Genomic DNA, 121,896 nt, shown 5'->3' with positions numbered 1-121,896 from the left:
TGGGGAGGATCCTGGCTGGAGGCTGGGGGAAAGGGGCTGAGGTGCACTGGGGTAACAGCTGAGGGGTGGACAACCATGTGGGGGACTACACAGGATTTGGAAAAGGGGCTGTAAGACCACCACAGCTACCCTGGGTGGCCTGAAAGGGGTGTGTGTGTGTGTCTTACCCTGGGTGGCCTGAAAGGGGTGTGTGTGTGTGAGGCAGGGAAGGCGGGTGTGTGTGTGCTGGGGGTGATCCCGGCACGCAGCCAGGCGCGCAGAGCCGCCCCCAGCAGGGCCGCGCGGGCAGACGGGGCAGCGGCCGAGGCCGGGGCTGGGGAAGGAGGGGGGCGGCGGGCGCTCCTGACGCGGGTGGGAGGACCGCGGGGCGGGGCCGGGGCCCAGGCGAGCCGAGCCGGGCCGGGCCGGGCCGGGCCGGGCCGGGCAGCCGATGGGGGAGCGCGGGGTGCCGAGCCAGGTGCAGCTCTTCCTCCGCGCCTGCGAGCAGGGCGACTGCGACACCGCCCGGCGCCTGCTGGGGCTGGCGGCGGCCGGGCCGGAGGCGGCGGGCGCCGAGGAGGCTGCGGCGGAGCCGACGGGAGGCGGCGGCGAGGCGGCGGCGGCCGGGCCCCCGGTGCCCGTGGACGGCACGGACGAGGCGGGCAACACGGGGCTGCAGTTGGCGGCGGGCGGCGGCCACGAGCAGCTGGTGCGGGTCCTGCTGCGCAAGGGCGCCTCGGTGCAGAGCCGCAACCACTACGGCTGGAGCCCGCTCATGCAGGCGGCCAGGTACGGCCCCGTCCCAGGTCAGCCGGGCCCCGCCGCCGCCGCTTGCCATGGCCAGGGGCCGCCCTTCCGGGCCGCGCCTCTCGCCCCTCGCAGCCCGCGCGGGGCGCCGTCCCTTCACGGCCCGGCCCGGCCCGGCCGCTCTGCTCCCGTCCCGGGAGGGTCCCCGAGGTGCCACGTTGTCTTCGGCTCCTCCCCTGGCAGCTGGGTTTTCAGATCTCCACCGCTTGCCCTGCCCAACCGGCTGCTGTAGCCGAACCAGCCCCGGCAAATCCATAGCGTCCTAGAGCAGCGCTTCCCAAACTCTGACAGATGGTGCACCACCAATTTGAAACGATGCAACCTTAGGTACCACCAGCACGTTTTTGTCACCCAAAGCCATTATAATAAATCTGTTAATCTGCACCACTGGCGGGTTGTTTGCCTAACACTGGTGGTACCTTTACCTCAGATTGGGAACTGCTGTCATAGAGGGTTGGGGTTGGGAGGGACCTTGGGAGGCCAGGTAGTCCAAAGCAGGACTGTCCCCAGCTAGCAGCCAAGGCTTTGTCTAGCTGGGTCTTGAAAACCTACAAGGCACCCTCCTAGTTCTTCCTAATATCCAACCTAAACTTCCCTTGCTGCAACTTGACACCGTTGCTCCTTGTTCTGCCATCTGCCACCGCTGAGAACAGTTTAGCTCCATCCTCTTTTGAACCCCACTTCAGGTAGTTGAAGGCTGCTGTTAAATCCCTCCTCAGTCTTCTCTTGTCCAGACTAAATAACCCCAGTTCCCTCAGCCTCTCCTCAGAAGTCATGTGCCCCAACCCCCTGACCATTTTTGTTGCCCTCTGCTGGACTCTCTCCAACTTGTCCACATCCTTTTTGCAGAGGGGGCCCCCAAAACTGGACACAGTACTCCAGATGTGGCCTCTCCAGTGCAGAAGAGAAGGGAATAATTACTTCCCTCAACCTCCTGACATTGCTCCTACTAATGCAGCCCAGTATGTCATTAGCCTTCTTGGCAACAAGGGCACTACCATCAACCCTGACCTGACACAGACCTAACACTAACCTGCCACAGGTAAAGCGGGGAGCCACGGCAGCCAGTGTCCTGCTTGTATAACATACTGTCAATAACATATGCTCAGGATTGCAGGCATTCTTCCTAATCCCAAGCGGAACTGGTGAATCATTGCTTTTTGAGTTTTTAAGTGAAAAACAGTTCTTCTGCAGGCTTCCCTCCCTGTGATTATAAAATATGCCTGAAAGTTTATTTTGATTTGCTTTAGTTAAGAAATCTGGACCGTGCAGTGCACAGAATCAGTGGAAATATCCTTCCTGATTTCTGTGGACATTGCCTAATTTTTCTAAAAGACTTACTGAACAAAATGGATTTTAAAAATAGTTTATATTATTAGTATTGGTTTACATATTTAGTTTACATGATTCAAAAACCACATTTGAATTTCATTTATTACATTTTATAGGGTTTTTATATAGCACTTATCGTCTCTCTTACAAATAGATGTATGCTTGTCTTCATGTATGTACTTTCCTTGGAGGTCTTAAATTAAGTGTCTATGTGTTTGTGAGACTGGAGCTGAAGGGTTTCCAGGCATAACTGAGCACTTGATTGAGGGGGAATGATTTGCCTGCTTGATTTTTGTAACAGTTAAATACCCTCTTGAATTTGCATATTTATACCTTTGTAGGGTCTTTCCTGTTGTCAAAAAAATTGGGGTGCGGACAGGAAGTGATGGTCTTGGGTCCAAATGGTATGCTTTCTGTGGGTATGGCTATGGTATGACATTGTGGCATAAGAGGAAGACTGCTGCTATTTATAGAAAGCATTTGTTAGAATAGAGCTAAATATCCCTCTTCTTTTCAAGGTTTGGACATCTAACTGTGGCCCACATTTTGTTGGAGAATGGTGCTGATCTCAATGCACAGAATAAGCTGGGAGCCAGCGTTCTTACAATGGCTTCTAGAGGCGGTCATGTCAGCATGGTGAAATTGTTACTGGAATCTGGAGCTTTTGTTGATAATTATGACCATTTTAATACCAGCTTGGTTAACACCAACAAAGAGGAGCTACCGGATATAACACCACTAATGGCAGCTGCCCAACATGGACATGAGGCAGTGGTGCATCTTCTGTTAGACTGGGGAGCTGATTGTAATTACACTGTGAAGACCATGGGTTGGAGTCCTCTAATGCTGGCAGCTATGAGTGGAAACGTGAGCTTAGCACAACAGCTCATGGAAAAAGGAGCCAATCCTGACCATCTAAATGTATTGCATAAAACACCTTTTGAAATCTCTGTTGACTTCAAGCATAAAGACATGAAAGATTATCTGGAATCGCTAACAACAGTTAGACCCCAGACAGGTATGGACTACCATCCTTTTGCTTTACTTTCTGAAATATTTGGATTATACATTTTCAAAATATAAGAACCAAAAAAGGTGACTTTTGATGTGCGATAATCATGTTGGGGCATAGAACTAGATTCCCTCCAATCTAGGTTTTCTTGGAGCAGATTTACTTAACAAATGTGTCCTCTGCCCACGTTGCATTTCTCACAGAAAACACAGATGTATGTGACTTTGATTTGTGGCAATAGAAGTGTTAAAATGACTTAAAAAATTAAAGTGCCTAAAGTACGGTCTTTGGTGTATTCTTTCAGGAGGAAAATAAAATAACATACTCAAACAGGTACCAGGATAAGGATGTTGAAAATTTGGAGTGGTTTAAAAAAAGAGCTAAAAGTGATTTGAGGTTGGGAAACTCTGCCTTACAGAGCGAGACTAAAGGAGTTCAGCCTACATAACTCAGTAAAGAGGAGAAGAGCTGAGCATCCATACCTGGAGGACTTTGGGTCCTGGCAACTGTGGGGCACTGCCTGGCCCCAGAGTCCTACAGCTGCCGAGCACTGCCAGGGCTGAGTCCCCTCTGCTGTGGGACTCCCCGCCTTGACTGTGGGGGTGCCTTGACTGTGCATGGTGTACCCCTGGGGCTGAGAGCCTGATCAGCTGATGGAGTTCCCAGTTGCAGAGGAAAATTAAAGCTGTATAGCAACCAGCTATAAAGCTAGTACACATTTTTGAGGTCTAACTTTATAGCTGGTTGGAGCTTTTTATGGCCTGGTAAGTATGTTGCACGTGTAGCTGGTCTCAGTTAATTGTGCAATAACTGTAATGTATAGAAGGGGCTTCATGCTGATCTGATACAGACAAAGGCATGATATAAAGTTGTAGTTAGGAAATTTATAATGGAGCAAGGCATGGAATGGATTTTTTTCTTTATTTAACTATAAATATAACTTAATGACTGGACCAGCTTACCAAAGAGTAATTTCTTCACTAGAAATTTTGAATTCAGTATTGAATATCTGTATGTTCATCTACATGTAGTTTGTTTGTAGTTGTTTGTTCAATTCGGGGACTTATAAAATTGCATGGTCTGCGATATGCAGAAGATTATACTCAATGGTCCTAATAGTCTCCTGGCCTTAAAATCTACATGTATGTGAAGACTTAAAAGGTATCTGGCATTGGATACTTATACTAAGAGTTCTGCAAGCTAATGAGGCCTGTTCACCTTTGGAGCCGCCAGGGCTTCATACCTTGGAGGTCTCGCCATGGGGGCTGCATGCCATGGGGCTGTGGAAGCTTCTCAGGACTCCTGTCACATGAGCAAAGTTTTATCCCCACTACCACTGGTGCCTGAGCCCTCTGCTACCACCACTGCATGGGTAGTTTCTCCTTGCCATTGCTGCCATGTGTACCTCTTGCTGGCTCTGTCATATGGGCAGCAAGCTCACTGGGTCTCCCACTATGCTATGCTGTGTCAGAGACACCAGCTGCCACTGTCACAGCAGTTGGAGCAATGGAGGCAGCAGCAGCTTAGTGGGAGCCCCAGAGGGCATGTATGTTATCTCCTTGCTAGCCAGATCTGGCCTGCGGACTAGCACTTGGACAACCCTGAGGTAATATGAGGAGGGAAGGTGGGGAATGGGGGGGAGACGAACAGGACAGCTCATCATCCTTTCTAGTTTTCTCCTTTTTCTTAAATATTCCATGTTGGGAGAGAGGAGAGTGTACAGCAACTAACTTCAGAACTTTATAACTCTAGGGTTTAAATGTCAATTGCTGTATGAACTTACCCCCTGCCCCTCACATGTACACCTGTGTACACCGTTAATGAACAAAATATGAATTATGTTGCAAACCCAGGTAGATAAAACTTAGAAAATACCAGTTTTATGGTTATCTTAATTTTTTTTAGATACTTTGAGCACTTATCCTGTGCTCTGAAAGAGGAAAAAGTCTTCTGTAAAAGATAGTATGGAATTGTAAAAAAAAGACACTCATAACTCACTACAGAGTGGGGGAAGAATTAAGTTTGCACATAAACCTGATATGACTTTTGAGTCTTGGCAATCTAAACTGTGTGCGCTAAAACTGTGTTTTAACATTTTTGCATGCAATTGCCTTTGTTTTTTATTTACAGTAGGGTTAGAAATATATCACAGTGCAACTCGAAGGCTGGCTGTGGAATGTACAGTAATTTGTTGTCTGGTTTATTTTTTTTAGTTTTCATTTAATACTTGTATTACTTTCCAATTATTTTCATAGCCTAAATTAGTCACAATAGAAATCCTCTAACTAAAGACTACGAAGTCCTCTAATGGTACAGTAGTTAGTCAATAAAGTGACACTTTGCCTTGTCTGTTGTATGATACTTAAGGTTTGCACTCTCTAAAATGTTTTGCACTCCAGCATATATGGTGGACATTTCTCTGTTTCTGAGATGTATAATCCCACATCAACCATGAAGGAGTTAACTGATGCTTTATGTGGAATTAGTAAACATCTGGGATGTCCTATTAACTCTTCCTCCTCTCTCCTCCCCCATACACTTGGAAAAGGCATGATAAATAGGGAGGAATTTGGAACAAGTCGTACAAAGCAGGCAGTGAGGAAGTCCTGGGGACGAAAGATGGTTTTGTGGAGTTAGGGACAAGGGGACCTGAAAACCTCTAGAGGAGGATCAGCCCCCTTGTCAGATGTTGTTTGCCAGTTGTTGATGCTGTTTTCAAGTTGCTAAGGACACTGTTAACCCCAGACAAGGTAGGACTCTAGGGCTAAGTATAGACGGTCAAAAAGGCCCAGGCAGAATCAGTTCAGTCTTTACATGTTAGTCTAAAATGCACAGATTAAACTGAAACAGAAGTGAACAGGCATTTACCTTTGATTCAGGAAATGCAGTACATGCCTGCAGTGGCTCAGGCCAGAAGCCAGGGGGCACTAGAGCATGGCTCCCTGGCCATGTGTTCATTTCCTCTTCCTGCTGCTCATGAAGTCTCTGGGATTTGCAGTCCAGAATTACAGCAGCAGGACTCTGCAGGGTTGCTCATCACTTCCTGTTCCTGCTTCCTGGTGCCTCTGGGAGTTGTAGTCCACAGTTGCAGCTAGCAGTAAGTTTGAGTGGGAGAAGGGGCATTTAACCCTCCTCCCTGGCCCCAGACCCCAGTTGGGCTTGCCCCTTCCCCCCACCTTCTTGTCAGTCAGCCGTCACTGCTTCAGCTAGGGAGCAGAGGGGCAGGGCCCTGCTTTCTGGAACAGACAGCACAGGCCATCCTAGGGTTGGAAAGCATGCTGGGGGACTGTGATTTAACTTGAACCAGGAAGGAGTCTGGGACATAAGTTTCATAAACCGGTTTGACCCAAATCAGTTAAGTCTGATACTACTTTCAGCCAGGGGTATCTTAAACTAGTTTCAGCCATTTTGAAACTGATTTATGTGCACTGAGCTCTATTACAGGTTTAAACCAATTTCTGATCACTTAATCTGGTTTATGTGTAACTTCTGTCCCTAGCGTAGAGGACCTAGCTACATGGCTAATCCTTCATACATGTGATGGGTTAGCAAGACCATGAGGATATACTCTGGGGCTAGAAGACAGCATTGCCAAAGGGGGTGCACTGTTATCTGCAGATCTTGTGAGAGGTGCCCAGTGAGATTTTTCTGAAGCCACCTGCACAAGGGGCTTGCCTGGATCATTGGATACCTAAATTCCTTTAAACATTTGTCTCTGGATGAATAGAAATTCATTACTCCAGTATTTTGTCTTTAGTTTGCCTAAGGACCTGTTAAACTGATTGTTAGTGTTCTGGTTCCTGGAAAGATGCAGCCAGCCTCTTGCATATTGCCAAAAACAAGACCTGTGATTTGGGGCAGTGCCATGGATCTCTTCTCTTGTATTGTGGTTACTCAGAATAATGTTAAATTGTAATCCTGTGCTTTCATATGTTATGTCTGCAGTGCAGCACAGAGACTCCTGAGCTAGCTCAGGTACCACAAGCAGCCTAGTCCTTGGAGCACAGCACAATCTGAGCTAATTTGGTTCTTGGCAGTATAAATTAGCCCACCCTGAGTTTTGCGCTTCTGTAGCTAAACTACTTGCTGAGCTAGTTTGCTTAAAGCTAATTTAGGATTCTCTGTTATATTGGCTTTTAGACATGCCCACAACCCCTGTATTGCTAGATCATCTTTCATTTAGGACTTGCTGCATTTGGTACCATTTCCATTTTTCAAACTTCCTTTGCAGTCTAGGTCATAAGGGTAGAAATTTAACATTATTCTCTGCTTTGGAGAGCAGGCTTTAACTTAATCTTTGTTCTATGTGCTCTGACACAAAGGGGTATTTTTTGCATAGTGGCAGAGAGGAAAAGTCAAATAATTTCTGTGCCTCCTAAGATGTGGATCTGCTAATACATATAAGTTGGCTGAAGCATTGTTGGAGATAGGAGAAATCATACCTCAGATGACAGTGTGGTTCTAGTACTCTTCCTTGGGCTATTTAATTCAAAAGCACCCAAAACCTTTGTAAACCTGCCCCTCCACGTCTTGTCTCTGCTCTTGTCTCCAAGTCCCTTGCCATTCTACCGATTCTCAGTCAGGGTACGGCGGTACCCTGCAGTGCCTTGAGATCCTCTCAGGGGTGCTTCAAGGCACGAACAATATTAGTGCTGTTAGGTGTCAAACATGATTCACAAGATAAACCTAGAGGCTGGACCTAGATGTGCAGGTACACATGGTTTGTGGCACTGCAAACCTCTTTGCAGCACCACCAACTGCACAAGTTGCACGTTAATTAGTGAGTGGTGCTGCTGATTTGCAGTGCCGAGGCAAAATTTGCTACCAGGATTTCCCAGTAGCAAGAAAAAAATCCCCCCAAAAGTGCAGCTCAACCCATGCCAAAGTGGTGAGTGTGGGACAAATGCAGAGATGAGGGAGCAGGCAGTGCCCCGGGTCTGTGTTCCCCCCCCCTCCCCGGCAGCACCTGGATCAGAGGGACAATGCACATATTTGTGCCGCTCCTATTTGTGGGCCTGCTGCTGCTTGTTTGTGTCACAACCCAGTGATTTTGGTGCCTCGGCACGGTGGAATTTTCCGCCACACGAGAGCTTCTTGCAAAGTAAAGGTTTTCTGTTGCAGCAGAAATCCCCCCGGTGCAAGAGAGTTCCCGCCATTCGAATGCAAATTTGTGTCCTGCTATTGGCCAGTTCTAAATTATTCCTACATGGCGGCTAGTAATTGGCTTGCTAGCTGTTTAAAATTTTGCGCGACTTCCGCCCAAGTCGGAGAACTTTGAGCACGCTGCAGAGTGCCTCTGGAGAGATCTGACTCGTGGCTGAGCTGATCGATAGACTGATCACCTATCGATTCTTCTCCCCGTCGCCAATCGCAATCCCAGACGTATCCTTTTCCCTGCTGGCCTGATTTGTGGACGGACGTGCTGGCCTGAGCCCTGCCAGCTGGAACAACTAACATAGTTGTTCAGACGACCGGACCGTTTTCGTCGCAACCACAAGCGACGTAAGTAAAGTTTTACAACCATAAAGCTTTCTCGGCCTCTCTATTCACCAGCCCGCCCGACGAACGAGCAATTATTAAATCACCTCGAGTCGGCTTTGGCCGTCCGAGACAGTTTGGACCTGGCCAGAGATTTCAAATAGGAATCTATACTGTTAAGAGCATTTTGATCTGTTGTGGTCTTTCTGAGTTCTTTGCAACAGAAAAGTTGTTCTATTATTTTTCTGTAGTCAAAAAATGAGCGAAAACTAAGAGCTGGCATTTTCTGAGGAGTGCTTCCAGTCTAGTGAAGGGTCACTTGAATCGAATCAGGTTGAGACCCATTTTTCCAGCTCAACTTTCAATTTTCCCCATTTGTCTCCTGCTCTTGTAGCTGTTCCTCCATGAGGCCATTGACTTGACAGATAGAGGTAACTTCCCTTCCCAGTCCTTTTCTGGTCTTCAGTCTCTTGTATTTGGACCCTCACTCAAAAGGAAGCCTAATTACAATTTTCTATAGGGCATATGGCTAGAAGCCAACATAACCTACTGTTGCAGCTCCCAGTTTTCAAAGGTTTCTTAATTTTTTTCCTTTGGTTTCTCAGCATGTGTCGCTATGCTGTATTTTGGATAAAGGTTAACTATGGACAGAAACAAATCTGTATAAACATGGCAGCTTCCGACATCAGTAGCTTTCATTTCAAACGTGTTATTTCAGCTGCCTTTTCCTTTCATAGGTTATGTAGCATCAGTGATGCTTTGGAAGAGGGAACAAGATTTATTTTTTCTGGCTTGGGTGCACGGTGTAGAGTAGAGCATTATATCTTTTCCTTATTTATGTATAGGAATTGTTGCCAATATATTGCCAATATATTTCAAAAACAGATAATAAGATGAGCTCTTTGCCCCAAAGAAATATTGAAATAGTTTCTGTTGCAGATTCTTTTATTATTTATGAGAATGAGGATCTCAATGCTGAAAAACCCCCCAGTGTAATGATCAAATTGCCAACTATATTATTAGAAAAATCTTTTTTTTAATGTGGACTGACCAAAGTGCTTTGGAAATCCATGAGACTTAAAAAGAAGCCAACCAGCTGCTTGCTGCAGCTTTTATTTCAAAGGATGATGCTTCTTACGTTAGCTGGAGCTCCTCACCTGTCCTGTGCAGCTGATAGAAGTGGCATCCTTTGAAATACAAGCCACAACAGATACTGGAGCATCTCTGTGGTCCAGTGTACTTCAGAGGTCCTGGCTTGCTGTGGCTATATATACCCTGGCTAGTTCACAAACCTTATCTTTCAGGGGTGAGTGGGTGGGGTGGTGGTGTAGGAATAAGGAACCAAACCCTGCCATGTGTCCAGAGTATACTGTACTGATGATCTTATGATGACCTGACCCCAGCCCTGTATTGAGAAGCATTTAGGTTCCCCTAAGGTATATATAAGGATTTCTGTGCTTTCTCCATTACCCATAAAATAGAAGTCCAAACTTTCATTTTAGAATAGATCATTTTTGTAGAATATATTTTATAGTTTTTGCTACAGAAATTGCATTACACATTTTTACTTTCATGACTGAAATTTTAATGTAAATGTTTATATTTTCTCAGATAAAGAAAAGAAACAACCTGATGTTTTTCATGCTTTGAAAATGGGTAAGTTTAAATAAAAAAAAGCAATTTTCTACTACATCTGTTTCTTGGAACTGTAGGGCATGCTTGTTTGATATCCTGGGATATTGAGTAAGTGGTCTGCTTTCTATTCCATTCATTAGGTGCCTAAGTGTGATCCTATTACAGGGGTGGACAAAATATAGCCTGTGGCAGGTGCAGGGGGTAGCCTGGGCCATGGCATGTGTGTCCAGTCCCCCCCACCCCCAGGCAGCATGGCCAGGTACAGGTGGTGTGGCAGCCAGACTCGGCTTCCCAGCAGCCCCCACAGCACCGGCTCACTCTGCCGGGCTGCTGTTGCCACTGTCTCCACTGCTGGACCTGGCTTTACTGCCCGGGCACCCTGGCCTACCCTCCCTGCACCCACTACCAGATGGAGTGGGCAGGCAGAGTCTCCATGGAGACCAGCCCAGGACCCCCATGGGCAAGGTGTGCTCGGCCAGGCAGATGGGGCTGTGAGCGGGTGGGGAGTGGTGTCCAGGAGCAGGATGGATGGCCAGGGGTGGCATTGGGATCATGGCATGGTAACAGCCTGGGCTGGGGCAGAGCTGCAATCTGCTCCCTCCACGTCTCTGCAGTGGGTGCCAATTCCATAGGCAGAAGTGTGCAGGGAGTGGATTGCAGCTCTGCTCTGGGCCATGGCCCTGTGCTGTCACTGCTCCATGATCCTGGCCCCACCTGCCCATTCTGCTCTCAGACACCGCCTCCCTGCCTGCCCACCCATCCACCTGGTTGAGCGACCCCTGCCTGTGGGGGTCCCAGGTAGGTCTCCAGTGGAGACCCACTTGTGTGCCTGCCTGCTCTGTCCAGCACCCCCAGCAGTGGGTGTGGGGTGGATGGAGCCAGGGCCAGATAAGATCAGTTGTCCCCCTCCCATCCACAACAGCTCACAAAATCCTTAAGTGGCCCTTCTGAAAAATAGTAAATGCAGAAGGTGCATGGGTTTTTTCCTTGCTGCATTTTGTGAGTCTTAAGGCTAAGATGGCATATTACAAAAGTAGGTGTGTTAATGTTTTTTTTTTTCCTGAGATTAGAGCAGCATGGAATAGGATCACACTTAAATGCCTAATAAGTAGAATAAGATCCATCTCAATATATATTGCATTCATAAGCTACTTTGATCTTTTTGTACTATTTTTAGCTTGGAAATAGAAACTTTTTTGTATTTAGATAGTTTGCATGTAGTTTTCCTCCCATTCTGGTATAAGAGAATCTTTGTGCCATAAACCTTTTTAAAACCTTCCTTCCAAAGTGTCCTCTTTTAGAAAAGCCAGTTATTTCAAATACTACCTTTATATATTTCTTTCTAGTAAGCACTAAGCATCAAAGCAAAAATGGTAATTGGTGTCAAAATGCAGTGGCTACCTGTCCAGGTGAGCATTGCAATCAGTGTTCAAAGTAATTTTAGGATCAGAGATCTGCTTGTCCCTGCTCTTATGAAGAATCCTTATTTTAACTGAGTATCTATGGAGGCTGCCAATTAATCTTGTTGCATCAACATTTGAGTAGCTGTCCGGCTGGCTGGCAAGCTTCATTCCTGAGCTTCTACTGCCACACTGACATAGGTCCCCTCTTGAAACTGTTTTACCAGTCTTGCTCATCCTGCTACACTGGGGAAGTCCTGTGGTCCCAGTTCTGTCTGTTCTGGGCCTGCAGGTATCTTTGGCTCCTGCTTCGGTGCTACTGATTTCCCTGGTCAGGAAGCCTCGATTTTCATCATTGTTTTCTACGAAAAGTTCTTGTTTTTTGATATCCTCTATTCATTTAAGTTCTTGAAAAAGCACTTTTAGAAAAAGGTAAGAGCTTGACTGTGTGTATACAAACTTACAGAGAGACAGTAGAGCTGATGGGTAGATAATCGGTTCTGTTATCTCTCATCTCAATATACTGCTGTTAACAAGGATGGTATCTCCGGAGACAGAAATCCACAGTTTAAGAACTGAAACTAAGTGTTATAGAGATGCTTAATGGGATCTTCTAGACTGAGCAATGAGTCCCATTTGGTGGAGTGGTTTTCTTTAGTCTTTACTAATCTGTAGAGGATCCTCTGAGGACCCCATAAGATTGGGCCCCTAATATAGTCCATGGCCTATTGTGACCTATTTAGAAAACTTTTCTAAAAAGGTTAAATGAATATATGGTCTCAAATAGTATATAATTAGAAATTATAATCCATATTTCATGATGATAGCTTAGAGCTTTAACACATCTTAATTTAAAACTATATATATGTTTATTTTTTAAAATAATCCTATTTTTTTTAAATCACTGATTTTTTTTTTTTTTTTTATCCACCTGTCTACCAGTAAACATGTCAGGAGCCGTTCTTTCAGAGTCCCCTGTGAGAGCATCTCTATTATCCTTTAGGTTACTTTAGTGTTTTCCCCATTATGGTTCTCAATACATTGAAAGTAGAGAATTTTGCCACACCTATTTTGTTCTTTTTCTTAGAGCATTCTCAGATTGAAAAAGCAGTGTGTCCTCCTTCACAGCCTCGCATTGTTTTCTCTAGGCTGACAGGGATCATTGAGTAGTAGAGGACGATGATAGGCATGCTGGTCTCCTTATTCATATTGACATTATTGAATTATCAGCTGACTCAGATGACAACACTGATGTATCTTCTGTATCTCTGCCAAATGCCAGCAGTTACATGGCTGGTTATCAAGATGGCTCAGACCCTTTATTTCTGAACTTGATCCGTATAGGAAAAGACTTATGTATTACGTCATATTCTGTTCTTTTTGATCCAAGATTGAGACCCTGTCAGTGAACAGAGGTCTTGCTGAGCCTGCCAAAGCCAGTTAAAGGTTCCTGCTTTTACTCTGCTCATCTGTTAAGAAAATTGTTGGGTTATACCAGTAGCACAACAAAATCTTGAGTGTGGTGTCTTCTATCCATCCTCCAACACTCTGACTTTTTGTCCTCCTGTCTTGTTGTTGGAGGAGCCAATGCGCAGATAAAGTCTAGTCCTCAACAGAATTCCATATACTCCCCATTAGTTCTGCTCTGTATCACCGTTGGCTCTTGACTTTGTCCCTTGGAGAGCTGAAAACTTCTATAGATCTCTAGGGCTGCGGTGTATTACTCCCCAGTGCAGACAGTCAGCCTCAGGATCGACTCGTACCATTCATGGAAACAACTCGTATCAGGAAGTAAGACATAGAGGAGGCATCTGTCTGGCTGGGAAGATGAGCAGATGTCTTATCAAAAAAAATTACTGAACACAGTAGGTCGACCACCCAAAGAAAACCAGAATGAATATGTTACAGGATTTCTGCCTCACCTTGATCAATTAAAGATCAGCAGTTAAATGTTTCATCATTCATGTAGTGAATTGTCTGACTTGGTCTCCATCAGAATGTAGGTGGGCTTTTTCCACATGCTGTCTAGGTCAAACTGAAGTCACCCAGATGAGCTTGGGTTTGTCTGTTTTCCCAGAAACTTGTGGAATTAGGGGTTAGGAAAAAATGAGAACAGTACTTTGCTCCAGTCCAGTAGAAGGCTTCCAGTTGTGAGACAGAGAAAACATTGGGAAGTTGGTGCTGTAGTCTGTCTTTCAGAAAACAAATTGGGAGGTGATGTAGCCACACTTTTCACTTCCAGTTTCAAGTGCATAGGCAGGCAAAGTTCTTTGAGTAGACGGTGATATCTTTTATTAATTGGAAAAAAGTTCTTAGCAAGCTTTTGAGCACAGTCACCCTTCTTCAGGCATAGGGAGTGTCTGCTGGTCTGAGCTATCAAATCTAGTCAAAGGGCCTCACCTGCCTATGTCTTTAGACTAACATGACTACAACTAAAAACCCAGTTTCAAGTGCAGGGGATTGTTTTTATACAATCATTTTTTAGTTAATTAACTGAACCTACAAGACTAGAGAGACATCCACATGGGGTATCCTGCAAATCTGCAGACTTTGACACCAGTGGTTTTGGGATAGTAGTTTTTATGGCTACTTCTAAATTCAGCTCACCATCTTAGGCCGCATCCAGATGAGTGTGTCCGTGTGGTATGTGGTGCCACACACTGCACATTCAGGTATTCCCCATAGTGCTACCTTGCAGCACAGGGTTTTTTTTTTACCTCAGTAGATCTAGGGTCAAAAAAACCTATGTGGTGGCAGCGCATACTGCCCCAAACCAGAGCCTGGCTGGCCAGAACCACGCTCCAGCTGCTGGCCAGGCTTCTAGCTGCAGTAGCACCATGGCTGTAGCTTCCTCAGCCCCCAGGACCCCAAGTAAGGCTCCTGGGGACAGCACAGTTGCTGGGCCCAGACTCCCCTACCCCACCCAGGGTAACTTGCCATGCACCAGAGTGCACATAGTACATAGCAGCTACTTGCCCTTGGGGAACCAAATGTCTGCACTTGTCTGGACACAGCCTCAGGGTCTGTACTGCTTGTCAGTCTTACCCAGAAATGGGTAGAGGGCATTTGAAGAAGAAAGAGCTAATGCTTATAACTAGAATTCTTCACTTCATGAGTATCAAATTCAGTCATGAAAGTGAAACAGGGATTTTAGTCCTGCTTTAATTGCTTATCTCAATGCACATAAATTTTATGCTTACTGCCCACATCTTCATAATTAATATGCTGCAATTTGTTATCATTACTGCTCTGTGCACTTGCTCCAGGGAGTTATAATTGCAATTATGTAACAGCACCAATGTGTGTAAGGAAGTAAAAGATGGAGGGAGCAGTTTATGAATGGATACACTCCACAAGCCAGGATAGATATGCTGATCGGTGGAAGGAACACATAATTACAAATTCTTAGGTGTAATTAAATGTGGAGCGCATTTCTCTAAGTGCTGATGCAGCTATAAATTACAGGATATTGCCCTGTCAGTTAATTTTCCTGATAAAATACAGTGTTTTTAAAAAGGTGCTACATATACTGCTTCTTTATTTCATTTTTTTAATGATTGTTTTGTGTTTTTCATCATTAGCAGATAAACATGCATATTAATTCAGGAGTTGGGCAAATATCTATTTTTGATGTATAACATTATGTTTTGTGGCAACCTTGACAGGAAATTTTCAGTTGGTAAGAGAGATTGCTGATGAAGACCCAAACCAAGTCAATATTACTAATAGTGATGGTGCATCTCCGCTGATGATTGCTGCTGTAACTGGACAGTTGGCCCTTGTACAGCTTCTTGTTGAGAGAAATGCTGATATTGACAGGCAGGATAATGTTCATGGCTGGACAGCACTAATGCAAGCCACATACCATGGGTGAGTGATTTAATTTTCTTTGTCTCCAGAAAGGTTTTATTCCTCTTCTTAGTTATGGATACAAAACTAATCCTTTAGATCAAGGATCAGCAACCCCCGGCACATGTGCCAAGCATGGCACGTGAGGCCATTTTGCTCGGCACGCCACAGCCAGTCCCGGCTCTGGGTAGCTGCTGCTAGTGACGGAGCCTGGGCTGCTTCCAGCAGAGCTTCCAACATCCCAGCTTCCTGCTGGGAGCAGCTACCCAGAGCCGGGGCCGACTGCAGCCAGGAGGCTGCAAACAGCTGTGCCAGGCTCTGGAGCCCAGGCATCAACTCTGTAGTAGGAGCTACTGGAGGAAGCAAATTAATTTATTTTTACAAGGCGGAGGGGGAGAAGAGACCCAAATTGTTTTGTTCAGGGGTATCAAACTCACCCTGGGTTCTGGGCCAGATCCAGATGTCCCACAGGGACTCCTGGGCTAGATGTTCAGGACTAGCAGCAACTACAGTGGATCTGCATTTGGGTAGCAGCACGGAGGGGCAACATGAAGCCGCACTTGGGAGGTGTTGTAAGTTTGGAGGCCTGCTGCCAATGGCCATGTCCATTGAGGTTCAGGGACCCTGAATTCTGTGGCAGGTACCATCACCCCAATTTTGGGTAGCCTATTAGACTAACAACAGGTTAGATGGGACAGTTCCATGGGCCATATGGTTGAGACCACTGGTTTAGTTGGTGGTTTTTAAACAAGAGATCAGAAGTGATTATAAATGTTGCAGAGTTAGGAATATGGTTGAAAGTTGTAGTAGGGTCCAATGGCTTCCTCAGTCGTGACACTTAATGTGGGAATCAACCACCACTAAATTAAATAAATACATATATGGGATCATTATTTATTTTATGCTGTTAACCTGTGACAGAGGTTATATTTATAGGCAGATGGTCCTCTGTTAAGAGGTGGCTGGTGATAGGGTGTTTTTTGTAAGATTTCTGCAGCTTTCCTTTTGGCCGAAATGACACAAAATGTTGCCCTTTGGGCACATTCTTTGCTCACTGGGATGTATGGGAAGCCAGGAAGTTGATGAGAGTGGCTTTTGGTGATAGGTTGTGTCTGTGGTAAGCTCATTGTCCTGGAAGGCCTTTTTGGTAGCTGCAGTATTAGTTGTGAATGAGTTTGTGTTTATATACTTTAAAGCACCTAGAGTAACTGGCAGATACCTTTTTATATATTTTAGTAGAAATCTCAAGTTATTGGCTTGAGCATATAAATGATCTTTAATCAGCTTGGTTTACTGCGTACACTTTTTTATTTGCTTTGGCACCCAAGCTGCTTATAAGTAAAATAACATTTGTGATAGGTGTGTGAGCACTGCAGCTTGATTTAGGTTACTGACACTCAAAAGAAATTCTGGAAGTTTTACTTCAGTATCTGAATAAATTGTAAACTTTGCCATCTGTGTCTTAAGTAATTAACTATTGTAACTCAGGAGAAGAGGTGTGGCATAAGGGGATAGGTATGGACTGCAAGCTGTTTTGTTTTCTCTTTTCTCTTTTTGTTGTGGTTATTCTAACATATGTGCCTCTGGACATTTCTTTCCTTAAAGAAATAAAGAAGTTGTTAAGTATTTGTTGAATCAAGGAGCTGATGTGAATTTGCGTGCAAAGAACGGATACACAGCCTTTGATCTGATAATGCTGCTGAACGACCCAGGTATGTTGTTTCATAGTGAACAAAGAAAACGCTTGCATTCTTAATCTATACATGAAGAAATACTTCTATTCCAATCTAGAGAATACTTTTGAATTGATAGAAAATATCTTCCATAAGTCCATGACCAACTGAAATTATGTGTTGGAAAGGGTATGTTTCCTGGCTTAATTGGTCACACAGAAGTGTGTGGTTATCTTTGGGTGAACAGGTGATTTCTACTTTTGTTCCATTTATTCTTGTTGCTTGATTTTTTTTTTTTCCAAACATGATATCAAAATATGATTTTTGTGATACAAATGTCATTTCAGTGGAATTGATTTGGGATGGTCTGAAGGCATTCATACAGCCTCATAAAAACATAAAATTAAAAAATATATGTAATTATGAGAACAAAAGCTTTCACTTACTATTGGCCACCAAAACGTGTGTGTAAAGAGACAATTTTTTGGGGATGATGTCTTTTATTGCAAAGATCAGCAATCTACAGCCTGTGGAGCCGTTGGATTCAGCCCAGGGACATGGGGCTTTGGTGGTGTTCAGCAATGGGCACTCTCCCTGTGCCACTGCGAGCATAAGTGCCAACTGTGGGTGGGTCCTAGTGGCTCCCTGACTCAAGGTTGGTCATTCAGCCTGCAGCCAGAAAAGGATGCTGTTTTATTCAAGCAATTGTATAGCTGTGAGAGATTAAACAAGGTTTTGTGTATAAAGTATGCTTCCTCAGGTTTGAGAGAAGAGGAGGGTACAATCTCAGCTAAATATTAGGTGCATCAAAGGCTTGTGTTTAACTCTGTATGTTAAATGCAAGAAGCCATTGTTTTATTTAGTATTTAACCTAGGCAGTACCCATCTCTCTCCTAGACCTGAGGAAAGAAACTTTATTCCTGAGAGCTTGTCTGTTTTCTCTCCAACTATACCATTAGTTCATTAAAAGATATTGCCAAAAACCTTTTGTTCTCACACGTTGTTTGGATGATTATGGCTACACCAAATTTCTAGCCCTGTTACAATACAATAGAGAGACAGAAATGAGATCCATCATGTGGAAAGTATTGAACTCCTGGGTAAAGCTCCTATGTAGCTCTAAAGTTCAAGTACAAGTTATGCTTTTGGTGCCCCAGTTATTTTACCTGAGATATAGTATAGAAAAAGAACGCAATACATCAGTGGAACTTCGGTGTGTCTGTATGTGTCCTAGCAGCTAAAGTATGCTTCTACTAGTGGAACTCCTGTTTCCTAATATAATTTCATTCACCACATCCCTGGCAGGGGAAGAGATTAAGGGCCTCTTCAGGCTTTTTTAAATCCCCCTACCCTTTTTCCTTTTCTTACTAATGCATGTTTCTTTTTTTTAGTATTACTAGTAAACTGTTGAATGCTGTATGGCGGATAGTAGAGGTGTATTTCACCAATCTTTATCATGTATATTTAAATGCTGCAGTGCCCAGACAAAAGTGTAGATGAGCAAACTAAAAAGCTTGCGACAAGTGGGGGTTGCCTGGTGATCTTCAGGAAGGTAGATTCCCAGATTGTTTCTCAATGGTCTCTCTTGACCCCTTTTCTCATACTTGGCATCACAACTGAAACTCTTTTTACATAGACACAACCAAAAGACTTTTTTCCCCTCTGTCCTGGAGGGCAACAGTTGCAACTTCACCAGTGTAGTTGTGGTGTAAATAAGTTGCTGGTGGCTATCTGTGTTTTTACCCCTGGGAGATCCACCCCCAGTTTGTATGGAGCTCTCTAACCAATGGAGCTGCATTAAAGGTAATTTAGGGAAATACAAGAGAAAAATGGAGGGAATGTGGTTTTTCCTTTGTAGCTTTCAGGGGTGGCTAAGTTCTCCTGGTTTCTTTGCAGTCAGGCTAGTAAATAGTCCAGTTCTTATTTACTTTCTGAAAGTCTTTTCTGGATTCTGCTTGAAATTGACAGTTTTACAGATTTTTTTGTTTTGTTTTAACATTTCATCTCATGTTTGTCCTGTTTTTCTTTCTCTTCCTTTTTTAATTCTGTTTTTATACCTCTGTTCTTTTCACCATGTCTTTTCAGTCCCTTCATTGTCCAAACTGAGCATCTCTCTTCTCTCTGGGATTTGTTTTCAGATTTCTTCCCTGCAGCCTGTACTTGAGGAAAGACTATTCATTCTCTCTGTTCTCTTCTGTGACAGGTGAGAAAAGGGAGCTTCCTAATGTTTTTCTTAAATTCTTCAGAAGGGAAAAACAGTTTTCAACCTCATTTTAATGCACCTTGGATTCTAAGTAGAGCTTTTTCTGTCTGGTTAGAACTCTGAATCCGGGTCTTGTGGACAGAATTCTCCAGACCTGGTGGGGTGAATACTATAGGATAAGTCAGTAGCTCATTGAGGGTCCTTTTATCATGTAGGATTGAGATCCAAATCATTATGGTCAGTCTACCTTTCTACCTGAAAACTACAAAATGAACATTTTATTTATACAAACTAGAAAAAGAAGGCAAAGCACGGAGTCCTTGGCACTGGGACTTTAGACCTGTATATCTCTTTTTTAATTTCCATAGGAAACCTAGGAGAACTCCTAGGAGATCAGTTATGAATACTGTATTTCAGATTAAGAGACTTTTGCAAATTAAAAAATATATATATTTTATTTTTTCCAGACACAGAACTTGTACGATTACTAGCATCAGCCTGCATGCAAGTAGACAAAGACAAGGGTAAACTGACTAATAGATCATCCTTGCCCTGTTCCAGAAATAGGCAAACTTTAAATACTCCAGTGTTGCCAGATGACAAGGGAGGACTAAAGGTATATGAATTTCATATATTCTCTATCTCTCTGAGGAGTTAATAAATAACAAATGTACAGTTTCCTGTAATGTATGAAGTGGGCAAAGACAGCACACACAGAGGTATTTGGGGTGTAATGGAATGTAATCTATATGTTCTGGAAGACTGGCTTACATTAGCCATCTTTTAATTATTTTTAAATTAAAATAGTCACGTAAAACCTTTTTTCTGTATTGTGGCAAAGTGGGGCTCCCCACCTAGCCACAGTGCCCCCACTTGCCTTTGGGCATGCCCCCCACCTGACTCGCCTGCCATGCCTTGTTCTTAATTAATTAGGATGTTAAATAAGGTGGGAGGCTACCCATTTGTGCCCAGATGCCAGGGGGCGCTATCTGTGGCTCCCTACCTCCCGTACACTGCAGCCCATGCCTCGCAGATGGAATCCAGATGACAATATTCTCCCAGCCTACAGCCGGAACAAGCTTAGGCCTTGCTGTCAGGCCTCAGACACACACACACACACACACACACACTCATCCTACCCTCCTCTCACTAGGGCCTTACACACTCTACCCTCTCTTACAGGGTCTCTTTCTCATGTCGACAACTTATACTGCCTTGCTTTCTCTTGGAGTGGGCCCCTTAGGCCATAGGCTTTACCTAGTTCGTACCTTGGGTGGCAGATGTACTGTCTTTCGGGCCTCTCCCGTGACCCTTCCCGGGGTAGTGGCCAGCCAATTACCTGACCGGGTCTGAGCTTGCTCTGGCCCCTTCCGGGAGCAACTCTATACATATAAACATACTGAGCTCTCGGCCCTTTGGGTTTCCACCCCCCCCTTCACTGGGGCTCCTCATCTTTGCCCCTTCACTGGGACTCCACACAGCCCCCTCACTAGCGCTACCCCCTCACTGGGGCTCTACATCTCCCACTTCCCCACTTCGCTGGGTTTCCAAATCTCTGCCCCCTCACTGGGGCCATCCCCACACTGGGGTCCTCATCTCTGCCCCCTTCATTCGGGGATCCACACTGCCCCCGCACTGGGGCTACTCATCTCTGCCCCCTTCACCTGGGTCTCCACACCACCCCCTTCATCTGGGGCCACAGGGCTTCCCTCCCTGGTGGGCTCAGGTGGCCGCAGCCGTGCCTGGCCCCACTAGCTCCAGTGTCACCCAACCCACTCGAAGGTGGGAGCTGGGGTTAAGGTGCCCCGACTCACCTTTCACTGGGGTGGTAACTGGCCTGGCATTTCCTGGGGACTCCCGTACCACTGAGAGCCTCACCAGGCCACGTACTCCCAGCAGGGTGCAGTTTTAGGTCATGCCCAGGACCAGGAGCCTCTAACCATCCCCTACAGCTCCTCCCTTACCTCCAGGATGATACATGAAGCCTTGCAGCCGGGCGATGTTGCTGCCTGGGCTGCCAGCAGCAAGCTGCCTTGTTTATATGGGCGGCCAGAGCTCTAAAATGGCCACTGCAATTAAGCACTTGCTGGCTGCTTGGCCCCAGTCTTAAAGTGGCAGGCATGAATGGTGCCCTGCCACACACCTTCCCCCTTTAAATAGTACATGGGGGATGTTTCCCCTGCTGCTCCTCCAAGCAGGCTCCCCTCAGAGCCTGTGAGAACCCTAAAGTGGTGGAGCACCCCAAAGGTGCTTCGTCACACACCTCCCCCCTTAAAATGAGATCTGGGGGAGATTCACTTGGCTGCCTTCCCTGCTGGGCTGTGCCCCAGCCTACTGCAGCCCCTACCACGTGGCGAGCACCAAAAGGTGCTCCGCCACATGTATGTTCACCTTCTCATTATCACTACTTGAAACTTATATTTACTTTTAATTTTTAACTGTTAGTTGAAAGTCAGCACAAGGTCTTCAATAAATATATTATGAAACTACATACCATATTTACCTGAATCCAAGACAACACTGAATTTTAGATGACCCCCCCCACAATAGTTAGATTCTAGACATGGAAAAATTATGAGTGTGTTATAATTTGTCCATTTCTAGAATCTAATTAGTAGAAGGTTGTTTTTTAATTTGTCCGCACCACTGCTGTGGCAGGGGGTGAGGGTCCAGACCTCAGCCCCTTGATTCCCTGGCCCCCACTCCCTGCTTCTCCCTCCCCTTACCTTCTGCTTGTAGCTTTGCTCTGCTGGGGTAGTCACTAGCAGTGTGGTCCTGGCTTGGTCTCAGCCCAGCCCTGCCAGGGAGAAGTGGCAGCAACTCCCAGTTCAGCCAGATCAGGTCTAAAGGGACCAGAGCGGAGCAGAAAGTTAGGTGGGAAGGAAGGGGGTGGTGTGGCAGGTACAGGCATGGGGGCCAGGGTGTGATGGCTAGGCTGCATGTTTCCTTCCCTTCCCTGAAATCTTCTTACACTTACACTTCCCCTCCCCACCCCCAGGTCATGTGCTTCTCCCCTGTTAAATGAGCCATTCTAGCCTGGGGCAGGCAGCAGCCAAAGTTGAGCTGCTTCCTGGTCTGGGTTGGTACTCAAATCCAAGACAGGACTTCCCCCTCCCCCCCTGTGCTGATTGGGGGAAAAAGCTTCATCTTGGATTTGAGTAAATACAGTAGTAGCTTTTACTGCTAGAGTTGTAACTAAATTTGCATTAGAATGCTGACTTTGTTTAGATTTCAAACCTATCAAATTTGCCTCCAGTTTGATAGGTTACATCTATACTCAAGACAGATTTTCTTTCCCTAGAGAGCTGAAGTGAATGGGACAAGAAACTTTATTAGGATCTCCTGGGATTCTAGTTTCAAATTCTTACTTTTTGCCCCCAGAAGAACTGAAAGATTTTTTAGGAATTGAGACAAAGTATTGTCAGTAGTTTACTCAATTTTGGCTATAATTTCCATCAGTAAAAATGACTTATGCAAAGAGCTGTCTTTCTTTTTCGAAGCTAACTGAGTAAATATCGGCTTCAGTGAGCTTACTATATATGGCATGTCAGGGGGCTGCTTGGGTCCATCTGGAACATCAACTGAAGGAGGCTGGGATAGCACTGCAGCTCCCAGTGTAGTGAGAGAGACAAGTTGCCTAAACAGCTAGGTATCCTGTTACAAGACAGGTAGAGGGGCTACAGGAAGAATGTTGCTACCAGCTCATCTCCACCTACAGCAGTCAGAACTAAGAGCCATGTTTTTTCTGGACCCTTGGCTGCCAGCTCTTCAGCCTTCTGTTAGCCTTAGAAAGGGTCAACAAAGGTAGAAGGGATGTGATATCTTGAGCTCCATTGGGAGTGTAGTTCTCAGCTCTATTATGGAATAAAATCTCTGTACCCATGTTTGCAGTCCATGCAGAGACTGTAGCTATGTAGGAAAGGTAAGAATTGTTAGTTACTCTTTAGTTTCAAGATTTAGATTTTTTCAGGGTGGATAAAAATGAATGATTAAAAAAAAAATCAGATTTTTGTATTTAATTGTATTTTTTGAATTTTTTTGTTAAGATAAACTTGTATAAAGATACAGGTTTCCCTTGCCAACTGCAGTTTTGCCAACCATGATTCTGAGTATCCACACTTAATATTGGCTATCATGGTATACAGTTTTGAATAACCACCGTTTTCCATGGGCACGCATCAGCTCACCACCTACCATTTCAAATCACCCACACTCTTGCTAGCCACCCGTGGCGCTTCCATCTCCTCACTCACACTCAGTCTCGTGTTGTGCTTTACGCTGTTAACATCCAGTTGCAGGTGCAGGTGCTCTGCATTTTTCTTCTGATTTCTTTTTGATTTTTGCATTTTGCCCTTAATCATGGCCTCCAAGTTTAAAGTTTAAGCGAGGGCTGGGAGACATCATGAAACCATACAAGGAGGTCCAGAAAGCTCTTCAAAAGAAAATGAAGCAGCTGTCCATCATTAGTTTCTTTAAAAGACCCACTACTCAACAGGGAACCTTTTTTAACCTATTAAAGGTAAATAAAAATGATTTTAATACACTGTATATTCCTTTATTATTCATATTCAAGTCCCTAGCCCCATTTTTCCCATAAGCCTTTTGTCTTACCAACCACGGTTGTGCCAACCACGGGAACTTTCAGGAACCTAACCCCTGCGGTTGGTGAGGGAAACTTGTAGTTTAAATTAAAGATATGTTAAAACTCAAAGATATCATCATGAAACAGGGATTATAACTTCTAATTATATACTAATTTGCAACAATATATGTAACCTTTCTAGATGTTTTCTAAATAGGTCACAATAGGCCATGGACTATATTAGGGGCTCAATCTTATGGGGTTCCCAGAGGCTGTATAGATTAGTAAAGACTAAAGAAAACCACTCTACCCAATGGGACTCATTGCTCAGTCTAGAAGATCCCATTAAGCATCTCTATGACACTTAGTTTCAGTTCTTAAACTGTGGATTTGTGTCTCCAGAGATCATAGGCAAACAACGTTCTTTGGGTAGATGTAATATCTTTTATTAGACCAACTAAGTACAGTAAAAGCTTTGTTATCTGGTACCCATGGGGAGTGGAGGGTGCCAGATAACAAAATATGCTGGATAACTGAGCGGCCCGAACAGGTCTTTGCCTGTTTGGGCCGCCGCCTGTCCTGCTGTGTCTGGGGTGTCGCCGCCCCTCCCGCCGCGTTGCCACCCTTCCCGCTGCATTGCTGCCCCTCCCGTGGGCCCTGAGAGATGGGGAGGGGGGACCCACGCAGGCTGCTATGCCTTGGGCTGTGAGGGCTCCGTAAAACTGGAAGTGCCACAGTGGGTACTTCCAGTTTCACTTTTCCTTTACAAGCCCTTACAAGCTGGCATGCTAGTTAACAGAGCATGCCGGCTTGTTAGGTGCTGGATAACTCAGCTTTTACTGTAGTTGGAAAAATTGTTCTTTGCAAGCTTTCGGGCACAAATGCCCTTCTTCAGGCATAGGGACAGTTTGTTGTCTCCAGAGATAACATTCTTGTTAACAGCAGTACAGGCACCCCCTGCTTAATGCAGTTTTGCTTAGCGCTATTTTGCTATAGCGCTCATTTTAAATACATACCTGATTCCACTTAGTGCTAAGTGAGTTTCACTATAGTGCTGAGTGAGTGAGTAGGGGGTGGGGAGAAGCTGCAGCAGTGGTGACAAGAAGCAGAGAGTGGATGCATGGGCATGAGCACGGGGCTTGCAGTGGTGCCCCAGGGCCTGGGCCAGTGGGGGCAGCAGGAGTGCAGGGCTCAGGCTGGCACGTGGCTGAAGTGGTGGCAGCCTGGACCAGTGGTAACCAATTATATTTATTTACTATGAATCTTATGGGGACGTGGTTTTCACTTGGTGCAGTTCCGCTTAACACTTGGTTTTTCCGGAACCAATTAAGAGCGCTAAGCGAGGGTTGCCTGTATATAGAGATGAGAAATAAGAGACCTGATTGTCATCTACCCATCAGCCCTATTGTTTCTCTGCACCTTTGCATACACATAGTGGGGCCTTTACCTTTCTCTAAAAGTGCAAAGTTTCAAGAAGTTAAATGAATAAAGGATATCAAATAACAAGAATGCACTTTTTGTGGAAAACAATAATTAAATCAAGGCTTTCTGACCAGTGATTTAAATCAAATCCTCCCTGGATTTTAAATCTTATAGTAGGGTCTAGTGCTGCTTTAGAACATTCTGGTGATAAGTTTGCTATTTTAGTATTCTTTCATCATCCTGTGCCAAAAAATTAGACATCACAATTTTTTTTTAAGCAGGTCATTTTGGGAGGGTTGGAACTTCAGAAACATCTTGATCAAATTGTCTCAGCATTATAGTATAAATGCTGTCTTGACCCTGAAATGCCATTTCAGTCTGATTTAGGGAGGATTCACAATTTTGCTTTATGTAACAGCATTGTGCAGTCTTAAACATGGAGGAACAATTGTTCATTCCATAAATACAGAATCAAAATTTACAGATGTACATGTCTGAGATTTTTGTCAAATGGCAAAATCAGTAAAAGCCAACAGTGCTTTTTTTAGAGGTTTGGTTTTTATTATAGCATTTGATACATCTTTTTAAATGAGGCTAATCAACACTAATTTTGCACTGTCATTTGACTGGAAACTGTCAGAAGGATTATAAACATCATAAGCTATGACTGTCATCAGCTTATCCTTGTGACATGCTGCACAATTTTAGTTAGGCTAGCATTATTTTATATCTTCATTAAATATTTTGAACACAGAGTAAAAGGCATGCATGATAAATTTTGTAGTTGGTAATTGAAGTAAGCACTAATTCAGACAGGAATTTAATGTGAAGGGACCTAGAGCAATTGGAAGTGTGGCTAGAAAATTATGAAGTATGTTGTGCTTGCAAATAAGATCTCATTTCAGAGGACTGATTTGTCTAATGTGCTTGTCCTTGAAATAACTTCATAATAAAATATAAAACTCCTGTTTCAAGATGACTAAGCTGCAGCAGTCGCATCCTGTTGGACCCCATTACCCTCCTACACACTTAAAACAGCCTCTCTACCCATGCACTAGTAAATAGGCCAGTTAATATTGTTTTTAATAATAATGTTTTTATCATTATTATTGTTATCATTATGTTATTGTTAATGCTTCTTTTCCAGTCCTTAAATAGCCATACAATTATTTTCGGAGTGTTCTTGGTGGCTGCTCTGGTTTCAAAAGTCCAGAATTTCAAATTACTGGCAGTTGCTCGGTCCTGAGCATGCCAAATTTATGAGGTTATACTGTACCTCCAATGTGAGGTACTAAATTAATGTGTTTTAGGCTCCTGTAATGCACAGCAGCACATTTGCATGGTTTTTAAGTGACACTTAATGCACAGTAGACTATTTTGCTAAGCATTAGCATAATGTCATTTTTTTGTGTGTGATGCTTTATACTGCACATTAAAGTGCATGTGTAGATGTGCCCACAGGGCATGCAAATCTAGAGACTTGCATTCAGTAAAGGAAATGTTAATAAATTAGAGAGCTGGGGAAAGCAAGGATCATTTATGTGGGATTTATATACTATAAATGAACATGGGGAAAAAACGCTTAAATCTAAGTGGAAGTTTGGTTGAGCATGTGATGTGTAAACAGAGTGGAGAAACACTTGGTGAATTCTGGTGATAAGTGTCTAGCTACTGTCAAAAACAGATTATAGCAGTTAAACAGCAAGAAGCAAAAACATGGTGGGCATCAAAATGTGTTGTATTCCTCGCATTTTCCTTCTATTTCATCTTTGGCAATAGCATCATAGCATGTGGAATCTTTCAATGAATATCTGAGTGATAGTACAGATTATGTTAATTGCATTGCTTCATGTTGCTACTCTACATATTTAAGCACCAAAAGCTAGTCAATATTTTGCTGAAAAGTTTAACAATATAATCAATGTATTGGGTTCACAGATGGTTAGTTTGATTGTGACTAATAAGGTGGCTATTATGAAAACTGTTGGGCCCTGTTGATATAGAATTATATAAGATTAGAGTTGGAAAGGACGTCAGGAAGCCAGCTAGTCCCAACCTCCTGCTCAAAGCAGGACCATCCCCAAATACATCATCCAAGCCAAGGCTTTGTCTAGCCTGGTCTTAAAAACCTCCAAGGATGGAGATTCCACAACCTCTCTGGGTAACCTGTTCCAGGGCTTTTCTGCCTTCCACGTGAGAGAATTTTTCCTAATATCTAACCTAAACTTTCCTTGCTGCAACTTGAGACGGTTGCTCTTTGTTCGGTCATCTGCCACCAGGCTAGCTCTACCCTCTTTGGAACCACCCTTCAGGTAGTTGAAGATTGCTATCACATCCCTCCTCAGTCTTCTCTTCTCCAGACTAAATAAGCCCAATTCCCTCAGCCTCTCCTCATAAGCCATGTGCCCCAGCTCTGTAGCCATTTTCATTGCCCTCTACTGGACTCTTTCCAAATTGTCTACATCCTTTCTGTAGTGAGGGACCCAAAACTGGACATGGTATTCCAGATGTGACTTCACCAGTGCCAAATAAAGGGAAAGAATCACTTCCCTGGATCTGCTGGCAGCGCTCCTATAAATGCAGCCCAGTATGCCATTAGTTTTCTTGGTAACAAGGGCACATTGTTGGCTCATATTCAGGTTCTTGTCCACTGTAACCCCCAGGTACTTTTCTGAAGAGCTACTGCTTAGCCAATCGATCTGCAGCCTGTACCGTTGCATGAGCGTGTTCCATCCTAAGTGGAGGACTTTGCACTTGTCCATATTGACTCTCATGAGATTTCTTTTGGTCCAGTCCTCTTAATTTGTTAAGGTCTCTCTAGATCCTAGCCCTACCCTTCAGCATACCTACTACTCCCCCCAGCTTGGTGTCATCTGCAAACTTGCTGAGGGTACAGTCCATCTCTTCTTCTAGGTCTTTGAAGATATTGAACAAAACCAGCCCCAGGACTAACCCCTGGAGCACTCCACTTGATACCAGCTGCCAACTAGACATTAGCCATTGATTTACTACCCTTCGAGACTGACAGTCCAGCTAGTTTTCTATCCACTTGTCCCACTCCAAGGGTGCTCGCTTCAGGGGTGACCTCCAGGAGCCCCCTCAGCTCTTATCAACTTCACTCTCTTTTGCTGCCTCTGGGTAATCTTCCTTTCTCCTTACCTGTCATGCCTTGATGTTATGATTTTAGAAAACGTGAGGCTGTCCAGGGCTTCCCATGAGATCTTACTCTCTACTGTACAGGTGTCACCATTCATTGCCTGAAGGGCTAATTATGTGGGCTCCATCCTCCCCAGTACCCACACCCGTGCCTCGCTGATGTCACGCATACTTATTGGATCATAACTTTCCTTATGGGCTATGGGCTCTTGGCTCTGTTTTTCTTTACACCAGCCCTTCTCTGGATTATAGGCACTCTTTCCCCCTCGGTCTCCAGCCGCGGCTCTCCTGGCCTTCAGTCCTTCTCCTTAGACCCCCAGCTCCACTTCTAGGCCAGTTGAGACCCATGGGGTCTCCAGTCCTGCCAGTCTCCAGTTGTGACCCTTCTTTGCCTTTGACCCCTCCTGAGCCCTGACCCCGCTCCTAGGTTCATGAAACCTATGGGCCCCTTGATCATACCTGCTCCCTGGGCCCTCTGTCCCCCTGCTCCCTCTCTGGGCCCTCTAGCCCTCCATTTTCTGTCTGGGCCAGCTGGGATCTCCTTAGTTCCTTTTAGTCCCTTCCACAAACCACCAGGTACCTCAGCTCATATGTTAACCAGGAGCCTTGCTGCCCAGGAGCTCCTGTCTCCGTGGTTCTCATGGCTAAACTGCCTTCCCAGCTCCATCTCTGGGCTTATGTCCTGATAGCCCAGCCCCTGTAGGTCATGTGACTCCTACTTGCTCCCTGCCACACCTGCAGGCTGCTTCTCAGGCACTCTGCCTTCTTTTAAAGTAGCAGGAGTACCAAGCCTTCTGCTACACTACCTTATAGTTCATTCATCCATCCCATATTTCCTTAGCTTGCTTGCAAGAGTGTTGTGGGGGACCATATCAAAAGCCTTGCTAAAATCAAGGTATATCACATCCCCTGCTCATCCACAGAGACAGGGCCATCATAGAAGGCAATCAGGTTGGTCAGGCATGACTTGCCCTTGGTAAATTCATGATGATTGTTCCTAATCACCTTCTTCTTCTCCAAGTACTTAGAAATGGATTCTTTGAGGATGTGTTCCATGATTTTTCCAGGGACTGAGCTGAGGCTGAGTGGTCTGTAGTTCCTTGGATCCTCCTCCTTTCCTTTCTTAAAGATGAGCACTGTATTTGCCCTACTCCTAGTGGCTGGGACTTCTCCTGATCACCACAAAGATAATGGCCAGTGGCTCTGCAATCACATCAACCAATTCCCTCAGCACCTTCAGGTGTATTGCTTCTGGCCCCATGGACTTGTATACATCCACTTTTTCTAAATAGTGCCTAACCTGTTCTTTTGCTACTGTTGGCTGCTCACCACCTCCCCAAACCGCACTGCTGGGTGCAGTAGCCTGGGAGCTGCCTTGCCTGTGAAGAGTAATTCAGCATTGAGTAATTCAGCCTTTTTCACATCATCTGTCCCTAGGTTGCCCTCTTTATTCAGTAAGGAACACACTTTCGCTGACCTTCCTCTTGTTGCTGACACGCTTGTAGAAATCTTTTTTGTTACCCTTCATGTTCCTTGCTAGGTGCAGCTCCACTTGCGTTTGGCCTCCCTACATGCCCTAGCCATACTTTTATACTCTTCCCTAGTTTTTTTTTGTGTTTTAGCTCATTGAAGAGTTTCCTGCTTAGGCAATCTGGTCTTCTGCCATACTTGCTAGTCTTCTTGTGCATTGGAATGGTTTATTGCTGTGCCCTCAGTAAGGTACAACCACTTGTCCTGGGTTTCTTTCCCCCTCAGACTGGCCTCCCAGGGGATCCTGACCATCAGTTCCCTGTGTCTCAAAGTCTGCTTTTCTGAGGTCCAGGGTCCTTACTCTGCTGCTATCTTTCCTTCCTTTTCTCAGGATCCTGATTTCAATCATCTTGTGGTTGCAGCTGCCCAAGTTGCCATCCACTTCTGTGTTTCTCACCAATTCTTCCCTGTTTGTGAGTAGCAGGTAAAGAAGAGCATGGCCTCTAGTTAGCCCCTACAACACTTGCACCAGGAAGTTGTCCCCAGCACTCTCTAAAAACTTCCTGGATTGTCTGTGCACTGCTGTATTGCCCTCCCAGCAGATGTCAGGGTGATTGAAGTCCCCTGTGAGAACTGGGGCCTGTGATCGGGAAATTTACAATACCTGTTTGAAGAAAGCCTCATCCACCGCTTCCTCCTGGTCTAGTGGTCTATAGCAGACATTCGTCATAATATCACCCTGTTACACAAATTACCAATTTGCTCAAATAATGAGCAAGACCTTATGAGGGGGATAAGGCAAGATGTCACGTTTATTGACTGGAATATTCTAAAGAGCGCTTATACATACACTCACACACACTCACTCCCAATCACTCTGCAGATGTTATAGTTACCAAAGTCCATTGCTCAATACTGCACTAGGTGTCCAGCCTAGGAGTATGAGATAAGGAGTGGAGCACACAGATGCGTCTGTGCTTCAGTTGTTACCCAACCTCTTGCTGCTAAGTCTCTCTCCTTTATAGGAGTTATCAAGTTGGTGTTGGGTGTCTGGTCTGCCTTTTCTGATTCTGTGCCTCCTTTGTCTGAATCTCAGTACTTTTCCATCCTGACAAGTGGTCAGGCTTATGCTCTTCAATCACTCTGTTTACAACATTCTTCCATTATCGCTGGTGTAGGCTGTGTCTGGCACAGAAGGGGAGATGTTGCAGACCTTGTCTTCAATCTTGTCTTTTCTACTTATCTTTACTCTTCTCCTGGTACAGACTTACCTCTTCAGCCTTTTCAGCATGATTCACCATTTGGTAACTTGTTTATTGACACATAGCTTACTCTGCTTTTACCAATCATTCTATACTAATTCATCTATACATACAAATACAAAATTAGTATATTTGTTTTACTATAAATATAAAGGTACAATAACAGACTTAATTCATACAAACAAACTTAAAATCACTACAACCCTTGTTCCTCTCTCTCTCCTCTCTGACCCTAACCCAGAGACTTGGAACGGATCTATCTCCCATTTCATAGTGGAGCTCTGAGCATTCATGCAGCTCTTTCTACATAAAGCACAACTCTTCCTTCTCTTCTCCCCTGCCTGTCCTTCCTGAATAATTTATAACCCGCCATTGCAGTGCTCCACTCATGCGAACTATCCCATCAAGTCTCTATTATTCCAATCACGTGATAGTTCCTTGACTGTGTGAGGACTTACAATTCTTCCTGCTTGTTTCCCAGCTCCCTACATGCGTGTATGGGCAACTGATGTAACTAGCCAAATGCCCTACTTTCTCAGGAAAAATGAGAAAGCCTGTCCTGTTGTCCCCTCCTGCTTGTGCTTCCTCCAGGTCACTTGCATCCCCACTTATGTCAGGGCTTTGGTCTCCATCCCCCAGTGATCCTAGTTTAAAGCCCTCCTCACCAGGTTAGTGAACCTGTCTGCAAAGATGCTCTTCACTTTCTTCGTCCGGTGGATCCTGTCTCTTCCTAGCAATCCTTCTTCTTGGAACAATATCTCATGGTCAAAGGAGCAAAGCCCTGCTGGCGACACCATCTGTGCAGCTGTCATTTGATCTGCAGGATGTGTCTGCTCGGGCTTGGGCTCTTCCCCTTGACCAGAAGAATCGAGGAGAACATTACCTGAGCCCCTGTCCCCTTCACACTTGCACTCAGATCTCTGTAGTCACTTTTGATCTGATCCCCTGGCAGTATCATTGGTTTCCACATGGATGAACAGCAGCAGATAGTGAGCAGAGGGGCAGATGAGTCTTGGTAATCCCTCTGTAACATCTTGGATCCAGGCTCTGGGCAAGCAGCAGATCTCCCGAGACAGCAGGTCAGGTTAGCAGATGGATGCCTCTGTTCCCCCCAGAAGGGAGTCTCCAACCACTACCACCTGTTGCTGCCTCTTGGTGGCAGTGGTCTCAAGTCTTCCAACCTTGGGGGTGCCTGGCCTGGCCTCTTCCACCAATGGGACATAGATTTAATAGATTTTTAGGGTTGGAAGGGAGATCATCAAGTCTGACCCCCTGCCCTGGGCAGGAAAGAGCGCTGGGGTCAAATGACCCCAGCTAGGTGCTTGTCTCATCTCCTCTTAAAGACCTCCAAGGTAGGAGAGAGCACCACCTACCTTGGAAACCTGCTCCAGATTTTGGCAGCCCTCACGGTAAGAAAATTTTCTTCATGTCTAATCTAAATCTGCTTTCTGTCAGTTTACGGCTATTGTTCCTAGTAACTCCAAGGGGAGCCCAGGTAAGCGGAGTATTCCCTATTCCTTGGTGCCCTGCCCGATGAATTTGTAGACGGCCACAAGATCCCCTCTCAGCCTTCTTTTGCTGAGGCTGAAGAGATTCAGGTCCCACAATCTCTCCTCGTAGGATCTTACCTGCAGGCCCTTAACTATACGAGTAGCCCTCCTCTGGATCCTCTCAAAGTTATCCACATCCCTCTTGAAGTGCAGCACCCAGAACTGGATGCAGTACTCCAGCTTTGGTCTTATCAATAGAGGGGGGAAGTATCACCTCCTTAGACATGTTTGTGATTCACCTTCTAATGCATGAAAGAGTGTGGTTGGCCTTACTTATCACATTGTTACATTGACAACTCATGTTAATTTTGGAGTCAACTATGACTCCAAGATCCCTTTCTGCTGCTGTGCTGCTTAGAAAGTCACTTCTCAGTCTGTAGGTGTGTTAGTGATTCTTTCTCCCTTGATGTAGCACTTTACACTTATCTTTGTTAAACTGCATCCTATTCTGATCTGCCCACTTTCCCAATCTGTCCAAATCCTCCTGAATCCACTCCCTGCCCTCCAGTGTGTTTACTTTGCCCCATAATTTGGTGTTGTCCGCAAATTTTGACAGAGTGCTTTCCATGCCCTCATCCAAATCACTGATGAAGATATTGAACAGCACTGGTCCAAGGACTGAATGTTGGGGAACTCCACTACCCACATTTTTCCAGGTTGAAAACGACCCATCCACCACCACCCTCTGGGTGCATTTCATAAGCCAATTCTCTACTCACCTTACTGTGTAATAATCTACATTACAGCTTCTTAATTTATTTGTAAGAATGGGATGCAATACTGTATCAAAGGCTTTTTAAAATCCAAGCAGATGACATCTACGTCAACTCCTGCATCTAAGCAATTTGTGACCTGGTTGTAAAAAGAAACAAGGTTAGTCAGGTGGGATCTACTTGCTGTGAAGCCATGCTGGTTGCCCTTTTGCATTATTTTTCCTACTGGACTCCCACCAATGTGATTGTTAATAATTTTTTCAAAGGTTTTCCCAAGGATAGAGGAGGCTAACAAGCCTATAGTTGCCCGGAGCATCCTTTCTCCCCTTCTTGAAAATAGGGACCACATTGGTCCTTTTCCAGTCCTCTGGGACCTGTCCTGAGCACCATGAGTGCTCAAACAACTGTGCCAGTGGTTCTGCTATGCCACTGGCCAATTCCTTCAGCACCTTTGGATGAAGATCATCAGGGCCAGCTGACTTAAACACATCCAGCCTATCCAAATGCCCCTTCACTAGGCCAGTGCTAACTGTTGGTAGGTTGGAGTCAGCTCTTGTGCCTGTCTTTGGCCCCTTTGGGAGATATGTCTTAATCCGTGCTCAGGAATACATGCGTCTCCTCCTCTGTTGCTGGGGCTCCACATCTGTTTTCTAGGCAAACCGCTGCAGGTGGAGGCAAAGACTTCTGCTTATTGCCAAAGACCACAGGCTTTCAACTTTCACCTTCCTGGAAGTCCATGTCCTCTTGCTTCTCTGCGTCTGGCAACCCTTTCTTCACAGTCCTAGAGGTCTCTTCCAGCATTGAATCGATAAACTCCTCATAACAGAGGATGCTTCAGAGCCTCACTACCACCTCCTCCTTTAGAGAAGAGGAAAAGTCTCATTCATTCAAGTTCCAAATTTCAACCCCAAATCTCTTGTGGTGGGAGAAATATGAAGAACACAAAGACTATAAAATGGAGTTTGGGAATTCATTACTTTCATTTAGACTTATTTTACTTTATTGTATCCTTACATAGATCTTTGTTTATTTTTTATTTTATAATAAATTTCAATGAGTTTTAACTTCTTGTTCAGTTGGAACATGTTTAAAAATAAAATGATTGTTGACACAGAGTTCTCTAATTTTATATAGAAAGATATAGGCAGGCTGCTGCTCATAAAACTTGCAATTTAGTCTAAAGCAAGAATTGTAAAAATATGGCCTGCAGGCTGGAATTGGCACACAGAGCTGAAGCATCCAGCCTGCAGTGCTGCCTGCACAGGCTGCACACAGTGTGGGGCCAATCTGGTGTGAGTGCTGCATGCAGCATGTGCCCTGCACCCCCTGGAACTGATACACACAGTGCGTGGTGCCAGTCTGGGGCACATACTGCACTTGCTGCCTGTTCCAGACCAGCCTGCAAACTGGTGTTGGATTCACTGTGCAGGACTGGTCAGGTGCAGGTGTCACAGGTGGTGTGCTCCAGACTGGAGCCATGCTCTGAGTGTTGCGTATGCCCCAGACCAGCCCCGTGTGCTGCATGCTGCGTGCAGTGCCAGGGTGGAGAGCATGCATGTAGGACTGGAGCTGGTGCACAAGCAGCACATGCAGCCAGTCCAGGGCAGGTGCTGCAAAGTGCTGCAGCATGACAGTGCTGTGGGACTGGATCTGGTATGTGGGAGCTGTCTGTGGATCTGATCCGGTCCACAAATGAGCTCCACACCCCTCATCCAGTCCTGAGAGGCCAGATGATTTTGATACTCCTGGTCTACAACAGCAAGAGCCAACCTTTTTGGCAAGTGTTGCTAATTAGCCCTGAGCCCTCCCTGAGTTCCACTCCAATCCTTTTTTCTGCCCAATCTGCTGTTCTGTTTTATGCCTACTCTGTGCTTTCTGCCTGATCTCCTGCTCTGCCTTCTGCTTCCAGCCCTGTCTGCTGCTCCATTACATGTTCCCTCCCTGATCTGTCACATGCCATAGACTACCCATGTCTCAGGTTGGCCACCTGGTCTAGGGAATCTGGAGACATTGGTAAACTATTTTAGTGTTACTCTGGCAGTTTTTCATCACAAACTCTTTGATGCAGGTTAGGTTATATAAGTCATAGTAGACATGAATTAATGTGCCTTTTTCTTCCCTTTTAGTCTTGGTGGAATAGGATGTCAAATAGATTCCGCAAGCTGAAGTTGACCCAAACTTTGCGTCATGGATTTTCTACCAATCAGTTTGTGCCTTTTCCTGATGAGCCAGAAATGTCATTAAATTCTACCATAAAAGCCACTTCACAGAATGATGTGAACAACTCTGGAATCCCTGATACTACTACAGCTTGGATCACAAATAAAACTAGTGGTAAAGTCCTATTCTATTTGGGAAGTGTTCTTTCCTCTGGTAGTTAAAGTGGTACCTTCTTCAATGTAGCATTTTTGGCATAAAGGGAAACTCATGTAATAAGCATACAGTATATTGAAATAATCTGGACAGAGTAATTTTATCAGACTTATATTATTTTTGGTCAATGATACCAACTGAGTAGATTTAGGATTTGAGTAGATTTATCTACTGACCATTTAGAAAAGAAGCTGCTTAATTTCATGTTATGATGGCATACTAACAGTTCAGAAACATCTGCACGGTAGATTTATCTGTCACAGGAAAATTTCTATCCTTCAATGTAAATGATGTCACAGATGATAGCAAGAGACTGGGAAACATGATTAGGAATGAGGGGTAAAACTCTGTTATCCTTCGTGCACCTAAATGGCAACTTTCCAGCCACGTGTGGCATTTTTGGCACTTGCACAAAGTTTATACTTCTGTTATCCTTGCAATGTGAACTGAATTTAAGCTAGCAATGGGGAGCAAGGACAATAAGAAGTCCTTCTTTAGGTATGTAGGGAACAGGAGGAAAACAAATGGAAGCATGGTGCCACTGCTTAACAACTCAGGACAGCAGGTTACTGACGCTTGGGAGAAAACTGAACTCCTTAACATCTACTTTGCTTCAGTATATCAGTGGACTAAGGGGAAAATCATGCTAGATAAGTTTCAGAATGGGCATGGTGGGAATGACCGCCTTCCTGCTATTGACACTGAGCTGGTGTGTAGTCAGTTAGAAAAGTCAGACATTTATAAGTCAGTAGGACTGGATGAACTTCACCTGAGAGTGCTAAAGGAGCTGGCCGAAGTCATTGTGGGACTTCTGGCAAAACTCGTGGCACTCGGGAGAGGTCCCTGAAGACTGGAAGAGGGCCAATGTTGTGCTCATCTTCAAGAAGGGGAAGAGAGAGGGCTCGGGCAACTATAGGCCAATTAGCCTAACTTCTATCCTAGGGAAAGTCCTGGAAAACTTCATCAAAGAGTCTACGTGCGATACACTTGCAGGAGGTAGGATTCTGATTGACAGCCAGCATGTCTTCATCATGGGCAGCTCTTTGCTTACCAATCTTATCTCCTTCTATGACCAGGTAGCTTGCCACCTGGATAAGAGAGAGAAGGTCGACATTATATACCTAGACTTCCAAAAGGGCTTTGATTTGGTATCCCATTATGTTCTTACAGGAAAATTGGAGGATTGTGGGCTTAACTGCTTGACATTTAGGTGGGTAGGAAGCTGACTGTGAGGTAGGACCCAGAGAATTCTAAGGAATGGATCTGTGTCGTTCTGGCGAGAAGTGGCCAGTGGTGTCCCTCAGGGGTCCATGCTTGGTCCAGTGCTTTTCAATGTCTTTATCAACAATTTGGAGGTGAAGCTAAAGACCTCACTGGCCAAGTTTGCGGATGACACCAAATTATGGGGGAGCGTGGTCACGCTTGAAGATAGGCTGCAGATACAGGCAGACTTAGGCTGGCAAGTTGGGCGTATTGGAACCAGATGAAGTTCAACATTGAGAAGTGTAAAGTGCTCCATCTGGGGACAAACAATCCCCAGCATAATTACAGGCTTGCTGGAGCCCATTTGACTAGCACCACGAATGAAAGGGACCTAGGGGTAACAATTGACCATAGTATGAACATGAGTCATCAGTGTGATGCTGTAGCCAGCAGGGCAAGCAATACTCTGATATGCATCAACTGATGCATCTCAAGTAAAACCAAGGAAGTGGTTCTTCTGCTTGACTCAGCATTGGTGAGACCACAGCTAGAGTACTGCGTCCAGTTCTGGGTGCCACACTTCAACAAGGACGTGGAAAATTTTGAGAGTCCAGAGAACAGCCACCCATATGATGAGAATCTTGCAAGGCAAGCCATATGAGGAAAAGCTGAGGGATTTGGGACTCTTCAGCTTAAAAAAGAGAAGGCAGAGAGGGGACTTGGTAGCAGCGTACCGCTACATCAGGGGACTACATCAAGGGCTTGGTGAACAACTGTTCACCAGGGCACCCTTAGAGAAAACCAGGAGTAATGGCCACAAACTCATGGAAGACCGATTCAGGGTCAACATTAGGAAAAACTTTTTCACAGTCAGGGTGTCCAGACTGTGGAAGAAACTCCCTCTAGAGGTGGTGCAATCACCTACCCTGGAGATCTTCAAGAGGAGACTGGACAGTCACCTTGCTGGGGTCACCTGACCTCAGTTGTCTTTCCTGCCTAGTGCAGCAGGGCTGGACTCTGATCTTGTGAGGTCCCTTCCAGCCCCTTACAATCTATGAGTGTGGACATGTAAGCATTCAGACTTAAACTGAGCATGTACAGTAGACTGTTCATTGGCCAGGCAGGTACACATGCAGACCCAATTTATGCACATAAGCCATAAAATTGTAACAGGACAGAAACTTGACCAGTAAGTTTTAGACACTGGAAGAGGAAGCCCCTTTCATGTTTCATCCCCAGTAGCTCCATGGTTAAAGTACTTGCCCAGGAGGTAGGGGGCCTCCCTCAACCGCAGCTAGTAACTCTCTGACTTCCTAGTGTGGTGTTCTAAGCACCAGACCATAGGCAAATCATTATCCAGTCCCTGCTCCAGTGCGCTTTCTGAAGCTGCCTATTGCATTTAATAGTTACTGGCAAAGGGGACAGTTTCTTTTCCACTAGAGGAGGGTGCCAAGGCTAGAACCCAAGGCCTGCTTTTTTTCCAGAGCAGTAGCCATCTGGCTGGGCTACACATACTCTGGCTTTTTCTCTGCTCCTTGGTTCTACTATCTCTCTCTCTTGTTTACCCAGGGGGTCAGCTTCAAAAGGAACACTGGATTAGAAGATCTTTATCAATGGATAACCTGCAGCCTGGTTGTTAGAGCCTTTGGCTGGGAAGTCAGAGGGGCCCAAGTTGTGGACAAGGGTGTAACCTAGGTCTCTAACTTCTTGGTTCTAAAGCAATTGCCCTAACCAGTCAGCTGTTGGGGCTAAAAATTAAGAAGGCCACCCCTTTCTGCATCATTGTTTTTTGTGGGGACTTAAACCAATGTATGTACATAGGTGCCATATAGCTGCTCTGCCAGTGTGTACCTTACTGTGCCTTGTTTGGTATACATGCGGATGCTGTACAGGTTATAGTCACAAATTGAGCATAAATGCCAAAAATGCCACTTGCATGGCTAAGTAGGTGCTGTTTAGATGTGCACAATATAATAGAATTCCACACAAGACAAGTGAAAACACCAAAGCCCACCTATTAAAATGTAATCACTTTCCACTGAAAAACTGAAACGCACCACATACAGAGTACATGTACACGAGATGTTTGCTATGCAGCTGACTAATTAGCTGCTTAGTCAATGTTGCATGTCTACACATGCAGCCCTATTAGGCTGGAGTAAACTAATTTACTCTATAACGGGATAGTACTTGCGAATACAAGTAGTATCCTGCTGCAGGCTAAAAACCTTCAGAGTAAAAAACTGGAGTAAAAAACTCTGCAGTAGTGCATGTGTAAATGCTGCCTTGCCTGGCTCGGGCACGAGAGTGCTTCAGTGTGGGGGCTGCTTGCCAGCTAGCCCTGTGCTGTAGCACCTGTGTGCCCTACCCAGCTGCTCCTCTGCACGTTGAGCTGGTGGGGAGCAGCCCCAGGCTGGCAGGCTGACCCCTCTTCCTCCCCGGCCCACTGCCAGCTGGAGCTACACTGATGCTCTTGCTGCAGATGAGTTTATTGCTTCTGGGCACATGTTCAAAGGGTATGCCTAGGAGCAATAAACTGGTGCAGTAAGCAATTATTGCATGTGTAGATGCTCCTATAGTGTACTAAATTTCTTTCAGATATCATCCCACAAAAGTCAGTGGAATTACATTAGGGAAAAATCTGTCTTAGTGTGAAATAATTGTGCCCTGTGATATGTTTGTCAGCACTATCCTGGGGAATAAGAATCTGGAATCTTTAAATATTTTTTATGCATTTTTTTTCAGGTACAGGTACTACAAAAATAGAAAAAGATGATGAAATATTGACAACCATGGTAGGTTTCACTGCTCTCAGCATGCTTATCATTTGTTCATGGTGACTGGAGTGGAGAGTATCCAAAATGCTGGGGTCCCCCCAGCCCCACAGTTACAGAGGTCATTAGCTGTTTTAGGATGAAGTAGAGCAAAATGTAGGACACAGTGGCATCTTTGGCCCCTGGCACTAAACTAACAACATGGTTAACCAGTCAGTTATGTCTTAAGTAGTTACCCGGCCACAGGTTAATGCAGTTAATGCTATAGCAATAAGCTGTAAAGTTATTACACAAATAACTTTGTGGCTGGTTCCTATCATGCCATTAATTGAATGTTGGGCCAGGCTGGGGCTCCCAGCCACAGGGGTACAGCTGGGAGCCCCATCAGTTTATCTGGGCTCCTAGCTGCTGGGGCTCATCACACACACCTGAGTCTGGGAGCCCAGATCAGCTGCCAGGCCCCAGCCATACAAGCTTGCTTCTTGCCAGTGCAGGGGGAGTTCAGGATCAAGATCCTGGGCTCCCCCTGGACCCTCAATAAGTCATAATGGGATCTGATGTTTAATCCCACAGTCATGCCTCTTGCCTTGCATGTGTAGCATGGCAGGAAGGGATCATGCATCAGATCCATCTCACCTTTAATTGCACATCGGCTAGGGGCCTTAAGGCCTAATTGCATGGTAATTTTGAGTGGTTCCTGGAGCTCTTAACCCTTGGATTATCTGTACATTAACATCTGAAACTAGTTTTAAGCACTTGGTAGGCAGCTCAAAGTTACTCTACTCCAGGGCAGGATTATCTCTGCTCTGTGTTACCCAGCTTGTGTTACACTAAGGTGTAGCCATGTTAGGCTACACCATAGTGTAAACACTCCACTTGTCCCCCTCCCACCACTGGCCTGGATCAGGCCGACTGTTCACCCTCATCCCTCTTCCCTCCTGATGACTTCTGGCTGTCCACACTGTGTGTCCTAGTGGAGCAGTCAGGGAAGTGTTAACCTGCCTGCTGGGCTGCTGCTACCACTGCACCACCACCACTGCTGCTCCCTGGGCAGTCTCAGTCCAGAGAAGATCAGCAACCTGGCAGCGGTGGCAGTGGGAGTGAAGCAAGCAGGTTATCTCTTTCCTGCCTGCTTCCCCAGCACAGGCAGCCCTAGTAAGCAGGGAGTGGGGGAGGAGCCCCAGGGGTGGGGAGGGGAATTGGGGGAGCCCAGGGAACAGGAGGGAGCCTGGAATAGGAGTAGGGGGATTCTTACCTTTCAGTCCTCTAGGCCCTTGCTGGCCTGAATGTGTGACTGCTCCAAACTTGAGCTAGCACTACCATCGATTAACATCTGTATGGAGTAAACAGATGGTTTGGGTAATGGGATGAGAATCCATAGTCCCTGTTGAGACCATGGTTAACCCAGTCGAATATATAGATGATTTTTAGTTCTGTAATTTCCTGTTCAAGTTGGATTTCAAAGGGGGATTTCTTGTTTATTTTTTTAAGGACAGCTACTCTGAGGTCAATGATTGCTAGAACAGGATCTGTTACAGATTCTGTGGAGTTGTAACTGTTGGAAAAATTGACCCTTATAGAAACCAATATCTGTTGGTTGATGGATGTACCATCATATACTCCATAATGATTTTTAAAAAGAGATCAATTGAATAAATGCTTTGTTCTTGAAAAGGCTTTAAAGAGCACTTTTAGCAAGCTGAATTCTGAAAGACCCTAGTGACCTTTTGGAGAAATTTAAATAGTAGAGATGAACATAGTTCAGCATCATGTGCAACAAAAGAGGAAAACAAAGAAATCGATTTCACTTGTACAATTTTTTATAGTCTAGAGCAGGGGTTTTCAACCAGGGGTATGCATACTCCCAGGGGTACTTTAGAAGGCCCTAGGGAGTACGCGCAGGGGCTTAGGGACAGAGCGCTGCCATGCATGATCCTGCACTGCCACGCAGGTGCTTCCCAACTGGCTGGACATGGGGGGCAGGGGAATCTCACACGCAGCAGCTGCCGCTGCTCCATGTTCGGCTGTGCACCTCCCCTCCTCTTGCTCTGTGTCTAGCCACCAGGGGTACACTGACCCAAAAAGGTTGAAAACCCCTGGTCTAGAGACTTTGTTGGATGATTTTCTCTTGGGAGCATAGAAGTTCAGAATGTGTACAGATCATTAGATCTTTGAGCACTCTTTAATGTGGCTTACTGAGGAAATTAAGGGTGGGGGGTTCTTCTGTTAACTGTTTTCCTCATACAGCAAGAAAAGGCTGTATGTTGCTCTTACAGGTCCCATGTGGAACTTTGATTCATCAACTGTTTAGAAGCAGATCATCAGTCCTTCTATTGACTTCAGTTGGAGTAGGTTGAGGCCCAAAGGAGGACATGAAATAGTTTTATAATTAACAGGGGACCTTCTATTTTTTAAACAAGACACGTTGAATAGAGTACATGTGTTAAGTTTATGATCAGAGCTCTAATGGCCATTTGGTTTAAGTATAATTTATTATTCTATAGTGCAGGGGTTGGCAATGCTTTTGGGCCAAAAACACACACAACCTCAACTTGTAAGATGTTGGTGTCCCGCGGAAGGATAGAGGGGGAGCCGCAAGGGGCCCAGTCCTTGTAGCAGTACAGTCCCAGCCCCTTCCCTGTCATCAGCCCCAACATGTGCATGGTGAGCAAAATGCCTTTGTGTGCCACACTGTCACCCATGCCAGGGGTTGCCTACCCCTGCTATAGTGTATATCTTCACAAGTATTTATTTTAGAAATCTTCAAAAAATGTTACTTTTCCCTTTTTAAAAATTTCTGTTAATTCTCTGTTAATGACAGATGACAGAACAATGAGCAATGGTCTCAAGTTGCAGCAAGTGAGGTTTAAGTTGTATATTAGAAAAAAACTTCCTCATTAGGAGGATGGTGAAGCATGGGAATGGGTTAGCTAGAGAGGCAGTGGAATCTCCATCCTTGGAAGTTTTTAAGGCCTGGCTTGACAGCTATGGCTGGATTGATCTAGTTTGGGGATGGTCCTGCTTTGAGCAGGGGGTTGGACTAGATGACCTCCTGAGGTTCTTTCCAACCCTAATTTTCTTTGAGTCTATGAAACCCTTAAAGTTTGATATCATATGTTTATAATCAGTGCATTCCCTAATAACTTCACTTTCTATTTTAAATATATATCATTAGATCTAAAGTAATCTTTCCAAAAATATACCATTTTTTTCTTCTCAGTTAAGAAGTGGTGCTCCATTTACTAGGCTACCTAATGATAAGCTCAAGGCTGTTATTCCTCCTTTCTTACCTCCCTCGAGTTTTGAGCTGTGGAACTCTGACCGAACACGTACAAACAAAGATGGCAAGGCTGAACAGGTGAGAACCACTTTACCACTGTTAGCAATCAAGTACGATTTTAATAGCAGTGGAAACTGAGACATAGTAAGTGAATGGATTGTTTAAGAAAATACTGTACATTGTTACCTCCAGGGAATTTGAGTTGATAAGACAGCAGTTTGATAGATGTCAAGGCACTCTTGAATTCTTGCAATATGAGGTGGTAAGACTAACTTACAGAATACTATTTTCTATTGCAAATGCTTTAAATTCCCATATCTGTCTATAATCTTCACCCTCTAAACTCAAGCTTCTCGTGCGAGGGGGAGGGGAAGGCAGAAATATCCTTCTCTAAGAAAAGAAGAATAAGTTGAGTAAAGGCTTGCGTGCCACACTAAATTTAATAAACTCCATCACTAAGACAGATTTGTCAAAAATTGCTGAGATGGCCATAAATTCCAAAGTAATTATTGGATGTATATCAGGAGCTTCTTTGGGTTGGAGATGAGTTTAAGGAGTAAGTTTTGTTTTTTTCTATATTTTGGGCCTTAATAGCCAAGAAAGAGAGGCTTGTTTTCTAGTCTGGAGTTTGGTGACAGTGGAGGAGGACATCTAGGGTTGTATGTTATAGCAGCTGTAGGTGGAGGACAGCAGAAAGCTAAAGTTGATGGCTGAGCATCTACAGGATGAGGTGTTGAGATGAATTGGAGGATTAAATGAAGGAGAATTGGATCAATGAGCAGGAAGGTAAATATTAGTCAGTTAGTGTATATAGGATACTTATGGCAGTGTGAGAAAGGGGACTAGAGAGGAGAGGCATTTGTCAAATCAGACAGTGAGAGTACTCTCAGAGCAGTAGGCTCAGAGCCACAAAAGGGCAGAAAGGACTGGAAGATGGGATTTCAACCAGTGGGTGGTGACAGGTGGAATGAGAAGTAAAAGGAGGAGGAGGTGGTTAGAGCTGAGGCCTTGAGATTGGCTAGGATATCAGTAGCGCTGTCAGTGAGGACACTTCTGGTAGAATTCTGAGGGCAGTAGGTTGGATAGAGTTTCAGAACAGGATTTCCTTATATTAGTTGTAGTTTAGTTAATATAGAGGAACACAGGTACGGTAGAAATAGAGGTGGCTTATTCAAGAAATGTTTTTATCAGATGGGGACATTAGAAAGGACTCTGTATGTAACTGTTATGTATTTCTCATGTTCTGCCATTTAGAAATAAAAATAGTTAATTTATGTTAATGCCTTCTTTATAATTGCAGTGTAAATTCACAATGCTTAAAAAGATCACGTTAATTTCTGTTGTCCACTTTGATCCTTGGAGCTAGCAAGCTATTGACCTTACATTTTGCAGAACTGAGTTTTCTCCAAGAGATGTAAAAATCTTATTTTACCCTTTCAGACATCTGGAAGCAAAGGTTCTAGACCAGTCAAATTGCCTGCTTTTGTACGAAGACCTGCTTCTCCCTCAAATTCCAACACTTTCAACCATTCTCCTCACTCCTCTGGTGGATCCAACAACATAGCTGGAATTAACAGACATGGTGGAGAACTGCATAATAGATCAGGTGCATATTATTTTTCTTTTATAAAGAATCTTAAGACTGATTCAGCTAGGTAATCAAAGTGCACAGAAAAAGTAAGAGTAACAAGATTTGTTTTTGAAATGCTTGCTTCTGTTATCAATGAAGCAAGACGATCCCCGAGTGAGGCAAAAGAGGGAAAGGGGCCAGGAGGCTTCCCTGGCTGACCACAGAAATCCAGGGCAGCCTAAGGGCCAAAAGGGGAGCACATAAAAAGTGGAAACAGGGAGAGATCACCAAAGACAAATATACCTCCTCTGCTCGTGCTTGTAGGGAGGCAGTTAGATGGGCCAAAGCTACCATGGAGCTGAGGATGGCAACCCAAGTAAAAGACAACAAGAAATTGCTTCTTAGATTTGTAGGGAGTAAAAGGAAGACCCAGGGAGGAATAGGACCCCTGCTAAATGGGCAGAAACAATTGGTGACGGACAGAGGGGACAAGGCTGAACTCCTCAACAAGTTCTTTGCCTCAGTGTTCCTAAGCGAGGGGCACGACAAGTTTCTCACTGGGGTTGTAGAGAGGCAGCAGCAAGGTGCCAGACTTCCATGCGTAGACCCTGAGATGGTGCAGAGTCACTTGGAAGAACTGGATGCCTTTAAGTCAGCAGGCCCGGATGAGCTCCATCCGAGGGTGCTGAAGGCACTGGCTGACGTCATTGCAGAGCCACTGGCGGGAATATTTGAAAGCTCATGGCGCACGGGCCAAGTCCCGGAGGACTGGAAAAGGGCCAATGTGGTCCCCATTTTCAAAAAGGGGAGGAAGGAGGACCCGGGCAACTATAGGCCAGTCAGCCTCACCTCCATCCTTGGCAAAGTCTTTGAAAAAATTATCAAGGCTCACATTTGTGAGAGCCCGGCAGGACAAATTATGCTGAGGGGAAACCAGCACAGGTTCGTGGCAGGCAGATCGTGCCTGACCAATCTAGTCTCTTTTTATGACCAGGTTACGAAACGCCTGGACACAGGAGGAGGGGTGGATGTCGTATACTTAGACTTCAGGAAGGCCTTCGATACGGTATCCCACCCCATACTGGTAAACAAGTTAAGAGGCTGTGACTTGGATGACTACACAGTCTGGTGGGTGGCGAATTGGCTAGAGGGTCGCACCCAGAGAGTCATGGTGGATGGGTTGGTTTCAACCTGGAAGGGTGTGGGCAGCGGGGTCCCTCAGGGCTCGGTCCTTGGACCGATACTCTTTAATGTCTTCATCAGTCACTTGGACGAGGGAGTGAAATGTACTCTGTCCAAGTTTGCAGATGACACAAAGCTATGGGGAGAAGTGGACACGCCGGAGGGCAGGGAACAGCTGCAAGCAGACCTGGACAGGTTGGACAAGTGGGCAGAAAACAACAGGATGCAGTTCAACAAGGAGAAATGCAAAGTGCTGCACCTAGGGAGGAAAAATGTCCAGCATACCTACAGCCTAGGAAATGATCTGCTGGGTGGCACGGAAGTGGAAAGGGATCTTGGAGTCCTAGTGGACTCCAAGATGAACATGAGTCGGCAGTGTGACGAAGCCATCAAAAAAGCCAACGGCACTTTATCGTGCATCATCAGATGCATGACGAATAGGTCCAGGGAGGTGATACTCCCCCTCTATCGGGCGCTGGTCAGACCGTAGTTGGAGTACTGCGTGCAATTCTGGGCACCACACTTCAAGAAGGATGCGGATAACCTGGAGAGGGTCCAGAGAAGGGCCACTCGTATGGCTAAGGGCCTGCAGACCAAGCCCTACGAGGAGAGACTAGAGAAACTGGACCTTTTCAGCCTCCGCAAGAGAAGGTTGAGAGGCGACCTTGTGGCTGCCTATAAGTTCATCACGGGGGCACAGAAGGGAATTGGTGAGTATTTATTCACCAAGGCGCCCCCGGTGGTTACAAGAAACAATGGCCACAAGCTAGCAGAGAGCAGATTTAGATTGGACATTAGGAAGAACTTCTTCACAGTTCGAGTGGCCAAGGTGTGGAACGGGCTCCCAAGGGAGGTGGTGCTCTCCCCTACCCTGGGGGTCTTCAAGAGGAGGTTAGATGAGTATCTAGCTGGGGTCATCTAGACCCAGCACTCTTTCCTGCTTATGCAGGGGGTCGGACTCGATGATCTATTGAGGTCCCTTCCGATCCTAACATCTATGAAACTATGAAACTATAAACAGGAACATTCACATTAACTTAAGTAGAACAGGAACTACTGGCTAAAATTCTGTAATCTCCATTATATAGGACAGGGCTGTCAAATGGGTGGCTTGCAAGCTGCTTCCAGCCTGCAAAGGGTTAAGTAAAGCCCACAAGCTCTGGCCAGGTTTCTACTCCCTCCATCACTCCTACTGCTGCAGTGACAGCCAGAGTCTCTGGGGCACGGCACCATGGCATGAGGCGGCCTATATCCCAAAATATTACTGTGATGCACCTAGAGGAGAATGAAGAGATCAGGGTCAGCCAGCATGAATTCACCAAGAGCAAGTCATGCCTGACTAACTTGATTTGCTTCTATGATAAGGTGACAGGCTCTATGGATGGGGGAAGAGTAGTAGATGTGATATACCTTGACTTAAGCAAGACTTTTGATACTGTTGCCCATGACATTATCATGAATAAGCTGAGCAAAATATAGATCAGATCAAAGCGCTGTAAGGTGGATACGTAAATGGGTGGATCATTGTGCTCAGTGAGTAGTCCTCAGTTGCCCAATATCGAGCTGGGAGGAGATATCAAGTGGGATTCCCTAGGGATGTATCCTGGATCCAGTAATGTTTAACATCTTCATCATTGATTTGGACAATGGGATTCAATGCACACTTAGCAAATTTGCAGATGACACCAAGGCCTCTAGCAGACGTTCAGTTAAAGCCATGATCTGATCTTACTTGTGATCTCAACAGTCACTCCTCCTCCCATGCTACATGTGCATGGCAGGAGGTGTGATTGTGGCTTCAGGGATCAGATCTCAATTACACCCTGTTGATAGTACAGGGAAAGCCTGGAAACATGATCTCAGGCTCCCGCAGCACTGGCAAGTAGCAACCTGGGTGCCTGGTGCACCCAGCTTGGAATACAAGTCAGCTGATCGATGCTCCCCGTCCAGGGAGCATGCTGGAGTCCTTGACCCTGATGCACTTCCAAGGCTGGGAGCTCCAGTTAGCTGACTGGCGTGTCCAGCTTTGGGAGCACACTGGAGCTTGTAGCAAAAGGCACACTGGCCACAGCTCTAGTGTGCCCTTCATCCTGGCCACACATTCAATTTAAGGTGTGATGGAAACATATTAATTACAAATTCATTAATATGGAGTAATTAATTAATGAATTACAAAATACACATATTTTGTGTAATAACTTTGTGGCCAATTCGGTTTTGTTGTGCCATTCATTGCGTGAACTTGTGCCAAGGTTACTACTTAAGATTTGATTAACTAGTGGAGCTGGGTTCAGTTGTTGACACTGGAGCAGTGATTCTCAACCAGGGTGATCCAGCACCTCAAGTTGCCATGGGATCTTTTTAAGGGTGTTACAAGTCGATGCACAGTATTAGCACTGCTAGGTGTGCAGACATCTACATATGATTCACAAAATAATCCTGGAGATTTCAAGTAAGGATCCATAGTGTCAAAAACTTTTTAACCTGTTGTAGTTATGCTGAGCTCTTTGCAACAGAAATATTGTTCTATTATTTTTCTGTAGTGAAAAAACAAGTGAAAACTAAGAGCTGGCATTTTCTGAGGGATGCTTTGAGTCTAATGAGAGGGGCCTTGAGTCTAAAAAGGTTGAGAACTACTGCTTTAGGACTAGAAGGACCTGGGGGTTACAGTGGACTATAAACTAAATATGACCTAAGAGTGTGCTCTGGTTGCAAAAAGAAAAAACCAAACCCCCCAATAGCATTCTGGGTTTTATAAATAGAGTGTTTCTTGCAAATCAACGGAAGTGATTCTTTTGCTTTATTTGATACTGGTGCAGCCTCACCTGGAGTATTGTTTTCAGTTTTGGGCCCCACAATTTAATAACGATGTGGAAAGATTGGATGGAGTCCAGGGAGAGCAACAAAAATTAGAGGCCTGGGGAACATGACTTAGAAGGGAAGGCTGAAAGAACTATGATTATTTAGTTTGGAAGGGAAGATTGAGGGGGCATTTGAAGGATGGTTAAAAAGAGGATCAAGATAGACTTTTCTCTGTGGCTATAGGGGAGAGGACTAGGAGCAGTGGTCTCAAAACTGCAGCATAGGAAATTTAGGTTGAGGATTGGGAAGATCCTATTGTGATTATTACTTTCTGGGTGGCCAAGAATTAGAACAGGCTACCTAGTGAAGTTATGGAATCTTCATCTCTGGGAATTTTGAAGAGCAGGTTAGAAAGACTGGGGTGGTTTAGTCAGAGATGATCCTACCTTGAGCAGGGGGCTAGAGTAGATGACCTTTTGATGTCCCTTCCAGCCCTACTATGCTATGATCCTACTGTTTAAGAAAAAGATAGCCCTCCTGTTCCACCCCAGTAGAGAAGTAGAGAACTCTATTGGATGCCTGTTGTAATCTTTGCTTTGGTAGAGCAGTTCAGCCAGTGCCCAACTCTTCTAAGGCGGGGGTTGTCAACCAGGGGTACTCGTACCCCTGGGGCATTTGGGAAGGCCCCAGGGGGTACGCAGTGGTGACACGCAGAAACAAGGGTACTTGGGAAGCGCCACTGCTGCTGTGTGCTGCTGCCACCACATACCTGCTCATCCCCACCCCACCCTGCTTGGTGACCAGCCGCTGAGGGATTCCGTCCCCCCACCCCCCTTTCGTCTGGAAGGGGTACCCACCAGGAGGAGTACCCACCGGAAGGGGTACTCTCCTTAAAAAAGGTTGAAAACCGCCGTTCTAAGGCATCATGTTTCTAATCTGTTATTCCCACCACAAATCTGGAAGGGCTTCCTTCTGTTTTCAGTCCTATTCCAACTCATTTGCTGGCTCAGAACATCAGTATCTGGATGGTAATCTCTGACAGCCTTAATCCAGTATATCTTTGCATGAAGGGGTGAAGGCCTGCAGAGCCACAGAAGGGAAAACGACTGAAAAATATGGGCAGAGGGTGGGAGCAGACTGCGTGTTTGGACTTGTTTACCTTGGAATAGGAGAACTTTTATTTCATCTTGTAGGGTCAGAGCAACAGGGTAGTCAGAAAAACCTGACATCCCAGAGCACCTGACATTTGAGAAAAGCAAGACCCATCATGTCCACATCCAAGACCTCCAGTCTTTTCTTTGGCTCCTTCCTAGAAGCCCAGAGTATAGAACCTAGCCTTCTGAGTCTAGCTCTTTAGTCTTTGCTGGATTCATTTTCTCCTCTTTGTCTGCCACTTAGTATTTGCCACTTCCCTGATTACTGTGCTCATCTACTTAGGGTTGGCAAAGAAGTGTACTACCAATCTGTCTAAGGCTGGTGGCTGCCTTGCCTTGTGTGTGACTCCTGCTACAGCTGCTCTGCCAAGTGTGACTGCAAGACTTAAGAGCTAGCAAACTGATAGAGCTGGGCAGACCAAAAGGTTCACATAATAATGCTTATATAGTGATTGAGATATCTAAACCACTTGGCAGGCTTTAACAGCTTAAATAAATGAGGTCACTGGTAAGGGAAATCTGGAAAAGTAAGATAAGGCAAACTACCCCATGCCACGCAGTCAATCGTTAGCATGATTAGAGCTTGGGAACATTGGAGTCAACAGCTTCATTCACCTTAACCTCAGTGGAAGGGGGCTGAGGTGGTATGAGCACTAAGGTACACAGCTGATAGCCTAGAGGTTGCAGGTTTGAGACCATAGCAGAAGTGCTCACGGTGCAGAATTCTGTTAAATATTTTGTCACATAAGGAAAGGGAAAAAACCCTTAGTGGAACAGGATTGGGCCCATAGACAGGCCTATTTGTTGAAATAGGGCATGTTCCTACAGCTGAAACAAACACTTTGACCATTTGTATGTGAGGAAATTCATGGAACTTCAGTTCTCAGATCCATACCACCTTCCAAGTGTCTTCTGCCAGTGGTCCAGCAAGAGTAGGAATTTCCTGCAATGAGGCTGGGAATTTGGGAGTTTTCCTCATTCTGACTGATTTCTTGCCTCCACAGATCCACCTCAGAAAGGAGATAGAAGGGCATCCCTTTGCGTTTAGGCCTATGTTCTTTCCCTTAAGAAACAATAGTTGGCATTGCAGTCACAGGCCTGTCTGTGGAAGGATTCTGGCTCATGTTCAAACATGTTCAGGATTAGAGGTTGCAGGGGAGGAGTAGGAACAGAAATGGGTTGAAGCTTAATGAATTTATAAAGCTATGTTACTTTATTAAAGGTGCTGCTTGCTTACATCTGATTTTTTTTTTTTTTAATTTTCTGTTTCTCAGGTGGCAGTGCAGACAGTGTTTTATCTCAAATTGCAGCTCAAAGGAAAAAAGCAGCAGGTCTGCCAGATCAGAAACTCAATCAGCAGCATAGTCCGGTCTCCACAGGTCCTTCGTCCACTCTGCCTGATCTGCAGACTGCTCAGGTCATTAGCAATGGCATAGGAAAGGTATGCTGATATTAAAAATGCTAATTAGGAAACACCTCTGAGTTCTGAGGCTATATAAATTCTTCTGAGGGGTTAATTAAGGTGGCAGAAGTCACTAAATGGGCTGTACCTTGCAATGCATATGGATACTAGGCCTTGTTATTTTTTATAGGCGTTTTCATAAAAGGCCGTTTTTACAGCTGATTACCCCTGTCATAGCAATACTGAAGAAATAGTTGTATTTTTAATGGTCCCAGGAGGCTTGATTGGCCTCGAGGGGCTTAAGAAGACATTTATCTCCACATCCATTTTGGTACACCTGGACCCTGCCAAACCATTCCTAGTAAAAGCGCCACCCTAGGAGCTGCATCCAGCTGGCTGAATACTCAAAAAAAATTATGTCCGTGTGCCTTCTATTCCCACTGAGAGCTTTTCATTGTCAAGACAGCATTTGAAGAATGGCAGCACCTTTTGGAGAGTGCCCACTACCCAGACCAGGTCCTTACAGACCAGAAGAATTTGGAATATCTCCAGATAAATCAGAAGCTGAATCCATGAAAAATATACTGGTGATTTTTTTCCCCTCACATTTTGAGTTTATGGTCACTTATCAACCTGGCTCCTTAACCTGTGCCACCTGAGTGGCTCTGGTTCAGAATCTTAGATCTGGTCTGACTGAAGAGTAACCATGTCCATCTTGTTGTCTGTCTCCTACCCAAGCACCTTATCAGTGGCAACAAGTGCTTGGCTCCATATTGGAGTGAGTCTACAGACCACTACCTTTGGAAACCTTCTTGCCCTTTGTACTGGATTTGGGTTACAATCAGAACAGACATCTTTATCAATGACTACCCTTTTCCCCAACCATCTGCCTCCCCAGTCCTTCTTCAGAGACCTTTCTTACAAGAACCTTCTACCAAAAAAGTGAGTTCGTAGGAGCTGCTGAAGATGTTCTTTTTGAGTGTAAGACAGTAGATTTTTATGCTTGAGTTTTGGCTTATGCAGAAGAAGAGAGGAACCCTGCCCAGTCCTAGGCCCAAGGAGACTAAACAAGTATATTTCTATCAAAACAAACAAATATACAAGTAGTGTATTTGTTTCTCTCAAAAAACCCAGACTCAATGAGTGTATTTCTTTCAAAACACTTGCCTCCATCATTTCAGCTGTTCAGGCTCAAGATGGGTTTGATGCTCCCAGCTGATGAGACATATACTATCACATAATCATCTATCCACATCTCCCAGTTACCTAAGGGTATATCTGTACAGAGCAAAACAGTACCATGCAGAGATAGTCTGGGCTAGCTCTGCCCATGCTAACTCCAAAACTAGAAACAGTTTAACTGGAAGTAACGTGCCAATTAGCCCAGCTGCAGCACTTTTACTTCTTGTGTGGGCAGAACTAGCCCAGGCTATCTCTGCATGACACTACTTTGTGTCATATAGACATACTCGTGATTCATGGTTGAGCTTAAAAATTATCTTCTCAAAATACTGCCATGGACTGTCCACAGACCTAAGAGTTTACAAAGTGCCTAGTGCCGGATGAAGTGGTAAAGCATCAGAAGAAGGGGACACCTGTGTTTATGCACATCTAGGGGTGCCTGTAGACATTCTGGATGTCTGCTCTGATGTACTATAATTTCAGTGCATTGGGGCAGACTTGATTAATTGAGTCAGCTGGAGTGTGATAATTAGCATGTCTCAGCAGCCTCAGCGTCTCATGTATTCACTGTCCCTGTACTTAAAAATGGTGGTGAGGGCACTTTAAAGCTTATCAAACAAGCTTTAATTAAAGCGCTTCCAGCACCATTTTGAAGCATGGGATGCTGAAAACGTGACACTATGGGTGCTTTAAAGAGCAGCTCCTAAGAGCCTCTCTAATTAAAGCACCCCCTTGCCCCTGGAGTATGTGTAAAGACACCCTAGGTGACTACCTGCTTAGATACATGTCCTGTGTAGGAGCCACAGAAACTCTAGAAAATGTCTTCTTCATATTTTCCTGCTTAAGGCTCTTAATAAATTTATAAAAATCATCTTTTTATACCATCGTGAGTAATGGACTTCATAGGAGCCATGAAGGACTTAGTAGAAATCCTCTCCTTGATGATGGATTCTAGTCACTGTAGTCCCTGTTAAGCAAGATAAAGCCACATAAGAACATATTGGTACAGACTGCCTCTGCCTCTTGGCCATCTGTTGGTATTCACCTCCATGACATTGCTTTCCAGACTTCTTTTGTGGCTCCTACGCTGTGGTCCAACTGGCTTATTTTCTGGCAAGGCAGATGAACAAGAGGCTGATAGTTGCACCTTGCATCATCCATCTTGGGGCAAAACTGGTGGCTGTACCCCCCAGAATATATGAAACAAGGTATCATTCCGCACTGCCCCTCATTAGTAACAGTGATCAGAGATTTATCAGGGACAGGTTGCAGATAAAATGTTGAAAAAACAAAAGTGTTAAATAAAATTAACTGTCAGTCAGACCTGCAAAGATGTCTTATTGAATCAATAATTGCAATATGTTTCTAAACGGCTGCTATTTCAGTTAAATCTGTGCTTGCAGGAATTTTTTATCCAGCGAGAAGAAGCCGTCAACCTTTATAAACAGAGTAATTTTAATAAATATTCGTGTTTTGGGAGAGTTATTATTTTGTTCTGTTACTGAGTGATTAATGTATACATCTTTAATGCCATTTTGGGTCAGCTTCTTGGCTTATGTAAGTCATTGCAGCGCCTTTAAATTCACTGAGACTAAGCACAAGATTAAGTTAAAGCTGTGCTTTGCTGAACTGGTAGTTTCAGTTAACATAAGCAATTCTTTTTTTTTGTTGTTTTTTTTTTAAACTTTAGCAGAAACTGGAGATGAACAAAAGGCCTACATCTGGGACCTCATCAACATCTAAAAGCACATCACCAACTCTTACACCATCAGCATCGCCCTCCCCATCTCCTAAGGTTCAAGATGCAGAGTCCTCGCTCTCTTCTCACAGGCAAGCCAAGAGTAATGGTGGCTCTAGCAGTGGAACTATCACTGATGAAGGTAAGTAGATTACTACATGAAATTCATCAAGAAAAAAGTTTTAGAAGCCATAACATACTGGATTTGTGTGTGCTTGTGAGAAGCAGAGTGAGACTTGCATCCTTTTTAGAAATTTTGAAATAGTCTTTTCCTTAGTTTAATATTGGAAGCTCCTTGGCTCCTTTAGCCTCTCTAGATCTCAAAGGCTTTGAGCTCTGTCCACATACATGACTTTTTTTCAATGTCTGTGAGCCCAAAGCTGGCCCTTTTCCACATTCAGTGGTATTGGCCTGAGTATATATATGTCCTTTGCACTTTGGCCTCACTGCTGACACTCTCAGTCATTTTCCCTTGTGATGTGTTTTCCAAATGCAAGTGAAATTATTATCATTTAATTGAATATGTTAACTAAAAACAATTATTTTTGCTAATATGCTTTTGGCAAATTGATGTCAGCAGAGTGCTAGTACTTTTTAGGTAATGTGGCATATTGTTTTTGTGGATTCCAGAATATATTTGATTTTTTGTTTTAATATATAAAATGTGAGAGTCTTTCCATGTTGTATCATTTTTAGTTGCCATTTTGGGGCTAACTCATATATTCGTTAAAAAAATTAGCCTGTTCTATTGACATTTAAAAAAAAGTTGATTTTGATATTTCTGGAAATGAGACTAAATAACACTTTTCCTCAATGATATCTAATAGAACTTTATGAAGCATTCAGGTTTGTGTTCTGTTTTGTTTTTGCAGATGCACTTTACTCTTCTTGGGAGAGGCAGGGCTGATTCTGCTGACACTTTTCCTAATTTAATACTGTGGAGCTACTCCTTATTTACACAATTTTAAGAGAAGTGCAGAATTTGGCCCATTATGTGTTTTCACTGCAGACTAGCTGTTATATTCTGGCTGTTATATATTCCATTAATGGAAGAAAGCCATTTAGATTTTAGTTCATGCCATTTTAAAGGGATGGTTTAGGGGTGCACACCTAGAGAAAGAAGATCCCTTTCTCATACACAAAAGGAATCCCCTTGTGTAAAAACTGACCCACAGGTTAACCAGATCCATGGCTGCACCATTGGTGCCATAGTAGTCTGAGCTTCCTCAGCAGTGACATGGGGCATTTGTACATGCCACATTTTTTGCCCTTTCTTGTGCTGCAGTGGCATGACTGCTTGCATGAACGGGTTTTCAGGATGCTTTAAAAGTCTTTCTGGTGCATTGAACTGAAACTCCTTGGGCATAGTTTAGTTTGGCTCACTACAAATTACACAAAGGCACTCAAAGATGTGTAATGTGCTTTTGGTTCATCAGATGGTGCTGCAATTTTTTTATAGCTCATCCCTTTGAATTGCTGCTGCTTTTGAAGTGCTTCCACTTATTATTTTTTGTGCCGTGTGCTGGCTCCATGCTCCCACAGCTGCATAGCAGGGCACAGGGTGGGAGGCCCTGGGCTGGGAAGGCAGTGAAGGACTGTCCTGCTTTCCTGTGGTGCTGGCTGGGGACTGGGTTTCATTTGTTCAAAAACCTAGTGCGTGCAAACAATGATGCAACTCGCCAAAGCTTAATTAGTTCAAAAACCTAGTGTGTGAAATACTGATGCGTCGCTCCAAAATAAACAAGTTTAAATTTTATAAACCTATTTAATTTAATGAGTATTAAACCCCATGACGTGTACAGGCACCCATAGGTGATAAATAGCCCTCTGCTGGTATTGGAGCCATGCTGCTGCAGGTATCCTTAGCTCCAGTTCCTTACTGTCATTAGCCACAGCCAGGCATTCAGAGGTCCTGTGCCAGTACCAGAGCTGCATTAATATATTCAGCAACTGGGGAACATACACTTGGAAATTGTGACAAGCAGAATAAAAGCAATATAAAGGGCTTATAAACATTTTGCACTTTTTCGTTTCTTCATATTAAAGTAAATAAGGCATTTGATTCACACAGGTTCTTATAATAAAGGAACAACATGCAGTGTGTCTCAAAGATTTTTATGATCTCTTTTCAGGTAACCAATTAGTGGATCACCACAAACATGTTCCTAGTTTGAGAACCACTGACATAGAGAATCATGAAAGAAGAAACAATATCAGAGTAAAAGGATTTTGTGAAAACTTGGAGAAAGGTAATCTTGCTGTATTAATGTTGCATATTATTAGAGAAATTAAACCTGAGTGTAACAGAAGCATTAGGTCTAATGGACAGACCTCTTAGATCTTTTTTTCTCCATGGCAAAATTATGTAATCGTGTAATCTATACATTACTGTCAGCTAAAAAGACCCAATGTAAAAAGGTAAGCACTGAGTAGAGTGGTAGTATCCCCTCCTATGTCCTACCCTTAATGTTCCTGTTGATCTAGCCCAAAACCACATTCACCTTTTTTGTGACTTCATCACATTGCAGACACACGTTGAGTCTATGATTCACCAGAACTCCAAGATCCTGCTCCACAGAGCTGCCATCCAGTCAGTTGTTGCCCATTTTGTGTTTATGTTTTTGCTTATTCTTCCCTAGGTGTAGCACCTTGCATTTGTCAGCACTGAACTTCATCCTAGTGTCTGTAGCCCAGTTTTCCAATTTTATCTATATCCTTCTGAAACGTCCTCCTGTCCTCAAGTATGTATGCAGCCCTTCCAAGTTTTGTGCCGTCTGCAGATTTGCTAAGGAAGCTTTCTGTTCTAGCTAGACTGTTCTCAGTGGTGTCAGATGACAGAACAAGGAGCAATGGTCTCAAGTTGCAGCAAGGGAAGTTTAAGTTAGATATTAGGAAGTATTTTCTTACTAGGAGGGTAGTAAAACACTGGAACAGGTTACCCAGAGAAGTGGTGGAATCTCCATTCTTGGAGGTTTTTAGACAAAGCCCTGGCTGGAACAATCTACATGGGAATGGTCCTGCTTTGAGCAGGGCGTTGGACTAGATGATCTCCGGATGTCCCTTCCAACCCTAACTTTCTATGATTTTATAAAACAGTGGCTCTCAACCTTTTCAATCTCACGGCATCCCTCAGAAAATGCCAGCTCTTAGCTTTCGCTTGTATTTTGACTATAGAAACATTCTAGGGCAATTTTTCTGTTGTAAAGAACTCTTAAGGACCACAACAGGCCAGTATGTTTGGCACTGAAAATCTCTGGTTTCCTCTTGTGAATCATATGTAGGTGTGTCACATTTCAAGGGGAAATTCTGCCTAGGGATTTCCCCAAAGGGGGCCTCCTCGCCACCTGCTGCGAGTAGCCTAGGCTCCATGGTAGGCAGCAGGGGCCTGCCCAGGGGCCAGGCCTGCTGTGGCAGGTGTCTGGGAAGCTGCAAGGCACTGCACCAAGGTCTGCAGAGCCCTGAGTTGGCTTGTTGCTGGCAGTAGGTATATGCATGCCTCAGAGCAGGTGGCAGGGCAGCTACCAGAGGCTCGATCCTTGTTGTGGCAGTGTGGCCCCATCCCCTTTCCCACCATCCACCCCGAGGCACACGTGTACCCACCACCAACAGTGAGCCAGGCCAGGGGTCCACAGATCTGGGTGCAGCAGTTTGTAGCCTCTTGGCCGCCTGCCACAGCTGGCCCGGGCTCTGGGCAGGCCCCTGCCGCTTGCCATGGAGCCTGAGTTGCTCATAGCAGGTGGTGGGGAGGCTGCAAGCCACTGCACCGAGCCCTGGCCTTGCTTGTTGCTGGTGGTGGGCGCGTGCACGCCTCTGGACAGATGGTGGGGAAGGGGCTGCGGCTGTATTACCACAATAAGGATAGGGCCCGTCACAGCTCCCCTGCCATTTGCACCTGGCAAGCCAACATCTTGTAAGTTGAGGTGTTTTTGACAAAAACTGGCCAAAAACTTTGCTGACCCCTAACCTGTATATTCTATTTACGTCTGAAGGCAAAAGGTGTTCACACTGAACCTCCCAAATGTGTTCCCCAGAAGATCTCTAGCTGGAAACTTAGATCACTTAGCTTCTTTGCACACCTAACTGTGCTAATATTGCGCAGCACTTTAAAAAGATCTTGTGGCATCCCAGGGTGTCATGGCATCGTGATTGAGAATCAGCGGTCTAGAGCATTTTGGTTTCAATTAGTATTCTGGACAAAATCACTCTCTTTTAGGAATGACCTTGAGCTTGGGCCTGAAACAGTACATAATGGACTTTTACATCACACAGTACCTTGCCTGTGTTTCAGCACAACCTTGTTGTTGACAACAGTCCTTCAATAAGAAGATGACAGTTTTCCAAGAAATAGGGAAGTCATCGATATGTCTGTAGATGACTGAGGAGGCTGATCTAAGATCTGCATTTTTGATTGCAGACATGGCAAATAGTTCTGGGAGGATGGAATAGAGCCTGGTGATGTTGGATCACAGCTCTTTCCATTTATCTCTCTCATCTCTCTGATTCCATATTGAGGTGAGTTTGTTTGAAATGATCAATGCCTTGTCATACATCATGGTGCCATTGGGGTGACTCAGTGCTTGCATTTCCCAGATATTGATGTTACTATTGTATTTCTTTAGATGGGTCTTCAAGGTATCCTTGAATCTCTTCTTTTGCCATCCTCTAGAGTGGTGCCCATCTGTGAGCTGGGAGAATAGTGCCTGTTTAGGGAACCAGTTGTCAGGCATCTTTATGACATGTCGTGTCTAACGGAGCCAGTGCTGTATAAACATGGCTTCAGTGTTAGTGGTGGTTGTTGAGCCAGGACTCTGGCATTTGTTTTTCTGTCCTTCTAGTTGATATGGAGGATTTTTCAAAGATATCACTGATGGTAATGTTCCAAAGCTTTCAGGTGTTTCCAATATGTCATCCAAGTTTCATGCCCATTCAGTAGGGTAGAAATGATAATAGCCTTATAGATGAGAAGTTTGGTTTGGGTCCTGATATCAACTATCATCAAAGACACAATTTCAGAGATGTCCAAAGGCAGCAGTGACAAATTTTATTTGGTGTCGAATATTGTTGTCTGTGTTTACTTTTGGGAAAGCACGCCACCCAGATAGGGGGAATGCTCAACCTTCTCCAAGGATTACCCTCTAAATTGTAATGTGTGGAGGAGCAGACGGTTGTTTTGGGGTGGGCTGGTAAAGGATATTGTTTTTTGTGAAGTTGATAGTGAGTCCAAGCATTTTATATACTTCACAGAAACTGTCACGAGTAACCTGGCACTCTTCAATTGAGTGGGCCCACATGATGATTGTCAGCATATTAAAGATCAGTAATGGAGGTGTTGGTTGTCTTGGATATTGGAACATAACCAGTTGATGTGAAAGAGATTCTGCCTATACCATATGACTCCAGACGGAAGTCTGTCAGCAATGAGATGCAGAATACCTGTGATGTAAATTGGAAAAGAGTGTTTGTACAATCACAAATCCTTGCTTAACTCCAGTTCTAATAGTGAAGTGGTCTGTTTCTGAGTTATTGTTTAGGACAGTTGCTGTCATGTCATTGTGAACAAGTGTGATACTAATAACAAATTTTGGAGGGCATCCAGATCTCACCAGGATCTTCCATAGGTCCTCTCTGTTGATAGAATCAAAGGCTTTAGTTTGGTCAGTGAAGATCATGTAAAGATCTCTGTGTTGCTTGCAGCGTTTCTCCTGCAGCTGTTTAACAACAAAGATCATATGAGTTGTAGCTCTGAGTGGTCTGAAACCACACATGAGGCCTCAGGTAGCATCTCCTCAGCGAGGAAAGTGAGTCTGTGGAGAATACGGGTGAAGATCTTTCCAGCTAAGGAGAGGAGTGCAATACCACGATAATTATTACAATCCAATCCATCTCCTTCCTTGAGCATGGTAACAATTCTGGCATCTCTCAAGTCACTGGGAATATGTTCTTGTTCCCAAATTTTCATAATGACAATGTGTAGTTGGTGTGAAAACGTTTTTAGACTTAGACTAGATGAGACTTTGATCCAGTGTGGAGAAATAAAGGAGCACTTTGCACAGGCAGGCAGAAGGAAGTTCCTTCTAGCTATCCAGGACTATTTTTATGAACATTGACAACTACTGGTATAGTCTTTCTGACTCATGCTGATCTTTCTCTCTTCTCCTCCTTTTTATCTGCCTTTGTTTCCTATTATCTTCATAAATTAGTTACTTTTCAGGTACTCTCCCTATATCCTTGGGAATTGAGATTTTCTAGGAATTGGTGCAGTTATTCCTGAGAACTGTAAAATCACCATCATTTTGCCTCACTTTATGTCCTCATTAAAATAAGTTATTATAATTTTCTGTCAATCAAGGAGGTAGATTCAGGTGAGTTCAAAGGTAGAAGAAAGGAGTCCTGGTCACCCAGACCTACTTTTAGTTCCCATGCTAACACAAGTGGACTTGAAATACAGCTAATGAAGCAGCATTGATTTAACTGAGGTAAGACTAGGTGACTAACTAAGCACTGCACCTATAGTACACATTCAGAATAAAGGCAAACTTGTTTTGTACATGAGCGTGTGCCTTGGGCATTGGCCTTCGTTATCTGTAATTTTCAGCAAGTAATTTGTATCTTTCTGAGAGATTACTGAGATTCAATTGTTTTAAACTGTAATAATAATTATTATTATTATTATTACAGATGAGCTGACTGGAATCCTTAAAAAATTGTCACTTGAGAAATATCAGCCTATTTTTGAAGAACAGGAGGTAAGATTTTTTAGATGTTTAATTTTTCAATGTTTTAGCACGTAAGTAGACTTCATACCTGAAACCTGTATTCTGTTACTGGAGTAAAAGCTTAACCTCATGTACTTTTTAGCTGTGGTATTTACATAAAAATTTAGCCCCGATTGCAGAACCATAATTCCAAATCTCAACTTTAATTTGAAAATTCTTCCCAGACTTTCTGGTTGCATAGATTACCTTGAAAATGCAAAGTCAGTGTTAATAGGTTCAGTAACATGTGCGTGGTTGTACAGGCAGCATGAAGCAGCAAACTCGAGAATTATGAGGTATCATGTTCATCTCTGTTTGTCTTCATGGACTCTGTGATTCCAGGAATGTGGACTGTTTTGTTGGCTTCTCAAGGATTTTTCACCTTCCTTTGAAATGTTGGATACTGGCTGCAGCAAGGGATGGAAGTTTTGACTGGTGGTGCTGTTGGTATTCATGTACAAAGTACAGAGCTCAATAGTAGTTGCCTGTAGAGTAAGAAAGAAACTTACTTCTCCTGTAAGTACCTCAGGGAGCAGTCCTACAGCCTTTTATTTAGGAAAATGTACCAAATAGTCATAATGATCCCTAAAAATATATTTAACTGAATTTTCAAGATTGATTACATATTTTGGTGCTGCCATTTTTAGATGTAAAACTTAACGGAGCTAAATTTTCAGAGGTAGGGAGTACCTGGATTCTACAAATCATGATCCGAAAACTGAGGCAATCAGAATCTCTGTTTTGATGATGATGTGGACGACTAAGACAGCAGGTAAAGACAGCAAGGTATATCTTTTCAGAAGATGCAAAGTCACTGCATATGCACACCATCCATCAAGGGTGCCATCCCCTGCAGGCATTTCCAGTCATACCACCTAGTGAAGCTAATCCTCATTTCCTGAGGGGTAGGTCAGACTCCTGACCCACTGCCACCTCAGGGCAGGTGCTTTGATCCCATTTGTCAAGGGGAAGTCTACTAAACTCATAATTCCTTTCTCCTGCTCCATCTCTGCTGCCTAGAAGGTGGTTTGAACTATTTAGCTCCCTGCTTACCAGCTGCCCCTTGTTTTCATTGAGGTCAAGTTTACAGGTAGGTTCCAACAAACGTCAGGGCAAAGAACTGCCCCTGGAACATGGTCCTACCTAGTTGGAGAAGCACAGCTGAATCTTTGTCGGAATGTGATCTGAATATGCTAAAGTTCATTATTTTGGCAAGAGCAATTAAAAATCACACATGGAAGATACCTGGCCAGCCTCCACAGCTTAGAATCCACAGAGTGGGCATTGAGTATCAGGTCCATGTAAAACAGATGAATTGCATTATGACAGGCACAGGTAATCTGCCCCCCTGCTCTTCCCCCCCAGAGTCTGGTGCCTCTAGTGGCCCGAATAGCCTGTCCATGTTCCCTGACCTCTTTCGTCTCCTATATGTTCCCTCCCGTGACTTTCTGTAAAATATACGTCAAAGGGGAGACTACCTTCAAAAGCAGGGGTGGCCTACTTGGTGCCTATTGCCTCTTCTCCTCTCACCCCAGGGGTATACTCCCTCTTTAAGAGAGCCTTAGTTGCCCTAGGGACTAGAATTGTGACTTCTAGCTGCCCCCATAGTCACACGCATGCCTTGCAGATGTCAGTCAGTGTGTAGAGGGGGGCCTCTGGCCCTGACTCCACCCCTGGTTCCTCAAGCCTCAAACTTTGTTTGGGACTTCTGCCTTCCTGGCTTCAGCCCCTTTCCTCTAGGTGGGCCCCCCAGCCCAGGTCCATTGTCCCGGACTTCAGGTTTTGTGTCCCAGCCCTGTGTCATCCTCTTGGGTTTCAGGCCTCTGGCCTTGGTCTCCTGTGGCAGCCCTTAGGGTTCCTGACCCTGGCTAGGCAGTTCTATACTGGGTGCCTCTCCCTGTACCTGAAGAAGGGTGCTTGTGCCCAGCAGCTTGCAAAGAACTTTGTTCCAACTACTCAGTTGGTCTAATAAAAGATATCACATCTACCCGAAGATCCTTGTCTGCATACTTCCCCCTTAGCTGTCTTACTTTTACTCTTGCCCTCGCTCTTACTCTAGCCCTCACTCTTACTCTTGTGGGTAGCTTGGGTGTCCATGGGCCTTTTTTGTACAGCCAGCTTCCCTGGGGGCTCCTTTCCCTGCAGCATGCAGGGCCAGACTGCCTCTTTTGGCTCAGGCCTTGGTCTTATTTGGCTCAAAGCCCCACCACTTTCCTGTCATGTGGCACTCCAGCCACACAAGAATTTGCCCTTTATTTAGGGCCAGCCTGTGCTCTTGTGCTGCAGCTCCACACAGCCAGCTTAGCCTGCTGTGCTCTTAAAGTACTGTAACAGGAACCCCTGGGCTCCCTGTTACAAGCATCTATAAAGGAGCAGAAGATAATATGGATTCCAGGTTCTCCCCAGCAAGCTGCCTTTGTTTCAAATAATTCAGTTCTGTGTTTGCAATGGCAATTGGTCCCAGTATCAAGGCTCTAGTCTCCCATGATGCCACGTCTATGGCAGTTGACCCAGATCTGTCCCTCCTGGATATAGACCTTGCAGACTAGAAAGCTCCAAAGACTGCTTAGTAAGTGAAGTCAGGCTGTTCACTTCTTGCATTGCCCCGAGTCCTTCAGCTTCAGTGTGTTGTGACCAGTTTCATTGCAGGAAGAAGCCACTTGAGAGGCTTGCACAAGAGAATTGTCATCTTCCTGCTGATGCTTATCTATGGTACCACATCTACTGAGTCAATTTAAAAGAAATTACCTTGTACTCTGTCTCCCAGCAGGAGCCTACATGACCACCCCATACCTGCAAACAAAGCATGCATACAAGAGGTTCCTTTTTATTATTTTCCCCCTCTGTTGCCTTTGTGGTGTTTGTGTGCCAGTCGCATAGTTCTGTTTGCCCCTTGGCTGGACTCTAAAGTTAAAAAGCAACTTTCAGCCATAAAATATTTATTGGCTTTTTTAACACCATGTGTAGCAGGTTAGGAATTACCCCAGCACAGTCTTTATTTTTCTGGGCACTTTTGCCTCCAAGGAAACACCACAAACACAAATCCTCAAATCAGTAAATAGACATAAACATGGTCTGTAAAAGGGTTAACTCAGTCCTAGGCTTTATCCCAGACTTTGAGAAGGTGACTCCAGCTCTCTGCTGGTCTCCCAGCACCTCTGGAATGAGTTGCCTTATGTGATGCTGATGCTTCCAGCCTTGCAGCCCCTAGTCTCTTTCCAGACCCTGAGAAAGTGCCTTGGGCTGGTGTTGCAGCACTAGTGTAGCACTCCCCCCTCCTTCCCCCCCCCAGCATCTAGCATCTCTCTCCCCCTCTCTCTCAGCTGCCTTCCCTGGGACTCTTTTAACTTCCTTTATGCCAGCTAGTTATTCTTATTATATGGCCCACTCCTCTTGGGCAGACCTGCAGTCAGGTTTCACTGTCCTCAGCTGATGTCTGCAGCCTGCTACAAGCTCCTGCAAGCCTGCAGCCTGCTACACATCATGTATATAGTTTATTTATTGCCTCTTCTTTCAATTTGTAAATAGGTTATTTTAAATTTTGAACGTTTACACAATTTATTTTGCTTTTTTCAGTGTTGAGTTGTTGTACTTAATGGCGTGCTGTGTTTTGCATGTTGTTTTTATGACCATTCACATATTTACTCTTCCAAGTTACGCTTATAATTTTTGTCCTGCCAGAATCTTCACACTTCCTCTCAGGCCCCGGCATACATTACACTTAAAGCATGATCAACCAGTTAATCATGTCTTAAGCTGTAACCTGGCCACATGTTAATGGAATTAATGGCATCATAAAACAAGGAATAAGTCACAAAGTTATTCCACAAGAAATGTGTAATGATAACTGTGGCTGGTTCCTATGATGTCATTAGTTGAATGTGTGGCCAGGTACACTCCAGTGGCTGGGAACCTGGATCAAATGACAGGGCTTCCATTTGTGGGAGCACATGGTGTACCTCTGCAGCTCGAAGCCTAGATCAACGAATAGTGCCTCCTGCTATGCATGTGTGGTATGGCAGGAAGTGCGATAGTGTAGACTGCGCATCAGATCCCATCACTTCTTTACCTGTACATCTGGCAGGGGCCTCAGTTGTTAAAGGTCAAGGAAAGTTCACGCGACCCAAGGCCAGTGAGCTTCTGTGTTCTGAGCTCTGCTGCCAGATGATGTATCCACTACCATCCTGTAGCTCCTGCAAGTGTAACTGCACATTTTGTGAGGCCTCATGCTCTCAGCCTGGGGTGTTGGGGCAGGCTTTTCATACAGGTCCAGGGAAAGGTCCATTTCTTCAGGTAGAAATTCTGTATTCATTGTTGGTCATTCTTGTTTTAGGGTATCTCAGTATTCTGTACTAGTTATTCTGCTCCAGAATTGCTGGTCAGCAGTTGGGCAGCACCTGGATATTTTCCCTGGTTTTCGCAGTGCCTTTGGAAAAGCTCTTTAGCATCCTATCAGACCAGCTGCTCCTCCTGGCTATGATAGTGAATATCTCCAGCACTAGATCCATGATGGCTTGTGTAGCAACCAGGCAAAGCAGAAAAGTGTCACAGCACCTGCAGTGGTTTTCAGAATGTGGATACTTGTCTTCCCTTGGCATACCCAGGACTGGAAGTACAAGTTGGCCACTGTCTGAATCCTAGATGGTGCCTGGTTCCTGTTGAGCAAGGGTCAGGAGATAATTCTTGTGAATTCTTGTGATAATTCTTGAGAATTTAGTGCATTAATATGCAGAGCTTAAGGGCTGCTACAATATGAGGGCTGGATGGTAAAAGCTGTGAGTCACAGTTGCACTTTGACATCCTTGGGGGTGGGGGTGGGGTGTCAAAAAATAAAAACACAGACATACTGGGGGAGGGAAAGGAGCCCGTCGACACAAGACTTTTACTGGGGTGCTGCCTAATTAGCTCCGCAGTAAACATCTCAGCGTCTATGCGTGTGGCCCTATTAGGCTGCAGGAATCTAATAAACTCCACAGCAGGATAGTACTTGTACATACAAGTACTATCCTGCTGTGGAGTTTTTTACTCCGTAGCAACACATGTGTAGATGCTGATGGGCTGGCTGGGGCACAAAGGTACTTCAGTTAACAGGAGCTTCCTGCTGGCTAGCCCCACACTGAAGCTCCCTCATGCCCCAGCCAGCCCCTCCATGGTATGTTGAGCTAGGCAGGAGCAGCCCCCTGACGACTGAGGCTGCTTTGACTTAGCTCAGTGTGCTTGCAGTCCCAGGTGCACGTTCAAGTGGTGCTCCTGGGAGCAATAAACTCTGGTGCAATAGGCAGTGGAGTTTATTGTGTTACATTAAATATGCAAGTGTATATGCACCCACTGTGTATTAAGGAAAAAAAGATGCCTCGTAATATCTGCAGATCTGCAAACAGTTAAGTCTGGTTACTTATGTTTACACATGCAAGTAATCCCAGTGAATACAACTAGTCATGTGCATAAAGGTCAGTATGTATTATGAGGGTTGATGCCCAAAAATGTAAGTATAAAAATTGTTATAATCATATGCGAGTCTCTAAAGGAAAAGGTAAGGAATATATTTAAGAATACAAGAATGGTATGGCATTTTGAGTTCATTAAACTTTTTTTTCCCTTATAATTTAAACTTGTTTTTCCCCCTCAGGAAATCAATTTTTTTAACTGAATGAAAACCTGTTCTATGCAAATACTGAGGAATGAGGCAAAAGAATAGGAAGAATGGCATAGCATCAAGGGTTTAGATAAAAATCAGAGAAGGAAGCACAGAGAGAATATTAGAAATCTGTAAGCAATGTACGTGAAAATAAGATCGGTATGAAAAATGGAAAAAAGCCTGTTTTTATCACATGTTTATGAATATGTCATTGAACTATGGAACAATAGAAATTGATTTGTGGGTAAGGCCTAACTGATTACAGAGAAAGCAGTGGAAATAGCTGCTCACAAAATGTCAAATTGGCATGGCAAACAAAAAGAAGTTGAGAAAAAAAATTTCATCTCGGGTTCATCCATCACTACTATTTGCAACAAAAGCAGGTATAAAAATGCCAGACAAATATTTTTTTTATATTGATTGTGTCTAATTTAATTATTTAAAAAAATGCAACTATAGAGATATTATTTTGGTGAATTACATAAGTGAATTACTGACAGGAGATTTTAAACTCAAAAACAATCAAAATAGTGTAAGTGTGCTGTTTGGTAATAGTCTATTGTTTGTTAAATGTTTGTGCGTGTTTGTGTAATTAAAGATATATTACACATGTGGCAGAGAGCCAGTGTCTACCAAGGTAAATATATTTCTATTTCTTTATTCAACAGGTAGATATGGAAGCCTTCCTCACACTTACTGATGGTGATTTGAAAGAACTGGGCATTAAGACTGATGGATCCAGGCAGCAAATCTTGGCAGCTATTTCCGAATTAAATGCAGGAAAGGTACCATTTGAAATAAGACACATGATGAGCTGGTTTAGGATTTTTTTATAAAGCAAATCCAAATATAGGACATAAAAAATTGATAGAATTATGAGAGAGAGGTTTGATATATTTTATTAGTTGTAAAAGATACCTCCACCAGTAATATTTTTTGTCTTTTTCAATAACTTCTTCTTTATTCGGTACAGTATTGTAAAATTATTCACTTTGCTCATTCATCCACTAATAAAAAATAGAAGTTACCGGTGAGCAAAATATTGCTTATACAACAGCTATATGGACTTCAACTCTTATCATGGCAAAGAAATCCATCTTGTAAATGTAAAGCTCTACCTTTTTCTTTTGCTATCTTTGGAAGCAAAAGGATAATATTGTTTTGCTACAGTTGGAAGTCCGTGGCATTCTGCATAGTCCTTATAGTCGTGTCAGTTTATTTTGTATTTGCAATTGAAATAAGTAAAGAAGAAGAAAGAGAATGCATCAAGAGATGGCATGTTGAGGCATTCCTGCAGCTAAGCTGTGTGGCTCTTCTCAAGCCCTATACACAATGCACACTTATTGTGCCCCTCAGAAGTGTAGAATTTGGAGGGGTAAGAGGTATACCTTTCAAAACCCAATTTTGTTTGATACTGGTCAGAGTAGAGAAAACCATAAACCCAGGAAAAGCCCAATGAAAAACTGTGGACAGTATTTGAAAAATTATATATAAACTTAAATGTATCATACATGAGCCAGCTATCCTGATGAGAAGAAGGAGATTGATTTTAGTGGATGAATGAAGAGAAACTGAAGGACCTTGACGGGAAATGGGCTATTTACATTTCAAGTCCTTGGAATTTAAGGTTCAAAGTAAAACCCAACCCCCTTCCAGCTGACAGCTAATTCTAAAAGGTTTCAAGGCCAGGTCAGACCTTGAAAGGTCAGGCACCCAACACCATGGTGGGGCTCTTTGTGGCAAAGCAAGGAAAAAGAATAAGGTTTCCCGCCCCTAATTTCCATTAAATCTAAGTTTCATCTCCAAAAATGAGAACATTTAAATGCAAATGTAATTTTATATTGTTGTATGTCTGAAGCAGCTTTTTTAGTTAGGTACAATACATTTTGAATCTGATTAATTTCCTTTCAAGATCAGACACGCAGGTTTTTGTATGTGTGTTTTACCCTTTCAAATACATTATTAATTTTACAGAAGATAAGAATGCCTTTCTATTTTTGTGTTTCCTCTAAAGGGACGTGAGAGACAGATTTTACAAGAAACTATACACAACTTCCATTCTTCCTTTGAGAGTAGTGTTAGTAACACCAGACCTCCTGGCAATTCTCAGTGTAAGTATTACTTGAACTCAAATTCAATATTTGACTCTGTTTTCTTAAGTCAGGACAGTATAGACAGACAAGCTAGTAAATAATATGTGGGTTAAAGATTCCTACCTGTCTGTGTCTTTTGATACTTTAAGAGTAAAAAGTCACAAATTTATAAGATTTTTATAGGGGTATATATTGAGCCATGTTGGTCTAAGGACATAGGCAGACAAGGTTCTTTGGATAAATCTGATATCTTTTATTAGACCAGCTCAGATTTACCCAAAGAACCTTGTCTGCCTAAGATTTTTATATATGATTTACTTTGCTTAAAAAAGGAAGAGTATGCTTATGGGTTTCCAATACTCTCACACACGCACACAACTCCTTCAGAACATTTGAAATTGCAATATGCAGTACATATTTGGGGATAGATAACAACAGTATCAAAACCCAATCTGAGAGGCTGTTTGCTATATACTTACTTGATAGAAATATTTGGTGAATGGAGTTACTTCACCTATTATCATAATCAAGTAGCTCTGTGCAGGGGGTCTTTACATTGGTATTTCAAATCTTCCATCTTTCTTTGAATGCAAAGTTTGCATTTAACAGGCATCCTGTGGAAGGTTTGGGTGTGCCTGAGGATTGTTTGAAGCAGTTATTTTACTTGCTATAGGAGATCATCAATCCTGTGATTTTGCAAAGTGCTGTCCCAAGGTTGTTTAGTTAGCTTTGGTGACAATTTATCCAGAATCAAAAACATGCATTAACTTGCACCCTCATCATTAACAATTCAGAACATTGGACCAGCCTGTAGGGGTTTGAAGAAGATTGGCTGCTTAAATTCTAGGAAAATGGCAGAATAATATGTCTCCATCAACACCTTAAACCCCATTGGAGAACCCTAAAAGCAGGGTGAGGATGGTGGTGTGGAGAAAATATGAAAATTAAGTATGATACCTCAGAAGAAGTGTGTTTTCAGGTCAGCAGTGTGAGTAGTCCTCTTGGCCTGTCGGTGAGGACATGACTCTTGAAACAAGAAATGCTAACAAGGCTGAAGGAAGTCAGTTGACTACTAAAGACAATATTGTCTGAATTAAAGGCATGGAGGACCAGCTTGTTCCTCAAGATTCCTACTGTCAAAGAGGAATTGAGTGATGTGGAGGATAGAAACACTGGGCTTGGAACCTGCATTGGGAGAAACAACAGAAGAAAAGAGATGGAGCTGCATTACTGCATAAGTTTGCTGGAGCTGGAAAGAGAGCTGAAACCTGGAATGTATCACATGGAAGACAGCGGGGAGGAGTGGGGGAGAAAACCAAGAGTTAAAATGATGCCTAAAAAAGGAGAAGCAGTAAAGCCCTACTTGCCATTTACAGATCTTGCTTAAAGAGTTTAATATAAGGTTGGAGCTGAAGATAAAAATGGAGTGCATAGGACTCTATTGACCATGTCTAGGGCTGTTAATAAACCCAAAGGTTTCACTGTGAAGTTTCACAGTAATCATAAAGAATGTGACTCTGGAAACCAGCGAGAGAATATCCAAGGTTTGTGCTCCCAGGCCACATGCGTCAGTTTTCTGATCTTACTGTAAAAAGGCTGTGATGGGTGAAGGACATTAAAGCAACAAGAGAAACTATACCCTTGTCACTTGGGATAGCGATCTGTAGGCAAAAAAGATCTTATGTATTAGCAACTGGTAGAGAATAGTTGAAAAGGATAGTGAAAACCGTGAAAAGGAGGGTGAGATACACACTCTGAAGAAAGGACCATTATTAATCTAAGTGGAGATGGAAAAGAGGAGCATTTAGGACCTCAAGATGAACCAGAAAGAATTTAAATGAACAGGAGCAGCTGAAAAGTAAATATAATTCTTTAAGTAACTGACATACAGAGATCCTGGTTTTCTCTGATTTAAAAAATCCCCAATTTTCAGAATAAAGTAACCCCAAATCCACATTTTTCCATGATTAAAATGAAACACCACTGTATGTAGAGATATATATATAGATATATTAGTGGTGTTTCATTTTATTCATAGAAAAATGTGGATTTGGGGTTGTTTTCTTTATGTCCAAAAATTGGGGATTTTTTTTTATCAGAGAAAGCCAGGATCCCTGCTTATACATATACATATACATCACAAAATAACTAAATCTCAAAAAAAATTTTTTGCAGTCTTTTAGTTGGTCTGATAAAAGGTATCATCTCTGAACCAAGAGTTCTAGAGTTTTTTATTTTTTATGTCTCAGACCAACATGGCTACCAAATAACATCTGTTGCCAAAAACAATCTCTCTCTTTCTCTTTCCCTTAGCACCTGGATGTTGGATAAGACCACATGAACTTGTTCCCACTAAGCGGTAGCTTTTGGATAAGGGACTGTTATTTTGATGTCTGAGGTGTGGATGAGTGAATCCAAGTGTGCAGCAAAAAACTTTGTAAACTTAACACTAACCCACAGTGTCTGGGTGAAGACTGTGCACGAGGCTTCAGGTCAGCAAAGGTTCTCTTTTAAGAACAAATAGTCTCAATGACTTTAATGGGGCATCCTGCATGGTTAGATTTAAGCCTATTAAGTGCTGTGCTGGTTCGGGGTCTATACTAGGAACAAAGCTAGAAGTGCAGCAAGATTGATAACGTAAAGAGATGTGTAGCTGACTTTGGTCTTCAGAGGTACTACTCTGGAAGGCTTCCAGAAAGCTTATATTGGCACAGCTAAGAACCACAGAGGTATGTGAAAGGAGACATGAAAGTTGTTGCCAATTATGAGAACTTGTGTACATGAGTCTCTGAATGAATTTGGCACTACAGAATATTACATCAGTATGAGTGAAAAAGACTTAAAGGGTGTGGACAGAGGAACTCTTGGAGCTCTTGCAGAAGGGGAACATTTCACAAAGGCTGTGTACAAGCATTACATTTAGAAAGCTGTAACTGATATTAGACCTTAGGGATAGACATTACACACAAACTGGTTTAAGTGATCAGAAACTGGTTTAAACCTGTAACAGAAGAGATGTTCAGTGCACATAAACCAGTTTGAAAATGGCTGACACTGGTTTGAGATAAACCTGGTTGAATGTAGTATCAGCCTTAACTGATTTAGGTCAAACTGGTTTATACAATGTCTGTCCCAGACCCTTTGCTGGTTTACGCTAAACCAGACACCCCCAGCATCCTGGCATGCTCTCTGGGGTGGGAGGGGCTCTCTGCTCCGAGCAGAGCTGGCCCCTCCCCTCTGCTCACTGGCTGGAGCTCCAGCAGAGACTTGCAGGCACAGCAGGGTCTGCTGGCTTTCCCATGCCTGCCCCCCCCTCACTGCCTAAGCAGAGATCCCTTCCTCCTCTCCCACAGCACAGACTGTAGCCAGCATGTGATATGCTAGCTAATGCTGTGTAAGGCAGATAGGACACTGTCTGCTTAGGGCTTTTTGGAAGTAATCAAAAGCTCAGATGGTCACGTCTCTGCATTCCTTCCTTTGGAAAAGACAGACAAGGTTATTTGGGTAAATCTGATAACTTTTATTAGATCAACTAAATAGTTGGAAAAAATTTTCTTAGCAAGCTTTTGGGTTTAAAAACCCTTTGTCAGGCAGAGGAAGCATCTGTAGTTGGTGTGTGCTTTTCCTGGATGGAATGAATAGTAAGGAAGCCAGAGGCTGGTATGCATTTTCCTTTGGAAAAAGCTGTTTAAGAAGAGCTTGTAATGAGCGAGGCTTTGTTTTCTGATGGAGTGTTAAATGCTGATAACAGAGCTGATAAATGCTCTTTTATCAAGGCTGGAGGACACCCCTCCCTAATCACAGTGTCCTGCCATGGCCTGACCATGCCCCCTTCTGTTCAGCCCTGTGCAAGGGAAGGGAGGGCTGCCCTAGTGCCCCCCCATCTTCTAGCCTGAGTCACTGCAGACATGTGCCTGCATTTCTGGAATGTCTGTCTGGTTACATAACTGATTTAGCCTAGCTAGGTTAGACTAACCTGCAAAGATTGAATCAATTCAGGCTCAGGCTTTTTGAATGTCTGTCCCTAGCCAGGGTGATCTACATGGCTGGGTGTGCAAATGTTCACAGGGCTTAGGTTGCCCTAAAAATGGCTTACCTGAACTAAAATTAGTTCTCATCAGATGAGAACTAACTTCAGATTGGCGTGGGTTAACCTGACTTATCATGGATTAGCCTAGCCTAATGGATGCTTGCATGGGTGACCAACACAGCCCTTGACTGAGAAAGCCCAGCCACTCTCCACAGCCTTGGAGCAGTGATGTTTGTACCCCCTCTGTCCATGAGCATACCCCTGGCCTGGGCAATACCCCCTGTGGACCCACCAGCTGCTCCCCTCCTTACTTCCCTCTCATCCCACTCCCCCCAGGACTTATTGCCTCCAGCTGTCCATACAAATGCTTGCATCAGGTAGTAAGCTGCCTATCCTGTGCCAGCTTGTTTGCGCCTGAAGGCAGCAGCAGGTACTTTCTGATTATTATATGTGAATAAGCCAAAAATTATTCAAATGCAGCAAAGCTACTCCAACTTTAAACCTCAATGAAGGCGTGTCAAAATTGGAGCTGGTTTTGCTGCATTTGAATAATTTTCAGATCTTTCACACATAAGAATTAGAACATAGAAGCTGCTGCCCTTCTGAATTGTTCCGTTTTTGAAAGGGCTCCTGACATTCATGTGTCCATACCCGAAGTTACAAGATGTAATGGTTTTGTGAAAGAAGTAAAAAAAAGGAATATTAATACTTATATTAACTAAATAAAGCATATTTTGTTTAATCAATGTTAAGAGATTTAGAGCAACAATAAATAGTAAATGCATTTATGTTGATAAACTACCCATTTGTAAAAATTTAAAAATATCACTATTTAAGAAAACCCATAATTTGTCACCAGTATTTAAACAGGAATAATGTAAAAATATTTTAAATTGTTGATTTTTTTTTTTTTTTTTACATTAAAACCATTTAACATACTTTTGCAGCAGCATCTTTTCTCAAAAGGTGTCCCAGTTTACAAAACAACAGAAATATAACAATCTGGTTGCGAAGATTAATACAGTGATTGTGGATTAAATTAATTTTTCAGTTTAGCCTATAAGAATTTCTGTTGAACAGTTAAAATACAAGCCATCATAACTTTCTTGTGGTGTTTTTGTCCATTTCTAACCTTGCAAATAGGCATATAAAATCACACGATTGGTTCAGTTCAGTACAGGTTTGAAGATATAAGCATGACTGAAGTCAAACAGATGCTTAAACCCCTGGCATGAGTGGCTTATTTCTCTGGGTACATGAAGAGGCTGTAAAATTCTCTTGGATTGGTTGAAAACCCATTTTAACACAGTTTTTGCACAGAGTCCAAATAACACTATTAATATCTAGTCAAATTAGTCACTGACTTGTGGCTCTGTAGTTCAAGTGAAGACCCTTTTTAACTTCTCTTAAAGTGGGGGGCTGACATTATTTTTCCAGGGCACTGAAATAATTACTGATAAGAAGGTTGTAAGGGAATCCTGTTGTAAGAAGAACTGGACAAAAAGAAGGGGTCCTGCTAGCAAACAAAGAAGATGGGACTCCAGCACAGTTGGCCACATACTGTCTCTCTTCCTGCCAGCACAACTCAGTTCTACCAGATGCTGTTGGGTTTGTCAGCCTCTTCCAGTGCTGCCCTGCTTATTTGGCTATGTAAGATATTGTTCCAATCAAGGACAGAAATTCATAGCAAATTTGTTGTCAGCAGTCCCTCAATTTGAGGATAATCTTTGCCACTACTCATTGAAGGGTCTTGAGGTGACTTAAGAGTCCAATCCTTGAGCCAGGGATCTATGTGTAGTAGTTGCAGGTCTTTCTACAAGCTGCAGCCTGGGATTCCTCTCCTTTTCCTTCCTCTGCTCTCTCTTCTCTGTTTCATGGGCAAGACATTTTACCTCAAAGTGGACTGCCTCTTGGTTGAGTTTGTGGCACCATTGGAGTTGGTTGGCAAAACTATCAAATACCAGTCATCTGTACTTAACTACTTCAGGAACTTAACTGAACCTAAAAAGCAAGAACACCGTGGGGAAAGATCTTTTAGCGCCTTAACCACAGAAGCGATAACATGCAGTAAGTAACATAGAAAAATGATGACGTTTTGCACATACCTCTTAACCACCATACTTGTATATAAAATAAAAATGTTCACCCTGAATAAAGAAGGATAAGCAATCGAAATGAAGGTAATGTGGAGTCTTGAAATATAAAATACTTCATATTGTACACATGTAAAACACTGTTGTTTCTGGTAAGCTTTGCTGGTCATCAGCATTTGTGGGTGACTAGGTTTTCTTCCAGTGCACAATAAGCTGTTTGAGTACAAGAGCAGCACAAAGGAACAACACCATATGAGAATTTATAAGCCCTGACTTTTACCTGTGTCATTCCTAATATAAGTTTCTGGTGTGAAAGGAATATCCAGGTTTTAAATTTAGTTCTATAGTATTTCTATAAAACCCTTGTTTTTTGGTTCTCTCGGAGCTCATCAAACCTGTTTTACTACTAACTAGCGAATTGCCCATCAAGAATGATGGCGGCTGGCAGGGATGGATCTCCATTACCTACCACCCTGTGTCACTGCCGCCTCCCAGGAGAAGGTGGGGGGGAACCTTACACCACCATCCCCTCCATCCCCCTCTGCCAGCACCCCATGCTGCTGCCATCATTCTTGACGGGCAATTCGTGGGGATGGGATGGAGGGGATGGAGCGGGGGGGTGAGGCCAGTGCCACTGGTTTGCCCCCCCTCCCCCAGCCCTGCTCCTCAGAGGCAGTGGAGCACCACCATGACGGCAGGGATGGAGGGGACAGAGTGGGGGAGGGGGGGCGAGGCCAGCAGTGCTGGCCTTACCCCCTGCTCCGTCCCCTCTGTCCCTTTCTTCCCCACCATCATGGTGGCACTCTGCACTCTGACTGGTTGCTTCACTAACCAATCAGAGTGGTCCAAGAGCGTTACAGACAGGCAGACAGACTATGCCCTTTATTATATAAGAATATTTACTATTTTATTGCTATTTTATGGTTGTAACACAATCTGTGGCTACAGATTTCACACCTTAGGCAGAATAGTAGTCTAGAATTTCATCTTTCATTTAAACATGCATTTTCTTTTATTCCTTTTAATAGCTACTACTAAGGATTACTGAGGTAGGGGCAAATCTATAGAAAGGATGGATACAAGTAAGTTAGCTCTAACAAGTGGTAAGAGGGTGTTATGAAACTAATAGATGAGACTAATGGATCCATCAACAAGAATTCCTGACACACGGAACCAATTTGTTTCATCCACTGACTTGTTATAGTCAGTAGGTTTCAATTAGAGCATAATAACTTAAAGTCGGTTAAAATTGATTTCTTTAAGTATATCTTATGTGTAAGATTTCAGTTAATCTTTACTAGATGGAACTGAGATCCTTAAAAGGTACTTAGGGATAAGAGACTGAAGACATCTAGAAATTAGGCATTTTATTGCCTAATTTGAGGCACTTGGTTCCTCGAGTGCAGTTCACAGCCATAAGTTAGGCACTTAGGATGCAATTCTGTTTCTTTTAGTCAGCTATGTGACATTTTTGTGCACAGGTAGCCATTCTGTTCCTGAATGTGTAATCCTGAGTGTGTAAATGACTACATGCAGGTATACCTGCACATGTATCCTCACAACTAATTGAAGGAGGTGGAGGACTTTCCCATGTTTTAGCCCCAATAGCTGAGTGGTTAGGGACACTAGAGATATGGGCTCTAGGCTTCCCTCATCCAAAGGTGGTTTTAACCTGGGTGTCTTCTTCATAGCGTAGCATTTCAACCAACATGGCACAGGGAAGGCACTAGCTACTTCTCTGGCACTCGTTCTGAAACTGAGCCTCTACCCTGTGCATTTAATATAGTAATTAGAAAAAAATGGATGGAGGGTAGCACAGAGGTAAAGTTTCTGACTTACTGGCAGCAAGGATCTGGGCTAGAATATAGGACCCCCTCCTTCTCAGGGTTAGTAGCCACCACTCTCTCTCTCTCTCTCTCATAGTCTATTGTGCATAGTCAGTGTACATAAACAGTGCATGCATCTGTGTACATGTCCCCATTACTGGGAAATAGAATGGCTACCTGTACATAAGTAACAAAAAAGCCATGTAGATGACTAAACCATTGCTGCCTAGGTGACTAAAAGGAAATAGAATTCCACTCCCCATGTATGAGGAGACTTGGGCACCACAAAATGGTGATCACCAGCAACCAATACACTGGGCAGGGAGCCAATTAGAAATAGCAGGAAAACTCTGAGAGAGGGACATGTCTTCAGCCTGACCCCAACCAAGCCTTAAGCACCTCAGTTGGGGCCTAAATTCCCATTAGATTCACAGCCCTGAACTCTGCTAAAGTAGGTGTCTATAACTTCTCTATCAGGAATAGACTGGAGTTCATTCTTTCCAAACATCAATGATAGAGGAACAACCCCCTTTTATGAAATCATCGCAATAGCTGACATGAGAGTTCATTTACTTCCTCTGCCTGAGAGGGTTCAAACAGTTCCTAATTCCCTGCGAGCTATACGTTGTTTTATGATGAGAGCTACTCTCTACTTCTCCTATTGAAGCTGCGCTGGTCTATAGAAAGAATTCAGGGTTCAATGGGCTGAGAAGAAGAATATAACTGTAGTTTCCTGATTAGGTAACACACCTGGTAAGGGGAGATCTGGGTTCCAGTCCTCGTTCCCAGTATTTAAGGTTTTTGTTCAAAGGTTATTTTGTGTAATCTACAGTCTATATATGCTTCCTGTGTAAAGCAGAACCTAAGTGAGGGTTTGGGAGATCTAAATCTTGGTCTTAGGGGGCCCCTTTACATAGTACAGGTATATACAATCAACTGGTTAATTGCACAATCAACTGGTTAATTTTGCAATTACCTTAAGACCAGCTACACATGAAAAGTAGCTATTGCATGATAAAAAGCCCCAACCAGCTATAAAGTTAGACCCCGAAAATCTGTATTAACTTTATAGCCGGCTGCTATCCAGCTTTAATTTGCACTCATGGTAGGGTCTCCCCTGTGGCTGGCAGCCCTGTCAGCTGACAGGGCTCCCAGCCTCAGGGGTGCACCTTGCCCAGTGTGATATCCCTGAGCCCTGGGGATCATGGGTGCCATATTTCCCAAGGTTTGGGAGGTATGTGATACCCTGGGGGCCCTCACAGGGCTCTTGGTCCCAGCTGTGTCTCATATGCTGTTGGGAATGAGAGCCCCACAACTGATGGGGGTTCTTGATCCCAGATGCACCTTACACACATACAGGACTGAGGGCCCCCATCAGCTGTGGGACTCTTGGTCCTACCTCTCTGTGGTCCCATGCCTTGTAGTCCTCCCAGCAAAGGGGTGTCTCAGTCATGGGAGTCCGCTTCTTGCTAGTAAAGGGGGAGCACAAGATTGGGCGTCCTACTCCCCCAGCACCAGCATTAACGTACGATTGGATCTAATGTGTGATCCCATGTGAGTGGCATGGCAGGAGGTGCGATTGTGTGGATCACGCATTAGATCAAATCACACCTTTACCTGCATGTGTAGTGGGGGTGAGGAACGTATAGGCAGTAGGTCTGTGTGAATACAGAAGTGTTCAATTCGGATTTGGATTCGGCCGATTCAGAGGACAGTGATTTGATTCAGAGATTCGGATCACTGTCCCGAATCCATGTAGCCAAACCTGCTTTGGAAGATTCGGTGCTGATTTGTAGAGATTCAGTGATTTGGCCATAGACTATCATGGGGAATCACAGAAATACCTATAACTTTGTCATTTTTTGGCAGATTTGGATGAAAACAGCAGGGATGGTAGCCCTTTCTGAGGTCATGAAGCCTGTCAGATTTCAAGGAGATAGGTGCAGGGATTTTTAGGAAACTGCACCTCAAGCTGTTCAAAGCAAAATTCAGGACACATGCGACTTTTGTGTGTGTTAAGGCACAGCAGGATGAAAAAAGCAGGGATGGTAGCCTGTAACAGGGGGCCTTCCTGGTGCTGGTTAGATCTCTGCCCACCCACGTGTTTCTGGGCCAGCCGCCCAGTTCTCTTTTGCTCAGGCAGAAACAGCTCACAAAAGGGACAGAAAGGCTGCAGACAAAGGTATATATGCTGTTTCTATGTCTCTTACCCCAGAACACTGTGATTGGAAGGAGAATTAGGGAAAGATCACAGTCACTGGCCAGCTTTTGATGTCAGTCTTACCCCCCTGCTCCCTCTCCCTCTTCTCAGTTTCTGTTTCCCTGTAAGACTGCCTTCTGAATCGCTGAATCTTCAATTCTTTTCCAAATTGATTTGGAGAGGGGTGTTTTGTCTCCTGATTCGATTCAGATTCTGTGATTCAGCCTCCGAATCAGGCCAAATCTTCTCTGAATTGAATTGGCGACTGAAGCTTCACACACCCCTAATAGGCAGGCTAGTACTTAAGCCCCTCTAAGTCCCTTTGTGGATGAGAACATAAATGCCATTACTAGGTCAAAGTATATGTTTATCTTGCCCAACATTTCTTCTCACACACTAACTGTGTATGGATGCTGAGGGGGAAGATGAACAGGACATGTCCACAATCTTCCACCCCCAGCTCCTGTCTCATTGCAACTTTTGGCATTCAGAGGTTTAGAAGTTTTGATTCAGAGGCTGCACCCCTACCTACCATATTCGGTACCTACTGATGGATCTTTCCTCCAAGAATTTGTCCAATCCCCTTTTGAACTGCATTAAGCAATCAGCCTTCACAACATCTTGTGGCAATGAGTTTCATAATTTAACTACATACAGGGTACATCTACACAAGATGTTTACTGTGGAGCTGCCTAATTAGCTCTACAGTAAAGTCTTTGCGTCTACACATGCGGCCCTATTAACTTACAGTAAACTAATAAACACTGCCATAGGTTAGTACTTGTAAATACAAGTATTATCCTGTGGTGGCATTATTTACTGCATAGCAACATGTGTAGATGCTGACTGGCATTATTTACTGTGTAGCAACACATGTAGACTCTGACAGGGTGGCTGGGGCACAAGGGTGCTTCAGTATGGGGGCTGCCTGCCAGTTAGTCTCACACTGAAGCACCCTCATGCCCCAGTCAGCCCATCTGCAGCACATTGAGCCAGGTCGGAGCATCCCTGGGCAGTCCTGTGTGTGAATGTAAATATGGTGCCTGGGAGCAATAAACCAGAGTTTAGGGCTGTGCAAAATTTCACTGGCCATTTCGTTTCAACAAATTTCGAGGTTGAAACAGCAAAATCGAAACAAAACAAAGGCCCTTGAAATAGACATGAAACAAAATGAGGCTGATCGAAACGTTTCAAAAGTCAAGGGTGGTGGTTGACGGAAGTCAATTGTCATGGTGCCCTGTGATCAGTGGGGTCCCTCAAGGCTCTGGCTCAGGAAATGGGTGGACGAGAACCTGATGGTGTTCAACCCTGAAAAATGCAAGGTTCTCCACCTTGGGAGGAAAAACCTGCAGCATGCTTATAGGCTCAGCAGTGCTCTGCTGGTTAGCACTACAGATGAAAGGGACTTGGGGGTCATGATTGACCAGAAGATGAACATGAGCCTTCAGTATGATGCTGCGGCTAGTACAGTGACCAAAACACTGGCTTGCATCCATAGATGCTTCTCAAGCAAATCCCGGGACATCATTCTCCCCTTGTACTCGGCCTTGGTAAGGCCGCAGCTGGAGTCCAGTTTTGGGCCCCACAGTTCAAAAAGGATGTGGAGAAGCTTGAGAGAGTCCAAAGAAGGGCCATGCACATGATCAGAGGTCAGGAAAACAGACCTTACAATGACAGACTGAGAGCTATGGGCTCTTTAGCCTGGAAAAGCACAGGCTCAGGGGTGATCTGATGGCCAACTATAAGTTTATTGGGGTGAGCACCAGTATCTGGGGGAATGTTTGTTCACCAGAGCACCCCAAAGGATGATGCGGTTGAACAGTTATAAACTACTGCAAGACCGTTTCAGGCTGGACATAAGGAAGAGCTTCTTTACTGTCCGAGCCCCCAAGGTCTGGAATAGGCTGCCGCCGGAGGTGGTTCAAGCACCTGCTTTGAATGCCTTCAAGAGAAATCTGGAAGTTTTTCTTGCTAGGATCCTATGACCCCAGCTCACTTCCTGCCCCTAAGGCAGGGGGCTGGAGTCGATCTTCCGAGGTCCCTTCCAGCCCTAATGTATATGAAATCTATGAAAAGTTTCAACCATAGGCTGGGGATGGGAAGTCAGTCCAGCTGGGCTGACTTCCCATCCCCAGCGCAGGATCCGGTAGGGGGCGGGAGGCAGCTCAGCTAGGCTGCTTCCTGGTCCTCTGCGCTAGATTGCGCCGGGGTTGGGAGGCAGCCCAGCTGGGCTGCTTTCCTTCCCCTGCACTAGATTACGCTGGGGCCGGGAAGCACAGGGGACCAGGAAGCAGCCCAGCTGGGCTGCCTCCCGCCTGGTGCGATCTGGTGCGGGGGACCGGGAAGCAGCCTAGCTGGGCTGCCTATTGCCCCCAGCGAGTTCTAGCGCTGTGGATGGGAAGTCAGCCCAGGTGGTCTGACTCCCTATCCCCAGCGAAACTAGAAATAGCGTTGAAACAGCCATTCTGTTTCGACGGAACAGCTATTTCTACTCGAAATGAAATTCGAGATGAAACACTGTTCCCTTGAACCATCAAAACTCAAGGCAAAACGGAACTGTGCTGTTTTGCACAGCCCTACCAGAGCTATATGTGCCAGAGTTTACTGCTTTGCATTAATTGCATGTGTAGATGCACACACCACACTGTGTGAAAGATAACTTGTTAAATTTTAAACCTGTTACCTAATAGTTTAATTTTATGTCCCCTAGTTCTAGTCTTTTAAGAGATAGGAGATAATTGATCCCTATTTACTTTCTCCAAACTTAAATATTTTGTTACACCTCTGTCATGTCCCTCCCTTGAATGTCTCTCTTCTAATCTCTAAAGTCCTAGCCTATTTTGTCTGTCCTCATGAAAGCCCCTCCTTACTCCTGGTTATCCTTGTTGCTCTTCTCTGTATCTTTTTTGGCTCTTTTATATCCTTTTTGAGGTGTGGGAACCAAAACTTCATACAGTATTTGAGGTATAGATACATCACAGGTTTATAAAGGGGCACAATACTTTTTTGTTTTTTTAATAATGTAGAGCCCATGGGTTTACCCATTGGTACCCAACTGCTGCTGAAATATGTGGAGGTACATCCAGTTTTCAGTTTCATTCCTCATCCAGTTAAGAAATGTACTGACCAGTTATTAGAACATTTGTTCGTTACTCAAAAAATAAATTCTGTATGAGGAAGGAAGGCTGTATTTTGTACAATACAAAGAGACCAGATCCTTAAGTGCAAAAGTCAGACTTAACCAGAGCACTGCAACTGTTGCCTGTGTAATACAGGGCCTAGCAAAGGCCACAGCTCCTATAGGCTGTCCTTCCAATATATATCCATCTGCACTTCACGGGTGCGTCGCCATGAACCTGCATGTGTATTTCCTTGGGGACAGATAGCAGCAGCACATAGTTGTGCTGCTGCTACTTGTCCTTGGGGAACACCCCTGCATGTGTGCTCTGGTGTGTGGTACATTGTCCCGGGTGGGGTAGGGAAGGCTGGGTCCACCATCTGGGCTGGCCCCAGCAGCCTTACCTGGGGCCTCCCAGTGTAAGGAGTGACCTAGAAACTACTATGCAAAGCCTAAGCAAAAGTCTCTGTTATGTGACGAATGCCCATCTGCAATTATAAGGAGGAGACAGTCTTAGATAAAGGAGGCTTGAAAACAAAAGCAGAATCAGAGTACTGGGTCAAAGAGCTGATTAAAATACTAAAAATCACACCCCTAGGTGGGGAAAAAGTATGCTAACAAAACATACATGTATGTTAATGAGATACATAGCTAAAACACAGGTATAGAGACATGCTCAGTAAAGAACTCCTTGCGTCACTCCTTTATAGCCAATTAGCAAACAAGGAAGTTTATGAAGGTCCAAAACCTCTGTATAAAAGTTGCTTAGAATTAGAAATGTGGGTGCTTGTTATGTGAAATTATTCCGCTTGCACCTTTTATTGCTAGCAATAAATCTTCTTTATACTTTCACCCCTGGTATCTTTATTGGCCTTTGCATACCGGGCACGAACCCAGACTTGAGCTGGGGCTCAACACCAGGGCTGCAGCAGCAGCAGTCCAGGCGCAGAACCTGGCTGGCAGCTGGAGTGTGGCTCTGGTCGGCTGGGTTCTGGTTTTGGATGGTACACGCTGCAGCCATGTGCACTACCCCACTTTTTTTTTTAAGCATATTTTTAGATACTGGGATTTAATTTTGGCTCCGTACTGCAGTATCTAATTTTGGCTCTGCGCTGCAAATATGCAGTGCAGAGAACCTTTTCACGTGCACCATGTGTGTTTTGCAGCATGTTAAAAGCCTTTGAGACACTGCAAAGTGCACATTCCCACTTGTCTGGATTTGCCCCAAGTGTGCTTTTATGGATGAGAAGAGACAGTCAGTAGATTGGTACTGGCTGGGATATTTAATATTATACTGGGTTGGGATATTTAATATTAATACAAAGCACTAAGAAAAGCACCACAAGGAATGCAGCATAAATGGGATGGTTTTTCATCTCTAGATTTTATGACTCCATAGCCATTCAACCCTGTGTTTAGTGTGCTGCAGGCATTTGTCCCTGGGAACTGGACAGAGACTTCATACTGGATAGAGACAGTTTATTTCATATGATTCGCCAGATGGCCACCAGCTAATAAGACTTTCTGTCATTGCTGACCTGTTCTATGGTTATTGTAGTAATCCAGTGGTGAAAGGTTCTGTGCCTTATTCTCAGTCAATTATTCTTTCTTTTTGTCCTGCTAATATGAAATTGTAAATGTAGGTTGTGCTGCCCCTTTGCTGAAAATGTCGTGTCTTAAGTTTCATCAAAGAAAGAAACTCTAGAAGAAACATTTGTTCTTCTGTTTTACTCTGGAATTAGAGATTTGACTATGCTTCAGTTTCTAACTCTGGTTAATGATATCTTACCAAGCAGTAGGAGTGTGGTGTTATTTTATCAGAAGCTTTTATAAAGCATTTGGAATTTTGTTTTCTTTTTACAGCTTTTCAAACATTAATAAAGATCAAATTTTAAAGAGAGATGCCTCATTATTTGGAAATGACTGAAACAGCTGTCTGTAGGGGGTTTTTTTATGCCTCAGCAGATACCTTACACATAATGTAGCTTCTTAGGGGAACAATTCTGGTTTTCAGAGTGAAGGGGGCATGAGGGTTCTTCCACACAGATCTTTTGGTATCAGCTTTATTTGAAACTCTCTGTGCTTGTTTCTGACACTAGTCATCTCAGAGTTGCCATTTCTTGACAGTACTAGGTGTATTTATAAGGAACAGGCTTTGTCTATGAAACCAGCAACTTCTTATGGCTATGTTTAAACCAGATTTGAAATAGCTAATTAGATGTTCAAATCACTGAAATAAATTGCGAAGGCAGTTTCCTCCTCAAAGTAGTACACTAACTGTTTCCAAATATTTTCCCGCTGCTTGCTAGTTGTAGTATCGAAACAAATACAAAAAGATAAAAATAAATTATAGACTTTTTGAAATCTTGCACATGTATTATTGGCTTCAGGGCAAATCATGCCTAGCCTTTAGGAGGAGGAGTGCACTTGTAGTGGCATGGAACCTTTGACATATACGTAAAAGTGAATGAAGAAAAGCAGCAAGTCAAAACAACCATTAAAAATAGCTTCGAAACTTTCCATTTTACCCAAAGTACTTGCTGTGTGACTTTGAACTCTTGGTCTCCCACTAAGCATTTGCACTCCTAAAACACTGCTAGATTGGTGACATTCAACTTGCACTAGCATCAGATATAGCTATGCTACTGATCAAAATCACTTTGCACAAGGAGTTGGCTGCAAAGTAAAACAGACTAAGGCACATTCATTCAGTTCCAGTTTGTTCTTTACCCACTTCTTTGTACATGGTACTTCTGTCATCTCTGCTGCCAGTTGACCATGGCAAGGAAGAGAGGAGAAAAGCGAATAAATGGAGACAATGGAAGCAAGTACAAGGGAAAAAAACTAATGGAATGGAGAGAAAAAAAGATCATAAAGGGATCCAGAGAGATGGCCAAAGAGAATGGTTAATGGAAGCATAAATAACTCTATTATCATCACACTGGTTTTCCAGTCTTGCAAGGGCTGTTAGTTTTGAAGGTCTGGAAGTATGTAATGTTTCAGTTTAACCTTATAGTAACCATGTGATAAAACAAGGAACCAAATATTGACCTTGTTTACATAAGTATAAATCCAGTGTTACTTTTTTGATGTTAGTATAGTATCCCATGCTCTGGATTTAAGTGGATGTAACAGAGATGCGAATCTAGCCCTAGGTGGGTACCCCAGTAATTTAAAAATGGGGTGTTATATCCTAGATTTTGAAAGGTAACTATTAACTCTGGATTCTTCAATTTTTGGTTGCCCAAATGGAGTCATATTAAAAAGACCATTGGAAAATCAGACCTCTTGAAGGACAGTGCAAATTAAGCACTCCAATATGAGAAATCCAATATTGCTTATATGTTTGAAAATGTTGGTCTTTGAAGGGAAGAATGCATCATGGAAAATAGAAGTTGAAAAACATACTTTTGTTTTCCCTGTAGACATTTTACCTTATTTGGTTTGGGCTTAGATAGCATTTACCCCAATTCTGGTTAAAATCTTGGAGGAAGACCCTAGGACTCTGTAATCCAACAATAAGGTTAACAGTTGCCTTGTTTTATATTTTTTTCCTCATTTCTATTGGATCAGAATAACAAAGAATATCTTGAATGAAGTTTGTGTATTACAAAAGTGGCTAACAGAGAAAATGTTTTTGAAGATCATTCAGTGTGGGTATGTTGTGGTGTGAACTCAGAATGTATAGTGCAAACTTTTTTTACCCAGGTACCTCAACACATTGTTTTTATTGCCACCAGGTGATTTGAGGTTGTTGGATATTTCCTAGCAAATAATCCATTTGGCTACATTTTCTGATTGTGAAGTAGTCACACCTGAGTCACGATTTTTATACATTTGTTTGCTGTTAACATTTTCCAGCAAATCTTTCATGTAAACAAATTCTAGTGTCCACATCGTTTGGTTTATGTTCGGTTGTGTAAATCATATAATATTGGTTCTTCTCCCTTCCTAAAGGATCTAAACCATATACACAAAGAGAGCACTGGAATGTTTGATTCTCTTAGGAAGAATCACCTGGAAGGGATTGTTGCAGAGAGAATACCAAATAAGTGGGCTTACAGAATTTTCAAAGAGATGATTAAAACGATCTTCCTTTCTGACTGAAGAAGAGAGAAAGAAAAAACAGTTTGTCCAACACACGCAGAACTGCAAAGATGGGTGGTATACGCACAAAAGTTGGCAACTGGTTTAATCACTACTGACATTCTGCACTGGCAGGAACAGTATTTTGTATCTACCTGCCATTCTACATGTATATACATATGAAATTAATACATATGAGAAGCTTCACATGAATATATAACATGGTTAAAGCCCTTCTTTACAGCCCTGACTAAATATTTCCCATATGTACCCATGGCACATCAATGCAACCTACTGGCAAAGGCTGATGAGATGGAAATCCACAACCCACTTGCTTGTCCTGCTTTGGGAACAGCATTTTGTCATGCAGGATTTCTACCATCATGTTTCTACACCAGGAAAGGAAGATTGGAGCCTGCATTTTGCAGCAGTGAACTGATAACTATCAAGGACTCCATCCACATCCTTTGATAATGTTGTCAGGCTTTTTGGGGAAAAGAACATTCACTCATGTTTGTTACCTTGTTTAAATGAAAAAAGTGTGAGAAGTGTTAATAAGTGAGAGAACATATTTAACTTTTATCTCCCTCTGCTTTTTCAGCAGAAAAAGTTAAGCATTTGCCCCCAGATACTTCTAAATATTTTTTCCCTTTTTCTATGCATTTTTTCAGTGGGGGAAGAAAAAGGGAGTTTCTTACCTTTATCCCTCTAGTTTGTAAAATAGGGAGAAAGAGAAAAAGATAAAATGAGAAATAGGGAAAAATCCCCCAAATTCAATCACCTAAAATTAAAAAAAAATATTTTTTTTTAAATTAGAGAAAAAATAATTGTACAAATCAAGCACAAATTGTATTCCAATCAAAACAATAACATTTTATTCAGAATTTTTTTTTTGCAAAATTTCAGGCACTGAGAATGAAAAATTGTTAAAAAATGTTAACAGGGAAAATAGTCTTTTGTCCAGCTCCACCAATTTTTCTTTCTGCTTCATTCAATGTATACCTGTTAGTCTAATGAAGACCCTTACTTAATTTTCCTGCCAACATTATCACTTGCAATGTAAGTTATTTCTTTGACAGTTTCATCCCCTTATTTCTGTTTGAAAAATTGTAAAATGCATATGCATTTGTAGTGTAGTGCACCTACTATGTTATAATAGCTATGATGTGCATAATTATATTATTATGCACCTGGGAGCAGAGCTATGTAGTAGAGCAGTGATTCTCAACTTTTTTAAGGCTGAGAGCACCCCTTGTCAGAGTCATTGTACTCCTGTATAACTTTTGTGAACTGAACAGTTCCACATTTCAAAAACTAACTAGTTTATTGTAGGGCTTCCCTCTTTGCAGAGAGGGCAGCCCATGGAGGGGAGGGAGCAGCCAGATAGGGAGAGTAAGAGTCTGCCCTTATCTGCTTATCTCATTACAACTCTCTTTATCTCCTCACATCCTGGGGTACACTTCAAAGGATTTTGCAGCATCCCAGATTGCCCTAGCACCCTGGTTGAGAATCACTGCAGTAGAGTAAAGCTTATGGGCTAGATTCGATTCCACCTTTTAGGTGCATAAATGGATTTCAGCATAAAGTGAAATTCTAGTCCACCCTGCTCAAGTCCTTGAAATAGTAGGAACGCAAAAGGCAGGTGGGCCTTACTTTTCACTGCTTTTGTGGGACTCAGTCTTAAAGGTTAGAGGATGGCGTGTTACAAAAGTAGATACATTAATGGTTTTTGAGGGCTTGAACAGGGTGGAATAGGATGACACTTAGGTGCCTAAGTCCACTTAGGGCACAGATGGAAGTGACAATTTTTGCCCAATCTGGCCACAGAAAGCAGTGTATAGTCATGACCAAACAGAAATGCACAGCTGCACACAGGTTATAAAATGGCTAATTGGGTGAAAATATGACCCCTTGTTGCGTGAGGGGTCAGATGAAGACATTTCAGAACAGAACATCTTCTGTAACTTCTGTCTGGGCTACCTGCCAGCCTTGAGCTGTTTTCCAAATAGGAGTCAGAAAAGGGAATGGAGTGAGTTTGGTTTGGCTGTTTTTCAGACCCTGCTGGAGGGTGGGCAGGTGTATTGGAGCCCTCCCCAAGGTGGGGAGGCTCCAATTTACCCACTCCACCCTCCAGCACTGGCTGGGGAACCCCTAGAAGGAGCTCCCTCTGCTCCCTTCCCCCCTCCCATTCTGAAAACTTTGCAGCCTCACAAGGAGGAGGGGACGTTGCTAGCAAAAACTGGCTGCAGGCTGGCAGCCGGCAACTAGATTACTCTCCCCCTGGAACCAGCAGTGAACTTCTGTTTGTTTCAGGGGATCAGTGAAACTCAGAACACTTCCTGCAAAGCGTTCTCAGTGACAGCAAGGAGCTGCACTTCTGTCTGCCCTGTTAGATGCCCAATAGATGGAATAAAATCTGGCCCCATGTAACTGCAATAGGAACTCTGAAATAAATTTCCATTGTCTCACCAGACACACATGGAAAAGTATGTTCTTGCTCCCTGTGACTGCACATGCATCTAGGAGCAGCTTTGCAATGAATATGTGACTGGAAGGAATGGGGTCTGAGTTCTGTCCCTAGCTCTGCTACTGACCTGTTGTGTGATATTGGGAAAATAAGTTAATGTCTTTGCCTCCATTTCTTGTCTGTAACAGGCAGGTTGATACTGCATATCCCAATCTCTATTCTACTTTTGTATGTAGAAGGACAGTAGCTGTCAGCAAGAAGTCCCAGAAAACATTAACACTAAGCTGCCACCAACATACACTCTTCTTTCATAGTCTGAGGTTGGAGCAGAACCAGTATCACAACCCAAAGTCCCATGTGATGTGACATTCAGAAGCATGCCCAGCTAATATACTCAACCCCTTTTCCTCTGACCCTGACAGTTTAGTAATCATTGCCTATATGGAAAAGTTGCAACAAGTAATGGCCCAAATCCTGATATCAATCACAAAAAGTACCAGACTGTATATTGCGGACAGATGTGACCCGCCTCACTATCTGATCTAGATAACCAGCCACAGGACACCAGAATCCACAGCTGCTAACAGACCCATTTTTAGCTCTTGGCAGGCAACCACTGCTGTTTCAGATGTCTGTCGCACCAGTCTCACTGCAGCAGAAGATAAGCCTCCTAGCAGTCGGAGCAAGGTATTATTACATAGGGTTGCTGTGTACTGCTAAATAGTTGCCATGTGTCAGCTCAGAGTAAAGGAAAAAATAAAGTGACGGTCAGCATTAATTTATAAAGTACTTTAGGGAGAGAGGGGTTATGGATAAATCTGGTCATAATTGTAAATTGTGCATTAAAGAACCTGTTTATATTTAGTTTCCCAAATTTACAGTCTGGTTTGATCTTTTGATCATTGTATCCTGGGTCCCTCATACTTTGGGGCAACATTTTGAATTACTCATAACTATTGAAAAAGAAATTGACATTCTTTTAGCAAAAGTGACAAAATACTGCGCAGTCCATGATGATGGTCATTAAAGATGATGTGAAATTACTATGATGCTTGAAGTACTTATTGGAGATTAAGATTCATATCCAGGGTCCTTACCCCACCACACATGTATACATGTATGCAGTATGTGCGCACACACATGCACACATACACTCTTTTTAACCATTTCTCTTTAAAATGTTTTTACAACTTAGATCCACCAGGAGGGGGCACTCGGACCTAAATTTTGGAAGTAAGGCAGTATCTAGTATGCTAATAGGTTTTTTTTCAGTGATATCATCAACTCAATCAGAAAGTGGCCTCAATAATAAATAAGAATTGCATCAGGTTCGGGTGGGGGTTGATGTGTGGAAAGGTTGTCCATCTCCAGTATAAGTGTAAAAGTAACTAGCATCAGTCTCCTTTGTTTCCTGTAAGAATATTTTAACGGATTGTTTTTCACAGCTCACCTTGAATGAGAGTGTGTACTTGCATGCTGAATTTGTGAAAGGAGATTATAACAATAGAGGTTTCAATCCAGGATAGCACTTGCATTTGTGCTTTAAGAATGTGAGTAGTGCCATTGACTTTAACAAGGCTTCTTCTATACTTAATGTGAAGCATGTGCATAAATATTTTAATAGATTGGTGTGACAGTAAATAGTTTGTGAAGACTACATTCTCTGTAATCCTGGGGTATCCTCATAATTAGGGATTATTTTAAAAAGTGACTTTGAGCCTTGAATGTGGATGCTTTTCACATCTTGTGTGTCCTGTGTAGAAGCGGTACACATATTCACCATTTGTGGTCATCACATCTTTCCAGTCACAGTCAGTATCACTGCAGGAATTAGGATGAGAGAATTAATACTATTCTTTGTTGCACTGTAAATACAACAAAAAGATCATTTTAGTTTAAAAGAAAAGGTAGTAGAATGTAATCCCTCAGTCTTTCAGCCTGTTTATAAGTTTATTTTTAGGGTGTTCCTGATAAGAATATCTACATTGACATAACTACTTAAAGCCACACTGTTTGAATACTTTGTCAGTAGTTCTCTCATTTAGCTCAGTTACTGTATAAGAATTGTATAAGAATTGACACGTTGACAGCTATTTGGGAAACTAGATGAACTTATCTAACACATTTTAAAATAGATGTTTGGATCTAACCTTCCTTCTGTCTGGGTGCAGGAGAAAAATACCCATAAAATATGGGCAGAGTGAATGATAAACATAACTTTAAATACAAACAAAGATTGCTATAGTGCCTACCCTATTCTGCTCTTTTTGATTAATAGTTACTGTGGTAGGTAAGGAATAGGAATCTCATAGGAAGTGGAATTGTACAGGTTTCAGGTTGTATCCACCCCATCTACCTAGAATCAAAAGCACAAAAACCAGCAGAGTTGAATAATTTCCTCATTCTCCTGTGGTAGATAAATACCTTGCAACCACAGAAAGCAAGTCTTTGGAATGAGGTTTTTAACAAAATTAACAGGACATTCTTTGCTCTATGTAAACATTGAAGATAACTTGTTTTGTTCAAAAGGGTATAGGTGTATCTATATTTTAGGCAAAAATTCTCATATTGGTTTATAGTAACTGGTATATATGGAAACAATATTGCTCATCAAGAGCAACCTATTTCTTGAGAAGTGTTTCTCTACTGCTAACTACACATGGACTTCAAAATATAATGTTGCTACTTTATATTGCATTCAGTAAGAGAAAAAAGAAGAAAGTAGACTGCTTATTGCTCCTGAGAAATGTGTATCTGTTGACTGAAGTCACATAAAATGGTACCGAAGTCACTATACCTATCTTCTCATTCAAATGCAGTTTTGAAAATATCCAGTCTATTTAAGATTATTTCACCCAAGATGATTCTTCACGTGGTCTTATTTCTTTTCAAGTTATTTTAGGGAGTTGTCCAATATAATGGAATGTGACCTGCCTGAATACAACAATAATTAGCAAGGTTTTTTGCAGTAGACATCATAGTAAAACAGAGGAAAGAATGAGTCAGATTTCAGGTCCACAATGGGGAAATTATAACCACCCATTAAAAAAGGCGAAGAAACAGCATCATGAAGAGTCCCCATAGAAGTGTACTATTTAAATACTTTAGGAATTAAAGGGATTGGAAACACTGTGTCATCCGAAGCATTTTTTGACTAGTCTACAACAATAGATTAAAATAGGAAAACAAAGCAATACCATACTACCAACATTTTTAATGTTTTATAGCAGCAACTATACAGAGTTCTGGGAGTAGGTGATTCTTATTGCTTATACCTATCAGAAGCATCTCTTCCAGGCATGGAGCAAGCAAAGCAAGGCCTGGACAGCTGGTGGAGATGCTGCTCCATAGATTGCCTACCAGAGCACAGAAAGACAGCAAGCAACCAACTGCTTAGAGCTTGAAAAAATTATAAGGAAAATGAGACACTTGGCAGCTTAGCAAAAATCTGTGTTCCTGAAGCCAGGATCCCATTAGGGTTAAATCCAATGGGCCCGGTCATATTCTACCTTAAAGATACCAGGTGTGATCCTACTCCACCCTGTGCCAGTTCCTGAAAAACAATTAATATAAAAGGTGGACAAGTCCTTTTGCTGCTTCTGACTTTTTGTGACTTGTACTTTAAGCTAAGGTGATCAAGTTGTTACAAAAGCAGGTGAATTAACTTTATCACAGGGCTTTAGCAGGAATAGGATCACACTTAGATGCTTAGGTCTGCTTGGATACCTAACAGGTGTAAAATGTTCTGGTCCTATATATGTTTAGCAAGTCTTATGCTGAAATAATCAGAGTTGAGATGAGATGATTAGCAATTCTCACTGGCTAAAATAATCAGAGTTGAGATGATGGGCTAAATTGTTTCCCTCCTTTATACACCAAAGTGGTGCTCACACAGCCATGTTTACTGCAGCTTTTGGCCCATATGCACAATTTTGATTCTATTTCCGTCTGTGGCAGAACAGGATTGCCCAAAGACACAATTATGTACCAGAAGCAAAATGAAGGATGCTTCCGCCTTGTAGCTCAATAGTGTAATAGTTAGGGCACATAGCCACAGACTTAGGGCATTTATACACATACCTTTTTGTCCTGTGATGCACTGAAGATCCGCTGCTTTGGAGCAGACTCAATCAATTAATCGAGTCTGCTCCGCATGTGAGCTGACACGCACTGCACTGTACCGTGTGCAGTTGTATAAATGGCAAAATGCACATCAACGTGCAGAAAATAGCAGTGGTGTGCTTTTGAACTAAGGCATCTTCTATATGTTCAAAAGTGCACTGCTGCCATTTTCTCAGCACTGACGTACATTTCACCACTTATACAACTGGAAGTGATGCTGCGCTGGGTGCTTCTATGTGTAAAAATGCCCTCAGGTTCCAGGCTCCCACTTCAGCCTGAGATAGTTCTAACTTGTGTCTCCAGCTTCCCTGCAATACACTTTAGCCACAGACTAAAATAAATGTAATGCATTACATTAAAATGCATCCAAATGGGACATGTATCTTCAGGATGGATACAGAAATGTAAAAAAAAGAAACAAGTTTTTTGTAGGTGTCACAAAGATAAATTTCACAGTTAGGAATCAACTGGGATTCTAACAAACACATAAACTAACAAGTGTATGTAATACACAACAGGAATGGTATTAGAATTGCTTCATTGTTTATTATGGCCAACTTACAGTAAAGTATAATAACCTGAGAATATTGAGAATACCTTAGCATAGATGGGTGGTGGTTAGCATTAGGTATCTCCTGCCTTATCCCTTTCACACCCAGGTGGCAAAGCTAAGTCCTTGAGCTGTTTGATAGGAGAATAGTTACCTTCAGATACTTAGAAAATAAGCCCTTAGTGTGCTTTGTTTTGAGGTATGGGAGTCAGACCTGGAGAAAAGAGAACAAAAACCAAAGGTTGCAAACAACTTTTGGACCTCCATTGTTACTATAACACTGTAAAGGTGCCTCCACTCTAACTATCTGACCAACAGCTGAGCATAAAATTTGTTAAACATTTTGGATTTAACACTGTGATCCTTGCTTCAGGAATACATATTTCTGCCAAGCCACTAAGTTTCTCATTTTCTAATGCATTGTTTTTTAAAGCTTGAAACTGTTGGTTACTTTCTCTATCTTGATCAACTTTGCTAGGCAATCCATGAAGCAGCATCTCTGCTAGCTGTACAAGCCTTGTTTGCTTGAAATCAAACCTATTCTTTTTTCTACTTTTCTGTTATGTCTCTTGCAATAGAACTTTCTAATTAATGATATATCTAGGCAGGTCACATCCCATTATATTGGATGAGTTCATAAAGCATCATTTCATGGGATGTTCCTGAATACCAAGTATCTTTTCCCAACACATACATAGGTATACATTGCAAGGATTTTTTATTTTTTACTAATATCAAGCCACAAAGAAGCTGAGTGCCCAAGTCTGACATCTACTTGTGTCTGAGATCCTCAGAACCTCCACCCAGGTGCTGTCTAGTTCTGGAGTTAGTTAAATCCTAGTTAAATTCTGTAGGTATCTACATTTCCACAAGCACAGTCCTTGAACACTTACACTTCTTCTGATGGGCATCCTGACAGTGGTGAGAGGCTCAGAATCTGAGCTCTGGAAGGATTCACAGTCAAGGCTTTCTCCCACTTCTCTTGCTAGCAGGTGTTCTCAGGGGGTGGGAAAGGAAGAGACAGTGATAAATGGTACCACCTACCTATATATCCAGCAGACCAACACTGAGGGTACATACCCAGATAGTGCAGTAGGTGGGATCAAATCCCTGCCCCAAGACAGGCAAACAAGGGATTTGAAAGCCGCATACATTGCAGCTCCCACATACAATACACATGCTCCATCTACTAGCCATTAGTGAAAGGTTCTGTGTGGGAAAGAAACACATTCTCCTCCTATCTGAGTGCGTCCAAATGAGTGTACACATGTCTCTTGCAGTGTCTCAAACCACTTTGCAAACTGCACATGCAGGAACAAAAAAATGTTCCCCACACTGAAAATTTGCAGTGTGGGGGCAAAAATAGACCCCTGGATAGACAGGGGTAAAAAAAACCACACCGCAAAACAGTGGGGCAAGGCACAGTCCCAGACCATGCCCTAAAGCAACTGGATGCTCGGGTCCTCCACAGGGGCACTTTGGTAACCAGCCAGAGCATCTTTATGACTGACCCTTGCCCCAGTGCTGAAGCAGCTGCAAGGACCTGGACCTGGGCTCCATGCAGTGTAAGTAGGGGGTGGCAGGGTTGGAGGAGGGGGAGGGGACCATGGGGGACCCCCACCCGGCCCCAGTCCCTGCTCGCTCCCCCAGCTCCCAAGATCGCTGCCCCATCTGAACCTATCCCTCGCTTGCTCCCCCAGCCCTCCTGATCATTTTCCTGCCCGGTTCCAGCCCCCAAGCGCTCCCCCAGCCCCCTCAATCATTCCCCCACTCAGTCCCAACCCCCGATCACTGCCCTGCCCTGCCCAGTCCCATCCCCATCCCCATCTCCATCCCCATCCCCCACTTGCTCCCCCAGCCCTGTTGATTGTTCCCCCACCCAGTCCCAGCCCCAATCATTGCCCTGCCTGGCCCCAGCATCCTGGCACTCAAAAAACCCCCAAAATCTACACTCATCAACTGTAGCAGCAGCCGTTGGGGGCCCTTGGCTCCTCATGGCAGAACCTGCCCCTGCACCTACGCTGCCACTGTCAGATCATGTGGGTGCTGTGTGGCTCAGCAGGGTGCTGAGCAGCACCGCAAGCTGTCTGGGAGCTCTGGCAGAGGGCACCTGGACCCTGAGGGGGGTGGGTGGGCTTAAGCCCCTGTTGGGGACCTGTAGCCCCTGCTGGGGAGCTGTGGGCCCTTGGGGGATTGTGGCCCTTCGGGGGCAGTCTGTGAGCTGTGCAGGGGGGGGCCCCACCCCCTATATGTCCACCCCCACCCCCACAGACCCCCCACAATCCACCCACAAACCCCACACCCCCAAGCCACCCCCACAAACTCCTCATCTGCATACCCAGCCCTGTGAGTCAGGAATGAGGGGACTGGGGCAGGATGCAGGCTGTGGGTTGAGAGTGAGGGGCAAGGACAGGGGCAGGGCACTGGCATATCAGTGCTGCTCAATGCTGCACATCCTGGTGAGCAAAGGGGGTAGGGGCAGATCTGATTTTTCTATGACAAAAAAACCCCAAAAGTCAGTGCCAAACTATAGATATTTAGAATTTTTTTTATTATGATGGTTAGTAGTCTTTCAAATTGCTTTAAAATTGTTAATATATCAATAAAACATTGCCCAACTGATTTGATCTCTCTCTCTCTTTCTGTCTAGACAGAGAAAGAGAGCAAGAGAGGTCTTTTGTTTTACTTGTGGAAGAACACTGATTTTGAGGTATTTTAAAGAGTGACTTTGGGATTTTTTAGCAGGGGTTTTGTAGTTTTTAAATAGGGAACACCAGAATTCCTGCTATGGAGGCAAGTGGCAGGACCCAGGCAGAAGAGCCTGCTCAGAGCTGGCACCCAGGGCCCAGCTGGAGTTGGCTGACCTCTTGGCCACTTAGGGCCAGGAGGTCATACTTTGACAGTTCAAAGCAGGCCACCACATGGGAACGTCTTCCAAGTGATAGCTGCCCAGATGGCCAGGTGGTGGCACACATGGCAGTAGTGCCGCACAAAATCCAAGTGTGCAGCCAAAGCCCACTGGCAGCTGGTCCAGAGGTGCAGATGCCTCTAATGACCATGCTGTCCCCATCTGGGTCTGGCAGGAGTGCAGCCTTGGGGCCACATGCTGTCACAGATGGTAGCAAGTCACAGCCAGGCAGCAGACTCCACTGCCAGACTGCTGCAGTGGGTAGAGGGTGCAGGGAACTCTCAGGGCTGCTTCAGCAGTCCAGCTGGCACAAGGGGTAGTGTCCACACGTACCAATTGATAGGGCCCCAGAAGCTCCTGAGCTACTTGTCAGGGCAGCTTTTTATACTGCTGGGGCTATAGTCTAGCTCGCCCTGGCTACAGATCCGGGAGCAGCCAGGTAAGGTTATTGCCCTAAGTGGCACAATTTGCCCCACACCAAAGTGCATGTCTGGGCATGTGAGCTGAAGCAAAAAGCCTGGCTCAAATTTGCACTGCTTCTATTTGAGCTGCTGCAAGCGCACATGCCTGCATGTGTGGACGTGCCTCCTGTGTTCTATGTGAGAAAGGATCTATTTGGCCTAATCATCTAACCCAGAGGAGAGACTATGGCTGTAAATCTGAGCAGCATGAGGTGTCTGCCTACCTGAGAAGGGTAGGGCATTTACTGCCTCTTTTCTCATCCTTTCCCACAGTGTCAGTTTAGGTAATCAAAGCCTGCTGGCTTTTATGGATTTGATTTCTTAATGCTTCATTCTCCTCGCAGCTGGGCCACAGATTCTATTAGGCTGGTGGTCACCCATGTTTTCCAGTGGTGGGCCTGAATGACCCAGCTGAGGTCTGAGGTTGGATGGCCTGGGCAGATCTAGCATTTTGAAAGGGGAGTGCAGAATTAAACAACGCATATTGTATGATTAAAGAAAAAACAAATATAAGTATTGGAATGTGTACTGATTTGCTAGAGTATACATAAAGGTTTAAAAGAACACAACAAACAAGACAAAAATAGTCAAAAGATATTATGTCATTAGTCCTGTGGTCATTATAGTTAAATGTATGGCTCTTATTCAGATTCCTGAAACAAAATCTATCCTTTTTGAGCATCTGGATAGTGCCTCCAATACTTCACTGTTAGTCATTTCTGCACCTGAGTTAATATTACCACACCCAGGTTAAGGTTTTTAGCTAGAGCTAAAAACACTCTTCAGGACAGTAAACAGAAGAGAGACATTACCAGGAATGGCTAACAGACAACAACATTGCCATAAAAAAGGCTAGTTTGAATAGTGAAACATCGTGACCACTAAAAATGATAGAAGGTCATTAACGCCTGTGGAGTGGAGAGAAATTAGCAAGAATCAGGGAGATGATAATGAACCATGAAGTCAATTGACTCCTTCAGTGCTATCTGGATAGAAATGCTGCTGCCTGTCTCAGGTAGTTGGTTTTAAAGTTTGGGTAGAGCAAGAATCACAGGGGGCGGGGTGCAACTGCTCCACTGCATGCCCCGCCTCTGCCCCTGATCCACCTCTGGGGCTGGTGCTTGTACCTGGCTGCCACCACCGCTGCTTTTTCCTGACATCTGACCACTGAACAGCATAGGCTAGGGCATAGGCCAAGATCCTCACTGCCCAGCTGTGGTACAGTGCAGGCAAAGCCTGCCACCACTAAATGCCACTGAAGTTCCCCACTGTGCGGGCCAGCCCCAAAGCCTCTGTGAGCTGGAAGTAGCCCATAGGCTGTAGGTTGCTGATCCCTGTGGTAGGCAACAATGAGCCTAAATGTGAAGCAGTGCAACCCAGAGCCCTGCCCCACTGAAGAACATTTGTGGGACTGGCCTTCACTACACATTGTTTCCCTGGTGCTTAAAGAATGTATGGATACAAATAATATTCTGTCCTAAACATCCTGCTATGAATGGTCTCCAACTTCTGCAAATTCAAGCACAGATAAAAAAAGGGCTTTGCAAATGTAATTCCACAATTTATTTTAAATTACAGGAACTGGATGATCTAAGCACATGATACGCAACATACTTATTCATATAACAGTGTGGTCACTCCTAGTATGTTGTATCCAATTCTGGTCATGGTTGTAATATTGGAATTTACTGCAATCCGATGGCTTTTCAATGGCATATGTGAAACTGATTGGAAGCTACAATATTGGCCTATGTGAAAACAACTGGTAGCCTGTAAAGAGGTTCATGGTGTTAATTGCAACCCATTGCAATTTAATAGGATTAAAAGGCCCTGCCCATATTTTACTTGAAAAATAATTGCAAAGCAAACTACACACCTCAGGTATTTCATACCTGTCTCTTTAAACTGCTAATTTATCCTTCTCTAAACTGAACCTTTCACCACCTATATAATATCTGAAGGGCTAGGGGCATGTAAAGGTGTGTTCAAAGCAGATATGTAAGATTCCCCTTCTATAAATCATTAGCATCCTGTATGTGTGCTTTTAATGAGCTGAATAAGAAGTCTTGTAAACTAATTTGAACGAACTACAGTGCATTACTCACAGTAGGAGACCTCAAACATCAATCAACTCATGGAAGTTTGGTTGCAAAACATTTCTGTAAGAATCTTTCATCCTAAAAATGACACTTAGAACTCTGCAATAGATCTTGACAAGATTTGCTTGTGTGCCCAAGAGATAACTGATGTTGTTTTACTGGGGAAGGTGATATAGATATTCTACTTTTAAGGCTAAATATAAAAAAAAGAAGTGTTACCTGCTCTTAAAAAATGCGAAGCAACTTGACTATTTTACATAATGTTCTGTAAATTAGACTTCACAAAACACTCCTTTATTTTTAAGTCTTTCCTGAAAATCCCCAGAGAAAGACAAGTTTTGATATGATGAACAGAAAAATTCATGCAACTTTAACAACTGGAATGCTTCCTTCAGAAGTGCAGTGTATTGAAGGCTTCATTCCATCCATCAATGGACTGGGCTATTCTTTTTTTTTTAAATTTATTTATTTTAGTTTTAAGTTAAAATCTGTGCCTGAAGCTACAGATGAGGTCTCAGCTCAGTGCTCTGTGAATAAGAATACGAATCAAAATTGGCACTTTCCTCCAAAGGCCACTTTGAAGATGAGCTGTCCACTTGGAATGAATGAAGCACCTTTGGATGTTAGAAGACTCTAGTGCTACAGTACCTTCAAGGTTTGGAATACCCTCAAGCATTGCAGAGGAAGGTAATCCTACAGTATTAAAGAGTAGCTGCTCAGAGCCTTTAAAATCTGGGACAATTACACTAGAGAAAAAGACAAAGAAGGAGCTTGGAGCAAAGTGGTTGCTTTTTTGGCACACATCTGAATGAAATTATTCTAGGGTCCTCACTGTCACTGTAATATGATTTAAAATTGGTGTCATCTGTATTATATATGTTTGACCTTTAGATGTATCAGAATAAAGGCTCTATTTAGTATTGACAGTAAGTGTATGGATATTCAACTGTTTCATTTCTTTTAATTAATGTAACTGTATTACAAGAAAGAGAACAATTGCAAAAAAATACACCTGTAGTCCCTACAGTTTTTGAGACTGTATGTACTCAGGGCCAGGGTTTTAAGGTTATGAGCCACCTAAATATGCAGATAGATATATATCTGGGTAGATTTCCAGAAGTGCTTTTGCAGCTAACTCCAATTTAAATCAATAGGTAACTCAGCTTCTGCCTTGCTCCTAACTTCTGGGTTATATTGATAGACAAGTAACAATGAATAAATGCCTGTGCGCATGTGTGCGTGTGCGCATGCACGCGCACACACATGCGCACACACGTGTGTGTGTGTATGTGTATGTATATATGCATGACTAAAATAATCTAACCGAATTAGGGTCCATAAAATCTAACATTTTGGGTGCTTATTTCTGTTGTCTGAATTATTTTGCAATTATTTGATAGAGAACTGAAACACTGTGATGGAAAGGTGTGGGAGAACAAAGATGTATGTGGTCTAAGCATAGAGAATCCTTTTCTTTCCATGGTAGTAGACAAGTCCTGCCCAGCTGACAGCTTCTTCCTATGGTTTTTTTCTCCATCTGTCTCTTCACTTCATGAGTGCACACTTCCTGAGGCCATGTTCACACACATGCCTGTGTGCACACATATGTCTAAATGAATCAGAGATGCATAAGCTTTCATGGGCGCATCCACATATGTAAGCAGAAGCTCAAATAGAAGCGGTGCAAATTTGAGCTGGGGCTTTTTGCCTCAGTGCACATGCTCAGATATGCACTTTGTTGTGGAGCAAATTGTGCCACTAGGGGCAAAATAACCCTGCCTGGTTCCTCCCGGATCTTCAGCCAGGGGGAGCTAGAGCCTGGGGCCAGCACCTGTGCTGTCCCCTGCAGTATAAAAACCCGCCCTGGCAAGTAGCTCAGGACTACTAGCTCTCAGGAGCTTCTGGGGCCCAGCCAATTGGTACCTATGGACACTACCCCTTGTGCCAGCTGGACTGCTGAAGCAGCCCGGAGAATTCCCTGCACCCTCTACCCACTGCAGTAGTCTGGCTGTGGGGGCTGCGGCCTGGCTGTGACCTGCTGTGGACCTGCCAGACCCGGATGGGGACTGCAGAGCCAGTAGAGGCATCTGCCCCTCTGGGCCAGCTATCAGTTGGCTGCGGTTGCAGGGCTGGCCTTTGTGTGGCACTACTGCCATTTGTGCCCCCTGCCCAGCCATCTGGGCTATCACCCCAGTGTATTGGCCTGCTTTGAACTGTCAGAGCATGTCCTCCTGGCCCCATTTGGCCAGGAGGTCAGCCACAGCCAGATGGGTCCAAGGTGCCAGCTCTGAGCAGGCAGGGTCCTGCCACTGGCCTCCCTGGCAGGAATTCTGGTGTTCCCTGTTGGAAAACTGAAAAATCCCTGATAAAAAAAAATCTCCAAATCACTTTCTAAAATACCGCCAAATCCATGTTCCTCCACAAGTAAAACAAAAGACCACTATAAAGACAGAGAGAGTGAGACAGATACAGCGGTCAGTTGGACAATGTTTTATTGATATATCTACAGTGTTAAAGCAAGTCTCTTATAAGAATAAAGTGAACTCTAAATACATGCTTCATGAATACATATTTTGTTGCCCTCCCACAGGGCGATGGCCCCCACACAAGGGGTTGGTCCCCCACACAAGGGGGGACACCTGGAGCCAGCTGATAGAGAAACTCCGGGGACATATGTATGTCTGAATTCTGGACTCCCTTGAGAGCATAACAACCTGAAGCTTATCTGGATCCACAGCCTGGAGCCCTCTTTTGGTGCCTATCTTATTCGTTTCAAAATGGATCAGGACTCACTTTTTGCTCTTCAACACATCCACCAGAGGGAGTGATGGTGCCCACTCATATTTTTACAGTTTCTCAGTGGCCCCAGATGACATGCAGGAAGGCTCAGTCCTCCTTTTAGTCTGAGGGGCTTCAAACCTATATGTCCTACCTCCTAGAAAATTGCTTTAACCACAGTTTACAGCAACAATTCTCAACCAGCTTGCCATAGCACCCTGGGGTGCCTTGAGATCCTTCCAAGTGCACTGCAGACGCCATGCTATCTTAGCACTGTTAGTTATGCAAACACGATTCATAAGATAAACCCAGATATTTCAAATGGAAATCCCTGGTGTTAAAATACATTATGACCTGTTGTGGTCTTTCTGAGTTTTTGCAACAGAAGAATTGCTCTGTTATTTTTCTGTAGCCAAAAAATGAGTGAAAACTAAAAACTAGCATTTTCTGAGGGCTGCCTTGAGTCCATTGAGGGAGGCCTTTAATTAAATGAGGCTGAGAACTACTGGCTTACAGGATGTTCTGGGTTGGGGTATTCTTTACCCTCCAGCCACTGTATAGAAAAGAAAGCCTCATTGACTGCATCCAGACATACAGGCACATGCAATTTGTGGCGCTGCAAATCTCTTTGCAGTGCCACAAATTGCATGCCCACAATGTTAAAGCATGCCCTGCACTGCAAATCTGCAGTGCGGGGGCATAATTTATTACTGGGATTTCCCGATAGCAAAAAAATTAGGAAGGTGTGTGCTATAGTAAAAGCGGCATGGTGCATGCAACAAATGGAGGCTTAGTGCTCTGGGTAGATGCTCTGACTGCTGGCTAGTTGATTTGTGTGCCCTGTCTGCTCCAGCATGCTGGGAGCTGGGAGGAGTGGGGATAAAGCAGTTTGTCTGAATTGGGACAATTTATTCCTCACCAAAGCACATGGGCAGGGGCATGTGTTGCAGCACAAAGTAGTGTAACAGATTTGTGCTGCTACTATTTGTGCAGCTGCAAGGACATGCCCCTGCCCATCTGGATGTGGGCCTTGGGTCAGAGAGAGGGAGCAGAAGGGGTCACAACTCTGTCTCCTGGTGGCCACAGTGTTCACATTTTGCCCAGTGAATGAGTGGCCTTTATAACAGCAGTTTTCACCCAGGACTTCTCCCCAATTCTCGAAGGCAAATGCCTTAATCACAGGGCCGAAGAGTGATGTTCCCTTGCTAGGTGAATGTGCGGAGCTGAGTACAACTGGATTCCGTTCTTCATGAGGGCCTCCAGGAGTGTCTGTTATAAGAACAGCAAAATGAACAATACCGTGGAAATACCTCAGAATATTTCAGACACAAGGACAGATAAGATGGACATTGGCATTCTGCATGCAAAACTGAACAGAATGCAAAATTAAAATAGAAGGAAAATGCAATGATACTACGGATCTCAATTCCTAGACAGGTGTCTCCAAAATGGTTTTAACATACTCACTGTCTCACTTTGTAGAGGTGACAGTGACTTAATATAATGCAAAACTGTAGAGCATCAGACTCAGGAACAAGAGATGCCTGAGCTACCCTCATTTACAATGGGAGAGAAGACAGGAGGAGACAGAGAAGTGGAACAGATCACAATTTAGGGCAAGGGCTTGAAATTGCAAATGCAGGTCCTATTTATTGTGACCTGACACTCCTAGCCTGCCATTTTTGTGATGCCTACCACTGTGCAGAACCTTATCTCCATCACCTCCCAATTCATTTTTCTTCCTACCCACTCACTGTCTTAGCTGGCTTAAGTAGGAATTCCCATTTCAAGAGCAGATTGGAGACAGAGGACCTGGCCTGGAGGAGCATATGACTGAAGGAGGCCTTAAACAGCAAGCGGGGCAGAGGAGCACTAACAAGAGAGAACTTCATCAGGAGTCCTCATCCCTCATCCCTTATTACCAGGGATCCAGGTTTTCTATTTCCCACAGAAAACTGGAGAAAAATGTGGATTTTCCCCTTTACCCAAGGAAAATGCACATTTTTCATTTTAATGGAGAAACCCACATATTTTACATTTTTGCAAAGAGCTCTCTGCAGCCTGGCAGAGTTCCAGGCTGCAAGGGGCTGGAGGGAGCAGGAGGAGGGCAGGCAGGCAGGGGATGCCATGTCCATGCACATGCACATAGCCACCAGGCAGCCTGGACAGCAGCTCCTGCAGGTAAGTGGGGTGGAGCAGGGGAGGCCACCACAGGGAAAGAGGGAGTGAGTTAGGCAGGGCTGGGGCTGTTGCCCAGCTGAGGGGTCCGGGGCTGGAATGTGCAGCTGCAGGGCCCTGGTGGGAATGGGATGGGGCTGCAGGCAGCTTGGGAGGGCCAGCTCCCATGGCTGTGCACGCTCCCTTACTTTTGCCATGTGGGCAGGGGGTGCCTTGCCAGGGCAGTGTGGAGATCACAGAGGCAAAGAGCTTCCCTGTGCAGCCCTGCTCTGGCCTGTAGTGCCAGGTTGTACTTGCTGAGCTGTGGAGGCCCTGGGGGGAGAGCAGCAGGGAAGGGAGCCCGAAGCCTCCACCTGCACCTGGCCCATGCACAGATTTGGGGGTGAGGGGAGTGAGGGGCCTGGACCTGTGTTCTGTGAACTAAAGGTGAGCTCTGATTTTCCATGATAAAAAACCCAAAATCAAATGCCAACATTTATAGGTATTTAGAATGTACTTTATTATAGTGACTGAGGCACTAGTAGGCTTCCAAATTGCTTGAAATTTGTAAATATATCAAGAAAACATTGTATTCAACTCTTACCTGTATATATAGTGGCTTTTCATTTTATTAATAGATTTTGGGTTTCTAATTAGAGAATTTGTGATTTTTTTTCAGGGAAAACGAGGATCCTTGCTTATAACACCAGTAGTTCCAGCACCCCCTGTTTCTCCGCTGCTATATTTTCAGCTGTCCTGCCAGTGCTGGCCACCCGGGCTGCCCTGAGTTAGGGGAAGGAAAAGTTGGTAGAAGCAAAAGACCAGGCCTTTTTCATCTTTGTAACTATAAACATCAACACTTACTAGCATGGTTTGTGAATGGTTTTTCATTTATCAGGCAGCTGAACATTGCTGGAGTGTAAGTACTTCCACCTCTTTGTCTTTGGAGTAAAAACAAGAGTGTTTAAAATCTTGCCAAATCAGCCAATGTAATGTCAGGAATTTAATTCATTGGGATTGTTTGGCAGGGCCTCATTTACCTGGGTTCATTATAATTGTAATTAAAGGACATTTGTTTGTTTGTTAATTGCATGCACCATATGAATTCAATTGAAAGGGTGCTGATATTGTATCCTATTAAAATAGTCTATATTGTCTTGACATATGAAACAGTTCAATTAGACTTATTACAAATATGCCCAAAGACACCAAAGAGTTTTTCTATTCCATTTGACCGACAAGGCTGAATTGGCCATTGTAGTGCTAGATGGCTGCAGCTCCTACTCTGCATCCTGTTTTTTCAAAGCAGTATGTGGTTTCTATTTCCCTGGCACTACACTGTTGTTATGATTGTATGAGACAATTCCTAGCTTAAAAAAGGCAGCAAGTCAGGGCATTAAAATTAAAGGGGAAAAATCTACACAAACCACTTAAGCACACTCATTATTATGGCCCTTGCTACCTCGGGCCACTGGAGAACTTATAATTTAGTCAGCATTATGCAGTTTGAAGTATTTTATGTTCTGCATGGGAGCAGGCTGCAATTCTAATATCAGTGGCCATGAAAAATATGCACATACGTTTAGTATGAAAATCTCCAAGGGCATAACAGAAGAGACGGGCATATGTCGTTGCGGTGTGATGGAGAATTTCTGTGAATTAATCATTTGGACATAGTTTATCACCATTTTATATTTTGCCAGAGACACTTCCTCTCCATTTGTTGGGGAAGCTTATTATACATGCACATCTTAGAAAGATAATAAGGCCAAAGCCTTTGATGCTTAAAGGCAACAGGCTTTGTTAGATTCTGTTATGACACAGACAACTTCTCCACTGACAGAGCCATTCAGATAACAAGAGTAATTGCTTACTTTATCGAGTTTAGGGAATTGTGCTCCATTCTCCCTTCTTGCCTATTACATCAGTTATTATGACCCATCTTCTATCATAATTTGGGGGGGAGTATATGCATTTTGAAAGCATTTCTTGAAAGAATAGAGTGCTCAGTGTGCATGCTTCTTTTGTATTCCCAAAGTATGAATACATTAATACAATTCTTACAAAGAAATAGGGTCAAGCGTGTATATGTGTGTGTACCAGTATGCTGTGTGTAGAGGAATAAAGGGGAGGAGTTAGCTGCTTGTTTCTTTAGACCCATTTCTGCTTGGAGACACTGTTATTGTAATAGTTTGTCATAAAACTACAAACAGAGCAATCGCTTTTGACACTTTAAAAGAACTTTATTGACACTTATAAACAAATTGGGAATTTTAAAGTAGAACTTTTCCATCTGTAAGGCTTGGCATGATCAAAGATCACAGAGCAGCTCCAGATTAGTAAAAATGAGGCTACAGAGCAGAGTATTCTCCTCCTGCTAGGGAAAAGGGCTTGAGTTTGATTCAACTTAATCCTCCCTGAACTAAGCAGAAACTGCCAGAACATGGAAACAATTTTTTACCTTTATTTCCTTCAAATTATATAGACATCAACTTTTTCCCAAAACATACACAACCAGAATTTTGATTCAGGCTTCAATATAAAATTTTAGCTTTGTTATCATGGCCTTCCCCACTAATTAACACACAGCCAGTGAAACTATAGCATAAACTGCAAACACAAGACACGTTGTAGAAATTGATGGAAAGACTCATAAACTGTTTTTTAGAACTATACAAAAATACTGAGATTAACTGAAGAGTTACTGTTTCATAAAACCTGGAGGCTACAAGCTTGAGTTAAATGGAAAAGTAAAATTTATTTATACCACCATCTCTATAATTTAATAGCACATCATTTTCCAAAGAGTAACAGATAAAGGAGCTGCTTCTGGATAGAATTTGTGAAATCTTTTTGTAAAAATGTATGTGAATTGTTTCACCAGTATGGTACACATGATTTCAGAGGCTTATACACTATCCAGCTATGTAACACTTACAAGCTGCTGCTGAAATTCACCTTCACTAAATATAGTCACTCTTCTTATGACTGTCTTAATATCACCTATCCTGATAAGTCAAGCTTCATCTTTCTCATATTTGACAATCGCACAATACGGTGCTCAGTTCTGAACAGTTTTTTTCACCTTCTTACAAAGTGGGTCCTTGTAGCTGGGGACAAGTGCCTTCCTCCACAGAATGTGGATTTACACTGAACTCTCCCAGCAGGGATATTCATATACCTCCCCTAAGGGATTCTGGAAATTGGGTGCAACTGCTATATCACTGTATTGTGCAGTTTTACTGAAGTAACAGGAGAGGTGAATTAAGGTTTCATCTTGGATAACAGGATTGGGACATCTCCTGAATGCATCTAGGAAAACTTTACCAGAGCAACTGGGGGTCATGAAAGTATCTAGACAGAAGACAGAATAACTTCACTCCATCAGGGAGAAATTCTTGTATTAGGTGGCTTCCGGCTATGCCCTTCCTTGCCAGTTTGTGAGATTGCTTTTATTCTAGAGCAGCAAGATCACATCCCCATGAACTTCAACACTGTTGGGGAAATTAATAAGGATTAGCAGCCCCTTGAGCAGCACTTAAGCAGTGTCATAAAGTTGAGGGAATGAGGAAAGCTCCTTTAGAGGTAACTGTGCACAGACAACCCATCTCTAATTTACTTCAGAGGAAAGTCCCATGGGTTTGTTCCTTCACTGGGAGTTACCACCTGTTCCATGTCCATGACATTTTCGCCAGCTCAGAGGTGCTTTGAGGCACTTGGGTGAGGAGTTCATCCATGACCATATTAGTTTGGCCTGGTTAGTTCATGCTCACGTGGGAGTCTTTTTATAGTGTTTTGGGCTGTGAATGGTATCTGCAGTACCTCCCTTGGTCCTAGAGCTCGAGCACCAAACCAATTTGGTGTCTTCTGTCTTTTTTGGAGGTCAGAATACCAGCCTTTAGGGGTTGTAGTAGTTCTTCATAATTTGACTGATGACTTCTTATCAGGCTATCATTCCAAAGCACAGGATCACATAGGACTTCAAGTATATATGATTGCAACTATCAATATATGGTTTGAAATAAGAGAAATATGACATTTCTTCTCCTCATTGTATCTCCTTGATACATTTACTGCCACTTCCCTCCACCCACATTAAGGCTAGAGTGGTTCCTCTTCACTCTTTTCCCAGTCTACACTCTTTGTTCATTTTCCTTGCTGGCAATGAGAATTAAGGAGTGAATTTAAATGAACTGTAAAGGGTGAAAATAAGTTAGCATTGTCACTGGACCTTTCTTGCCTTGAACGTCCTAGGATATATACTGGCTGGGTCCCACAGAAATGTCTGTGGAGGTTCCTGTATAGCATGGATTCTTGCAATTACACATCCGGAGCTGTGTGTTAGGGAACAAGCTAGCCCGTGTTCTTTTGCAGTTATTAATTTAGCACTTCCTTTATTTATAAGAGACATTTAGGTCAGGAGCTATTGTGGGTTTGTTTAGATCCTGGATTCCATGTATTTTGTAGTTTTCATTACTAGAACCTCAGTGCCTGGAACTTTTTCTCTGGACTTTGTTCATCCATCTCTTTTTTGCTTTTCTGTTTCTCACTCTTTCTTTACTGTCTTTCTCTATGGCATGCTTCTTTTTATCCATGCTTAAAAATTAACTTGTTGTAGGTTTTACATGCTTTGTAAGGTAGAACAATCCAGTTTAGTTCAGTGTATGTTCTTAGAGATGCAGCTGAGTGCTAAATACTTCTCCATGAGACAACATGCAAGTATATAGACTGATTTTACACATTGTGGTCCTGATCCAGTGAAGGACTTAAGCACAGGCTTAAAGTTATTTGGTTTATAAAAGTAGGCCTTCATCTGGTTGACGGATATTAATGATTTAGTCAGAGCATAACAGAAGGTCTAATTTCATTCTGCAGTGGGTAGTGATAGGTGTACTCCCACCAGCCAATGTCAAACCAGGTCATAGGTGGCCAGGTTTGGGGGAGTATACCGAGTCTGAGTATGGGGAAACCACGAAGCCAGAAACCAGGTAGCAGCAGCGTAGGTACAGTGTTGAAATTTGTTGCCCAGACACTTCCTTTTCCAGGCCAGGGGTTTATATTGGAAGGGGTGAGCAGCTGTGCTAGGCAGACTGAGGCATGTTCAAGGCCACAACCTGATATTACTACCCTCCCTTTTGACCCTTCCAGGAGGTGTTTGTTCACACTTTCTTGGGTGGTCCTTATGGATGTTTTCCACAGGCTCTGAGGGGTGCTTTTCCAGCCAATAACCTCTCAGTCCATGAGGTAATATAGTTTTCCTCGCCTCCATCTTGAATCTAGACTCTCATGAATTAAGTATTCTTCTTGACCCTGAACAATTACAGGTAGTAGGGTAATGAGTTTTCTGCATAGGGCTTAAACAGTGATGTGAAATACCAGACGAATTTTCAGCAGTGCTGGGAACTGCAATTCAAAGTTGACCAGAGTAATTTGTTGGGTTATATGGAAAGGACCAGTATACCCATGATCCAATTTCTGTGAGGGCTGGTGGGTGCAGAGGTGTTCTCTTGACAGCCAACACTTTGTCTTACTGAGTAAGCAGGTCCCTTTTGATGTTATTGGTCCGTATGTTATTTGTAGACTTATTTGCCTTTTCTAGGTGGATTTTCAGTTCTTTTTGGACCTCTTTCATTTTGTACCCAGTCTGTAGCTGCAGGCTTATCAAAGGTGGCGGGGTGAGGCCAGGTGTAGCTGGAGTTGGAACCCATAATTGAAAAAGAATGGGGTCTGGCTGTGGAGTTGTTGTAGGTAAACTGTATGAGTGGGGGTCCAGTTCTGCTGGAAATTGTGGTAACACTACTGGAGGTATTGCTCTAGGATCTGATTTGTTCTCTTGGCTTGACCATTTGTTTATGGGTGGAATGAGAATGAGAACTAGGTGTGGATCCCCAACATGTGCAGGGCCTCATGCCCCCCCCTCCCCCCCCCAAACTGGGAGACAAAATGGGGCCCATGGTAGTGTGGAATACCATGATGGCAGACCACATGGTCCCGTCATAATTGGGCAGTGTCTTTGGCTGAGGGCAGATGTATGCATAGGATAAAGTGGGCTATTTTGGTAAGCTGATCTGTCACCATCAGGATTATGGAGTATCCATTGGATTTAGGCATGGCATCAATATAATAAAGTCTAGCCAAATAGTGGACCAGGGTAAAGGGAGAACAGGAAGAGGCTGGAAGAGCATGTGGTGGGCCAGTAGGGGGCACTCCTGTGTTGAGCCACCCACCTCACTGTGCCTGAGCACCTTCCAGGTTCTGAGTGCCTCCCTGAGGGTGCCTCATGTCTGGCTGACCCCCTTCCTGGAGCACACCTGCAAACCTGGGGGTAACACCACAACCACCCAGGGACTGGCTTGATCTTGACCCTGTGCCCCCTGGAAAACACAAGCCTAGTAGTCCCTGAGGGTAGTTGACCCACTGCAAAAACTTGGGGTGCCTCCCTCAGTCTGAAGCCCAAATAGTGGCCGCCCTTAGTCAGCCGAACCAAGGGGACCCCAAAGCATAATCTAGACCCTTTTCCAATAAGTCTCCCACACTGGTACAAAGGAAAACTTTATTGGTTACAAGGAATAGGTTTGGAATAGGGTAAAAGGTACAGCAATATCAGAGAAATACCTTAGAGAAAACAGTGGCATGATAGCCTTTGATTATGCATCTGTGTTATTGCAAGCTATGTATCTAGTTAGATCTCAAGTAGCTTACTTGCAAGTATCATCCAGAGTCAGGTGGAAATTTCCTCTGGAGGCAAGCAGTTCATTGACCATGAGTTTCAAAGGAGAGAGTGAGTTTCAGATGGTTCAGCTTCTCTGAGAGTTCTCATCATGGCTGCTGCACCATCTCCTGGGCAGTCCTTAACTTATATAGACCTTATGACTTCATTTACTTGATCCAGTGAAGGCCAGCAATTGTTGGCTGCCAGCCAAGCAATTTGAAATGCATCACTGGTTGCCAGCTAGACTGGCAGGGTCTCTGGCCCCCTCCCATTTGCTTAGAACAATAGGGAGTTTAAGCTCCCACCCAGGTGTGTGAGGCCAGTCATGTAGGCAGAAGGAGCAGGTTTTCCCCTCAGGAATGTATCCAGCTCAGGTTACAACTCAGTGTTACCTGAAGCCGATGGGGCCGGAGGTGTCTGCCCTCTGCAGTGACCATAGTAACCAAATTGTCAGATTAGGCATCCACCTGATAGCAGAGTTGGGGGAGAGACAGATAGCATTCTGCCACAGATCCCACTTGGTTTCTGCATGGGTCTTTTAGTATAATTTTTGGGGAAAAGAAAGCATAGGGATGTCAGGTCTGTTTGGGGCTCTGCTATTGGGAGAGTACTGCACCTATGGCAGTGCTAGATGCTCCCATTTCTACCATAAATGTCAGGGCAGATTCCAGCTGAGCAAGTCCAGAAGCAGTGGTGAAGGCCTGTTTCAGGTGTTCAAACACTTGCTGGGCATCTCTGGTTCAGTACAGCTGGATGCTCTTCCATAATAGCATAGTGAAAGGACTTAGTACTGGGGCAAAGTTGGCAATGAATCTGTGGTAGAAGTTCTAGAATCTTTGGAATCTTTGAAGTTCCTTGACATTCTGGGGGGCTTTCCCTTTGTGGATGACCTGAATATTCTGGGAGTCCATTTGCAGGCCTTCAGGGAATAAAACAAATCCAAGGAACTTGATCATCGTTTGGTCAAACATGCATTTCTCTGAATTTGTGCAGAGGGCATGTTGGTGCAGTCTTTCCAGCACTGTTCAGACATGTGTTCAGAAAATATTCTGTTAAGAGGCTAACCACTAGGCTCACCCTTCCTGAGTCTTAGGAGTAGAGCTTGGGTTGCATTACAAAAAATATGTAGGACTGGACAAGGAACCCATGGAAGCGCAGCCAGTCACCATCATACTTCTCTGGTAATGGGATGGGTTCCAGACTGTCAGACTGATGTGCAGAAACCTTGCTGCAGAGCTGGTAGACCTGGGAACAAAGAAACTGGTTGATTAGGATCCTATGAGAATATCAGTATGTCAAGACAGGCAATTACAAACTGGTCCAGTAGGTCTCGTAGCACATCACTGATGAAGTGTTGGAAAATGGCTAAGATATTTGTGAGCCCAAAGGGCATGACTAGGTACTCAAAGTACCCATGCCCAGTTCTGAAAGTGGTTTTCCACTCATCCCCAGCACACATTCGCACCAGGTTATAGACTTGCCAAACATCAAGTTTAGTGAAGATGTACGACGTTTTAAGCTGATCAAGCAGCTCCAGGTTGAGGGGTAGAGGGTACTGATTATGAATGGCAATCTGGTTCAGTGCCCAAAAATCAACTTAAAGGCAGACTCCCATCCTTCTTTTTAAGGAACAGGATGGGGTCGCCCGTGGGTGAGATGGACCTGTGTATGAAATCATGGACCTGGTTCTTTTCTAGATAATAGCAGAGAGTGGCAAGTTCTGGTTCTGACACAGTGTAAATGTGATTTTTGCAGCCAGCTGCAGATCAATGGGTAATCATAACCTAAATGCAGAAGAAGAATGCCTGCAAACCCCTGATATTTTCTGGGTAGCTTGATTTCAGATTCTGCAGATGGTGCCTCCTAGGGGGTTGCAGCATTTGGGCCTCTGGTTTGAATCATGGATGTTCCGTCCCCTGGAACTTTCAACATTGTTTTTGTCAGTAGTCCAAATTCCAGAGGACCACCTGGGTTTTTCATTTGATCAGTAGGTCACATGAAGCATGAGCCAGGAAACCCCAGGATCAAGGGGCAGTGCAGGGAGTGAATGTGGGGAGTGAATGGCCCCAAAGCCTATGGTCTTTTTGTGCCTAAGGAGATTCATCGCTATAGTGATGGCCTCCTACTCCATAGGCCATTTATGGTCTCCCTTGTTTTGGGTATGTGCCGCCACCTTAGCAGGATTTGTAGACCTCATGCCACAGTCTCATCTATGACATTTCCTGCAGGTCTAGAGTCCAGTAGGGTGGTCAGCACAGGGAATGAGAGAGTCTGCTCTGGGACTTGGAGGTGGCCAGATAACAATAGTTAAGAGTTCTGTGAGCTGGGTTTAGTACAGACTTCATGAGTCGTGGATGCTTTGCAGACTCTGCATGACCCTGAGCTGGTCCCCTTCACCAAGCCTGAGATCACTTGTTTAATATGATCCCCTCTCTGGGGGTACATGACGCATTCTTGTCCTGGATTCCCACCATAGTGACATAGTTCCAGCCACTGGCACTGTTCCCATTCTCCTGAGATAGGGTGCTGGAGCCTTCTGTTCACTGATATTGGATTGGGAAAGACCATAGCAGGGTGAGGTCCTGGAAGGGGCAAGATATCTTTCTTTTACTCTCTGCATTCCCAGAGGCAGAGTTCAGAGGTGGCCAAATCCATGAATGCATTGAATTCTGAGGGTGGTTCCATTCAAGCTCATCCTTAATTTCCTCCTGCAGACCCAAGAAGAAATAATAGAGTTGGGCAGCCTCATTCCACTGCTGCATAGAGGGGAGTTGTTTAAACCCCCTCCCCTGCCCACACGGGACTCTAACTGGGGTCTGCCTGGCCAAGGCAGGGCAGGGGAAAAGCTTGTCAGGGGCTGTTCTGCCCCTGCCAGACAGACCCTGGCTGGGGTTCTGTGCAGGTGAGGGAGCTGGTTTAAACCCCCTTCCTTTCCCTCCCCTTCCTTCCCCTCCACATCAGTGTTCTGACTGAGGCTGGCATCTGGCCACACCCTCCCCACTCTGCTCCAGTAGTGATCAAAGGAAAAACCTGTCAGGAGCTGCCCTGCCAGGTAGACTCTGGCTGGGGTCCCATGCAGGTGGGGGAGAGGGCTTAAAGTCCCCTCCACCCTCTCTGTCTCATTCTGCCAGCTTGGCCTGTGGTTTGGCCACCCCCGCTCCACTTCAGTGGTGAGAGGGAGAAAAGCCTATGGGGCAGACCCTGGCTGAGGTCCAGAGCCAGGTTTCCCACCCCCATCCCTTTCTCAGACAGATGAAGCAGTGATAGTGCTCCAGCTAGGGAGCAGAGGCATGGGGCCAACCCTGCTCCACTGGAGCAGATAGCACAGCCCAGGGCTGCAAAGCATCCTGGATGTTGGGGGACTGTGAGTTAACTTGAATCAGGAAGGGGTCTGGGATAGAAGTTCTGGTTTGACCTAAATCAGTTCAGTCTGATACCACATCCAACCAGGTTTATTTTAAACCAGTTTTGGCAATTTTCAAAGCAGTTCAAGTGCACTGAACTTTTGTTCTGTTACAGTTTTAAATCAGTTTCTGATCACTCCAACTGGTTTATGTGTAACTTCTGTCCCTAGCCTATAAGTATATACAATATGAAAAACGGGGACATGTTAAGTATTCTGAAAAATATTCTTAGAATAGCAGGGTGCCAGAAGGAAAACTGAGGCAATTATGGCAAGCAATGTGTGTTGTCATTTTGTCAGAAACAGTTTGGGCATCTGCTGTCTTCTCTCTGAGACAGTTCTTAGCAGCTCACTGACTGGCCTGCTATGTCACTGGGAAAGCATGAAATAATAGATCTAGTGCTTACTTCCTTGCTGGGTTGTAGAAGAAAGCGAGAGACAAGGACAGGATGTTGGTTGTAGTTGAACCTTCAGGAACTGAAAGGAAAGAATGACTCCATTCTCTCTTATGGCTCCTCATTATAGCCCAGTAGAGGGGCAAAAAAGAAGACATTGAGAATTGATAATCAGTTATGGCTCCAACTTGCATCAGTTGCCTTCTGGAGCAACTTTCCTCTAGGAAATAGAGGGCAGTTCAATAACCAGAGCCTTAATATTACCACAAGTTTGTCAACAAAGTTACCTATTGGTGCTAGCCGTTTTAGGTCTGTGGCAATTTATTCAGAAACATTGAGAACTGAAAATTGTTTGCTAATGAAAAACAATGAAATAGCAATGTTTCTTGTCAAAGTATTGGCCAAAAAACAATCTGAAACTGATTCTTGACCCCAAAGTGTATTAGAAATTTTTAAGCAGACAAGGTCCTTTGGGTAAATGTGATATCTTGTATTAGACCAACTAAATAGTTGGAAAAATTGTTCTTTGCAAGCTTTCAGGCACACACACCTTCAGGCATAGGGAGAGACTTCTGTTGTTTTGTGTTCTCTTGGGTAGAATAGAAGCCAATCTGCAAAATATGGGCCTGTGAAAATGCAAATGTGTGAAAGTGAGGATCAGAGGCCATAGGTCTGAGACAGGTGGTGGAAGGGTTGGGGAGCGGGGGAAGGGAGAACATTGACCTGTTGGTAGTATGTAGCTGGTAAAATGTAGAGAGGCTACCTGGGGTTATCAGATGGCAGGCAGGTTATAATGGGTGAGTCTACATATGCACACCCAGACTGCTCAGTAAATATGGCGACTTATGCCAACGTGAGCATAAATTTGATACCTGCTTCATGCAGACATCAAATTTACCCCTGATTAGTTACTGCACAGTAATGCATGTGTAGATACGCTACTGCACAGTAACTCAAGGGGCCTCCCTGCTGGGTCTGCCTAGCCAGTAGGGGACTAGCCAGAGCCCAGCTCCAGGGCTCAGGGCTGGCCACCTCCTGCTGTAGGCCTGGCCTGCTTTCTGGCAGCCCCTAGTTGCAGGGCATAAAACCCAGCAGCCACTTTGTGCCTTGGGGCACACACCACAGGGAGTCAGCAGGAGCTGTTCTTTGTCCAGGAGCCCAACAGGTCCCGTGTGCCCCCTGGACAGTGCACAGGCTGGGTGTGCCTGAGTTGTCTCCCTCCCAAGCTGCTCTCTGGCCACAGGTGACTGCAGCAAAGGGCTGCAGCTGGCTGCATCCCTTGCCCAGCCCTGAAATCCCCCCCAGGACTGCTGGCCCTACTGGCTGTGCCCCCAGGTCCAGCACCTGCTGCCTACTGCTGCTTGCCCCACACTTCCTTCTTTTTGCAGCACCTTGGTGAAGGGCCTCGGCTGTGCAGCTGTGACTCCTTGGCCATGCCCTTGTCAGGGGTGCTGCTGCCAACTCTCCAGGACCAGCATCACAGGGAGAGCTGGGTGGGGGCCCAGTCATCTGGCATGGGGCAACATGACATCCACCTCATCCATGTCCAGCCCTAGCCCTGCCCATGTGCGTCCGACTGTTTGCAGCCCCAGGCATGCAAACTGGGTCTGGGAGGAGTTCCGCACCCTTGTGGTGCTGTGGGGTGAGGAGGAAATCCTCAGGTAGTTCATCCAGGGTGGGTGCTCGAATGCCTGCATTTATGAGGCCTTAGCAGCTGGGATGCATGGGTGGGGCCACTTCTGGTTGGTATTGCAGTGCTGCATGAAGGCTAAGGCCCTGCGAGCCCAGTGGGTGGCCATCACCGGCCACAACTGCTGGTCCGGTGGGGTGCCCAGGACCATGCCCTTCACGAGGGAGCTGACCTGCATTTTGGTGCCCTGGGACCCCACTCATGTGCCCCGCCCTGCAACCTCCAGTGACTCATCACCAGGGGGACTTTCATCACCCCACCCTGCACTCCTCCCCAGCTGCTGTGCCCACTGGCAGGCCAGGGAACCTTGGCCAGTGGCTGCCTCAGCCTCAGCTCAGCCCCACGGTTGCCCATGAGGAGCAGCCAGCCATGCCACTGCTGGCCACCAGCAGCATTAGCTTCTCCCAGGGAGTGGTTCTGGTCAGGTGGTAGCCCACCACACACTATGGGCCATGGAGACCAGGTGAAGTGAGATGCTGCCTAGGATGGGGAGCCTGACACTGAGCCACCAGCCTTGCCAGCCTCAGACCCATGGTACATCCTGTATTGGGGAGTGGGCTCTCCCAGCGCCAGTCCCCACCCTTGCCTCTGCCTCTGCCTCTGCCCCTCAGCGCAGCCCCTGACCCCACTCCTTGCCCCACCTGCCTGCACTTTCCTGGCCCTGGGGTCCTCCCCACAGCATGCAGACAGGTGGGACACAGGTCAGAACTTTACTGAGCAGTCAGTGTCTCTGTGGCTGGACCAGCATGGGCCTCTCACATGCCGAGGAATGTGTCAATCCTGGTGGCAATCTCCTCCTTGGCAGTCAGAGGTAGGGACATGTACTGCTGTGACAGAAAGCTCTCCAGGTGGCAGTGAAGGTTGCAGGGCAGGCTGGGCTTGTCCCCCACACCATCATAGCTCAGGATTCTGAACCAGGAGTGCAGGTGTGCATGGGACACCAGCAGACTCAGCAGAAGCAGGGTGTAGTGGCTGGGGTACCTCTCCACCTGCACAAAAAGCTTGTCGTGCACTGCCTGCAGCAAATGCAGCAGGGACATGATTGGAGTGCAGTGGCAACATGGTGGGGGGATGGCCTTGAGGCACCTCCCTGGAGGGGCCCCCAGCAGGGAGGGCAGAGGTGCAGCCAGCTCCTTGTCCCAGTTGTCCAGAAGCTCTGCATGCAGCAGTGCAGCAGAGCAGTGGATCTGTAGGGGAAGAGGGAGAGTCAGCAGGGCCTGGAGCTATGGCAGAAGGTGCTGCCAGCAGCCTGGTCTGGCCTGCCCTGGGAAGCAGGCAGGGGAGGCAGGTGGCCTGTGGCTGGCTCCCGGGGAGCCAGTGGGGATGTGGGGCTCAGGCGGCACTCACCTGAGCCCAGGCTTGCCTGGCCAGCTTACCATGTTCCCTGGGGACTCGTATGCTTCTGTCCTCCAATCTCAGGCTGGGTAGCACAGAGACCCTGGAACACAGCATCTTATCTCTCAAATGTTACAAACTCTCACAAAAGCTTTCCATCTCTTTCCCTCTGCATGGCCAACATCTGGACATGGGGGAGAGACTTCAGGGGCCTGCCAGACTGCTATTACAATGTCACTGCCACCTGCCACTGGAGCTGCTTGGTGGTGCCAGCGGCACCATCAGCACTCCCAAGACTGGACCCACCTACTTGAGTGGCTGGTGGTGGCAGTGGAGGGCTGGGTGGTGGACCAGTGGGCCTGGTCAGTGAAGGACCTTGCCTGGGAGGAGGTGCAGCTACGAGTGTATGCTCAGTGTGGGGCTGAACTGGTGGCCATGGATCAGCAGCACGTGGAGCTGCTGGAGTAGCAGCTGGCCACCAAGGGCCACCCAGAAGAGGCTGCACCTGGCCCCCTGCCCCAGCCCTGAAGGGCCCCTGGGTCCTGCCCACCACCCCACAGCAGACCCCTGATAGTGTCATGGAGTAGGTGCTGCAGCACCTGCTGGCTGCAGGTGTCCTCCCTAGAATCTGCCACAGCCCCTGGACCCACAGTGGAGCTACTTGTGGCTGGGGTGCTGGCCACCTGCTACTAGGCTCTCCACCCTGGGTGACCCCACCCCTCAGCCCCTCACAGCTCGACTCAGGGACAGATTCCTGAGATGTGACTATCATTTGCTGCTTGGGAGTTTGGTTTTTACTGTGGGTGGGTGGGTAGGGTAGGCTCTGCTGGTGGAGGGGGCTGTGTCTGTTGAGGTGGGGTTGGGAGACAGATGGAGCGATTTTGTTTCATAAATAAACCTTTTTACTGTTTCACCTGGATGCATGACCTGGAGTGGTGCAGGGGGGTGGGTAGGGTGTAGGGTGTGTGTGGGAGGTAGGGCAGGTGGGCTACAGAGGGGAGTGCTTCAGCAAGTGATCTGCCAGGGCTTCTTGCACCTGGTGCTTGGGCCCCTGCTGGCAGCTGTGCATGTTGCCAGGAGCCTCAGCAGGTTGGAGCCACCTCTGGCGTTGATGCTTCTGGGCCTGCTCTTGGTGCCAGGCTGTCTCTGCCTGGCATGCCTCAGCTTCCCGGGCATCCCTGAATACCTCCCACCAGGCCTCAGACACATTGTACAGGACACAAGCTGTGATGATGACCAAGCAGAGGTTCCTCTTGGCTACCTTGAGGCAGGCCATGAGGAAGTGCCAGCACCCTTTCAGCTGGCCAAAGGCAAGCTGTAGGATGTAGGTGCAGCTGAGGCACCTGTTAAAGTGTGCCTGGTGTATGGCCACATGAGCCAGGGCAGGATTGGGTAGGTGGGCTCCCCAATGAGGAGAGAGGGAACCATGACACTGCCCAGCTCCAAGCTGTCAACCCCTAGTACAAAGTGGCTGCTCTCCACCAGTGTGCCCAGTCCAGACTTTCTGAACATGTGGGCATCATGCATTTTGCCCGCCCAGCCAGCTCTCACGTGTGAGTGCACCCAGGTGGCCCACCACCTCCTTCAGGACCACAGAGTAGAACCTGGACCTGCAGTAGCAGGGTCTATCTGTGCGGGGTGGGCACGTGATAGGGATGTGAGTCCTGTCCAGGGCCCTGATGCACTGGGGGAAGCCCAATGACTGACTTAAATACAGAGGGAAGTCTGGGTGACAGCGACCATGAAACCATCATGTTCACTGTCTGACGTAAGGCAGACAAATCTGATAAAAGGACTGAAGTCTTAGACTTCAAAAATGCAAATTTCAGTAAGCTTAGGTGACTAGTAGGGAAAGTGCTGTGGGACCAGGGATTGAAGGCAAAAGGTGTGCATGAAGAATGGTTGTTCCTTAAGGACATGATCCTTGAAGCACAAAGGAAGTTCATTTCCATGGGAGAAAAGATAGCAGAAGGGCTGGGAAGCCCTCTTGGCTAACCCGGGAAGTCACAGTCCTCTTAAGAAAGAAGAAAGAGGCTTATAAACAATGGAAGCTCAGGGCAGGCCCCAAGGAGGACTATTCCATGACAACCCACATTTGCAGGGAACCGATAAGAAAGGCTAAAGCAATGACCAAACTTAGATTAGTAATGGTAATCAAGGATAACAAGAAGTCCTTCTTTAGGTGCATAGGGAACAGGAAGGAATAAATTGGGAGTGTGGGGCCATTGCTCAACAACTCAGGAGAGCTGGTTACCTGCACCCAGGAGAAAGCTGAACTCCCTGAATGACTACTTCGCCTCTGTCTTCCACCAAACCAAGGGGAAAACAATGCCAGGTAGAGTACAAGGTGAGTACGGTAGGAATAATCACCTCCCTACTATTGCCATAGAATTGGTGTATGACCAATTAAAAAAATTAGACATATACAAGTCAGTGGGACTGGATGATCTTCATCTGAGAGTGCTGAAGGAACTAACTGAAGTCATTATGGAACCCCTGGCGAAACTCTTCCACAACTCATGGCGTTCTGGAGAAGTCCCTGAGGACTGGAAGAGGCCAATGTTGTGCCCATCCACAAGAAGGGCAGGAGGGAGGACCCAGGGAACTATAGGCCAATCAGCCTAACTTCCATCCTAGGGAAGATCCTAGAAAAGTTAATCAAGGAGTCTATCTGCGATAAGCTTGCAGAAGGTAAGATTGTGAATGACAGCCAGCATGGCTTCATCATGGGCAGGTCTTGCTTTACCAACCTCATCTCCTTCTATGACCAGGTAACTCGCCACCTGGGCACGAGACAGTAGGTTGACATTGTATATCTTGACTTCCAAAAGGCTTTTAATCTATTATCCCACAATGTTCTTGTGAGAAATTGGAGGATGGTGGGCATACCTCTGTGACAATCAGGTGGGTGAGAAACTGGCTGCAGGATGACCCAGAGAATCACAGTGAACGGATCTGTGTCATCCTGGTGAGAAGTGGGCAGTGGTGTCCCACAGGCGTCGGTACTTTGTCCAGTACTTTTCAATATCTTTATTAACTATTTGGATGTGGGGGTGAAGAGCTCACTGGCCAAGTTCGGGGACAACACCAAGTTATGGGGAAGCATGGTCACGCTTGAAGATAGGCTACAGATACCTAGACAGATACATAGACCTAGACAGGTGGACCTAGACAGGTTAGCAAGATGGGTGTACCAGAACCAGATGCAGTTCAACACTGAGAAATGTAAAGTGCTCCACCTCGGAATGAGCAACCAACTAGAGATGTGAAGGCCTGGAAAAAATAAATGGAAAAAAACCAGATTTTTCCCGGTTTTTTCCGAGGACATTTTTTTCCCCCGAAAAAATTGGAAAAATTGAAAAATTTTGGAAAAATTAAAAAAATCTTTTATGAAATATTTTCTTTTAGAATGATGAATATAATGTTTATGACAAGGTGTTCATTTATTGCTACCCTTTACTCCCCCATAATGTTTTCTAATAACTATGTAATAGGAATACCTTTATGTAAGACTATCTACAGTATCAGATCATTACAATTCCTGTACACCGAGGACAAGCAGTACGGTACAACTCTCAAATGTAAGAGCAAGATGCATTTCTGCCCCCATGGGGCACTGCCATTTTTAAAAGAGAAGGCAGAAGGATTCAGTGCCTTCTTTACTTTTGGACTTCTTCTATTGTTGACTTTTGATCTAGAAGTTGGTGGATCTGCTCCTGTCCTCCTGACTAGGCCTCAAAGGACTGGGAGTGGACACTGGCAGCAGCATCCATTCATTCCTGTAGAGATTAGAACGAAGGAGTTTATTGTCCTGCTTGCTCAAAAGCCTCAGGAGAGGAGACAGAGCAAGTCTAAAGGTTTTGCAGTTGGAAGGAACCTGCCTCCTCCTGGCCCTGTGACCTTGAGACACAGAAGTACAGAAACAACACAAAGGAACTGAAAGAAAGTATGCTTCTTTATTGAAAGGTAAGAATTTAAATTTTTCTGAATTCAGTATATTAAGCTATATTGTAGCTGCATTAGTATATTTTCATAACCTATGTAATTCATAATTGAATTCCTACTAATCTGATGTTTTGTGACAAATCACCCAACTTTAGCAGTGAGTTGAGGCCTGCAGGGCAGGGAAGTTGTTCACAGTTAACTCTGAGGAGGCCTCTCCTCCATCCATTACTAAATTTGTACATGCTGCAGCTTAGTGTTTATATATGCAAGCTAGCCACTAAATTACATTTTTCTTTTTTCTCCCTCAGCAAAATGGTGCAACCAACTTTTAGCATATGGAACCATTTCCACACTGCAAATTATTCTGAGAAAAAAAGTGATTTTCAAATACTGTCAAATGAAATATGCATTTCCAAATGCTACTAGGATGACCAAACACATCCTTGTATATAAGAAGTGTCCTGCAGACTTAAAAAAAATCCTTCATGGGTGTAAGTGAGGAGGAAGTAGATCATGATAATGAAAGTGCAAGTAGCTTTTTCCAGTGTTCTTGATCCAGAAGTCCTCCTACTGTTTCTTCTTCTTCTTCTTCTTCTTCTTCTCCTATAACATCAGCATCACAAAGAGTTGCCCAATCAACATTCTCAAGTAACCAAATATTGCAACCAACTGTATACACTAGACTCTCAATAGCTTAATTTGGAGACAAGATGACACCTGAAGATCAGGAAAAACTAGATCAAGCTCTTGCAAGAGCAATATATTATTCTGGGATGCCATTGTCAATAACTGAAAATGCGTACTGGCAGGAAGCTTTTAAATTACTAGGACCATCATACTATTTGCTCAGCA

At 44.3% G+C, this 121,896-nt stretch overlaps 1 protein-coding gene and 1 long non-coding RNA gene across 4 annotated transcripts; both read left to right on the top strand.

Annotated features, from left to right (window-relative positions):
* Positions 1 to 389: 389 nt before the first annotated feature.
* ANKS6 (ankyrin repeat and sterile alpha motif domain containing 6) lies at positions 390 to 73,637 on the top strand. Of its 3 annotated transcripts, none has more exons than XM_059724471.1 (17): positions 390 to 768; positions 2,637 to 3,136; positions 10,220 to 10,264; positions 15,309 to 15,513; positions 17,098 to 17,204; positions 19,836 to 19,984; positions 35,650 to 35,857; positions 39,845 to 39,894; positions 43,094 to 43,231; positions 44,594 to 44,759; positions 51,136 to 51,302; positions 54,139 to 54,325; positions 56,316 to 56,432; positions 60,862 to 60,929; positions 67,245 to 67,361; positions 68,591 to 68,687; positions 70,983 to 73,637. In XM_059724471.1, exons 1-17 carry the CDS (start codon positions 431 to 433, stop codon positions 71,030 to 71,032), a joined length of 2,709 nt encoding a protein of 902 aa, XP_059580454.1. In that variant the 5' UTR covers positions 390 to 430; the 3' UTR covers positions 71,033 to 73,637. The 3 variants fall into 3 exon arrangements, with proteins under 3 accessions (XP_059580454.1, XP_019346626.2, XP_059580455.1); XM_019491081.2 differs by having other exon boundaries at positions 391 to 768; positions 54,136 to 54,325; XM_059724472.1 differs by lacking the exon at positions 390 to 768 and adding an exon at positions 1,720 to 1,828 and having other exon boundaries at positions 54,136 to 54,325.
* A 16,218-nt stretch (positions 73,638 to 89,855) lies between these two features.
* LOC132249107 (uncharacterized) lies at positions 89,856 to 105,107 on the top strand. The gene is made up of 3 exons (XR_009460506.1): positions 89,856 to 90,039; positions 94,633 to 94,726; positions 104,244 to 105,107. It is a non-coding gene; the product is annotated as an uncharacterized LOC132249107 (long non-coding RNA).
* The last annotated feature ends 16,789 nt before the right edge of the window (positions 105,108 to 121,896 follow it).

This window comes from Alligator mississippiensis, chromosome 3 (genome assembly GCF_030867095.1).
Source record: "Alligator mississippiensis isolate rAllMis1 chromosome 3, rAllMis1, whole genome shotgun sequence".
NCBI classification, from domain to species: domain Eukaryota; kingdom Metazoa; phylum Chordata; order Crocodylia; family Alligatoridae; genus Alligator; species Alligator mississippiensis.
This window is presented reverse-complemented; position numbering and strand designations above follow the sequence as displayed.

Excerpts from the sequence above, each read along its gene's own strand:
- ANKS6 (XM_019491081.2), top strand. The coding sequence starts at position 431 with ATGGGGGAGCGCGGGGTGCCGAGCCAGGTGCAGCTCTTCCTCCGCGCC. Across the intron at positions 769-2,636 it reads CCGCTCATGCAGGCGGCCAG|GTTTGGACATCTAACTGTGG; the intron begins GTACGGCCCCGT and ends CTTCTTTTCAAG. Across the intron at positions 39,895-43,093 it reads ATGAAATATTGACAACCATG|TTAAGAAGTGGTGCTCCATT; the intron begins GTAGGTTTCACT and ends TTTTCTTCTCAG.